Source organism: Eubalaena glacialis, chromosome 7 (assembly GCF_028564815.1).
Source record: "Eubalaena glacialis isolate mEubGla1 chromosome 7, mEubGla1.1.hap2.+ XY, whole genome shotgun sequence".
NCBI classification, from domain to species: Eukaryota; Metazoa; Chordata; class Mammalia; order Artiodactyla; family Balaenidae; genus Eubalaena; species Eubalaena glacialis.
Window position 1 is genome coordinate 40,602,257 of NC_083722.1, and position 140,144 is coordinate 40,742,400.

A 140,144-nucleotide genomic window follows, 5' to 3' on the forward strand; every position below is an offset into this window, starting at 1 on the left:
ATGTGTCCTGGGTCTGCCTTGCTTTCTGCCTGGCTCCACATTGGAGGCTGGGCCCCAGGCTCTGGGTGGGCACCTCTGCTCCTCAGAGGCCTCAGGGCATAAGGTGGTGGGAGAACTTCCAAGAAAAGGTGAGGACTTGCAGGAGCTTTTCTGATGACCCCTCCTGACGTGGCAGAGAGGATTCCCACAGAGCGGTCTGGAGGCTCCTGGGTGTGGTCATCCAACGGACAGGGCAGGGGGTTTGTCTCCTCTCCTGGGCAGGCCCTGGGACTAGTGGCAAGGGCCCCCGAAGAGGCTACAGAGGGGAGTAGGGGTCAGAGCCCTTGCCCCTCTCCCTGATCCCCTAGAGGACCACTTCCTGGAGGGCCTTCCCAGCCCCTAGTGTTCTGTCCTTGGGATGGGGTTGGGAACCTTTGGGGATGGTGCCTCTGAGCCTCTGCTTAGCCCTGGATGGGCATGCCTGTCCACTTGTGAATTTGGTGACCACTGTCTTCATCTCCCCCCAACTTTTGTCATTCTAGCCCTCAACTTTCCCTTAAATGTCAACATCTTCACACCCGTCAGGGACAAAAACATCATAAAGTTCTTCCCTCCTGAGGTCTTGCTCACTTCTAGGGCTACCCATCCCAGGGGCATTTGCTGTGAAGAGAGATTCAGAGAGGAAGAAGGCAATGCTTAACCCAAAGGAATGCTCTACCGGTGGTGGATTTTCAGGAGAGAGATGTATGGGATGTTGGGGGTGGGGCATGCAGCACATCCCATAAAATAGGTCCTGAGCTGGTAGAAGGGGAGGAGGGAGCATGCCAGGAGTTGAGCTGCCTTCTTGGCCTCAGTGGTCCAGCATAGGCCGCTCCTTCCACCTCCCTCCTCTCTCCTCCCCCAACTTTCCTCTGTGTGGCTTCATTCTGTTGGAGGCTTGACATCTCCAGGAGGGAGCGCCTTGCACAGCGGCAGGCAGGCAGCTGAGGTAGGTGAGAGAGTCAGCGAGCAAGCCTGTGAATGAGCAGTGTGCTGGCCAGACAGGTCGGGGGCGGGCCCAGACCAGAAGGGCTCTGCAGCCCCCACCTGCTTCCTGAGGGGTCCCCTGCCCAGCTTCCAGGATGCTTGGCCACACCCGAACCTGTCCCGCTGCAGGGGGACAGCTGGCAGGAAACGATGGCACCAGGACCATGGGCTTCTGAGCTTTATAATTACAGCCACTAGACACATCCTCTCCCTTAGACAAGTGTGGGACCGGCAGCCCCTAATTACCACTGACCCCAAGACATCTGCCCACCCCTGCTGTCCTCCACTGCTCAGTCTAGCACCCCATTTTCCAGTGGGCAGGCCCCACTGGCAGCCTGGGTAGCTGGGCCTGCCAGCTGCTGGATGGGAGGTTATCTCACTTCTGCAGAGTGAGGCCGCCTTTGCCACCCAGAGAAGGCGTGGGGGAGCTGGCATCTGGGCTCTGGCCCTGCTCACTGGGGCTGGCAGAGCTGCTGGCTGCCCAGGCCAACCTGAGGGAGGAGGCCGAGGGGCTTCCCCTGGTGGGCAGCGGGCCCGAGTGGAGGGCACCAGCTTTCTGGTTCCCCCCGCAACCCCCGCCCAGCCTGGTGGCGGCTCCTGGAAAGAGCAGGGAGGGCTTGTTTCCGTGTCCACTCTGCCCTAGTTAGCAGGGGACTATCAAAAATTAATTTCAAGATCTCACTGCCTTTGGCCCTTGCCAGAGTGCAGGCTGCCTTTTCTCTGGCTCCTGGGAGCTCTGTTTCTTTCCTGGCTGTGCAGCTTCTGGCCTCCCTCTGTCCTCTGCTCTGCTTCTCTTCCACTGCCTCCCTGCTGCCTCTCAGCCCAACCCCAGGCATATAGCTTTGCCTTCCCAGCGAGCTTCTGCTCCCCGCCAGTCCTGGAGTCAAGCTCTGGGGGCTTCTGCCTCAGTACTGCCCCCCACCCTGCTCCCCCAACCTCTCTTTCCCTGCCTGAGCTTTGCTCCTGAAAGGGAGGCTTATAAAGGGAACCTGCTTAGGAAAGATGAAGCCTGCCCTGCAGCCCTGCCTCCCAGCCCCCCAGCCCACAGGGCAGAGAGAGTCTCTAGCCGCCTGTCCAAGTTTCTGTTGGCTCCTTGGAAAAACGAGCACCACAAGGATAGTAAAAATCACCCTTAAATGAAAGCTGATGACTCCCGTCGAAATGTTTTATAATTAACCTCACCGTTAAGCAATCTCGTGGCAGCAGTGAGGCATAAATATATGTGTACACACGTATATTAAATAAATTGGGGAATGCGGTGCATAATGACATTATCTGGACCCCATTCAATTAAGGTAGATATTATCTGCAGTAATTGGGAAATGCCAGCCCATAATGACAGCCCGTGCCATTTCCGCTCGAGCCATGCTGACGAGCAAGCTGTGGTGTCTCCCTAAGCCTCCCTCTTCTCCTGGAGAAAGCCCTGGCCGCCCAGGGGCTGTGATGACGCCCTGGGGAGCTCAGCTGGCTGGTGGTCCCAGGCTGGGCCACCTGCATTGGGACCAGGAGGTTGAGTCCTCCCCGGGTCCCCCACACTCAACCCTCCCAGCCACCCCTCTGTCCCTCAGGGGGACAGACTAGTCTCTGGACCCGTGTTCTGGTTGGGCTATGACTTCTAGTAAAAACACTTCATCGCTACAGGGTTATTTTTAGATTTGAATATAGAAATAAAGATTGGGGACTTGACCTGGATTCTTAAGTTTTTGGCAGGTGATTGCTTCTCAGATGTCACGGCCCCTTCTTTGTGCCTGGCCTCAGGGTGCCTTAGGGTGGGAAGTCTCCCCCACAGCTGTGGTTCTGTTCGTGGCTGTGCAAGGCAGTAGGGTTTGGACATGGACTCCCTAAGCCAGTGGGCCCCCGCTTTCCAGGGCAGTGCTGGGGTTCAGGAGGGGAGACAGGAAGAAGGAGGAGAGAGGAAGAAACAGCATTAGCAGGAAGCCCACAATAGCAACAACTGCAAACAAAGGCACTTGCCCACTTGGATGTTGTGCTGGAAAACTGGATGGTCCTGGCAAGTGGGGGTGGGGTGAGTTGGGGCCAGAAGGAGAAGCCTGGGGGTCTGCATGGGGGCTGCTGGTTGGAGGAGACCTTGAGCAAGCGTGAGCTTGGTGGCTGGCCCCCTGGCTCTGGGAGAGGGGGAAGGTCAAGGCTGGGCATTTTCTGAGCTGAACTGGTGGGACCCAGTGCCAATGAGATTTGCTTGCTTTGCCTTCCAGCTGATGGGAGCTGCTGTGGCCTTAGCAGGTGGCTGCCTTTGAGCCTCTGGTTTCTCTAGTCCCGAGTCCCTGCCTGCTGTGCTCACAGTGGGCCCTCCTTTCTGCATCCACACCATGGCCCACAAGGTCCTGCTTGATCTTGTGCTTGGAGCCCTCTCTGACCTCCTCTCCTGCCTCTCTCCCTTCCCACTGCCCTCCAGTCATGCTGACCTCCTTGCTGTTCCTTGAACAATGAATGCTAATCATATGCCCACCCCAGGGCCTTTGCACTTGCTGTTCTCTCTACCTGGGATGTTTTTCTCCCAGATACATGGCTCATGCCTTTACTGTTTTTAATCTCTGCTCTAATGCCACCTCCTCTGAGAAGCCTTCCCTGACTATCTTTTTCTGAAAAAGCTCCTCTGGGTCATTCCCTTTCTCCTTACCTGCCTTGTGTGTCTTCATAGCCCCTTGATCCCCTGAAGTGCCACCTATCTGTGTGTAGATGTATTTATTGTCTCTCCTGCGCCACTCCCCACTGGGATGTTGGCTTCACAGGGCAGGTGTTTGTATCTGTTTTCACTTCCAGCGTTTCCCCAGTGCTCAGAACAGAGTCTGGCACACAGCAGGAACTCAGCACGTATTCGGATGGCACATTGAATAACTGAATGGTCATGGATTATATTCCATGACTGCCCACACAAGAGGGTTGTAAGAATTCAGGGTAAGGTCTGAGCCCCACTCCGGGAACCTGGAATGCTGCTGCAGACCCCCACTCCCTGCCCTGGGCTCCACACTGGTGAGGGGTGTGCTGTGCTGGCTCTGGGCAGGGACTTGGCTTTGTCGGGTTGTTGATTGAGAATTTCCTGCATTCTGAGCCTTGGGCTGGGCACTGGGACACCGAGATGAGGGCGGTGCTGTGCACCCAGGCCCTTAACGTGCTCCCAGGCTTATCAGTGCCAAATAACAACACACAGAGAGAGGCTTTATGGCATTGACTGTGGAGGAAGGAGATAAGAGGAACTAGAATCATCAGGGCAGGCTTCCTGGGAGAAGAAGTATCTCAGTTGCTCACTTGAAGGGTAAGCCCCACAGGGAGGAGGCTGGAGGGAATCCAAGGGTCGGGGAAGCATGGGCAATTGGTTTGTTTCCCCCTTCTTAGTTTCTGTTGGCATGAAGCTCAGGAATTATGTCCTCCATCCCTTCCTTCTTTCCTTCCACACGCATTTCTCAGTGCCCACCGCATGCCCAGCACAGAGCCGGTCACTTCTGAACCAGGCCCTTGTTTTGGAACAGGGAGAGGATGGCTTTTGAAGTGAGGTCTGGGGTGTCTGAACTTGGGAGGTTCCTGATCAGGCCAGGGAGCTGGAACAGCTCAGGGAATTGAAGGGAAGGGGGCATGGGGTCCAGACCCCCACTCTTCCCTCCTTCTTGCTCTTAGAACATGGCTCGGGCTGGGTCAGTGCCTGGAGCAGGGCTACTCTTCCTATTATTCTAGAAATAGACTATCTGGGAGAGAAGGGTGGAAAGACCCCAGGGATCATTCAGTCACTTCCACAGACCCTGGTGGGGGATGCGAGGCACCGTGCAGGCTGGGATGCAGAGATATCAAGATGAGGATGATGTGATCCCCCCAACTTGTGGTCCAGGTGGGGAGATGGTTGTGCTGCTGGGGTTTGAGGGAGATAATTGGTCACCCCCTTTCCTTAGGGACCCGAATCATACAGGTGGAGATTTGTTACTGGTGCAGCTGGGGTGGAGCGGGCTTCTGATGACCTGCTTCCTGGGTGAGGCTTTGTCCATTTGAAAGGAGACTGTCTAGCAAACCTCACCTCTGCCCAGCCAGCGCAAGTCCCCAGGGGGACAGGAGAGAGGGGGGCCTTAGAGGTGACCTGCAGTCCCAAGGGGGTGGGGGTGGTGTAGGAAGGAGGGGAGAGGCCTCAGGTTCTCCCTCACTGTCCCCTTTGGGGAGTGGAGCTGCCAGCCGCTCCTTCCGTGGAAATGTGAGATGTGGGCAATGAGGCGTCTAAACAGCTCAGGGGGTTCAAACCCCACTCTACCCCTCCATTCACAATCCCTGAGTTCTCCCAGCACCTGGGCTGGGCTGGGCCCAGCAGAGGTCAAGGTGAAGAGAGCTGAAGTAGGTGCTGGAGGGAACTGGGGCAAGCAGAGGGGGAGGGCCACCATAGGTCCGGAGGCCTGGCTCAGTGAATGTCGGGAGGGTGTGCTGGGGACCCCGGGCAGGCGGGGAGTCCTCTCTGGACCTGGCTTTCCTCGTTCCACCCGCTCAGCCCTAGGGGCTGGCCTCCTGGCCTGCAGAGGAGCCAGGAGGTTGAGCGTCCCCTCGGAGGGCTGGAGGGGGGACTGAGCCGCTCTGGTTGTGGCCCCCACCCCTGGAAGCAAAGCGCAGGGTCCCTCCCTCCGACTCTGCCCTTTATTTCGTGTTTGGGAGAATTCTATTTCTTTAGCTTTGGGAGAAGAAAAAGCAGCTCAGTGAAAACTAAATTGGAGCTTACTAAGTCACAGTAGCTCTCTTCTGGTTGTTGTTTTGTGGTTTGTGGTTCTTTCTGGCCCAGGCCCTGGCTGGAGAGGGAAGGGTTGAGGTCAGGCAGGAGAAAAGCCTGGAATCCTGCTTGTTAAGACTCTGGAAGGGGTCACTGCGGTAGGTTTGGCCAGTTCCTTGGGCGTCTGAGAGACCATCAGGTAGTGGGGCTGGCTGGGCTAAGGGAGGGGCGAACTGCAGCTCTCCCCTCAGCCTCCCCTCCCCCATCCCCTTTCACTGAGGAGAATGTTCTGGAAAATGCCATTGGCCAGTGAACTATTGCTCTACCCTGTGCTCCTCATCCCTCCCTGCCTAGTTCTGTCCTCCCCGAGCAAAAGGATCTAGCAGGGACAACAGAGGGAAGTGAGTAAGGGGCTGAGGAGGGAGGTGGGAAAGGGAGACTGAGGATGGGAGAGGAGACCCATCTGGGGGTGGGTGGCCATCCTGGTGATTTCACCCCCTCTAACTGTCCCGGTTTGAGCCTTCCTGGCTGTTTTGGACCTGGGGGGGGTGGTGGTCTGAGGGCTCCCAGCTCCCCCCTCCCCTGCAGGTGGAGGTGCCCCGTGGGGGAGGGAGGATCAGCCTGGCTCCCCGTCCGCCCCACCCCCAGCCTCTGCTCTCCTGGCTCCTTTCACTCCCAGGTATTTTTACTTTTCCCTGGTGCCTGTTATGCAGGATCAAAGGAAGGAGGGGAGGCTGAAAGAGGCAGTGGTTTGCCCAGCTCTTGGAGAAGCTCGGAAAAGGCAGGCCTGTTAGGTCTGAGGGCTGGAGGGGACTTGCTGCAGGCAGGCTGGGACCCAGTCCAATGGAGGGAGGCCTTGCGGGTGTCTGAGCAGCTTGGGGCAGGGCCTGGGGCCTTGTGGTCGTGATTCTCATCTTGCAAGTATTTGCCTTTCTCCTCACTGAGGCCTCCTTCCCCTGTGTGGCCTCTGTTGTTCCCCTGCCTATGGTGTGTGTGTGTCTGTGTGTGTCTGTGTGCGGGCACTGATCAGCCCAGAGGTGCTCAGGCTTCAAGAGAAGCCAGTGTTGAGCCCTCACGAAGGATCTGGAAGCCTGAGCAGGGCCTGACTGTCAGAAGCTGCTGTGCATTGGTTTCCCAGCCTGAATCTGCCCTGTTGCAGCCTCGGCTCACCACCTTGTCCTGATGCCAAAAATCCCTCCATTTGAAATTCAAGAAAACCAAGCCTGACTGCCTAGGATGTGGGAACTGGGCAGGGCCTAAGAGACCCTCGGGGCCAGCGTGGTGGGGTGGTCAGGGCCTGGGCGGCCTGCACAAGCTCTGTGTCCCTGGGCTGTGTCACTGTTTGACATTTGGTGCCTCAGCTTCGTCATCTGTGTGATGGGGATAAAAGTCCCAACTGGCTCATAGGGATGTGAGTGTCACCTGAGAAGCACTTGCATGGTGGCTGGCACACAGCACTATGTTGTCCTTTGCTGTTATTTCTCCATGGGGCACAATTGGCATTTGGACAAGACAGTGTTTCATTGTGCGGGCTGTCTCGCCCATGCTATCTCTGACCCTGCCTGGATGCAGACTAGTAGGTGACTCTCTCCCATCATTGTGACAACTGAAATGCCCCCACAGGGACGGGATGGCCTCCAGACTGGGTCTTATTCCAGCCCATCCATTTTACAGATGTTGAAACTGAGGACTCCCCAGGGGGACAAGTGTGGCCTCCAGCAGGGCAGCAGCAGGACTGCGGGGTGGTCTGAGGCTTCTGCTGTTTCTCTTCTGAATCCCCTAGAACTGGCCTCAGCAGCTAGTATCCCCCATCCCCTCACTCCCCACAGCCCCCTGGGAGAGAGATCTGATAACTCACTCACACAACGGGGTGAGTGCTGATGAGGGGTCCACACAGGTGTAGCTGCCCCTCTCCTGTATTTTAACAGCTCTTAAGCCTTCCCCAAAGCACTGACCGCCAGCCCTAGGTCACTGAGTCCTGGCTTCCTGCCAGCTTCCCCAGGCTCTCAGTGTGACTGGTGCTGGCTTTGAGTCCTCACCCACCTTGACTTGCTGTTTGACTTTGGCAGAGTTACGTGGTCCCTCTGGGCTACTGGTTCACCTGCAGAAGGGGGCTGAGGAGAATTAAGAGCCGTACTCTTGGCCTCTGAGGAGCTAATGGAGGAGGGAGCATTCTTATGCGGGGGTAAGATGTGAGGTGAGGGTTTAGAAGAAACCCGGGAGCTGAGGCTGGGTCCTGGGCTGTGCCCCCTCTCCTCCTCTACCCCTTGCGCAGACCTGGAGCAGTCAGGGCCTCTGTGGGGTGGGGCATGGGTGGTTCTGAGACCACCACTTGGTCTTGATAGAGGGACCATATTTCCAGGGACACCTCCCAACCCAAACACAAGCTCTTCTTCCAAATGGCTAGGGAAACTGAGGCACAGAACGGGCGAGTGGCTGCTGGTCTTCATTTGACAAACCCATGGGGAAAGGGGCCTTGGGGTCTCCCCCTAGCCAAGCCCTGGCTCAGCTTTCCGCCTTTCTCCCTGGGGCCTCCTGAGTCGAGGGGAGGGAGGTTGCTGGTGGTAAGGGAAGGCTGGGCCCACACAAGGAAGTCCTGGGGAAATCAGCCCAAATTAGCCATGAGAATGAGGAAGAGCTGGTACTCTCTCCTCCACCCTTGCAGATAAATATTTAATCACAACAACAATAATTAACGACGATCGTCATCATAATGTGCACTAGCTCAGGCCAGAACCCAAGCCCCACTCTCAGAGGGAGGAAGTGGGGAAGAGAGAAGGAGCAAAGAGAAACTAAGAGAGAAAGACCCTTAGAGAGGGGGAGGGGAGGGGGAGGGGAGGGGGAGGTCCAGCAAGAGAAAATGAGCCTCAGTTGGGTTGACCGCCTTCCACCCCCCGCCCGGGGTGGGGGTGCAGCTGGGGTGGAAATGGGAGGGTCCACCTAGCCCTCCCCAATTCAGCAGAAGAACCCCAAACCCCGGCAGCCCCAGCTTCTCCCTGGCCTTCAGGCTGAGCAGCTCTCAGCCAGACTTCTTCTCCTGGGGCTTTGTTGGCTTTCCTTGTCTCTGAGTCCTCAAAGGAGCCCAAGTGTGTCTGGTTCCAGAGCTGGGAGCCAGAAAGCTGGGTTCCAGGCGGCGTTCTGCTGCTCGCCCCCTGTGTGACTCGGGTCAGGTGCTCTCCTGCTCTGGGCCTTGGTTTCCTCATCTCTGAAATGGGCTGTGCCCTGTGGGACCGGTTTCTGCCTGCTCCTTCCTGTGGGTGAGTGTTGAGAGGGGTCTCTCTTCTTCCCAAGCCTCCCAGGCTGTTGCCTGGGGAGAGTGCTCTCTGAGGCCTCGGGTCTGATGGTAGTGGGCACAGGCCTTAAGAAATCTTCAAACACCACCCAATTTCTGCCTCAAGTTCTCCCATTTGGACCAAAGTCGAGCAGCAGCTGGGAGGAAACCAAGTTCAGGAGATTTGTGGAGTCTTTGGCTATAACCTCCAGCATCTCCTGCTCTCAGGCTCCTGATGAGAGATCCGAATTGCTAATGTCTTCTTTGGGCTTCTCTTTGATTCTCTCTCTCTCTCTCTCTTTAAGGTTGGTAAGAGGAGAGCATTGGAGCTGTTTTCTCCTTGATGCCAAGATCTGCCAAGCTAGGAGCACTCTCCTGCTTTCACAGTCATCCACCAAGAACAGGCCTGCAGGACGTGGGGACCAAGCCCAGAGCTTTGCTGCACCCCAGGCACTCCCTGCCGTCTGGGAGCATGGCCTGTGCCCATAACTGAGCGTTGCCTGCAGGGCGAGGAGCACCAGTATGGTTCAGCCTGTTGGCTGCCATCAGCCGCCCTGCTGCTGAAGCTGCGCTGGAGAGACTTGTGGGGGCTGCTCTGCCCCTGCTCCCCCAGGCTGTGGGCCAGGGGCCCACCACGGCTAGGAGGGAGGCCTGCCGTTCATGGGTCTCTAGGGATTTCCGAGATGCCTGGGAAGAGGGGCTGGGGCTGGCGGTGGGCCCGGCTGCTCCTTTGCCTGCTCCTCAGCCTGTCTGTGCCCTGGGTGCCTTCCTCCCTGGGGAAGCCCAAAGGCCACCCTCAAATGAATTCCATCCGCATAGATGGTGACATCACTCTGGGAGGCCTGTTCCCGGTGCATGGCCGGGGCTCAGAGGGCAAGGCCTGTGGAGAACTCAAGAAGGAAAAGGGCATCCACCGGCTGGAGGCCATGCTCTTTGCTCTAGATCGCATTAACAATGACCCGGACCTGCTGCCCAACATCACATTGGGCGCCCGCATACTGGACACCTGCTCCAGGGACACCCATGCCCTGGAGCAGTCGCTGACCTTTGTGCAGGCGCTCATTGAGAAGGATGGCACGGAGGTCCGCTGTGGCAGCGGCGGCCCGCCCATCATCACCAAACCTGAGCGCGTGGTGGGTGTCATCGGTGCTTCAGGGAGCTCGGTCTCCATCATGGTGGCCAACATCCTTCGCCTCTTCAAGGTTAGTGCCTGCCCAGCTCCTTTCACTTCTTCTCCTCCTGAATCCGAGGGAGAGAGAGTGTTTCCCAGCACCCCCAGCAATATCTGAGAATTTGGGGCTGATCTGTGGTGAGGAGGGACCCAGCTCCGTGGTGCTGACCGTGGTGCTGAAACAGCACCTGCTGCAGGCAGCTCCTTGATCAACTCCGCTCCTCTGCGGGGAATTCTGAACCAGGAGGGGAAAGGAAGTACTGGCGAACAACAGAAGGGAGGAGGAGATGGGCAGACAGAAATATAAAAAACCCAGACAGATGGACGAATAGAAATTTAGGTAGATAGAAAGGTAGACAGGTTAAAAGATAAACATAGAATGGGAATGTGAATGTTGGAGATTGCCAGGGAGAAAAAGCAAGACTTTTGTTTTGACATTGTTTTTCAATAATTGCAATTGCCAAGAAAGATCTGTTTTTCTCCTGGGTAGTTGAGAAAGCCCCGTGTGGCCCTCCCGCTCCACCTCAAGATTATAGTTAGAAGATGTGTCCTGATTTTTTGGATGAGGTGTTGGCTACTGAGCCCGCAGCGAATGGAGATGAGGACGGGAAAAGGCCTGGAGGAGCGGGCAGTCCCTGTTTCTGGTGCCCTTGGCCCTGAACTTAGCTTCCCTGGCTCATTACCTTCCTTCTGCCCCTCTTCCTTGCACACCTTTCTCCCTTTCCTTCTGGAATCCCTCCCTGCCCCCTCTTTGCCGCCTCCCTTCCTCTCTTCCTGGGGCCGGAGCTGCTGATTTGCAATTCAATTGGAGCCAAGTGCTTCGCTAAGCTGCTAAAACTACTGAAAGCTACTGGGTAGAGAGAAAAACATTACAAGCATTTTACCAATAATTATGTGCCTGCTCCTCTCTGGGAGCCTCCTCGTTTGCTGTGTGTGCGTGTGTGTGTGTGTGTGTGTGTGTGTATGTATGTGTGTGTGTGTGTGTGTGTGTGAGAGAGAGAGAGACAGAGAGACAGAGAGACAGAGAGAGAGGGAGAGAGAATAGGGTGAGGAGGAGGAAGGGAGGCACAAAGGGAGCCTCTGGGTCCCTTCTTCACTCTGGTGTTAGATTCTTGGCCTCTGGAATTGGCCCCTTGTCTCCTCAAAGGCTCCAGAGTTAGGGAGTGGACGGAGAGAGGCTGTTTGGCCTCATGCAGGATGGGAAGCGCTGAGGCTGGAGCCCTCTCTCCTGGACCCTTTCTGGAACACGTTTGCCCAATCCCATGATGCCTCAGTACTTTGGGGGCATTTCTGGGGGGTGGGGTAGAAGTGGGGATGAATGGTGCGAATGTCCCTGTGTTGACTGTGGGGGTAGGTGGGAAAGAAAGGTGGTTGGAGGTTTCCTGTCACAGCAGGGGCGGGGTTGGAACTTTGCCATAGGCTGGTCTGGGCCACGTGTGCTGTGCAGTCCTTGCCTTGGGGCCTTCTTCCTGTAGTGTTGGTTTTGCTTGATGATCCAGATGAAAACACTATTTTAATTTAAAAACAAATGGATGCATTCTGAAGGATGCAAAATCACGCTGAAGCCGGAGACTTGAAGGAGACTTTGCCTTTGTAGTGAGCAATCTGAACAACCCCTGGGGAGCAGTGTTGCTCGTGGGCATTCATTGGTGGGATGGTTGGGGAATGGGAAACCGGTCCAGTCCCTCCACCTGCCCGATTCTGCATTGAGGAGTAGAGACCCAGAGGGGAGGGGAAGCAAGGCTCTGTGGTCCCGGGGCCTAGTGATGGCTTCGGTGAACTGTGTCATCAATTCAGCCTGCCTTCCCTGGGCTTGGGAGGTGAGGCGACCTGGGTCAGCAGATGTCATCCTATCTGAGTGGGGCACAGTCCCCCAGCCTTTGAGAAGGCCAGACTACAGGTGGAGCTGCTGCAGTGTCCTTTTCTGAGCTTTGTATTAAACACCTTGGTGAGTCTGGGTGTTTTAAAAAGTGTTTTATAAAGATGATAAAACAATGTGATTGGGCCCTTGGGGCTATGACATTGGTGAGGGTCCTTCCCCACCATGTCCCAGAGGGGAACCAGTACCCACTTTATAGGGAGGTGGAAAAGATCAAAGGAGCTGAGAGGTGTCACCAGACACATGGCAAAGGCTCTAAGAAAGGTCGCTGTCAGCATTAGGCCTTGAAGCGGGTTCTTGGAAGCCCCACGCAGCAGGGGGCTGTGACTGCTGTGCTGACCTCTCCCGGGATGGGGAAGGTCGCTGGTGGGGTGAGGGGGTCTGGGGCCAAAGGGCCTCACCAGCCTAGAGCTCTTCCGCTGCCCATCTGGTCACATATGAATGTGGCCGTGGCCTGGGTTTTGTCTGAGCCTCCTCAGATCACAGGGAGATGAGTGGGTGGGGAGGTGGCGGGTCGGGATTCCCCCAGCCTGCTCAGAGAGCAAGATGGGGCTGGGAGGTAGAGGCTTAGGGAGGGGAGAAGGAAGGGGGACGGAAGGGGCCTGTTGGGAAAGAAAAGGGGACGGGCGGTGGGGGAGATGGGGAGAGAGCCAGAAGGAGACAGCTGGCTATGGTCCGAAGTCCCTGGGTCCCTTTTAACAGTGTTGATGTTCCAGGCTGGCGACAAGAGGGCTCCTCAATAATTAAACTGATAGAAATGAGAGGCTGGGCCAGAAACTGAAAAGCCATTTACAGAGACCAAAAGGTTGAACTTTGAGGAGGGAGGTCAGGTGCAGAGCCTCAGGCAGGGAAGGATGAGGGAGGGGCATCTTGGGGGCTGGGGGAGCTGCGGTGTCAGGTGTCTGTTTCAAAGGGCATCGCTGCGCCCCAGCCCCGCTCCCTGCCAAGGTTATTAGTGGGGTCTGCTGGGAACTTCCCCCAGAGGCTGTGATTACAGCTCTCTTTCCTCCGTGAGGTGGATTTCCTGTGCAAAGCTTAGAGAGGCACTCTGGGTTTGGGGGCACGAGGGGTAGTTTCCTGCCTGGAGAATGCTGACTGGGGTTCCGTCAAGGCCAGGGTATGAGCAAAACTCACCCCTGCCAGAGCTGGGAGGGGCCAACTTCCTGTCGTACAGATGTGGAAACTGAGCCCTGATTAAGGGACGGGCCAGGGCTGGGAGTCAGGTCCCAGCTCCCAGAACCGACTCCTTCCAGACTGCCTGCCCAAAGCAACTGGGTTGGAAGTGGGCCTCAAACCCAGGCCTTCATTAGGGATCAGAAGCCCTGACTTTGGGAAGTTGTGGGTCTGACAGCTTATATCCTTTACTCCCCTGTTCCCACCCTCTCCTTCATCTTCATTTTGGCTCCATTCTCCTAGTTAAGGGAATATTGATGGAGGTAAAGAATACTTTCCAGAGAAGAGCCTAACGCAGAGGATGTGGCCTCTACAATACTATGTCGTGGGGACAGCCCAGGTTCTGAAGCCAGTCAGATCTGGGTTTGAATCGCTGCGCCACCAGAGTTACCTCACCATATCCACCATATCTACTCACCATACCAGTCACTTACACCATAGTATGAACGAGCCAGTGAGATCTTTTCCTGAGAGCAGTTATTGTTGGGGGAAAAAGAACATAGTAAGTGCCCTGGAAGGAAACAGTTTTCAAATCCTTGACCTGTAAGAGCTCAGAAGGATCCAGAAATCATTGCACTGAGTCCCTCATTAATTTTGCAGTGGAGAAAAAAAAACAACAACAAAAACTGAGGCTTGAAGATGGGAATATGGCCTAGCATGGTGGTTAAGAATCTGGACACTGGAGCCAGACAGCTTTCGCCACCTTGGCAAATCGTTTAGCCTGTTTGTGCATCAGTTTCCTCCTTTGTAAAATGGGGATGATACTGGTCTCCTAGGCCTGGTGTGGGAATTAAGGGTTAATGTCCAGAAAAGGCCTAGCCTGGTGCCTGGCACACAGTCAGTCTGCAGGAAATGTCATTGCACAGCTTGTAGCTGGGCCTTAAGTCAGCATGGGAGACTCCGTTGATGTGGAGAGGCTGGACCGGGTGGGCAGGGACAGATGGTGACCTTTGAGGCTGATCCTGGAGAGGACCGACCATCTGCTGGGCCTCAGGTGTCTCCCTGCAGTGTGGAGACTGAGTGGCCAACTTCACTTGCAGGTAATGAGGGTTTTCTGGCTGTCACCACAGTGGGGTTTGAGCACTAAGAGTGGGGTGGAGTGGAGGGAGGGCAGGAAGGGGCAGGTGGGAGAGGGGATGCCAGCCAGCAGGTGGAGGGCAGGTGCCCAGCTTCCTAGGAGAAGCCGGGCCAGGGACACTGGTGGGCGACATTGGCTCTCTGTGCCACGTCAGCCTGGCCTGTGAGGGCTTGTCCCTCGCGGGGCTGTGAGTGCTGTAAGGGTTTGTGGTGCTTTTTAGAGAAAGCTGCCTGCCAGGTGCTTGGCTTGTCTGCCCCTCAGTGCCAGGCCCAGGGCTCCTGGGGAACCTTTGTGGCTCAGCTGATACCCCATGTTCTGTTGAGGATGTGGCTTTCCTGTCTTGAAAGTATTTTCACTGCACAACCAGGAGGAACTTTCAAGAGGGTCCACCCACTCTCCCACAGCCTGCCTGTCTTCCTTGAAGACAGCTCTGTCCTTGCAGCGCCCAGGCCAAGAAACTTGGTGGCATTTTTGACCTCTGCCTTTCTACCATCTGCAAATCCTGCAGGCTCTCCTTTAGGACACGTCCTCGTGCTGGAGTCTCCTCGACCCCCACCTTGTGTGCTCTCACCCGGATCCGGAAGAAACCTCTCTCCTCTCCCTGCTTCCAGACAGGCCTTTCCACAGCCCAACCTTTGCTCAGCTAACAGAGCGATCTTGCTAAAAGCCAAATCCAACCTGCTCCCCACCCTGCTTAAACTTTTTCTTGACTTTGCATTGCTCTTAGATTAAAATGCCAACTTCCAAAATGCTTGCCAGTCTGACAGACCCTGTGCTACCTGGTGCCCTGACCACATCGTTTTGCCTCTCCTGGGCGCACTCCATACCAGTCCTACTGTTTTCTTTATGTTCCTTGAAGACACTGTGCTGTTTGCCCACCACAGGGCCTTTGTACCTGCTGTCCCGTCTCTATTGGAATGTTCTCCTCCTACTCTTTGAGGCTGGATCCTTCTCATTCAACCTAAAGTTTAAGTGGACTCTCTTCAGAGAAACACCCTCCATCCCCCAGTTATTCTATATTATTTTCCCATCTTCCCCTTCATGACCCTCACCACAGTTTGTAGTCATATCCGTATTTCTTTGTTTGTTTTCTTGTTTCTCTTGGCTTCCCCTCTGGCCTGCTGCCTGTTTTTGTATGGCCCATGAGCTAAGAATGGTCTCCGTGTTTTAAATGGTTGAAAAAAAATTAAAAGCAATATGTCATGACACAGGAAAATTATATGAAATTCAAATTTCAGTGTCTGTAAAGTTTTATGGGAGCGCAGCCATGCCTGTTCATTTACATATTGTCTAGCACTGCTCTTGAGCTATGCCCTTGGAATTAAGTAGATGAGACAGAGACCATCAGCTGACCCCTGCTGGCCTCTAAGTTGCGCCTATAGGACCCCAACAGATGCCAGATCCATGGGGGGCCCTCAGGAAATCATGGCTGAAGGAACTTATGGAGAGTGAGCCATTTGCAGCCCCCATGTCTCCCCAAACTCTGTGGTGACAGCAGGGTGGCCCCCGTCTGCAGAGCCTGCATGAGCTCCTGGCTATGGGGATAAGTGTAGCTAAGCTCACCTTACCATGGGGTCCAGCCACTGGCCACCAGTGCCCACCACTTTGGTGACCCCTGGGCCATCTGTTTCCTCCCCCCAAATACCTCCAGCTCCTCGCTGACTTACGGAATTCTTTTCGCTTAATGCTTTGTTCCCCGTTAAAGGGTATCCCCATGTCCCACTGTTGGCTGTTATTAGAGATTTGTCCCAAGAAGACTTACTCAGTAAATGTTCGGGAGTGAATGAGGGACCCTCCTGAAGAGGTCGTTGGGGTAAAATAATCACAGCATTTACATGGCATGTATCCTGTGTCAGGGTCTGCCCCAATCCTCACAGCAACCTCCAGGGGTAGGTGTACAGTGGTTATCCCCATTTTATAGACGGAGAACTGAGGCTCAGAGAAGCTAAGCAAATTCCCCAAGGTCACACAGCTAGTAAGTGGTGAAGCTGGGATATGAACCCAGGCTGTTTGGCCCTGAATCTACCGTTTTCACCGCTCTGCTCTCCTTTCTCTTCGTCATCAGGTAGTCTTGGGTGAGATCTGGCCCAATACTCACTGTGTGGCCTTTCTGAGCCTCAGTTTCTGTATCTGTAAAAAGGAGTGTAATGATACTCATTTGGCAGCAGTGATAAAGTGTGCAAAGCCTTTAGCGGGTGCTTAGGGGATGCTGGTGTTACGAGAACAGGTTGGATAGACATTAAGGTGTCTATCCAAGCAGCCGAGCGGGGCGGGGAGGAACGGAGGAGGTGTAGGAAGTGGTCTTGCTGAGGGTGACTGTCAGGGCCTGTTCTCCTGAGGTGAGGACCACACAGCCCTCCCTCTGCTTTTACAGCATTTCTCTTTCCCCCAAACCCTAGGTGTCCCTTTGTGGTGGGAGTCTGGGGAGGGGACCTCAAGACCCAGGGTCAGGCCAGCATCTAAACAGAGTGGGGAGGGAGGTGAGGGGAGGGAAAACGTGGCCCTGGGGAACAGCCCTGACCACTGAGTTGCCAATTCTCTCTGTGCTTCCAGCAAGTCCTTCCCTGTGGGTGGGGCACTGGGGTACAGGTTGCATCGCCTGGTGGTTCTCAAGCCTGGCAGCTCATCATAGTCACCTGGGGAGCATTGGATTCCTGGGCCGCCAGTGGTGAGGAGCCCTGGGGCTGGGTCTGTATTTGCACACCTGCTGGGAGGCTCAGCTGGCCGCTGGCTGAATGCTCTGAGTCCTCCACGGTGTCCCGGTATTCCCGTCCCATCTGGCTTCTCCAGCGAGCGCCCCCGCCCACCCCGCAGCCCTCTCAAGCCCACTTCTTCTGATGTGCACCTTCGGGTTGCAGGACCTCTCTGAACACAGGAAGTTTGGGAGTGGAAGCAAGAGGGTTGCAGCTCTGATCACTGGACTGGCAAACAGGCTCATTACTGGGAATGAAAAGGAGAGAGTGGAGGCCTTTGGGGGGGCCTCTGGGTAGACTTCCTGGAGATGCCCTGGAGGGAGACCTGGTGGGCTCCTGGAGCCTGGGTAGGGCTGACAGGGCCCCTGGGCGAGGTGTGTGACATTGTGGAGAGGCCGAGGTGGGGCTGAGCCTGGGGAAGCTCAAGTTCATGACTGCTGGTTTCTGGCTCGCTGTCCCCCATCTGGACCTTGGTTGGCCCATCTGTAAGAATCCATTCATTCGTTCACTCACCAAGTGTGTATTGAACATCTCCTCTGGGCCTCGCTCTGCTAGAGCTGTGGCCTCCATCTGGCTGCACATTGGAATCAGCTGGGGAGTTTAAAATTCCCGGGTATCCGAGCCCCACCCCAGGATTTTGGATTTAATTGATGTGAGATGGGGCCTGGGCTCCCCAGGTGATACGTGCAACCCCAGGTGGAGAACCGCCACGCTAAGCAACTTTACAAAGCAGGCAACAAAGCAGATGGAGGCCTGGCCCTCGTGGGCTTCCACGTTTGAAGGGAAGGCAGGCAGTGAACAGGTAAAACACATAAACGTATAATTGTCACGGGAGAGCAGTTCCTTGCAGGACAAAGCAAGGAAGTGGCTAGAAAGCCATGGGGGGTGGGGGTGCCAACTTAGGATGGTTGGAGGTGGACTTTTTGAAGGGGGACATCTTGAGTCGAGTGAAGGAGGTCGCCCTACGAATATCTGGAGGAAGAGTTTTCCAGGTAGAGGGAACAGCAAGTGCAAAGGCCCTGGGGCAGGACTGTGCTTGGTTGATGACTTGACCCAGGAGCTCAAGAGGGAGGACCCAGACAGCCCTGGGGGCAGGGAGAGGAGGATCAAGGGGGCTCCAAAACCCACATCTGCTCCTTCTAGCTGCAAAGGGTATTGGGGGAGGAGGGTTACCAGGATTCTGGTGACCTTGGGCAAGTCGCTGGGCCTTTCAGGGCTTCAGTTTCCTCACCTGTAAAATAGGTAGGTGGTTCTTGACCAGTCCTTGTGAAGCCACAGAGGTGATGGGGAGGAGATGTAAGGGTAGAGCCCATGTGAGAGGCTAGTTCTTTCTCCTGGCTCTCCCCGTGCTGGCCTCTGGCCTCCCCCTCCCAAGCCCCCTGTACCTCTTCTAACTCCTCCCCCTTCATTTCCCTGCTCCCCGCTCCTTGACCTGAGGATGAACAGAGCTGGAGACAGGAGGGAGGCAGACGGGGACCCTGAGGGGCAGTAGCTTTCAGTGGTCAAAGCATGGGCCCTGGGCCAGATGGCCTGGTTCATACCCCTGCTCTGCCATTTATTACCTGGGAGGCCCCTCTCTGTGCCTCAGTTTCCTTGTCTGTAAAATTGGGGACCCTTGTAGCCCCCACCTCATAGGGCCTTGTGAGGATTACATGAGGAATACACAGAAAGAGCTCAGGGCAGTGCCTGGCATGGGACTCTGGATATTGGCCGAGTGCCTGGCCCTGGGGGGACAGCCCAGAGCAATGGCCTTGGAGGCAGCCACACAGTAAATCACTCAGATCCTGGCCCCAGATCACTGGGCCTCTCTGGACCTCACCATCTCATCTATAAAACGGGCAGAATCACATGCAGCTTTCAGGGTGCGGATGCAGAATGATACGAATGGGGAGCGGGTAGCAGGGTGGGCCCATAGTAGGGTCAATAATATTTGTCCTCATCTCTTGCTGACAGAGTATCCAAGGGGCCTTCGAGGAGAGGTGTGGTCTGGGCCATGCAGGGTGGGGGGCTCTGTGGGGCGGAGGGGCAGGTCGCTGGCTTTGGGCAGAAGAATGACTCTGGTGAGTGTACCTGAGTCCCCCTGTGTGACGGTCCTGGGGTCCTCCCGACCCTCCCAGTTAGGTGTGGGGGATGGTAGGGAGATCTCCGGCTCCCCCCTTGGGGAGGGCTGAGGGTCCCCTTACCAGAAGTCTCCCATAGCTTAGGGACCTGCGCTCTGGGCCTGGCTCTGCTGCTGACTCACTGTGTGACCTTGGGTGGGTTGGCTACCCTCTCTGTGAGCAGAGGGCGTTGGATTAGGTGGGCTCTGACCCCGGTCCTTTATCTGGAGCCTTTCCTGCACAAGGAGCGACGAGCTTACTCCTCAGGGTTCAGGCTGACCACCCGTGGCCTTCCTTGATCGTGGGCCGTGCTTTCCAAAGCCTGCCTCCCCGCCTTTGCCTGGGCCATGCCCTCCTCCTGGAATGTCCTCCTTGATGCCTGACGGGCAGAGTTGAGCTCCTCCTCCAAGCCCTGACTCAACATCCAAGACTTTCCTGACCCTCCAAGGTCTGAAATCCTGGGGTACATGGGGTTTCTCGTGTGGCATTCTTGGGTCTCCCCAAAGTTCATGAGCACGTTGAGGGCAGGGCTGGGTTGGACCTCTCTTGGTGCCCGGCCTGGATACAGACAGAAAGACAAATCAGGGAGCCTGCCATCCTTGGGACCAGGAGTTGGACCACACGAGGGAGCTGTGCCTGCCGCGTGGGTGGGGCGCACAGGCTGCAGGGCTAAGCCCACTTTACTTCCCTCTGCCCAGCCCGGTTTGAACTGTGTACTTTTCGGTTTCCCCCGAATTATTAAACTAGCATTTTTATGACCAAGACATGTTGGAAATGAAAAGAAGGAAAATTCTGCTTTATATTCCAATTGACCTTTTCACTTGCCACCCGCTCAGGGGGCCTGGGCTGGGGCGAGGTGATGAGATGCAGGCCCAGGCCTCGCCTCCTGGTGCTGGTGCTGGGGCTGCTGTGGAGAGTCCTGGCCGGAAGCTCTGTCGGGGGAGGGGAGCAGGGACACCCTTAGTCTGAGGCCCTCTTTCTCTGTACATGTGTCCCCAGCCCTCTGACTCATTCTGTCTCGCTCTGCAGCTTTCTCTGTTTCCCTCTCATGGCCTCCCCCATCTCTCTCTTCCTCCTGGTCCCTTTTGGACTCTCTCTGGCTCTGTCTGGGTCTCTCCCCGGGTGACCTGGGGCAGCCTCATCCCGGGGCCCCGTGGTTCAGGTAGGACGTAAAGCGGCTGCCAAGCCCACCTGCTCCCGGCCGGGTACCCCCCAGCCTCGTGCCCACTCTGGACACCCACCTGCCTCACACCTGGATTACGGTCGTCGGTATCTCAGCGCTGAGCACTTCCTAGTGGGCGCCCAACCCACCCAGGCCCCCACTCCTGACTCAGGTTGCCTCCCACAGAGCTCCAGAAATTTTCTTGGAGGTATGGCCTGGCTGCGGGCACACCTTGATGCTGCTCTGGGCTCCACTTTGCTTGCCCGTGGGGTGACAAGGGCTGGCTCTGTGTGCTTCGCAGGGCTGTGGGGAGACCAGGCCAGGCACAGGGGTGTGGACCTGCTTCAAAAAGGGAAAATCCCGGCTCTGCCACGTACTGCTCTGTGACCTTGGGCAGGTCACGTAACCTCTCTGAGCCCAGTTTCTGGTCTGTGAAATGGAGAGGGTGGTTGTGAGGGTTAAATGGGATGATGTAGAGTGGCCAGCACAGGGCCTTGTGCCCAGAGGTGCTCAAGGACAGTAGCTGCGGCGCCCTGTGTTCATGGGCTGCTCTCCCCGCCCCCTCCTTTCATCCCTCATTCCTGGACCTCCATCCTCCCTGGGCCTCCCTTTCTCCCTGGGGTCTGCTGAGAGGTGCCCCAGGGTGACCAGGAGGCCTGCGCTCTGCTCAGTCCTGGCCCAGCGCAGGGACAGTGAGGGTGCCACCAGGCCGGGGGCCCAGGGAATTTTTAAACTCATCACAGCTGAACTGTCTGGAGGGTGGGAGCCCCCTGGGCCCCACCCCCGCCCTGGGCAGAGTGGAGAGGGGCCCTGATGGTCCTCCATGTCTCCTTTTAGGGCTGCAGAGCAAAGAGAGGCAGCTCTTACCTCATTCTCCATCCCCCTGGGGCTGTGGTTTAGGGGAGAGAACAGGGCTGCATTAACCTCTGTCAGGGCTGCAGGCGGCAGGGGGCGTCTGTGTTCAGTGCAGCTTCCTCCCAGGCTGAGCAGCCTCCCCCCTTCCAGGCTCAGGTTCTGGAAGCTGCCAGGGAATCCAATGTGGCCCCCACCCCAGAGGGGCAGGAAGAGGGCAAAGCTTAACCCTTAGGAGTGAATTCCAGGTGGGAGACATTTGAAGTTTAGGCCTGGGGGGTGGGGCTGTGAGGGGCGTGGCTTCCACCGTCAGCTCAGTTCAGAGAGGAGACCTACGGAAAGTGGGGTGCAGGGAAGTGGGGTGCACCCAGCTCTCACAAAGAGCCTTTTATTTTATTAAAGATGAATGGCATCTCCCATGTGGGTCTGACAGGAAGGGGTTTCCCTCGTTCACCGGGCATCATATATTTTAATAACGCACTCTTTCAAGCATATGGAAAATTATAGAGAATAATATAATGAACTGCCCTTGTAACCACCCCCTGGCTTGGTCAAATATTGATATTTTTACTCTAATTGTGTCAAAACTTGTTTTCTTTTTAAAAAAGAAAACATTGCAAATATAGTCAGAGTCCCCTGCTTGCGTCTCCTCATCCCACTCCTTTTCTTCCCCCCACAGAGACGGCCCCAGCACTGTCTTGTATGGGTTGTTTTTAATTCCTTTAATTCCTGTGCACTTGAAAAAAAAAAAAACCAACATATATCTCTCCATAAGTAATACTTAGTTCTGTTTTGCCTGTTGTACGCGTGATAGACACAGGATCACACTGTGTGTGTTCTGCAGGTGCTCAATGTCACATTGCTCTGCGGTTTTCTTTGTTCCTTTCCTTTTCCGGGTAGCTCTCCACTGCAACAGTGCCCAGTGCGATTACTGTCCGTTCTGTGTGGTCACCTAGGCAGGTTCCCCGAAGATCGTTCTGTGTAACCATCCTTGCCAGCGTCTCCTTGTGCTCTTGGAGAGTTTCTCCTGGGTCACACCCAGGAGCGGAATTGCAGACTCATGGGGAATAAACCTCCTGAACTCTCCCAGAGGTTGCCATGTTGCTCCCCACATTCTGTGCCAGGGCACTGGTTTCCAAACCTGCCTCACCACTGGGATCCCCAGGGGCTTGTTAACACAGGTGTTCCCGGGGTGCCTGGGCCTAAGCCAGCCCTGCTAAGGAGACAGTCATGATGTGGAGTCTTATTTCATCAAGTCCCCGGGGGCTTCTTGGACCTGCATTTGGAGGTGCCCCTCCTGGCTCTGCCACATACTTGCTGTGTGGCTTTGGACCGGTTGCTAGATCTCTCTGAGCTAGGATACCCTAATCTATAAAATGGGGATGACAATGATGGTGAAGACTTAGTCAGGGCTGGCCTTTACTCCCTAGGGTATAGCCTGTGGTGTCTCCAGGGTGGCCGCAGCCTGGCTGGGCTCTGGCTTCATCCAGAGGAGGGATGTCCTCTTTGACGCCATCTGTGAAGTCATGCTTGGATTCATTGTTTTGCTTAACCAACATCAGGGCCCCCTGCTTTGTGCAGACTGTGCCATGCTTTAGAAACACGGAGTCTGGGCCAAGGACCCTGAGCTTGGGAGTTGAATGGGGCAGTAATTCAATGACAATGACATGAGTGCTCTAATGGGGGTGGAAAAGGTGCCCTGGGGGTGGGTGAGGGGGGCCCCTAACCTGCCTGGGGGGGAGGTATCAGGGAAGGCTTCCTGTAAGAGGACAACTAGCTGAGGCTCACCAGCCAGGACACAATTAGCTAGGTCGAGGGGCGTGCTGGTGGGCAGGGGAGGGCATTCCAGGCAGAGGGATCTGCGTCCAATGGCCTGGTGGTGTGAGAGAGAGAGAGAGAGAGAGAGAGAGTGAGCCTGGTGTGCTTGTGGGGGCCTGGCTCTCCCACCTGCCTGGGGCTGCAGGAGCTGGACCTGACCAGGCGGCCGCCTTCCCCACAGGGGTCGCTCTTGACAGCAGGATGGCCTTGGGTCGCACCTGGAAGGGGTTTATGGGAAGCCTGAAGTGTGAGGAAACGTTAAGTGCCTTCTAAGTACTTTGATTATTTTAAATTGCTTAAGTGGTTTCTAAGATGATCCTAAGTATCCCGGTGACAGAGACACAAAATCAATTAGGAAAGTACAACAAACTCAATAAGAGGAGAGTAGCCCCCTCACCTGCCTTCTCTGCCCCCATTCCCACCTGGGCCTGGCCGCTCAGCCTGGACCAGGAGCCCCTCCTCTCTCCTCCCAACACCAGACTGGAGATCCCCCACCGCCTGTGCTGGGCTCTCCCGGCCTTGAGTCCTGACCTCTCTCTCAAGCATTTCAGTTGGGGGTGGGGGAGAGAGGGTGTGTGTGTTTGGGGACCTGACAGGGTCTCCTTTAAAGATGCTTCTCTCTCCGGAATGAGCCTTTTGTCTGGCCGCTGGGGGACCTGGAGCACCCTAGGCACGGCCTCCTTTTCAGTGACAGCATTATTGTGTGAGTGCATCAGACCTTCCCCTGGGTGTTCAAAGGAGCCAGAGGACGTACCCCAGCTGCAGCCTCCCCTGGAGGCAGCCACCGCTCCCTGCGTGCCTTCCAGAGAGCTCTCAGCCTGGGCGTGGCTGCCGTGTCACCCACTCCAGGCAACATTCACCAGCACGAGGGGGGTGTGTGCACACGTGTGTTCTCCCCCTCCATTTTCACACATCCCCAGCCCCTGCTGGGTGAGCTCCCAGCGCTCTTGGGGTTCGCCTCTGTCAGCGCGGAAGGGCTTTGTGTGGCCCCCAGGACTGCCTGCTTCCTGTCTCCTCAGGACGGACACTTAGTAGTTTCTGATCTTGTGCTTTTACAAAGAGCCACGATGGGTAATTTTGTGATTGGCCACTCCGCGGGTCTCTGTAGGGTGAATTCCTACAGACACGTGCTGGGGCAAAGGGCAAGTGTGTTTATAATTTCTTGTACTCTTGCCAGCAAGGGGTGACGGCTGGACTCGGTGGCGCCCTGTGGCCGGGAGCGTGGCCCCAGAGGAGGTCCTGTGGCTGATTCTGACTTGACCTCCGTGCAGCCTCGTGTAGTGGATCGTGGGAGGTAGGGCCGAGCTGGCCCCTGGGCCTCAGCTCAGGAGCTGCCCAGAGGAGCGAGTGGGCTTGTGTCATGTCTCACTGGTGGCTGGTGGGGTGTGAGGTTTCTGAGCCGCTTCCTCGGCCGTGTCTGTGCACGTCCAGGGGACTCTCCCTCCACAAGGAGTCGTGGCAGTGAAGGCTGGGGTGCTGGGTGCTGGGAAGCAGGAAGTGGCAGGGCCCTACCTAATTGGAGCGGTTATCCTGGGAGTGACAGGTGTTCAGATGCTCCCTTTGGGGGTGGGTGGAAAGGTGGATGTGGCAGGTGCAGCATAGGAGGCAGAACCAGGTGTCCTCCGTGATGCCGTGGGCATAGAGCACGGGGGTGGGGAGAGGTGCCCAGCTGGACTGCCGGCCTGAGGCTGGGGGACTGTGGCTTCACTTGATTCCTCCTCAGGAGGAAAACCCCCAAAGCCCAGGAAATTCAGCTCCAGGACTGCAATCCAGCATGGTGGCTGAGGGAGGGCGTGGGCAGGGGGCCAGTCCAGCAGGGAGGGGAGATGACCTCACTCACACCATTTGCTGTGGACAGGAGGGATGCATGGCAGGAGGGGTCTGGGAGAAGGAGGCAGGAGCCCCAGGGCTCCCAGGGTGGCCTTGCCTTGGTACCCATCTCGCCCACCTCAACTCCAGCCCTCCCTCCAGCCCCTGCCAGCTCCAGCCCAGTTCCCCTGGGTCATTCCCTGACCACACCCCCTGCAATGTCCAATCTGCTAACCTCTGCTTCTGATGTTCCCTCAGCCCCTGAAGAATGCTCTGTCTACCTTTTCTTTACATAAAAAATAATTGAAGTATAACTTATACACAGTGAAGTACACAAATTTCAGGGGCATTACTTGATGAGCTTTTATAAATTAAGATACAGAACATTTTCAGTTCCCTAGAACATTCCCTTGAGCCCCTCCCAGCCCACATCCCTCCCTCCCCAAGGCTAATCAGTAACCTGATTTCTAAAAGCATAGATTAGTTTTGTCTGGTTTTGAGCTTCATACAACCAGAGTCATACAGTCAGTCTTTTGTGTGTGGCTTCTTTCACTCACATTATCTGTGAGATTCCCCCATGTGGTTGGGTATTTTGATGATTTGCTCTTTTTCATTGCTCTGCACTATTCCACTGTGTCATTGTTTGTGTAGTTCAGCATTCATTTACCCGTTCTGCTGCTGCTGGACATCTGGGCTGAATTCAGTGTTTGGCTATTAGGAATAAAGCTCTTCTGAACATTTGTGTACATGTCTTTTAGTGGACATTAGTGCTCATTTATATTATATATATAAATATGAGTAGATATGATTGCTGGCTCTTTGGCTGCATGAATGATTAGATTTAGGAGAAACTGCCAAACATTTCCCTAAAGGGATTATACCTTCCCGCCACATTTTTTTTTGCTTTGGAAATTCCACCTGTGCTTCAAAGGCCCATCTTGAATGCCACCTCTCCTGACATCCTGATGGATAACAGCATTGGTCACTTGGATGTCAGCTCTACAGGGCACGGTTGTGTCCCTTTTCTTGTCTGCTCTATCTCTAGGGCCTGGAACCTGATAGGTGCTTCATAAAATGAATAGTTGAATTTATGTGCCTGGCCCTGTGTCAGGAGTTTCACATAGGTTATCTAATGTAAGTCACTGGCTAGGAAGTCCGTCGCACTGGCCCTATTCTACAGGTGAGGAAACTGAGGCTTGTCCAGAAAGCAGCAGAGGCCTGCAGCACTGCCTATCCCTGAAACCTCTGCTCATTCCACAGTTCTCAGCGGCATGTGTTTGGAATTTCTTGCTCTTTTTCAGCTCGCCCACTTTGATTTCACTCGGCCTCATATTCTAGTCTGGGGGTTGTTGAATTAAATCTCGTGGGTGACCTAGTTAGCTTGTGACCCAGCCAACTCCTGAAGGATCTGTCAGCTTTTTCTTCATCCTGAGCCTGTGCCCTAGAATCAGGGTTTTCCAGGTTGGGATAGGGGTGGAAAGGCTGAAGAAACCCACCCGTATGAAATTAAAGCCCTCTTCTGGCATGGCCGACATTTATACCTTGTCAAAATTCCTTTCCATTGGTTGTGACAATCCCTGAGGTCACAGCCTGGCCACCGTCATTTGCATTTTCCGAGTGAAAAAATTGGAGCCCAGGGAGGTGGTGTGACCTGCCTAGAGTTGTCAAGGAGCCTGGGGAGGAGCTGAGGTGAGGGCCTTGAACTCCTGCCTTCCAGCCATGTGCTGTAGTATTGTAGGGGTGGGCTGGGAGAGGATGGAGAATGGGAGTTAGGCTAAGAACTCACCGAGGCTTGTCCCAGGGCAGCTTTGGGAATCTGGAGAGGCTCTTTCAGGTCATCGATTTACTAAATGGTCTTTTAGAGCCCTGAAAGGTGTGCTGGGTGTCTCAGGGGCAGATCCCCAGAGGAGCCTGGAGGCCACTGTCCATGGTGCTGAAACAGGACTTGGCTGTTGGGAAGCAGAGGAGGGGGCAGTAGAGCTGGCCTTGGGGGCGCTATAGCTTCCCAGGAGGTGCTATCCTGCCAGTTTTGGTGGGAGCTGGGCATGTGGCTGGGCAGACGGTGCAGGCGCCTTGATATTTTAATTGAAGGCTGGAGACACGGTTACTCTCTCTGCTGTGCTAACAATGTACGGAATAAATAATTCATTGGTGGCTGTGTTGTGCCTGCTGTTCTCACCCATGGGGGTGGCCACACGTGTGCTCAACATGCAAGCTGCTGGGTGGGCCAGGAGCTGCTATTATGGGCTGGTGGCTGGACCAGAGGCGGTGCGTTGCCATTTTAACAGGGCCCTGGTCACCTCTCAACCGCTGTGAATCGGTTTCCTCCCAGGCAACCCCCAAGGAGAGGTGAGTGGAATGCGGGGCCAGCTGCTCCTGTGTGCTGCAATTAAGTGACACTTAAAGGTCCATTTGTCCTCAGAGCAGCCTGAAATGGCAGCAACTTGGAGGAAAGGCCCTTCTTAATGGGCACTCTCCCTGGGCTGTGTTTGAACTGGTTCCATTGGATTCAGCAAATATGTATGGAGCTCCAAGTTTGTGCAAGATACCGGAGCAGGTGGTGGAGATGGGAGAGATTGCCAGTGAATAAATCTGGGTCCTTCCTGGATGCGGAGGTATGACATGCATATGATTTGTCACAGCTCAATTTGGGGGTGTGGGAGGGGTGTGGGAGGGCTGTGGTGGAGGTACAGGCGAGGGTGTGTGGGGGCTCAGAGTAGGGAGAGGTCGGTTCTGACAGGGCATACATGGGGTAGCTGCCTGGAGGAGGTGTCCTGCAGGCAGAGAGGGAGCCATGACAGTGCTCCAGTGGAAAGGACAGGTATGGTTGGAACTTCAGGTATGTCTGGCATGGATGCAGCAGGGCTCCTGGCACGGGAGAGGGTCAGTGGAGAGGGAGTTGGGATGGATTAGGAGCTGAGGCCAGGAGTGTGGGCTTGATCCTGCAGGATGGTGCCTTGGTCCGATTTGGGGGTTAAAATATTCCTTTGGGTGTGGAGTGGAGGTTTGGTTGCAGGCCGAGGCCTGAGGCTGAGAGAATGGTTAGGAGACTGATGGAACAGTTCAGACTGGAGGGCCATATGGTGGCCCGAATGATGGCCTTAAGCATAGTGTCATTCATTCATTCATTCATTCACCAATCAAATAATTAGTGAGTCATATGTTAGGCTAGGTTAGGAATAGAGCAGGGAACAAAAACACAAGTAATCCTTGCCCACATGGAGCTGACCTTCTAAAGGGGGAGAAAGACAGTAAACAAGCAGCAATTCAAGAGGTGACAGGTGCTGTGGAGGAAAATTGCAGAGGGCCAGGGGTTTCGAGAGTGATGGAGGAGGTGAAGAGCTCTTTTAAACCAGGTGGTCAGGGAAGGGGCATTTGAATACAGACCCAGGCAAGTAAGGAAGGGAACCAGGTGCCTGGATGGTATTGTGGGTGAAGGGCACAGCCAGTGCCAAGGCCCCGAAGCAGGAACATTCTTGGTGCATCTGAAGAACAAGGAGCCTGTTCAGAGAGGAGGTGAAGAGGCGGCAGGGCTGGGTCAGCAGGAGCTCTGGGTCCCAGGACAGTGTGGCTGTTCACTCCAGATGCATGAGTGTCCTGTGGAGGGTTTTAAGCAGAAAGTGATGGGATCAGATTTATGGTGTCAAAGGCCCCCTGGCTGCCCTGTGTGGGCTGAAGGTGTAGCCGTGTCAGAGGCAGGCATGGAGGAGTTTATGTGTAATAACCCTCCCTCCCTCTCCCCTCCTCCCAGGGGGCAGTCAGCCCCCAGCCCTCCTCCGCAGAAAGCCGCTGAGGAGGCTTCCAGGAGGCCTGGCAATTCTGCAGAGCCCTGTTCTTCCCGCCCCCCTGCCCCAGGCTCCTGGTCCCCAATCCCTGATGCGCTGCGGCTGGGACCCTCAGCCACTGCTGGATGTGCCTTTTCAGGGCCCTCTAGGGGCCTCAGTCACCATAAGGTGAGCATCGTGGCAAATGTCTCCCTCACTGAGTTGATGTGAGGTTTAAATGGGAGAATGTCTGTGAAAGCTGTGGAGGGAAGGCCATTATTATTACAAATTTCAAAGCTAGAGGGCAGACCGAAGGGAATGGTTGAAGGGGGCCCTGAGAGTAGTGATTTAGGAACCTGTGACTCCAGGTGGTGGCCCTGGCTGGAATAGGCGTGGATTCAAAAGCTGCAGGGAAGAGATATTTAGGGAAGCACGTGCCGGACAGACTGCCCAAGGAAGTGGTGGGTGCGGGGTGCACCCTTGCCCTGAGGGTGATGCCGTGACCCCCTGATGCCTGAGCCCTGGGCTGAGTCCTGTCCTCACAGGAGGTCCTTCTTCAGCTTCGCCTGAACCCTGTGCCCCCTCCAGCCCCTTCCCACCAAGAGGTTGGGGCCAGGAAGGTGTTTCCAGCTGGAACCTGCTGTGGGCAGCAGACTGTCCTCATCTGGGGGGCTGCTCACGCTCCGCACCTTCCATACCAAGCCTTTCTCTCCCCCACAGAGAACCTGGGGACTCCCCAGCCTCCAATCAGCTCAGGCCCAACCTCAGGAACCTCCCTCCGTCCCTCCTCGGGAGGGTGGTTGAGTTATCTGCCGCTCATATGTTTGGCAGAGAGCTGGCGGTGAGACCCAGACTGGGAGTGCGTTCACTGCGGGGCCCCTTCTGGGGAAACCCCTCTGATTGCTGTCGGGAGCCGTGGATCTGCTGAGGTCCTCCAGGAGCTGCTTATAGAGCTGTGAGCGGGAGACACTGCCTCCCTGGGGCTGGGGGAGAGGACTCAAAGAAAGGGCCAGTTTAATTTAATTCTGTGTTCTATTGCGCGTTGGATAAATAACCTTCATTGAGATGGAAGGTGGGGGGATGGACAGGGAAGTTTGATTAATTTCGAACTGGTTTCTCATTTGTTAATTTTCTCCCAGTTCAGCAGGATTATTAAAACAAATTACCGACACTGCTCTCTCCTCCCTGGGCTGGAGCGGGGCTTGGTTCACAGGAGTGATCCTGCCCCTCTTTTCCACTACAGTTATTTAGGTACGACTTGGGGTGAGGGATGAGGCCTCCCCTGTCTCGGGGTCTCTGGGCAAGGCCCCCATTTCTTGTTGGGGGTCTTCACGTCCCTGCAGCCTCATGGAAGTGCTGGACACCCGGGGAACGGTGGGAAGTGCTGGCCAGCCAGGGCGCTCTCCCTCCAGCAGTGCCAGTTACCTGGGTGGGCTGGGGCCTGGAGTGAGGGACAGGCCTGCCAACTCCAGCCCTCTCCCCAACCCATGGTATCCAAGGGAGCAGGACAGGCGGACGAGCATGGCAGGCGGGCTCACAGTCTCTGGGCTGCCCCTCCCCCTGGTTCCCAGTCCTTCGGTCCCCCTCGACCCCCACTGATCCTGTCTAGGCTCATCAGCCCTCGCCCACCTTGAGCTCTGCCCCTGCCAGTCTGGATCTCCTATTGGTTGGATCAACCCTGCAGAAAAACCGCCCCTTGCCGGGCGGTAATGGCGGAGAGTGGTCAGCACTTTCCTGCTCACTGTGGGCAGTTGAGAGTTCCAGCTGCTTGGTGGGCAGCTGGGCAGGGTGGTGACAGTTCACGGGGTGTTATGAACATTCTTTTGTGCTCCCCAAAATGCACAGTAAATGCTGCCCCTGCCCATCCTGATTATACAGGAGTGTGTGTGCGTGCGTGCACGCACACACACACACATTCAGGTATATTTAGCACCATGAGCCACTGCCAGCATGTGTGCTTGTGTGTCCAGGATGTGTGTGTGGGACTCAGGGCGTGCTTGTGTGAGCTTGTGCTCCTGAATATGGGGGCGGGTGTCTCAGGTACACTCAGGTGGACCTAGTGTGCATGCCTGGCTCAGAGCATACCATCTGTCTCTAGGTGTATCTGTGTGTGACTCATGTAATTCTGTGTGTGTAGTGTGTGCTCTCGTGTCTGTGTACCTGGGTGTATGTGGAGTGGGCAGGGGCAAGCACACGTGTGTGTGTGTGTGTGTGTGTGCGATGCCCTCGGCACATGCACGTGAGCGGGTCCTTCGGTTTTGGTGGACTGAATCTGCCGGCTCCTGGCAGGGCTGCCAGGTGTGTCCACGTCTGTGTCCGTGTGTGCGTGTTTCCTCCTCCTTGGTCCCTGCCCCCATTGGCTGATACTCTGGAGCATGAGAGTGGATTACCTGGAGTGTCCACCTGGGCAGGCCTTGGCTGCCCTGAGGGTGACCATGGGGAGACCTGTCTCTGCTTGGCTCCGTGTTGCCTGGGGGACACAGGGGTCCCCTGGAGAGAGGCTGTTCCCTGTGGCCTCCTGACCCTCCACTCCACCAGCCCGCCCTAAAGGACCTTCTTGCTGTCTTCATCTCCAGGCCTGAGCTGGAGAAAGGGGCAGGTGAAGGAGAGCTGCCAGGCAGGATAGATGGCCCTGAAGCCTGGGCTAGGGGAGGGACACCAGCTCGACCTCTAACTCCTGAGGCTGGGCAGTGGGTGCGGGACGCCTCAACGCCTGTGACTCACAGGCTGTTGAGGCTGCCAATCCTGTGAGGCACAGCTCCTTCCAGACACTTCCTCCAGCAGAGATGTGTTATATCAAGTCGAGTGAGAAGGGCCATGGGTCAGGGGCCAGGGAGGGGTGTGGGGCTGCTTGAGATGAGCTGTTCAGTGACAGCCTCTCTGAGAAGGTGATGTTTGATCAGAGATGTGAATGAGTGAAAGGGTGTATGTACTCTGTGGCTCTGCGGGGGGAAGCCAGCCGGGCAGAGGGCACGGCACGTGCAAAGGCTGTGAGGCTGGACCACGCTTGGGGCTCAGGGGCTGTTTAAGGAGGCCAGTGTGGCCAGAGGGAAGTGAGTGGGGGGAGGGTTGGTAAGAGCTGAAGTCGGCCAGGCAGCAGGTGTTGGGGAGATGCTTGGGAGGCTTTGGGCCCTTCTGAATTGTCCCTGCAGGTGCCCGCTGTCTGCTGGGCCTGGCTGCGCTGGGAGACGGGACCCCTCTCCGGGCACTGCTCCCAGCGGCTGCCCCCAGTGGGACCTGCTGAGGCCCAGGCTCACGGGCAGACCTTTGTCAACTCTCTGGCTTTATGGAGATTCTGGGGCAGGGGCTTGAGTCGGGGGGACCAGGTGGGAGGGGCCAAGATCCGCTCCGGGCTTCCCTCTCAGAGAGAAGCGTCAGCTCAGATCACCAGTTGCTGGAAACTGGACACGTGGGCTGGGACAGGGGGAGTCTGTGGGCATGTCCTGCCTGTCCCCTCATTGTCTGGACAGGCCCCAGATGTGCTGGTGGCTCTCGCTGTGGGCTTGGAGGGAGGCCGGGCAGCAGGATGGAAGGATTCCTGCTCTGGCATTGGTGGGCCTGGGTTTCCATCAGTAGCTGAGGGATTGAGGGCCAACGACTTCTTTCCTGTCTCCAGGTCCTTGCCCATAAAGTGCAGAGAGCAATGTCCACCTGGAAGGGGTGTTGTCAGAATTAAATTAGTGAGGTTAGAAGGCCCAGTCACACGTCAGACCCCAGAGCAGACCTGAGATGAGCATGGCGGGCAGCTTTCCTGGGAGGTGCCCTCAGGATGGAGGAGAAGTAAGAAGGGAAGTTCCAGGGCCACTGCCATCATGAGCTGGTACCTCGGTGGGTGCCCGGGACTCATCCCACCTGGGCTGCTGGGGGAACAGCGTAGAGCAGGTCCTCAGTACTGGGCAGGACCGTGCTGTCCCCATCCCATCACAGTACCAGGCACACTGTGGGCAGGTGGGCTGTGGTCGCTGAACGGAATCAGACATCTGCAGGTTTCTGCAGTAGATGGAAGGAAGCAGAAGGGTCTGGGGAGAGATTCCCCCCCAAATCCTACCTGCCATCCTTTGGGAGGAGCTGGGCCCTTCCAGGCTGGAGGCCAAATTTCTGGGCTGAGAGGCACAGAGGCAGCACAACAGAGCTGGGGTGTCTCAGAGGTGATTCAGGTCAATCCTTACTTCCACGGGGAGGTGGCAGAGGCTGGTGGCAGGTGGAGCCCAGCGGCGAGAGTTCAGATGCATGTCTTTGGGCAAGTAATTCAACTTCTCTGGACCTCGGTTTCCTCACCTGTAAAGTAGGCAGAATGCTAGTACCTTGATGACAGGTGTCTGGTGAGGACGAAATAAATGAATGCTGAGAACAGAGCCTGGCACATAGTAAGCATTCAGTAAATGTCAGTTATTACTGTGATTGTTATTTTATGATTATTAGATGAGAAACCTGGGGCACAGGATGGAAGAGGGTCTAGTTTGAGGTCACACGATGAGTTAGTGACAGACTAGAATTCAGGCTCTTTCCACCCTGGCCAGATCTCAGAGCGGTAGAAGGTGCCGGCAATGGGGGTGAGAGGCGGGTAGCTTCCCCTCCGCTCTGGGCTGAGTCCCTGGCTCCTCCTCAACCTGCTATGTCACTGGGGCAGCTGGAGAATCCCCAGGAGCCCAGTTATCTTGAAGGAATGGGCTTGGCCCAGAGGAGAAGCGGGCAGCTGACCCCGGAGAACTTGTTTGCCTGGCTCCTGGCTTCAGGCTCTTCTTTTGGTCTTGGGTGCGCTCAGAGTTCAGGGGAGGGCTCACTGAGAGTTTTGTCACAGAGGGAGACACTTGGAGCTGGAGGGCTTTTGGGGGGTCATACTTCTCTCTATCTCCACACACACCCCTGGGCCAGGCCACCCTCACCTCTTACCTGGACTAGTGCAGTAGCCTTCCCAATGCACTTGGTGGTTCCCATCTTGCCCCGGATCTGTTTCCAGTACAACCATGTCTCATGCTATATTCTCCCATCCTCTCTGTGTTTTTGCCTTTCCTTGAACCAGCCACAGGGCCTTTGCACCTGTCTCACCTTCTATCTGGATTGTTCTTCCCTCTTTACCTGGGTATTGCCTACCCATCCTTCAGGTGTCAGCTCACTGCCCCTCCTCAGGGAGCCCTCCTTGGGTGCCCTGACCAGATTCAGGCCCTTATTCCAGGCTCTCACAGGTGCCCCCCGCACCCTGCTGACCTCTTCCCAGCCCATCTCAGAGGTTATGATTATGTATGTGTTGGTGTGCGTATCTGGTTAGAGACCATCTCTCCCACAGGACTCAGCTCCACGGGAACAGCGGTTTGTCTGCTTTTGCTCACTGTGGTCTCCCCGGTGCCTACCATGGCGCTGGGCACAGAATGAGTGCTCAGTAAATATATTTTATTTTTGTTTAATAAGTTTATTTGTTTATTTTTGGCTGCACTGGGTCTTCGTTGCTGCGCACGGGCTTTCTCTAGTTGCGGCGAGTGGGGGCTTCTCTTCGTTGCGGCGCGCGGGCTTCTCATTGCGGTGGCTTCTCTTGTTGTGGAGCACGGGTCTAGGCGCACGGGCTTAGTTGCTTCGCGGCATGTGGGATCTTCCCAGACAGGGATTGAACCCATGTGCTCTGCATTGGCAGGCAGATTCTTAACCACTGCACCACCAGAGAAATCCTGTAAATATATTTTAAATGAATGCATGATGGGGTGGGAGGCCCATATCACCTCCACCCTTGCCAGGGCCCAGAAACCCTTGTTTTGCAGATGGAGATGGGGCTTCCACAACAAACGTCCCCCAAGAGGGAACCCTGGGTTAGAACAGCACCCCAGGTACACCTGCATGGGGCCCCCTTCCTGAGGGTGCTGGTGAGAGATGGGTCAGCGCCAGGGGCTGCCAGTGCCTGAGGACAGCGGTGGGGGCAGCTAGGAATCAGAGAAGCCCCTGGAGGTTGGCGGTGCCCCCTGCAGGCTGGGTTCTCAGCAGCTGGCTCCATCCCAGGGCCCCGGGAGGCAGTGCTGGGTCAAAGGGGGGTGGGCAGGGGAGAGATGAGCTCTGCAGGTGGCTGGTTGTCAGCCTGCCCTGTGGTCTTGGCTAAATTGCTGCACTTGGCCTACCCATTCCCCTGTCCAGCCCAGGGCTCAGGCTCCCTCGCTCCAGTGGGGCCTCCTCCCTGCCAGCCTGGCTGTGGCTGAGCTGTGATATAAATTACCTGGAGTGATGGTGATGTGACTTTTATCGGCTTGTGTGTTCGATAATGTTCGTACATCCCATTATATCATATTATATTAATACAGAGCCATATATTCTACGCAGCGCAGCACATTTACCTGACTTGGGAGAACACTGGGCAGACGCTGTGGTTCGTCTCTCCCCGCCTGGCCATGCCCCCATCGCTGGCCAGCAGGACAGTGCCGTTACAGATGCTCCAGGGGCACCCCGTTCACTGAGGTCGTCCCGGCCCCGCCCCCGACACCCACAGCTTGGGGGTGGGCTCAGCGGGTTCTGTGGAAGAGGCTTCTGGATGTCACCCCCACATCGTGGAGGCCCCGTCCTCTGTCCTTAATTGTGAGTCCAGGGCTCATTAAACCTCCACTGAACAGATGCGGAAACTGAGGCTCGGACACGGGAAGTGTGTGTCCAAGAGATGTGGTGAGGAAAGGCCAGGAGCAAGGACTCTTGGCTCCCCATCCTAGCTGCTTCCCAGGGGCAGGGATGGTGTGGGCAGAGGGCAGGAGGCTGGCAACGAAAACGGAGTATGTACCAGGCGGGGCGTAGGGGTGAGAGCGCCCAGGTGCCGGAGTCAGACAGACCTGGGTTCAAATCCTGCCTTGCCACTTGCTGTGTGATTTTGTTTCCATATTTTCTTGGGCCTCAGTTGTCTTATCTGCAAAATGAAGGTAATAATAGCATTCACTTCGTGGGGTTATTGTGTGCAGATTAAATGAGAGAATCCCTGTGGAGTGCTGGGCGTGGTGTAGGAGCTTCTGAAACGGTAGCTCCTGGACCTGCTTGGATTCTGCTAATACCTGCGCAGCCTCCTGCCTTCTGCCGCCCCACCCGGCTCTCAGGATGCCCGGCCCCGGCCCGGCTGGTTCTGAGTGCCCGGTCCCTGCTCAGCCGCACCCTCACCTCGACGCCCTGGGGTACGGCAGCCCCCTGGGCTGGTCCCGAGCCCCTGCCCCTTGGACACTTGGGTGTGGCCTGGTGCCCGGTGCTGCCCGGCTCCCTGGCCCACAGGCAGCCTCATGGCATGGAGAAAGCCCAGCTTGGCCATTAGGTGGGCCTGGGTGTGGCTCCCGGCCCCAACGCTAGGTGACCCCAGGCACGGGCCTCAGCTCTGAGCTGCAGCCTCTCGTGTCAATCGGCGCGAAGGAAAGCTTCGTGCTCCCTCAGGGTGTGGTGAGAATCAACAGGAGAGTCTGTATCAGTAGCTGCCGCACCTGGTATATATCAGACATATAATAATGGCTCCTGGCAGCTTGGATATTCGTGTCTCTTTCCAAGCTTTCATGTCTGTTGACAGAGGCCGGTTCTCACCACTGTGCCCACTGGACAGATGAGGAGACTGAGGCTCACAGGGGCGGTGACTTGCCTGCAGTCTTGCAGCGAGGCAGTGGGCAGAGGGTGTGGTGGCCTGCTTCTCACCTCCGGAAACCTGGGCTTTGGGCCCTTCTAGGAGAAGGGGGTGCAGGCACTGCAGCCCCATGGGGCTCCCCTGGCCCCCACCCTTCCTCCCCAGACTCTGGGCTCCTCCGTCCCTCGGCCTCCCCCCACATGTCACTCTTGACAAGGTTATGGAGTCAGCATGTAAAACCTGCAAAAGTGAGTGTAATTTATTGATCTAAATTTTGCTTATGAAATAGGACAAGTGCTGATTTGAGGATCTTGTTTCTTCTCGCCCTTACGCCGCCTGCTCCCCTGCCGGCTCTTATCTGCGGTAATTCCCCCGAGCCTGCATCAGAACCCGCTCCTTTGTCAGCCCTGCGAGGCTCTCCACTCTGCGCCCTCTATTCTTTTCCAGGCTCCGTGCCTTATCGGCATCCCCCCTTTTTTCCTGGGCTCCTAAGAAAACATATAATGTTTAAAAGGGTGAGACAAGGTACTGAATAAAGCACTTTCTGGGGAAATATTTGTTCAAAGGCGTGTTGCCTGCATCTGTCTGGTTCTCTCCTGGAAAACATAATTCAGAGCAGGCCTGGAAATTAATCCAAGTGTCCCCTTGCTTTCCTGATAAGAGGCTGGGTGGGTTCCCGGGAGGGAGAGACATAGGTGGGTGGGGGATGGCCCCCCAACGAGTGCCTTCTAGGATATCACTGTGAAATCAGGGGGATAGGGCCCCAGGAGGTGCATGAGCTGAGCCCTGGGGTGGGAGGAGGGAGACCTCAGAGCATCTTCCGTGAGCAGGGTGCTGCTGTGGAGCGGCCCCCTTCCGCAGAGCAATGCCCTCCACTTACCCAGGTGAAGTGTCAGACCATGTGAGAATCAGAACTCGGTCATCTCTGTCACCTTGGCAAGGCCCCAAGGCTCTGAGCCTCCGTTTCCTCACCTGTCTAAGGTGCTCGGGGCCCTGCTGAGCTTGTCCTCAGGCTGGCTGTGTGGAGGGAATGAAGTGGCCCTTGAGTTTATTGAGCCAAGTGCTGTGCCAGGCATCCGAGGACACAGTGGGGAATAAAAAAAGGCCCCTGGATTCATGGAGCTGATGTTTTAGGGGGAGGCGGTTAATAAATGAAATAAGCAAGTAAATCTAGAGCATGTTAGAAAGTGATCATTGTTATGGGGAAAATCAGAGCAAGGGAGGTGGAGATGGGGTGCAGGAGAGGGATGCTAGATTGGTATTAAATAGGGTGGTCTGAGAAGGTGATGTTTGAGTAGTCTTGAAGGGAAGGATGTGAGAGAGCAAGCCACATGCGTCTCTGGGGAGACCTGGGGGAAGAGCAGTCAGGCAGAGGGAACAGCCAGTGCAAAGGCCCTGAGGCAGAGTGTGCCTGGCATGTTCAAGGGAACAGCAACGAGGCCAGTGTGGCTGGAGCCACGTGAGCGAGGCCAGGATGGTAGCTGGAGATGAAGTCAGAGGTAATGTGTTGAAAACGCTTTGTTAAAATGCCAAGTGTTGTTGATCATTTTGACAGATGGCCCTAAGCTGAGCTGTAAAGGGCATTTTATTAGCACCCAGCAGGGGCTCCCAGAAGAAGGCTGGTGTGTGAGTTTCTCAGGAAGAGGGGAGACCTGTTATCTCTCCTGTCTTCTGCCACCTTAAACATTTCAGTCCTTCCAGCTGCAAGATGATACGAACTCTTCCCATACTATTTCCCCATTATGATGCCAGCAGGAAAAAGATGCCCCTTGTGACTGTGGGGCCGTGCTGTGGGTGGGAGGTAGGTGAGGGTCCTGGTGAGGGGCCCTGACCTGGGCAGCGGGGCCCTGGTGGCAGTGGAGGGACCTACACATGCTGGCTGTGCCTGGGGCCTCGGGGGGAGTCAGGGGCCATGAACCCACTCTCTGGCAGCCATGGGTGGGGTTGGTGACCCTAATTAAAAGCTTGGATCCAAAAGGCTTGATGATGGAATTTCTAATTAAATCAATTTCATCTCGTCTGGGAGACAGAGGTTTGCATATGATAAGCATGAAATTAATAATTATGTTCAGAAATTAGCTGTTGCTCAAAGCAGAGCCATTTACACAACCCTCTGGGGCCCCTGGCCCCCACCCCTGCCCGATCCTTTGTGACGGGGACGGATGGACCACTTCAGCCCATAGTGTGATAGCCAGGAGTGGAGGTGCTGGCTGAGCACAGAGGGGTAGTAGGGCTGGCTCTCCCTGCTGTGGCCACAGTCGATGTGGGCGGCCCTCCTTGTCACTGGAGGCTACTGCCGTCACCCTCAGGTTCTGTGTGTGTGTGTGTGTGTGTGTGTGTGTGTGTACATGTATGTGTAGGCCCACTTGTGAAGGGGGAGGCTGAGGTTTTACATGACAGTAAAATGGACTCTGGAGCTCGTCCCTCTGGGTTCAAATCATAGCTCAATCACTAGCTGTGTGCCCTTGCACAAGTTACTTAATGTCTCTGTACCTAAGTTTTGGGAAAATAGGGAGAATAAGAGGGCCCACTTCATGTACAGTTATTGTAAGTTTAAAGGTGTTAGTCATATAAAACCACTTTTCACAGTTCTTGGCACACAGTAAGCACTCAATAAATGCTCATTCTCAGGATGACGATGATTACATCTGTGTGTGTGTGTGTGTGTGTGTGTGAATTTAATTCAGTTCAGCCCAAGCCAGCCTGTGATGGGTGTGAACCAGACACATCCAGGCTCTTGAAGTGGAGGTAAATAAGACCCATTCCTTGCTCTCCTGGAGCTAGAGCTTACGCCCCCTGTGTCTGTCAGCATCAGGAGGAGGTGCTGCAAGAACAAACAGCCCCCGCATCTCTGTGGCTTAAAATACGTAAACTGAATACTTACTATGTTACATGTCCACATGATTTGGCTGAGTGCTCTGCCCACCTCCTCAGGGACCAGGCTGGCCTGGAACATTGCTGGTCACCGTAGCAGGGGGAACATGTACCCTGTAGGGTCTCACAATGGCAATGAGATGCTCTGGCCTCGAAATGGTAGCATTTTCTGCTCCCAGCTCAGTGGCCAGAACAGGGCAGGTGGCCCCCGCCAAGCATGAGGGGCAGGTGGTTGGATTTTGCCAGGTGCCAGGAAGTCAGGGAGCTGGAAGTGTCTCTAAGGACCAGCACCCATGTTAGTCACGTGCGGGCTCATTTAGTGGCATCTCTCCTACTGGAATGTCAGCTCCATGAAAGCGGCGATTGGTTTCTGTGTGTTTGCCCCAGTGCCAAAGATTGTGCAAGGTGCTTAGTAGGTGCTCAGGGAAGCACTGAGTGAGTGAATTCATGATGGAATCAACAGAGTTTCTGAGGTGTGTGGGTGGGCTGGGAGCCTGTGGCGGGAGGGGAGGCTGGTGGCCACAGAGCAGCCCAGGCGAAGGGACCACATGGCTTTGTGGGCAGATTTCACTGTCTTTTAAGATAGCACTTGCAGCCTTGGAGACTGATGTCCATTTCTCGGTCAAGGAGGGGAAAGACTGCTGGCCTGAGGGGCCTGTGTGACTCGGGCAGAGGAGGACACCCCATCTCCGGGCCTGGGGAGGGGGCAGAGCCGGGGAGGCCGAGTGCCCTGGGCAGCAAGAGGGGCAGAAGGCCTAGTCAGGGCGCCCAGGGTGGGCTGGGCAGGCTGATGGACTGTGCTGGGGCAGAGGTCGGCGGGCCCAGGCCAGGCCGGGTCACACGGCCCGGCCCCCAGTGACCTGGTGCTCGGGGTCCGGAGCTGGCGGCTGGGCTGTGTCCGCAGGGTAATGGGATCTGATTAATGACGGCGTCCTGAAGTGAGTCACCCTGGACCGGCCTGGCCTGAATTCCCACAGGGTCTGTGGGAAAGTGGCCGGTGGCCCCCAAATGGCCCAGTGGGTTGGGGGGAAGGTGGTTGTTGAGGGGAAAGGCCCCAGCGTGTGGCGGGGATGAGGCCCAGGGCAGCTGGCAGACCATCCTTCCATCTGGGACCCATCCCAGCCCTTCCACAGACCACGCTGACCACAGACCACCCAGACGCCAGCCCAGCCCCCTGCTCAGGGCATCCCCCACTTTCCAGGCTTTGGAAGCCTGCTTCTCTGCTCTTGAACCCTGGGGTCCCTCTCAGAGTCGGGCTGGGTCAGGACTGAGGGCAGGTGCCCCTCTACGTACTGGGTCCCCCCACTGTACCCCCCTCTGCCGTACCCCAGTTCCTTCACCTGACTGCCCTTCCCAGCTGCCTTGAACTCCCCCTGACCCCCCTCTCTGCACCGCCCCATTTCTCCTCTTCAATCTGTCTACACCCTCGACCCACCCTGCCAGCCTCTGCTCTCTCCTCAGGACCCAGTCTGACTCTCCCCGCAGTGAATCCCTGTTGCCCCCAACCCGGCACTTCAGCCTGGAGGCATTTCACTCCGAGGACCTCCTCCCCCCACCCCCCCAGCAGGCTGGTTCTCTGAAGGTGGGTTATTTATTTATTTTTTAAAAATAAATTTATTTACTTATTTTTGGCTGCGTTGGGTCTTCGTTGCTGCATGCGGGCTTTCTCTAGTTGTGGCGAGCAGGGGCTACTCTTCTCTGCGGGGCACAGGCTTCTCATTGAGGTGGCTTCTCTTGTTGCGGAGCACGTGCTTTAGGCACTCAGGCTTCAGTAGTTGCGGTGCACGGGCTTAGTTGCTCCGCGGCATGTGGGATCTTCCCGGACCAGGGCTCGAACCCGTGTCCCCTGCATTGGCAGGCGGATTCTTAACCACTGCACCACCAGGAAAGCCCGGAAGATGGGTTATTTAAATCCGTGTCTTCAGCGCCTGGCTGAGAGGAGGTGGTCGCTGATCCACAAGGGTATGGGGGGCGCCTACTGTGTGCCTGGCTCTCAGTGAGATGCCCTCCTGTCCCCGAGGCCCCGGGGAGGGAGGGAGGTGGGCTGGCAGCACCTCTGCTCCTCCCGGGCACCGTCTCTGCAGCAGAGGGCGTGTGGCTCAGGCCATGAGAGGGGTCGGGTGGGAAACGACGGCGCCCCAGGCCTTTGGAAGCTGGCCTTCTGCCCTCTCGCCAGCTCTCTGAACCGTACATTCCTGCCTGAGCAGCTTTCATGTACCTAAAACCTGGCTGCCTTTTATCTGCAAAGAAAACAGCCGATGCTGAGAGCTGCGCAGTCGAGGCCTCATGCAGCCAGGATCAGAAGGGCAAGGAGCAGGCAGCCACTCCGGGGTCTGACCGGCCCCATGCAGGGTCCTCTTCTCCCCAAGTGAGAGGGGCTGCGCCAGGCAGGTGGGGGTCCTGGGGTCTGCCTGGGTCCTGGCCTGGGTCGGGCTGGTGGCCAGAGGGGGCTTCAGGATCCCGGCCTCAATGTGTGGCTGCCCGGCCTGGCTTGTGGGTGGAACAGAAAGAGCAGAGTCGGCTGGGAGGGTGTGCAGGGTCTGAGGCCAGGACTGGGGGACGGTGAACAGGGAGGCAGGGGAGCTGGGTCTGTGCCTTGTTTCTGATTTCTCCTGGCTCTGATACTCAGAGGGCACTTTCATCTCTCCGAGCCTCAGTTTCCTCATCTGAAAAATGGGCACAACGGTCCCAGTCTTGCCTCCCTCTCTAATAATATCTAGTATTTGCTGAGGGCCCCCATGTGCTGGGCACAGTTTTCAGCCCTGTGTGTGTTCTCACTAATGCAGTCCTCTCTGTTGTTACTGTGACTGCTTTATAGGGGTGGAAACTGAGGCCCAGAGAGGCTGCCTGCTTGCCTAAGGTGGCACAGCTGGATGGCAAAGCTGGGTGGCACAGCCCTGGGCAGGTTGGCTCCAGAGAGTGCTGAGGCAAGGGTTAGGGAAGAGGAGGGAGGAGGAGGGGCTTTTAAATACTCACGCTCACAGGAAGAGCGTTGGGGTTCCTGTCAGGAGGCCCTAGGTGTCCGTGGTGATGGCCCCGGACATCCAGCTGCTTGACTCGGGGTTCCCCAGGCCTTGCACAGGTCAGGGTGGGGGGTTCACCCCTGACTGCTATGAACAAAACCCTGGCCTTGACAGAGCCCTGGCCTTCAGAGGCCGTGGGGACTGGGCCCTTGGGGCACTCTGAGATGTTGGGCAGCTTGCTTATCCCCCGACACTCCTCTGGATGGGGTGGGATGGGGTGGGATGGGGACCGGCCACTCTCAGGGGGTCCTCAGATTCTGCTGGTTGGGGAGCCAGTGACCCAGAGCCTGAGCTGTTGGCACCTGGGGCACCACGTTCATCCCAGCCAGTGTCTCTGTGCCCCGGGGGGTGTTTGGGGCTGCTGGCCAGGCCTGGGGCAGGTTCAGAACAGATTCAGGTTGGAACACACAGATACACATGCATGTACATGCTTACACACACGTGCATACACGTACATACACGTGTTCCCTCTGCCTAAAAAGCCCTCCTTCAAATACCCAGGGCTGCCTCCTGTACCTCCTTGGGGTCTTGACTCAAATGTCACCCTGCCAGAGGGGCTTCCCTAGGCCTTCTCCCTAACAGTCCCCTGAACTCTCCTGATTTCTTTTTCCTCCTGGGCCCCATCCCCATCTACCAGCTCTGCATCGCCTTTCCATCGCCTGCCCCTGTCTACATGGGGTGCCCCACGGGGCAGTGTCCACAGCCTACCCCTGCTCTCAGAGCTGTGCCTGGCAGGTTGTTGGCGCTCGGTGACTATTGGTAAGAGGAATAAATCAATGAGTGTGCTGTGTGCTCAGGGCATATGCTCCAGTATGTGCTCGCACGTGCGCATGTCACACAAACACACATGTGCTTGACATTCATCTTCATTGTTGCTCAAGCCCGGAAGCAGCTTTTGTCTCCCATGTGGCAGGGACCTCCTTGTCACTCCAGAAGCCAGAGAGAGAGAAAGAGAGGGAGGGAGAGAGAGTGTTTATTCATGTATTTCCCCCTTCAGTCACTCACCCCTTTCGTACTTTTGTAGGCGTGAGGCTCTGCTGGGTGCCAGCTGCAGACACGCTGTGTGCCACTCATGGGTATCCCACCTGCCTCCTCCCCAGGGTGCCCCCCAGATGCAGTGAGTGTTGGGCTTCGGGGTGGAATGAGCCCAGTTCCCCTCAGTGTCTCCCCAGTGGCCTTGCCCAGCACAACGCGGGGTGCCTCAGAATGCTTGTTGAATTGTTAAGTTGGCCAAATACCTAACACCTGGGAGGACGGGGAAGATGTGCTCAGTGCCCCTGGAGCAGCCCGACTTGGTGCTGCGGGAGGTCTGAGCAGGCTCTCTGGAGGATGAAGGCTCCTGGGGGGCTGCTTGGAGGAGGTGGCACTTGAGCTGGGCCTTGATGCACCAGGAAGATTTGGATGTGGGGAGATGAGGTCTTGGGCTTTGTGGGCAGAGGAAGACAGGCAGAGAGGAAAGAGAAACAGGCGGACAGATGGCCCCAGAGTAGGACAGCCATCATTGGTCAGGGCTGCTGGAGTCTGACTTCTTGCTGACTCTTGTCCCATGAGGGCGCAATATGAAGGTGTGGCATCCCCAGCACCTGGAACAGTGCCCAACACACAGTTTGGTGCTCTAAGTGTTGGGCGACAGCAGGAGGGAGGCGGAGAGGGAGGAGCTGGCGTTGGGACAGGATGGGCATGGCTGTTGTGAAGGAGAGGAACGTTTTCTGAGGAGGATGTTAAGCCAGCGCCTCCCTCCCTCTCGGCTGGGCTGTGGGGACGGTGAGAGCTGCGGAGATGCCAGAGCCCCACTCGGGCCAGGTTGTCACAATCCCCCTGCCCATGGGGTCCCCAGGGCGGTCCTTGCCTCTGCCCCTCCACTCCAGGCTGGGGTGGGGACGGGAGGGAGGGGAGCTTGGGGGGACCTGCCAGCCCCAGGAGGTGTCCCCACTAAGCAATAACTCTGTGACTACAGAGAGAGAGCTGGGGGTGGGAGGTGGAGGCACGAGGGACAGTCCTAGAGGGTAAAAACAGAGAGAGAACTGCCAGGAGGAAGTGCAGGGGGAGGGATAATAACCCATATCAGAGCTAACCCTTGAGTGCTGACTGCCCGCCAGGTGCTGCCCCTAGCACCTCCCGTGAGGTCCCACACGTGACCCTCACAACCTTATGAGAAAGGGATTGGAATTATTCCCATTTTGCAGAGGAGGAAACTGAGGCCCAGAGAGGTAAAGTAACCTACCCCAGGTTTCCCAGCCGGTGCATGGCAGACCTGGGATTTGAACCTAAGCAGTTTAACTCCCAAATCACTGCTTCAGGCCGTCCTCCTGGGCACCTCAGGAGGGCCTGGAGCTGAGGAGGGAGCCTGAAGGGGGCGGGGTAGGAGGAGCTGGCAGAGGTGATGTGTACGAGGATGCTGGCTTATCCCCTGGACACTGTTCAGGAAGCTGGCTCTACCCCTCCCCAACCCTCATCATCTCAGGGCAGGGTCCCTGTTCCAGGATCTCAGGAATGGTTGGGGGCAGTGCAGGGGCCCCTCCTGGGCTTCAGAAATCAGAGGCCCTGAGCAATCCTGCAGGCTGACACACACACACACCTGCAGGAACCCCATGCTTGGCCCTCCCACCCTTTATGGGAATGAGGGTGTGCAGGGGGCAGGGGCAGCGCCTGGGTCTGACGCCGGCCGACGCAGGCTGAGCTCACTGGGGGAGGCTCTGAGTCCTGGCACCTGGACAGCCAGCTGTCCATCCGCTGTCCCTGCCCAGGCCGAGTGCCCGGATGGGAGGGGAGTGGGGAGGTGGCTTGGAAGGAGGACCGAGGGATGAGAAGTTGCCTCGTGTGAGCTGCTCTGGCCCGTTCGGCCACCAGCCCCAAGACCTCCCTGGACCTGCTGCCCCTCCTCTGAGCGGGCACTTTTGACTCCGGCCCTATGGCACTGTGTTGGGAGAACACATCAGAAGTAGGAGACAGCTGCTTCTAATCAGAAGGCGAGTGGATTTCTGGGTGTGTGATTAGGGCTGGCAGAGGTGAGCTGGCAAACAAACAAACACGGCCATCTTCTCTCAGGGACCTGCTGTGGTGGCCCTGCATCTCCATTGTCAGCTCCAGATTCAGGGCGCTTCTCTTCAGAGGGATGACCCCAAGGGTGACATTTATTTTGTTCTGTTTTACTGTCAAAAATTTTAAATGTAGACATTTCAGGCACGCACAAAAGTACAACAAACAGGGCAGTGTACCTTCACGTCCACACCAATCAACAGTTGTCAGCTCTTGGCCAGTGTTATTTCTTCTTCCACGCGTTCCCACAGCGATTCTTTTGAAGCAAATCCCAGACCTCATCATATCACTTCATGCCTAAATATTGTAGTACATATCTCTGAAATGGTGGGTCTCAAATGGGGACAGTTTTGTCTCCCGGGGGACATTTGACAATGTCTAGAGACATTTTTGGTTGTCACAACTGGGGGAGGGGTGTGCTACTGGCATCTAGTGGGTAGGGGACAAGGGTGCGGCTAAACATCCTACAAGGCACAGGACAGCCTGCCAACAAAGAATCACACCCCACTCCCCTCCACAAGCATTAACAGTGCTGAGGTGGGGAAACCGCGCTCTAGGAGCTAGGGACTCAAAAACCAGCCAGCCAACCGCAGCTATAATACCATGATCAGACCTTAAAAATAACGATACTTTTTGAATGAATCATCAAATGTCCAACAAGAGTCCGCATTGTAGGTGGTGCTGCTTTCATGCTAAGTGCCCTCCAGGGCTGAGAGGACTGGGCTAGTTTTCAGACACTGCTGACTCAGGCAGGCAGAGGGACGCATGTGCTCTGGAACATTCCAGTGAGGTTTGCTTTCTAAACACGTGCTGTATTTGCGTGGTTCTACATGGAAGACATACAGAGAGTCTAAGATGGAAGTTTCTGCCCAACCCCACCTCTAGCCCCTGGCTCTCTCCCGGGAGGCAGCTTTGCCCCTGTTTAGTTTCAGAGCAGGTTGAGTATATACCCCAGTGGAAGGTGGATCCCACCACTGTCCCTGGGGATAGGCACACCCTAGGCAGAGGCCAGGTGGGCAAACCCATGTGCAGGGGGCTCCTGGAGTCCTCTGGCTCCCGGAATATTTTCCCACCCTCAGTTGCCATGTGGACTAAAATTCTGGCCATTAATTTTTTTCTGCCAGGATTGAATCTTAATTATTCCTTAGGGGTATCAATCTTCGATTTGACATCAGCCCAGATCAGTATGCCCAGCCCTTCACCCTGTCACCGTGGACGACTGAGAGCAGGGTAAAGGGCACACAGGAAGGGTACATGTTGGTGTGGACCAAGGCATGGGGTGGAGAGCACGGGCCACTGGCTGGTCCTGGGGAGCTGGGGGCAGACGAGAGCCCTGTGAGGAGGGCACCGGGGATGTGGGCGGGGGAAGGTGGGGGAGGCTCAGGAGGGTCCACACGGCCCCTTTCATGTCCCTTGGGGATGCTGGATGTCAACCACAGGAGGAAGGGCAGCTTGAGAGCTCCGTGTCCCACCTTTGCCTGGGGGGCCAGGTGGGGAGTGTGAGGGCAGGAAGGTGCCCTGTGACTGGGGGAGCTGGGCTGGGGCCAGGAGGCCCGGAGTCTGCCGTTGAGAGGTGGTGGCACTGGATGGGCCCTGTGTCCCAGGCTGCTGAGAGAGGGTTTCCCGGAGCCCCCACTCTCTCTGGCCTTCTGGGAGTCAATCTGTGGGGTGGGGCAAGGGCTGCGGGAATTGGAACCTGGGCTCTGTCCCCTCTGAGCTGGGTAGGAGGAAGGAGCCTGGGCCCAGAGGGAGCTGTGGGGATGGGGTCTGCTGGGTGGTGACAAGAAAGGCTGCCTGGGGGCAGGGAGTGGACCAGATAAACCCTCAGGCCCCTCTCACCACCCTCGTCCCCACCCCATCCCCATTCCCACTCCATCCCTGGGCCAACCGTCTCAGCCACCTGGGGATACTCTCCAGCTGGGATGTTCCAGCTCTTTATGTAAATTGAGGCACCCAGAGGATCCCATGGTGTGTGTGTGTGTGTGTGTTCGCACGTGCGTGTATGTGTGTACGGGCATGTGCGTTATCCCCTATGACTCTGGGGTGTGTACGTGTGTGTTATTAAGGGACCACCGGCCACAAGACCCAGGTGAGGTGGGCTGGGAGACTTTCTAGAGGAGGGCTTGATGCTGACATGCCTCTCACTTCTCACCCTGATGCCAGACTCACTCCTGCTGGGAGTGGGGAGAGACCTGGGGAGAGATGGGAGCAGGGGAGCTGAGTGGGGGTGGGAGGCATTGGGACCCTGGGTAGAGCCAGGGGCGGGGCTGACCAACCATTTGCCCACCCTCTCTGGGCCTCAGTTTCCTCGTCTGTCAAGTAGGGCTGGGACCTATTCAGCCCATGTCAAGGGGTCTACCCCAGGACGAGAGGAGGCAGTGCCCATGGGAAGGGCTGGGGGGGGGGTGTCCCAAGGCCATGGGATGGGAGGCAGGTTGGGGTGTAGGGGCTGGTGCTGGCTGGGCAGGGTGAGGTGCCAGCCGCCCCCATCAGTGGCCCCTCTCGCCCCCAGATCCCCCAGATCAGCTACGCCTCCACAGCCCCCGACCTGAGTGACAACAGCCGCTACGACTTCTTCTCCCGCGTGGTGCCCTCGGACACGTACCAGGCCCAGGCCATGGTGGACATCGTCCGTGCCCTCAAGTGGAACTACGTGTCCACGCTAGCCTCGGAGGGCAGCTACGGTGAGAGTGGCGTGGAGGCCTTCATCCAGAAGTCCCGTGAGGACGGTGAGTCCGGCGCCCGCCTTCAGGGTCATGCCTGGGACCGGGGGGATGTCACAGCGTGGTGACCGAGTACTGCCCGGGAGCCGCTCCCTGGGTTCTGCCTTGGGCTCTTCTGCCCCGGGCCACCCCCTCATGGGCCTGAGTCTCTCCTCTGAGCCTGTGGCCTTGTGGACGGGTGGCTGGGTGACTGCTGGGGGCTGGGGGTGGATGTGAATGACTTTTGCGGACATGGCTGGGCAGACGGAGGGACTGTCAATATTCCCAGCATGGGAGCTGATGGAACAGCCCCTGTTCTCAGGCAGAGAGGAGGAGAAGGAGGTGGGGATGGAGGTGGGCTTGTTCAATGGGGTCTCAGGGACCCAGGAGCCAGAGGCCAACCAGCAGCTTCTTGGAGCAAGGATTTGTTTGAGGGACTGGGTATTCAGAATCCTTAAACTTGGGCCGTGTGGTGAGGGGCAGGGGCTGCGGTGGGGCTGTGCCGGCCTCAGGGAAGTAGGTGCCCTGTGGGTGGGATTCGGGGAAGGGTGGGAAGGTGACTTGCTCTCCTCGGATCCTCCCTACTTACCACAGGCCCCCTTGCCCCGCCCAGCTCACTGCGTTCCTGAATTGCCATCCTCAAAGTGATAAAGCTTCTAGTTATCAGCAAGCAAGGAGAGGCTAAGCAAGCAAGGGTTACCTCCACGGCAGGCCCAGACCTGGACCTCTGGCTGGTCCTTTCCGATGGTCACACTGAGGCAGGACAGCCTGCGTGGGACTGTGTGTGTGTGGGCATCCAGGGCAACAGGCCCCTGGGTTGGGGGCTCCACCTGGGCTGGTAAGCCCTGCCAAGCTGATTCAGAGCTGTGGGGGCCAAGTGACAGCTCCCGTGCTGCGTGGGGCATGGAGGGAAGCAGGGAGGCCCTTCCGCTCCTGGCGGACCCTCCTCCCCGCAGACGGGGCCCCTCTGCCTCCTCTCCTGGCCTCTCCCAAGGCCCTGTCTCTAAATAGCTCACTGTGGCGCCCTTGACCTTGGGGGATGGCGTCTCTATATTTATACCCAAAGAGCCCCGGGACTCTAATTGCTTTTCCTAAGGACCACAGAGTGTCCAGAGGCTGGCGTTGGTAACACCCTGCGGGCGTAATCCTGCTATAAATCTCAGACAAGCCCCTTTAATTGTACAGCCGAAGCAGCTCAGGTGCTTGTAACCTGGCGGCGAGGGCGGCGGGGTGGCGGAAGTGGGGCAGTGTGACTGATGGCTGCGGCTCCAGCCCCTGGGCCCCCGCGGAAGGAAGCAGGGGGTGGACAGACCCCACTCCCACCTGCAGGCAGGCTGGGCAGTGTCAGACCCCAGCCCCCCCGCCCCTCCCTCTGACTGCCCACAAATCCTTTCTTTCTTTGCTCAGACTTGGGTACCTCTCTGCACTGGCTCCACCCATCCTGCTCTGCAGGTTCCTCTCCTCCTTGATGGCTTGAGTCCTTCCCCAAACAAGCCCACTGCCTTTCTGATTCAGGTGCAACCTCTGTTGGATTTGGGGACAAAAGTGCTGGATGGGGGCAGGGACAGAGGTCCAGAATCTTAGTGTTCAGTTGTGTTTGGTCCCTGCCATAGGGACCTGGAAGCCACCCGCTGTGCTCAACATAGCCTTCGCTATGCCGCTGGCACGTGCTGAGCCCCTGTTTATACCGGGTGTTCTGGGTAATCTGCCCTACCAGATGAAGCAGGTACCCCCGTTTTACAGGGAAGGAAGCTGAGGCTCAGAGACACCAAATAATAACTGGCACCAGGTCACAGAGCAAGTTAGAGGTGGAGAAGGGATTTGAATCCAGGCGAGCTGGCTCCAGGACTAGAGGTCTTAACTGCTTTGTATTTTTGTCACTCTGTCTTCTGCCCATTTCCCACTGCAGTAACTGAGACCCATGTGGACCAGTCCTGTGCAAGGGATGGGGGTATGACAGTCATGCATGCACACACACACACACTTGGCCTGGAGGGACACATGCTGATGTGTTAAGCGTGGGAGAGGCATGGGATTGCGGTGAGATCAGGGCATTGCGTTTTGGCTGAAGTTAAGGCTACTGTTTGAATTTTCTGCAAGCATCTAATCAGGCATTGAGTAGTTAGAAAATAGAAAGTCTACTCAAGATTTTTAAAAGGACCCCTAGAAAAATAAGAGAACTAGCTGCTCTGCCCGGGCCCAGTGCAGGGGCACAGCTGTGCCTCTGCCCTCTGCACTCCTTCCCATTGCTGAGGGTCTGGCCTCCCACCTGGCCGGACCTCCCTCGTCTGCAGACCCCCTGGCAGGGTGTGCAGTCCCGGGGCCCTGGCTGGGCAGCTAGGTCTTCCCGCCCCGCCTGCTAAATGAAATTTGATTTGGAGAACCATCTTTAGGCAAATGAAAAGAAAAGGAGGGAGAAAGCCACGCTCCAGCTGCCCAAATTGAAATCAGAATTGAGCGGCCAGTAGAAAGGGGCCGCTGTACCTTTTGCCTAATCCCTGTGAAAGATTAAAGATGTCTTTGGCTGTATATCGTATTGATTTGTCCTCTGAAGTATAAATCATCTTCGCGTTGCTCAGAGGAGTGCCAGGGAGCGGGGAGGACGGGAGGGTGCGCTCGCCAGGCTGAGGGTGTACATCAGAGCCCTGGTGAGAGCTCAGCCAGCAAGTCCTGTGTGCCTCCTGTGTGCTGGGCTCTGGGTCCTTCAGGGAGCATAATTATGGCCTTTTTATAGATGAGGAAACTGAGACCAGAGAGGGTAGGTCACTTTCCCAAGGCTACACAGCCAGAACGTAGAGGAGCTGGGATTGGAACCCAGCTCCATCCTCTGGGTGGGGAGCTCCTGGGTAGCATCCAGCACTATTGGGCCGTTGGCACAGGGCTTAGAGAAAGCTCTGGCGCTGCACTTTCCAGTCCCCATCAGCAGTGCCCTCCCACCCCAGTCACTTGGTCATGTGGATTATGCCCTGAGCCAGCCTATGGCCCTTGACTGAACCCTGCACTGTGCCAGGCAGCCTCACTGCGCTTTCGTGAATCCTGATGACAATCTTGTGGGCCCAGTGTTTTGTCCCCCTTTTACAGATGAGGAAACTGAGGCTCAGAGGGGTGAAGTGGCTGGCCCAGGCTCAAACATTGAGGTGTTGGAGCAGGACTTGGAGCCAGGCTGTCAGACCTAGGCCCTTTACCCCACGCTATCCATCTCCCCCAGCTTATATCACAGAGATGGCAGTGCATGGTTAAGGAACAGGCCTCGACAGACAGACCTGGGCTCCGACTCAGCCACTTACTGGCCACGTGATTCTGGGAAAGTCACTCAGCCTCTCTCGGTTTTGGTTTCCTCATCTGCGAAATGGGGATGAAACTGGTTGTTATCAGAATGAAATGTGCTCCCGGCCCATGGAGGTAGGCGCTCAGGAATGCACATTGGAGGGTTATTATTAGGGGTCTGGCTGCCTGGGCCCCAGCCCTCCCTGGTGCCAGCCGCTCTTGGGGAGGCCCGGGGAGTGATGGAAGGCCCGAGGGGGTGGTGCTGGGCCCTGCGTGGGGCCACAGGCAGTGTCCAAGGACAGGATGAGGGACAAAATCGCAGGAGCCCAGGCCAGCCTGCTTGCCCTGGTGTCTGCAGCAGGTTGTGGGCATGTGTGTGCTTTTGTGAGGTGTCGGGCGCATCCCCCATCTGTGTGGTGTGCGCTGCCTTCTGGCTGCAGGGCTCCCCCTCTCCCTGCCAGGCAGAGGCTGCCCAAGGGAAAGGCTAGGGACACAACCAGGCCTGGGATTAGGTATGTAGAGCAGGCCCTGCCTGGGCTCCGGAGATAATGTGAGTGAGTCATCCTTTGAGGGAGATGAAGGCTAGAGGGGGTGGCACAGATGGGGCCCCGCCCTCGGTGCCTCCCACCACTGTCCTGGGAGCTGTCGTGGGTTGGGGTCTGGAGTATAAACTTTTATACCCCCAAAGCCTTTCCGTATCAGTGGGGCCCTGTGTGAGCCTCAGTTTACTTGCACTAGTGCTCCATTTCACAGATGAGGACAACCAAGGCTCAGGGAAGTCAAGGGGCCTAAGATCACAAGGAAGTGTCGAATGTCAGAGCCCAGGGCTCCTGTGTGGGTGACAGGACAATGGATAATATTAGTAGGTAACATTTATGGAGCCCTCCTGTGGACCAGACCCCATTTTATGTGCTTCATACATGTTAATTCATTTGTTTTTCAAGACAACTCCATTATACAGATGGCAATACTGAGGCTCAGAGAGGTTAAGTAACTCCCCTGAGGCCACACAGCTGGAAAGTAGCAGGAGTGGGATTTGAATCCAGCATGGCCTCCTGATCTCTGGTGCACGTCATAGGAAGGACACACAGGTCAGCTCTGGGCAGGGGCATCTCCATGGGGCCACCTCGGGAGTTTGGTTCTCTAATGAGTGATTCCAGCACCCTGGGCACATCTAGGCCTGTACTCCTAGGGTGAGAATGGGAGGGCCTTTCTGGGTGTGGCAGGAAGGGGCATGGGAGCCTCAGGCCTGTTCCTTGAAGGATGTCCTGTCGCTCGCACGGTGGAAAATTTAAAGCCTCATCTCCCTGCTGTGTCCCCGCATCCCCCATTGGTATTCCGGAGATGTTGGTGAGTCAAGCTGTTGCTGGTCTGACCTCCAGCTCCAACTCCCAGGGCTGAGCGTCAGACTTGCATTTAGATGGGCCCGTCCGCGCAGCGGAGTGGCAGGGCTGGCAGCTGGAGGCCCAAGGCTGGGGCACCTCATCCCTCTGGCTCTGTGACATCGCTAGACTCAGCTTCTCCAGCTGTAAACGGAGGCTCCAAGGGGAGCGGGGAGGAGCTGGCCATCTGGAAAGAGCCGTGCCACCCGGAGGGGCTGGCACTGCTCATCTTTCCGGGAGACCAGAAAGGAGAGAGGTTTGCCCCAGGGCACCCCCAGGATCCAGAAGCTCCCCTTTCTGCTGCCTCCCCTCCCGGACCTTGTCTCCTTCCACTCCCCTCTCAGCCTCTTCTCCAGTCACACCAGCCTCCTCACGGCTCCTCTAACACTCCAGGCACAAGCCCACCTCAGGGCCTTTGCACTGGCTGCTCCCTCTGCCCAGAAAGCTCTGTCCCTGGCTGTCCATGTGGCTGCATTCTCAGTGCATTCAGCTGCTTTCCCAGGGGTCCCCTCTTCAGAGGGGCCTCTCTGACCACTGCGTCCCCAGTCCACTACTCTCCATTCCATGCTCCCTGCTCTGTTTTTCTTTATAGAAATTGACAAGTACATTTTTATTTGTTTATGGTCCATGACAACAGAGATTTTTTGCCTGTTTTGTTCTCTGGTGCCTCCCCAGCCTCTAGCACAGTCCCTGGCACACAGTAGTTGCTCAGTAAATGTTTGTGGGATGGGTGATCATGAAATCCAGCTACCTACTCACTACTTTAGCCCTTCTTCCCATCCTAGGCCTGAAAGGTTGCTCTCCCAGTCTATAGAAGGGCAGACTGAGGCTGACAGAGCACGGGCTTCTGGGGTCAGGCTGCCCTGGGACCCTGCCCTCCCCTCTGAGCTCCTGGCTGCCCCCAACCCTATCCTGACTCATCGAGGACAGATATCCTTTCCACCGCAGCGCCTGCCTTGGGATGCTTTGTTCTGAGGTGCTGCCTGCCCCAGAGGGCAGGAACGGGAAGAGGCTCAGCCTTCCAGACCCCGCTCGAGTCTCCCACTGGCCTGGACTTCATGGATTTATTTCACATCCACTGGGTACCCAGCCCCTGCGCGAGGAGAGGAGAGAGGCAGTGGGCTCTGCCAGCTCTCAGAGGGCGTGGGAAGAGCAGTGCCCAGCCAGACCTGGCACCCTGCCCTCCTGCAGGAGATGCCCAGGAGAGTTTGCCTTAATAATTGAATGAAGGGATGTGATGACGCATGTGTTGAGGTGAAGAGATAAACTCCAGGGTTGCAAGGGGCCCAGCCCATCAAGATGGGCAGTCCAGTGGGGCTTGGAGGAGGGGTACTAGGACAAGTGGAGAGGAAGGAAGGGGTGTGCCAGGCGGGGGAACAGCGTGAGCAGGAGCCTGGAGGAAGGAGTGAGCAGGCAGATGGGACCCCAGTGAGGGGCCTGGCCTGGTCCTAGTAGCCGTGGGATGGGGACCCATGTGAGATGGAGCTGAGCGGTTTCTTTCAGGTCAACCTTGCATTTAACAGTTTTTTGGCACTTGGGGGTTGTTGTTTCCACCTGCCATGTCCAAGTTACTTAGGGCCCTGGGGAGTCTTCTCTGCCCAGCACGGCTCAGTGCCAAGGCCCCTCCTCCCTGCAGACTTGCTTACCCAGGGAGGCGTGTGATCTTCCCCTAGACTGGCCTCCTGGGAGCCCCAATCATACCTGCCCCAGTGCCTGTTGAATTTCCCCTCTTCCTCTTCCACTTGACTGGGCCCCTTGAGGCTGTGGAAGGCGGGACCCCCTTGGCTCTGTGTCCTTCGCCATCCCTCGCACACAGTGGGGCCTCAATAGATGTTTGTAGGATGAACAGATGACCAGCCCTGTGCCCTTGGGCATGTCATTGACCTTCTGGGGCCTCCGTCTCTCATCTGTGACAGGAGTGGGCACGTCAGCTCATCTGCAGGGTCCAGCTCTGACATCTGGCAGGCTGGGTCCTCCTAGCCCGAGGCCCCTGACTCCAGGCATCCTTCTCGTAAGCAAAGGCTCATCATGGGGGCACTTCAGGCTTGGTCTTTTGGTTCAGGGATGAGTGGGTCCAACTGTATGGGGACAGAGCCTGGAGCATGAGACCTTCTCACCCTCGGTCAGGTGAAATGTGGTTGAGATTAGCCGATGGGGCAGGGCGCTGGAAGCAGGGAGGCGTCCTGCCACTGGCTTTGGGTTGGTGTATAAGAGAGCAGGATGGCTTGTAGCATCTTCTTGAGGGGAGACCTGTGGGCCTCACAGCCCAGGGACCCTCAGCCCTGCCCACTGACCATGCATTTTCCAAGAATGTGGGAGGGGGGTGGACCCCACCCTGGAGTCAGTCCCCACCATTCTAGCTTATCAACCAGGCTGCCCCCAACTTGAGACAAATTGCACCTTCCTCTCCCTTGGTCTGCTGCCCGTCACTGCTCTGTGGGTGGAAATTCAGTGGACTTGATATGGGCATCCCCTGCCAAGCTGTGAGGCCCACCACGTACCAGCTGGGTCTCCGGGCTGCTCTGGGAGACTGGCAAGGTGCTGGCATCAGTGTGACTGCTCAGTGATTACCCAGTCAGTCTCTGTCCCGCTTTGAAGGTGAACCCTGAGCTGTCTGGCCTGCCGTGGGGACTTCGCCTGTCCGTTCTAATTTCTCTGCCCTCCTGGCCTTCGGTGCGGTGCTGGCACCTCTTGATTTTGTGAGTCCCATGGGTTGGGTGTCATCAGGCCACTTTTCCTCTCTCTCTGACTCATCTCTGATGTGTTCACCCTGGCCTATCACAATGGGGACATGCTCCCATCCGAGTTTGCCTCTAAGCTTGACGGGATTGACAGGAGGAAGGAGGCAGAATGGACACTGAGCCCTTTTTGCTCTGAGTTTGCATCCCTTCCCTCTTGGACAGGAAGCAACATTTTCTTTCACCGGGCTTCTTTGTGGAACATGTTTGAAGACTTCTTCCAGGTCTAAAAAAGTTTTCCTTTGCTGGTTGCAGCCCCTTTGTGAATCCTGTCCTCCCTGGATGATGCAGTAGAGTGGAGGGCTTAAGAGCCCAGATGCTGGCTTGGCCACCATGAACTGTGCAATCTTGAGCAGTCACTTAGGGGCTCTGGGCCTCAGTTTCCACCTCATGAAATGGGAATATTTATAGCACTTCCCTGGACTTCCCTGGCAGTCCAGGGGTTAGGACTCCGTGCTTCCATTGCAGGGGGCCCAGGTTCGATCCCTGGTTAGGGAACTAAGATCCTGCAAGCCGTGCAGTGCTGCAGGAAAAAAAAAAAAAGAAACACTTCCCTTCTAGGTTGCCATGAGCATTAAATGAGTTAATACATGTAAAGCACTAACTAGCACAGTCTGGGCCCTGCACTAAGCACTAAGCTTCTGGAGGTGTAATCTTCATCATTATTCATCAGAGTGGGAAGTGGGGATCCGGACCCAGTTCTAGTCCTGGCTCTGTCTCTGGGTGGCTGTGTAACACTGGGCTGGTCACTTTCCCTCTCTGAGCCTCAGCTTCATCACCAATGTGAAGGCGATGGGTCAGGGGACCTCTGAGGTCCGCCATGATGTGGGTCTTTGCATGTCTCACCCATCTCTCTTGGCTTTTCTGTCCTCACCACGTGGAGGTCCGGGTACCATGGGGTTGGCCTCTGGCTTCTGCTGTGTCTATGTTCTTGAGCCCAGACCTGAGCCCACAGAGTAGCCACATTCACAGCATCTGTTTCCTCAGCTCCTTTGGCCTCTTTGGTTTATTTTTTTTTTTACCTCTGAGCCTTTTGACAAACACATCTCTAAACCTGGTCTGAACCCCATTGTCTTCAAATTCCTTTTCCTGCCCTTGTTTCTTTTTCCTCCCCTTCCTTGAGCCTCTGCACTGGAGCACGTTGGGATCTGTCCTCCGAGGCTCCCACATTTAGGGATCCCTTCCAATTTCTTCCCCTTTGTTAAAGAACAGGTGGCAAAGGCTGTTGACCTTTCCCTGCCCCCCACCACCCCCAGCTCCGGGCTGGGCCTTGACCTCCAGGAAGCCCTCTTCACCTGTTTTCTGACTACTGGGTTTGAGCCTGTTTTCCTATCTGAGGCAGGGTTCCAGCACCCCCAGCCCCCAACTCTGAGCTTCTTGGAGGTGTCACCAAAGCAAGCCCCATCCCCCCTTTCCCTGCACTGTGGCTTCCTTCCTGCCCTACCCTGAGGCTCCTACTTCAGGCCAGTATGGGGCTGCTGAGTGTCCTGGGCGGGTTCTGGTTTCAGCCTCATCCCCTACTCCTCTGTGACCTTAGGCAAGTCACTGCCCCTCCCCAAGCCTCCAGTTCTTCATCGTAAGACCGGGAAGGGCTGTGCGCCTTTTTCAATGGGCGCATGCATGTCGTGGACACACGGAGGGATGCCCGCAGCCATTTTTGCCTTATTATCCTGTGTCACCCACCCAGCCCTCTTCCCAGAGCCTTTTAGCCCCAGGCTCTGCCTCCTGCGCCAGCCCCTCAGCCAGCCCGGCCTGGTCTGTGTGAAGACCCCTGGACCTCCTTTTGTTTTAATATACAATTTTCTAGGAAACATTTCGTTACCCATCCTCATCGAAGCTACCAGACCCTGGCCCCAGCTCCTACACAGCCGCCCTGAGAACTGTCCCCGTTTTACAGAGGAGGTGACCGTGGCTCAGGCTGCCCAAGGGCTGGTGCAGTCCCTCACAGCTTGTCGGATGCAGAGCTGGAATTTGCATTCTGGTCTGTGTAACTCCCGGAGCTCAGCTGGAGGGAAGGAAGGTGGGTGGAGCCCTTCTTTCAATGAGGTGTCTGATGCCTTTCACCTGGCTTCTCCAGGGAAGTGTTGGTGGGTCAGTCAGATGGATGGACCTCGGAGGAACCCCCTTCCCCCTCCCCCCCCACACCGCCACACACAGAGGCCAGAGGTTCTCTCAGGGCCAGGGAAGGAGGAGGGGGAGCGGCTCCTGTGATGGACAATGTGTGTGTGACAGGAGTCACCAAGTTACGTGTGGCCTTGGATGAGCCTGTGAGGGGCTCTGTCTAAAAGTGGGTGTAGCGGGGCCTGGAGATCAGGAGGAATGCATCCCCTGATGGTCACCTTTTCAGTGATGGCTTCCCTCATGCTCCTGGGGTTTTTAGGGACTCAGAAGGAGAGAGTCCAGGCCTCCAGATCACAGAGCCTGCTCTGGGGGGATGTGGCTGGTAAGGAGGGCAGTGGGGGCATTTCTTCAGCCCTTTCACCCCTCACTTCTATACAGTAATTAATTCATTTGCTGGATAGATATTTACTGAGCACCTATTATGTGCCAGGCATTGAACCAGGACATGGGGGATACAGCAGTGAACTAAACAGATGAAGATCCCTGACCTGGTGAGCTCATGTTTGGGGAGAGAGATAGAAGCAGCTTATAGTAAACAAGTAAATACATCACCGTATAATAGAATTTCAGATAGGAACTGATGGGCATTTCTATGAAGAAGAACAAAGCAGCATAAGGAGACAGAAGGCGCAGGTAGGGGAGACTATAACACAGGTGGTCAAGGAAGGCTTTTCTGCAGAGGTGACATTCGGATAGAGCCCTAAATACAGTGAGGGAGTGAGCCATGCAGAGATCTGCGGGAAGAGTGCCCCAGGCAGGAGAATCAGCAAGTGCAAAGGCCCTGAGGTAGCAGCCTGCCTGGCATTTGGGGACTATAGCCAAGAAGAAAGAAGGAGCAGAGTGAATGAGGGGGAGAGAAGTAGAAGGGGAGGAGCATATCACAGGGGGCCTTCTGGGCCACTGTGAGGACTTTGGCTTTTGCTTTGAGTGAGATGGGAACCATGGGAGCGTTGTGAGCAGAAGAGGGACGTGAATGGACTTGGGTTTACTAGGATCCCTCTGGCCATTGTGTGGGGGAGAGACTGTGGGCCTGAGGCAGGAAGGCCAGTGAGGAGGCTGCTGCCGTCCTCCAGGCTAGAAGGGATGATGACTGGGACCAAGGGGCTGGGAGTGGTGAGAAGAGACAGATCTGGGGTATGTTTTGAAGCTCGAGCCCACAGGACTTGCTCCCGGGTTGCGTGTGGGCAGAGGGCAGGGGCGTCGCCCAGGCGGTCCTGGCTTCAGCACCACGGACAGCGCCAGCACCAGACACCGGGGAAGCCCTGGTTGGCTCAGGTCCCCAACAAACAAATGGCCAGTCCCTGGATGCTGATCGGAGCCTCATCTGTAAAGTGCTGGTCCCTTCCCCTCGATTTTGTTATCCATTTCTCTTTTAGCCAAATATGTTTATTTCTGGGCACTGCTGCGAATCCATTTTGGGATGAGGCAGGTTTGAATGCAATTATATAGCTGGGATGAGAAGTTTGGAAGCAGTTGTCTCCAAAAATCTCTGCATCTGGCTAAATTGTTGTTGTATGGAGGGGGGTGCTAGGATGGGAACTGGGGGAAGGGCAGCTTCCTTGAGGAGGGGGTGATGGGAAGAGAGCCTTGGAGAACGGTGGGCCTGTCTCAGAGGAGCCTCAGGGTGCTCTGGGTAGGGGAGCTGAGTGACTGAATGTGGTTATTCATGATGCCCTCCTTCTGAGAGTCAGGAGGGGGCAGCATTCCTGACAGTGAGCGGGGTAGGTTGGCCCATGGCAGGCAGTGCTGACCCTCAGGGCTTCCACGGACTTGCTGTGTGTCTGTTCTTTGGCTCTCAGTTTCTCCAACTGTAAAATGGGGTAATTGTAGTCCCTACTATGCTGGTTATTGTAAGAATGACAAAAATGGGTGACTTAACCATCAGAAAGGCCAAGAAAGGGCTGGAGGGGTGAGGGGCTGCCTCTGAGGCCTCAGACCCCAAGGGTGAGCACTTGGCCTCTTCCTGGTTGGGTGCTCCCGGTCCCTTTGTGACCGTCCTCCTTGTTCTCCCTGACTCATGTGGCGGGTTATATCTGTGCCCCATTTTGCTGTAGACAGAATGATCATATGGATATTCTATGCAAATTCTCATTTTTAATGAGCCAGAAGGAAAGCTAACGACCATCTTGCAGATGTATTGGGGCCCGAGGGAGGCCTTGGGATGGGGGAGGAAGCAGGGGACAAAGTGACAAGCAAGAGGAGAGAGGAGGGAGGAAGGAGAAAGGAAATGGAGCGGGGTTGGGGTGGACACAGTAGGGGCTGCAGAGTGGTGGAGGGGAAGCACGGGCTCTGTTTACCATCTCTCAGAACCTCTCTGCCTGCCCCATTTTAAGATGGGGAAACAGGCTCGGAGAGAGGTGGAAACGTGCCAGATACCCCAGAATCTGGGAGAGAGAGAGAGAAAGGCAGAGGAGAGGGAGCAGATGGGCTGGAGAAAGGGAAGGTGGAGGCAGCTGGGACTAGGCTCTGGGACTTGGTTTCCTTATCTGTATGATGGTCGTAGCACCTAAGACGTGGGCTGATTGGGAGGAGCTAATGAGAGAACATGTGCAAACATTATTCGACTGAAGAGTGCTGCCTGAATGTGAGGGCCGTGGAGTAATGTGTGTGTGGGAGAGGGAGAGGATGGGGCAGGGGACCGAGTGGGGGAGACAGGAAGATGAGGGTGGAGGGACACGAGCTGGAGATGGGGGTAAGAGGCCTTCTGGACAAAAAGCCAGCTCTTAATTAATTAGTCCATTCAGTCATTTGTTCATTTATTCATTCATTCATTCATTCCTCAGCATCTATAGTCTACTTCATAGAGGGAAGTCAGCTCCCAGAGGGCAGGATTCTTGTCTGTCCTATCCGTGGCTGTCCCCGTAGTGTTGAGGGCAGCACCTGGCACCGGGAAGAGCTTAAATTGTTGCTGAATCAGTGGCTGTTCTGTGCCCGGCAGTGGGCCCAGCAGTGGCCATCTCCCTGGAGCTCAGAGGTATCTAGTCCAGTAATTTCCCTTCCCTGTGCTAAGTGCAGTGCTTGAGACATTGCGATCGTTACCGGCACCCAGGGGAGAAGGAGCCTGGGGACAACTACGAAGGCTTCCTGGACGAGGGGGCCTGAGTTGAATCCTCAAGAACTGACAGGAGCTGACCTGAAGGAGTCTGGGAAGGGGAACTGGGCATAAAGGCAGAGGGAACAGTCTAGTGTTGGGAACTGCAGGTGCCCTTGGAGGTGGGGAGTGATGGGAGCTGAGGCCGCAGGGCCTCAGGACTGGGCTGAGGGGTTTGGATTTTGCCCTGAGCCCTGAGGGAGGTGAGAGCCAGCGAAGGTGGGAGGGAGGGGTGTGCTGGGGTGGGATCAGTTTTGGTGGAGAGGTGGGGTGGCCAGTCTGGGCAGGCTGAGGTTTGCATGCAGGTGTGGGGCTCTGGTCTGGTCAGGCAGTGTCGACAGGAGTTGGGGGACACAGGGGATTCGGGCCTGAGGGGTCAGCTGGCTGCTGCCACGTGAGGCTGGACCCGCCCCTGGGGCATGGAGCCAGCCTGGAGAGGGACCAGGGCTCTGGTTTAGATTAATTAAAAGACCTCTTAGCTCTGGGCAGTCCCACCGGGGCCGGAGTGCCTGGAGAGCATTTAAATGTCAACATAAATATCACAATGACCCGAGTCCCTCCTGATACTTAGTGCCCAGATTCCCAGGATGTCCCTTGTATTACAACATGGGACAGTCTCTCACTATGAAAAATGTCCAACCCCAAATGCCTATTGAGAAAAACTAGCAGATGGTAGCATCCCCTGCCCCAGCTCTGGCCTTCCAGAGGAAGGGCAAGATCAGCTGAGCACGCTTCTCCCACCCCCCGCTCCCCAGATGCCCTCCTGAGGCCCACTCAGGGCTGCTCCCAGGATCCAGGCCTGGAGTCCCCTTTCCAGCCCTCCCTGGTCCCTGTCTCTGCACTCCCAGATCTGGCCAAGCAGGCCCCCAGGCTGTGGGGCCCCAAGCTTTTCCCCAACAGCGTCGGGAAAGCCTGGGGCAGGTTTTGGGGAGTGGGGTGAGCGCTTCTCCAGCTCAGGGCCACATCTGGGCCTCTGTCCCTGACCTTTGTCTACCAACTCTTAACTAACCCGAGTCCCAGGCAGCCCAGCACCTCAGGAAAGCCTCCGACGGTCCACAGGGTCGGGCTGGTGTCTGCGCTGTCCTCACTGCCCTCCTCCACCACAGCCAGTTTATGGAGAACACTCACGCCCACCGTCTCATCCTCCTTCCCAGCCGGGGGCGTCAGCAGCCCCATTTTCTGGCTGAGGAAGCTGAGGCCTCACCCCAGGTACATCCAGAGCCAAGGCTGGGCCCAGACCCCCCCATTCCTTGCATTTCCTGCTGTTCTGCCATCAAAAGTGTCGGCTTGGAGGAGCCAGAGCCGGGCTCCTCACCGTCCCTCCCCCTGCCCTGGCCTGAAGAGGAGGGCTGGTGTGGGAGAGGGTCCGGGAGGACTTCATTACCCAGTGCCTGCTTGTGGCACGTTGGGGGGGCCTGAGCCCGCCGCCGGTGGGGAGACATGCTTGGCCTATCTGGGTAATTACATCTCAAAATTTCATTTTGCTTGTCAGTTTCCACTTCCTGGGGATGTGGGCTCCTAAATATTTCATCCCAGCCTGCAGCTGCCTGTTCCTCTCTGGCCAAACCACAGGCCCGGCTGCCGACCCCGAACCCTGGCCCCTCCCTGCCCAACTGAGCCTCGCTTCCTGTTCTGGGCTGGAGCTGGCCAGAGGTCATCTTCTCCATGCCCCTACCCCACACAGAGGTCTCTACCACCAGCCCAGCGCTGTCTTCTCTTCCCAAGGGGTCTGGGGTGAAGAGGCCAGACAGACAACATTGCCAGAAATTAGGCTCAGTTCAGCCAACATTGATTGAGCACCTCCTGTATGCCTGATACTCTGCTGGAAACCAGGGAGTTAGGAAAGAGAAAGATATAGTCAAGAAAGAAAACCCCTTGAAGGGGCTTATGGGCTAATGGAGGTTTAAATGGACAACAGTGTTATAACAGCAAACACTTACTGAGTGCTTATGTGCCAGGCACTGTTACACGTATTAACTCACTTATTCTTCATGCTTTGTTATGAGGAGACAAGGCCCAGAGAGGTGAGTAACTTGTCCAGAGTCACACAGCTTAGAAGTGGCAGAGCCAGGATCTGAACTCAGGCAACCTGGCTCCAGCCTTCATGCCCCGAAGCACGAGAGTCACAAACCGACAGCCTAGGCAGAGGATGGCGGGTGCCAGCGGAGAGGGGTGAGGTGAGAGCTGGGGTGGGCAGTGATGAGTCCCCACTCTGGGTTGTTTGGTGGGGGAGGAGGTGGAGAAACTGAGCCCCGAGGTGGGGTTGGGCAGGTGGGGAAGCAGGAGGGGTATTTTTGGCAGAGGGACCAGCAAAAGCTCCAGGGTGGGAAAATTTGAGTTGCGTTGGAGAAAGTGGTCTTGCTGTAGAGTGTGGAGTCGTGAGGCTGAGGAAGGGGCTGAAAAGCTGCTACGTGATCTCAGCCCCTAGGTGTGTCGCTGGAGCTGGGCCATATTGTTCTGAAAGGGGTTTTTCAGCAGAGGACTCTGAGCTAACACTCAGCAGTCCTGTTTCTGGCTGCTGGCTGGCCTGACTTGCTGTGTGGGCCTTGGGCAGACTCCTTTCCCTCTCTGAACAAAATCTGAGGAATGGGCGGGATTCCCTCAGTTGAAGAATGCCTGGTATGGCCACTGAGAGTCGGGGGAGGTGGGCCTGGGGGGCAGGGGTCTCCTGGGGGGCCTTGGGGTTGGGGGCGGGCCAGAAGTCAGTCTCAGGGCCCCTCCCCCCTCAGTCCCCTCCTGCCACCACCTGCCTCCAAACACCCTTGCTTCCTTCTCTCTCTCTCTCCTTTTTTCTGCTTTTCTCGCTTCAAAGGTGTTTTACCTAAATGGGTTTGTGTTAAGATATTAGGTCGATCACTCAGCAAATTTCCCTCTGCTCAGAGCTGAGTGCCATGAATAATGCAGCTCTGAACAGCTTGCGCTGCTTAGCGGCCTCCCAGCGAGGGGACAGCAGCACTCAGCTCAGGGGCTCTGAGCCCCACAGCTGCCCTGGCTGGTCCCCCACAGCCTGCCTCCTCCCCCTCCCCAAAATATCCCCCCAGGGGCCAGGCCTGTCCACAGGTGATCCCTTTAATCCTCACAACACCCCTGCCACATCTGGGGAGTGGCGAGAATGCCGTCCCATTTTACAGATGCAGATGTGGAGGTTCAGAGAGGTTGGGTGACTTGGCTCTTATCACGTACGGGATTGAGGTGGGATGAGGGCCCCATGTGTGCCCAGCCTCGGCCTCCTGTATCACAGCAGGCCAGCTCTCTGATGCCTGTGCCCCCGTATCTGCAGGTCCAGCCCGATTCTCTATGGGGGCAGGTGGGTGTGAGTGGACGGCCTGGTTTCAGAGGAAAGTTGAGGACTTTGCCCTGATGGGGGCACTGAGGCTCCTCGGTAAATAGCTGTGGATGACAGAGGTGCCGTACCCCTCCACCCAGTCACTACCCCATCCCCGTTAGCACCCCCCAGCCAGGCTCCCCTGCACCAGTAGCAAAGGCGAGGTGTTGATGGTGCTAAGGTGTGGCCGGGCTGGCTGGTGGAGATGTGGACAGCTGACTTGTGTGCCTGGGTCTGCGGCTGTGTGGCTGTGTGGAGGGTGTGACTTTGGGAGGTTGGGCGTGGTGAGTGTGGCTGTGTGGGGCGGTGTGGTTAGTGTGTGAGCCTGTGTGGCTGTGAGATTGTGTGAGGTTGTAGTGATGTGTGGTATGTGACTGTGTGAGGGGGTGTGTCACCACATGTGTGTGGCGGGGCGGGGCTGGGAGTGATGCAGGGGTGGGGAGATGAGCTGAGCGTGTTCAGGAAAGAAAGGATGTGTGTCCTGCCTTGCATAGTCCCTGGGCCTCTAGGCTAAGGCCCCAGGTTCTGCCCAGCACTCTGTCCCTGGGGACAGCTCTCAGTTTCAGCTGGTGTCTCTGGTCCCCAGAGCATCTCTCACCAGCCCTGGGTCCTGACCCAAGCTGGGTGATGAGGTCCCTGCCCCCCCGGCCTCAGCAGCCCCCACCCCCACTAGGACTTGCTCCCCAGCGGCTTTGGCTCCAGGAGGCCAACCCAGGCCTTCACGAACACCATCGCATTTGACCCTCACTCCAGCCCCACCGGGCTTTTTTCCCATTTTACTGATGGGAAGCCTGATGCTCAGAGAGGCTAAGTAACTTGTCCAAAGTCACACAGCCAGGAAGCAGTGGAGCAGGCATCTTCCCCTCTGTCTCAGACTGGAGGGGAGGGGAAAGCTGAGAGCAGGTGCAGTATCCACGCTTTGCACAAACCTTTGATGGGGTATATCAGGGAGACACCTGCAGGTGGGAAACCGGAGTGACTGTTTCCCCCTCATTGTCCCTTGGTACCTGGGTCTTCCTGGCTCCAGCCAAATCTCTTGCAGTGGACCCACCGTGTCCACAGGGCTGGAGTCGCCCTGCCCTCATGCCCTGCTCTACTGGCCCAGGTATCTTCGGCTCTGGGCCCTTGGGGCCTGGCCAGTTTGCATGGCTATCTTATACTTCTCCACTTGTTCTTTTGCATGTGCATTTCTTGAGCGCTCGTAGCAAGGAATTTGCATCTAGGTGAGAAGTAAATTCCCAACAGAAGGCAGGACTGAGAGAGGGGTCCCGGTGTGCATGACGCCCAGCACCATGTGTACTTGGAGGTCACCAGTGTGTCCTGCAGGCGCTGTGCATGGATAACCTTTGCAGCCCAGAGCCCGGCACAAAATGGGTGCCCAGAGCCTGTGCATGCAGACATTCGGGCACTCCGTGTGACCAGGTGGTGGCTCAGAGGGGAGGTCATAGTGGGCTTTGGGGGTCAGGGAGGTTCCCAAAGGAAGTGGGAAGGTTTGAGCAGGTGGCTACCTCAGATTCCTACAGAGCCTCTGCCCCTCTGCCCGTGCCAGTGGCTCCTGCCCCGCCAGCCCTCCCATCCCTGTCAGTCAGGCACTCAGTGACTCATTCAACCGGCAAGCGTGGGTCACTGCCTGACCCAAGTAGGCACAGCATGTGTGCTGGGCCCCATGAGGGATGGGGTGGAGAGACAGACACCGAGGAGAAACTGGGACCCAGCAAGAGAAGGGCTGGCCGAGGGAACAGCCTCTGCTAAGGCCTGTTGGGGCAGCAGATGTGGTCGGATGGTGGATTTTTGTAGGGACCAGACCTGAGGAGGAGATGTGGCCTTGAATGTCACACACACACACACACACACACACACACACACACACACACACACACGGGTGGGGAACCACCAAGGGTTGCAGGCAGGGAGCCATGTGTCAGAGGGATTTGTGCTTTAGAAAGAGGCTGGAGTGGACACCGGAGGGTGGGGAGTCGGGCCGGGAGTGGAGCAGACAGGGGGATGGTGGCCGTGAACCAGGCTTGAGCTGCCTCCCGGAGAGCCCTCAAGCCCTCTGTGGAGCCAGAGCCAGCCAGAGTGCGGGTCCACCCCTCGATGTGCCCCCCAGCCCCGCTCACCCCGGACAGCCACAGGTTAGGGGGCATTCGCTTAGGGCCTGGGTGCCTTCCTGACCTCAGACGCCCTTTTAGCCACAGCTCTGCTGCCTGGAATCTGCCATATGGCTCCATTTACTTAGACAAGGACTTCCTTCCTGGTTGAAAACAAAAGTAACACCATGTTAGTCACTGAGCCCTCTGAGTAACTCCCTTTCCTGAGAGCAGGTTTGTGGGAAGGGCCTGGCTTTGGAGTGGGAGGGAAAGAAGGGAGGACCAGGGAGAAAGACCTCTGTGTGTGAGTGTGTGTGAGTGTGTGTGTGTGTGTGTGTGTGTGTGTGTGTGTGAGGCCATACAGTCCAGGGTAACTCCCAGCCTCCTTCAGGCCTTCCCCCCCAACTCCCTCTCTGGCAGGAACCTAGCGGAGCCTGGGGGACCCCCTTGGGTTGTTAACAATCCCCACTTTCTCTCCATGTTGCAATTTGCTGCCTTCACATTGTTTTGCCATAATGTAGATTTTTTCCACTTGATTTCCTCGGATTTGTCTTTCATTGTTTTTCTCACTTTTTAAATTTAAAAAGACAAAAAAAAAAAAAAAAAGGAAAAGAAAGAAAGAAAGAAAGAAAAAGAAGAGGGAAAGAGAGAGAGAGGAGAAGAGCCCAGTCTTGCTGGCCTCCTGCACTGTTTGTCTGCAGGGAAATTGCTCGATGCTCTGGAGGAGGATTTTCTCCACCCCCCTGGTCTGGAGCCCAGAGCCCAGGCTGCTGCTTGGGATGAGGGAACAGCCTGGGTTGCAGAATGTGATCCCAGGGCCCTAGGTGTTAGAGCAAGAGAGCTTTGGAGCTGTGGACACAGTGCCCTGTCTGGGTCACCTCCCTGCCCACTGCCTGCGGGCTGGCTGCTTAGCTGCTTCCTGGCGAGGGTGGGTCTCTTGGTGAGTGAGAGAATGAAGGATGGGGGAGCAAGAGGATTCCCAAGCCTGGAGGATGTGGCTGAGGGCTCTGGGAAGGCACAGCTGAGCCCAGGTCCCCGATTGCCCCCTACCTGGGGTGAGCTTGGGCAGAAGCGGGCTGCTCCAGGAGGAAGCTTTTTCTTTTTGCCTGCTCTGGGCCACCGGGCTAGGCTCAGCCCACAAGTTGGCGTGTCGTGAAGGCAGGGGCTCTGGGGGCTGCTTGGAGCGAGTGGGGAGGACTTATTTAGATGGGTGGAGTGGAGAGAGCCGTCCCGTGGGGGACAGGGAGGTGCCAAGAGAAGAAGGAAGCTGAGCACAGGTGCAGTGATCATACTTGGTGTAACCTGAGTCCACCAGGACATTAGGGAGACACCTAAGGCGGGAAACTGGGCTGATGACCAACCCCCCGCCCCCCCGCTGAGTCCTTAGTGCCTGCAGGTCTCTGTGGCCCTGCCCTCAAATAAGCTCCCTGGGTCATCTCTGCTGATGGAGGGAGCCAAGTGTGGACAATCCCACGCAGTGAAGGGTAGAAAAATGAGGGCATTTCAGCAGCGATCTCTCACTTGCGGGTGGAATTTACAAGTCCAAAGTGTCTTCAATTCCTGGCTCTCAGGCCAGGCAGTAGCTCCTGGAAAAAAGTCTGAGTAGAGTCCACATCTGCTGCTGCCACTGCATGGCCCCGCCTGAGCCTCCCTGCCCCCTAGGATGCAGCCCCCAGCTTCCCTCCATCACTTCACTCCACCTGTTTCCTCCTCTGCCCTGCAATGAGAGCTGTATGGGAGGAGGGGCTCTGTCCTCCTCACAGCTGCATCCCAGCATCTAAATGGTGCTCAGTAAACACTTGTTGACTCAGTGAAGGAAAAGCAGCGGTAGCACGCAGGACAGGGTGCGTTGTTGGATGGCTGGTGTCTGGGGAAGCGTGCAGTGGGCCTGGCACCCAGGGGGCCTTCCCCACCACCAGTGTGGCCAGCAGTGCTGTCTCCTGTGCCCCTCCTAGGGCTGGTCGCTCTCTCTTCCTGTCTTGCTTCCCAACTAGACTGAGCTCCCAAGGAAGGGGTTTTACTTGCTATTGTTTCTTTCTTTTCTTTTTTAATTTTATTTATTTATCTATTTATTTATTTATGGCTGAGTTGGGTCTTTTGTTGCTGCGTGCGGGCTTTCTCTAGTTGCGGTGAGCAGGGGCTACTCTTCATTGCGGTGCGCGGGCTTCTCATTGCGGTGGCTTCTCTTGTTGCAGAGCACGAGCTCTAGGTGCGCAGGCTTCAGTAGCTGTGGCACGCAGGCTCAGTAGTTGTGGCTCGTGGGCTCTAGAGCGCAGGCTCAGTAGTTGTGGCGCACAGGCTTAGTTGCTCCGCGGCATGTGGGATCTTCCCGGAGCAGGGCTCGAACCCGTGTCCCCTGCACTGGCAGGCGGATTCTTAACCACTGCGCCACTAGGGCAGTCCCTACTTGCTATTGTTTCTTAAGGACCAAATGTGCCAGGAACTGAGCAGGACACTTCTTGAATGAATGAATGAATGAGTGAACGAATGAACAAACACGCAGAGCCGGCCCTGCCCTTGGGGAGTGCAGCTGGAGGCAGACACTGACACAGATATATTGGCTGGACCCAGAGAACACCGGGAAAGGTCACCAGACTGCAAATGGAAAGGGCGCAGAGACCACAAAATACAAGAGGAAATCCATATCAAGTTTCACTAGTGGAGTCTCCATGTCACGTTCAAGTCAGGGCAGGTGCCTGGAGCCTGGGGGAGGTGCAGGGTTCCAGCGCCGGGGAGGGCTGGCCAGAAAAGAGCCTGTCCCCAGGGGGAAGTAGGATTTCAGGAGCCAGATGGCTGGCAGGAGGAGGGCAGCCCCAGGTGGGCTCCCCACGTGCTTCCCCTCCAGTGTCCTGTGGATTCCACCAGGCCTGGAGTGGCCGAGTGACCCCGTGTCACAGATGAACAAAGAGGCTCAGGGCAGCACACAGAGGGACTGAATGCCTTCACTGTCACTCGTGTCTGAAAGTTTGGTCTGGCCTGGGTTCTGGGGTCCACATTTACCAAGCATTTACATCTTTACATCTTGTATTTGCTTCTGATTTTTTTTTTCCAAGAAATAAAATGGGGATTGCCTGGAAGCCCTTTCACGGAACCCTCAATCTTGTTCCATCCCTGCCTCCCTTGAGGTACCCTCTACCCACGACTCTGAAGGGGATGAGTTCCCTTCTTGTCCCTGTTTAGTCATTCAACAAGCATTTATGGAGCACCTAATGTGTGCCAGGCACTGGGAGATCGCAGTGCATACAATAGACCAAATCTGCCTTCATGCAGCTTTTGCTCGTATATATGTGTGTGTCCATATAGAATAAATCTTATTATATGTGGCTTTTAATTTCTACATAAATGGGACAGATTGTGCTGCACTTTGCTTTATCAGCCAACTTTATGTTTTCAGGGTTTTGTCGTGCTGATACGTGAGAGCTACATAATATTCCATTGTGCAAACACACCACAGATTAGCCATTCTTCTGTTGTAAAATGTTTAAGTGGTTTCCATTTTTTTGCTGTTTCAAACAGCGCCACAGTGACCGTCTTTGGGCACGTTCCCTTGCACCCGTGTGTGACTTTCTCTGGGAAGGATGTGGAGGGGGACACGCTGGCTTGTAGGATTCTCGACCCGCTGGTGCGGTCTGCCCTCAGTCTCCTTGTTCCCAGAGTACTTGGGCCAGGAGCTCTCCAAGGTCCCTACTGCCCCCAGGCACTCAGATGCTCCTGGCAAGTGCTTGTGGCTTCCTGCCCCTGCACGGAGGCACTGGCTGGGCGGACGGTGGAGCTTGCAGCTGGCATGTGGCAACTGGTGCTGGACAGGGGGCTGGGGCTGTGTGTGGGGTGAGGGGCTTGCCAAGGGCGACCCAGGAAGGCCTAGGGGAGCCACGGGGAACCCCAGACTCCTTCATGCCCCGCTTCTTATAATCCTGTTCCTGGAGCCTCGGACAGTTAGAGGGTTCCAGCTTCTGTGCAGAGATAGTGCATGGGCTCGTTCCTTGCTGCTTGGGTTTAATTTGATTATATTTGCTCTCAGTATGGACTCATGGATTTTTTTTTATCCAAAGAGAGAGTCCTCCTGGTAAAGGAGGAGGGGTGCAGAGAAGTGCCCCCGCCCTGGTGGAGAGGTTTGAAGAGGGCGTCCCAGGGGAGTGCTAGTCATTGTCCCCACAGTGATGGGGCTGCAGAGGCAGGGGCTGGACATGGGAGGGCTGGCGGGCTTGGCATGAGACTTGGGATCTTCCCAGGGGTGGGGAGGGGCTGCAGGAGATGGGGGTTAACAGAGACCCAGCGACTGGGGCCTTCCCTTTCTCTGCTGGAGGGAGGCTCTGGACATAGACCTGGATTACAGGCCCACTGACCGGCCATGTGACCTCCGTCAGGCTACTTAGCACCTCCCAGCCTCAGTTTCCACATCTGTAAGATGGGGCCATTAGCCCCTGCCCCAGGTTGTGTGAGGATTCATTGAGTGCCAGACATGCCATGGGTGCTTAGTAAATGTGGTCTGTCTTGGGCCACTCCAGTCCTCTCTGGCTGTGGCATGGGGTCAGGAGGGCCGTGGAGACACTTGGTTTCTCACTGTGGGGCCAGTGACACCAGTGGTACTTAGCCCAGGGTAAGCCTTGTGCCCAGCCATATTTATGGGTCCCGGGTGGTCCCTGACTCCACGTGACTGGTCGTGACACATTGGACTGGGCGAAGGGGTGGTCTTGGGAGCCAGGCAGCCTGCATTCAAACCCCACTCTGTGCCTGACTGTGTGACCTTGGGGAAGCCACTTAACCTCTCTGCATTTCTGCGTCCTCATCTCTAAATTGGAGCTGTGCTGATGATACTGACCTCAGATGAGTGAATCCATGCAAAATATGCAGAATAATATTCAAAGGCATTAGGCACTTTATAAACGTTCACTGGTATTGAGCTCTGCATAAACCCCCAAACTCCCCTCCAGTCCCCCCACCCTTGTGGTTGTAAGAATATCGCATCCCGCTCAGACCAGCTCTCATCTCGAGTACCTTGTGACTCGCTCACATTTGAGCTGACCGAGCTGTGGTCACCTAATTCTTCTTTCACCAGCAAAACGAAGCCTGCAAGATATACCCTGGCATGTCAGGTGGGGCCATCCTATGGAACTTCTTAGGGGAGCATTGCCCAGAAATATGACTTAATCTAAAAGTTTCTCCCTCCTTGAGAACAATTAACTCCTATTCTATGCCTGCCTCCACTCTGCCCCTTGGCCCCCTCCTCCCTCCTGGAGCCAGGTGGCACGTCCTAACCCCTCAGCCAGCCTCCTCCTCTTGTCCATCTGTCTCCCCAGATAGGGGGAGAAATGTAGCAATTGGCCCAATTTCTAACTGGAAAGGAACCATATGGAGGGTTTAGCTGGGAGCCGAGTGTCTGCCCGGCCGCTGTTAGGGTAGAGCCAGCGCTGTGGACAGCAGACTGGCTCCCCGGGCTCTCTCTGTGAGCCGGGACCGGAGGGGCCCCATCCTGCCCCCAGACCCTCCCTCCTTCTCTCCTTCTCTCCCTCCCCCATGAGCCCCTGGTCGACCTGCTTTTCTCCTGTGCTTGGGGCTTCTTTGGGTGTCTTAGGAGGTCTTGAGGAGCTTGGTCTGCCCGGAAGTGGCAGAAAGTAAGGGAGGTGGGTGCTGGTCAGGGCAGGGGGCAGAGGGCCGTGGCTGCCTTGCCTGGTGCAGAGAACCAGGGGGACTACTTCCTGGCGATGTGAGAATGTGTCTGTGTCGTGTGGCTCCAGGCCTTGCAGGTGCCTGGCACAGAGCAGCCCCCATTCTAGTGTGAGTACCTTGTTCTCCCAGAATGCCCCACCCCCTGGCTGCTTGCGCCTCCTCCTGCTAAGACTCGGCTCAGGGTCACCGCCCTTGGGCAGCCTTCCCTGGTTGCCACCTACGCCCAGGAGTAGAGGGCCCTCCTTGGGTGGAGCTGGGTGGTGGCACCTTTCCCCGGGGGGCAGGTGGGTGTGTTACATCTCCCTGCGCTGGGAGCCCCTTGCAGCGAGTCCTCCATGCAGAGGTGCGTGGAGTCTGCGCGGAAGGCTCAGGTGACCCCGGCCTGGACTGAGAAGCCATTCAAAGGCTCGGGGGTGACAGCCAGGTGCCCAGCCAAGGTGGATAGTTTGGCTGGGCCCTAAAGGGCTTCTGTGTGAGGTGGAGTTGGGCTGAGACCCTTGAGTGGGACCCAGAGGAAGGTAGTGGTCTCAGATAAAGGATCTGCTTTCATCAAGAGTTATCCCTCATGTTTTTCCATCAGCTGAGCCCTGACTCTGCCACCTGGGGTCCTGGGGGGGTCTTACTCCCTGGAGGCCCCCCATTCTGTACCTCAGTAGGGCAGGGAATTGTGTGGCTTTGGGTAAACCACTTCTCTTTTCTGAGCCTCGGTTTCCTCATCTGTCAAATGCAGTTGATAGAAACAGTGGTCCACAGTGCTTTTGTAGCAGGAGATGAGGGGAGATTGAAATACACGCATGATACCTGTCCCCCACCAGCACTGGAGAGACACGTCTGACGCTGGGGACTGGCTGGGTGAAGTGGAAAGTGCTCCCAGGGTTTCTGTAAGCCATATGGCTTGGCTGTGAATTCCGGGGTGTGTTGACTGCATCCTGGCTCCTGCAGACTTGGGGGCTGGGCTTCTTGCAGAGGCATGAGCTTGAGAAGCAGGTAGGCCCCGGGTCCCCTCCCCCAGGACCCAGCCAGGTAGGTGGTGGCCCAGAGAAGAAGGAGTGACAGGAGGGCCCCTAAAGACCCTCTGACCCCAATCAGAGCTCTTCCAGTCCCTCCACCCAAAGCACTCCGGTTAGAATGACCTTCTGGGGCTCTCCTGAGCTCCTTGCTAGGAATCTGATCACAAATAAGATGGGCGGGGCCTCGAGTATCAAGGCACCCTGCCAGGCCAGGGTGGGAGCTGGAGAGACTTACACACTGAGTGTTCCTGTGGGTCCCTGGAAGGGAACCTAGGAAGACCTGGATGAGGACTGTAGCTGGGTTTGCAGCATCGCTGCCCAGGATGTGTGGGCATGAGTCAGCAGCCATGCGCACACTGCTCTTACCAAGGGGCCTGTTGATGAGCATGGAGCCCGGGGACAAGAGCCCTGGTAGGTGTGTGTGGATGTGGGTGCCAGAGGCACTAATGGCCCAGGGTGGGCAATTTGCTCTCGTTCTCAGATTTACTCCTCCAAAAAGCCTTATGAGGTGGTTACATTGAAAAGAACCAATGTTTACTGAGCACTTACTACGTGCCAGGTATTATTGTATTTATATGCATGAACTCACTTAGCTTTATAACAACACTATGAAATAGGTAGTATCATTAGCTTCACTTTATAGATGATGTATTTGAGGCACAGAGAGGTTCAGTAACCAGCCTGAGATCACACAGCGGTAAGTAGCAGAGCTGAGATTTGAACCCAGGCAGTCTAGCTTTAAGCACAATGCTGCATTGCCTCTTGCTAACAACCTATTTTATTTATGAAAACTGAGGCACAGAGAACCTACGTGACATGTCCAGGGTCACCAACCTTGTGAGTTGTGGAGCCGAAATTCCCACTGTGGCTATGCTGACTGCACAGCCCGTGCCCAGAGATGGGGACCTGGGAGCTAAGAGTCAGGCTACAGGGCCGTGAGCAGCCCCCAGGAGTGTGGGTTGGGGGAGAGACTCTGTCCGCCCCAGGCTGACTGGTACCCTTCTTGCAGGGGGTGTGTGCATTGCCCAGTCGGTCAAGATACCACGGGAACCCAAGCCTGGGGAGTTCGACAAGATCATCCGGCGCCTCCTGGAGACCTCGAACGCCAGGGCGGTCATCATCTTTGCTAATGAGGATGATATCAGGTGAGGGCAGGTGGGGCTTGGGGCGGGGCTTGGGATGGGGCTTGGGAGCTGGGGATCCCTGCTGGAGACCTTCCTAGGCAAGCCTGACCCACCCTGGGGTCCAGAGAGATGGGGTAGGCCAGTGAATGGGTGGTGGGGAGACCCTTCTTGCTGGGGCACAGGCTACTGCTAATGGGCTCCCCTTCCCCTCCCTGTTTCCTGCATCCATTCTACCAACTGGGGATGGTAAGCAGGTACTTTTACAGAGGGGCTAAGGCCATGGGCTTGGGGTCAGAGCACCTAGGTTCCTCGCCTGCTCTCCCTCCTACTAGCTGTGTGACCTCAGGCAAGTTTCTCAACCTCTCAGGGCTTCTATTCTGCTTTAAAAAAAAAAGAGAAGCTAATTATGCTTGCTTGATGGTGTTGCTTGAGTATTGAATGCAGGAATGTTCATAAGGGGCTTAGAGCAGAGGCTGGCAAGGTTGGCCACCTCTCAGCCCCTCCCTCCTTTCTTCGGTGAGCTCAGAGTAGTGGGAGGAGGCCTGGGCTGAGGTTTTAGTCCTGATTTGGGCACACACTCACTGTGGGCAGTATTGTCCCCTCCCTGGTCCTCAGTCTCCACATCTGCAGATTGGGGGCAGGTGGACTCCGGGTGCCAGAACCATGCAGCGCAGAAACCCTGGACCACCCCACCTCTCTGCACATCTGCCCCTGGGTCCTGAGTCGCAGGTCAGAAACTCAGGTACCCTTAAAAGGTGACCCCTGAGCACCCCTCCTAACCCACTTCCCTTCTTCCTGCCTTTTCTCTCACTACTACCCCTCTGAGACTGTATGTTAGGGCCAAGAGGGGCCGGCCTCCTTGATTCCCTAGTCTGAGTGGGAGACACAGCCCCTGCTCAGAGTCTGATTGGCAGAGGAGATGTGGTTCTCCCCAGGCCTCCTCCCTCAGATAGTTGGCCTGAGCTGTCAGAGCCTGCTGTGTCCTCCGGTTGACCTGCCCACCTGCCTAGCCCAGCCTGCCCGGTCCACCCCCCGTGCACCCCCCTCCCCCTTGCTAACCAGCATCTTCTCTGGGTTGCATTCTTTCCAGCACTCTTTCCCACTTGTGAAGACCCCATCCTGGACTCCTGAGTTTCAGCAAAACAGATATCCCCCCAGGAGACACTGTCGGGTCCCTGGAGGGGTGGAGGGGGAAGTTCGGGAAGGTCATTAAGGCCTCAAAAGCCACAAGGACCAACTCTAATAGGTGTTTCTCAGGCCTCGAAGGACCAGGGCGTGGGAGTCCTCAGGATCCATCTGGCACCTCCAAGCTGAAAACAGAGGCTGCTCCTGACCCCCTCCAAAGCTTTCAGGTCCCCTAAATTCCTATTGCCACAGGTCCGCTGGCAACTGGGGCAGGAGGGGCTCCTTCTGAGCTCTTTCCCTCCCTGCAGTCACCAGTCGCTGCCCCCCTGCCCCTACTCCCACCCCAAAGCCCAGCACTACTTGGGTCCCACTGCACCCCGGGACGCACTCCACTCCAGGCCTCCTGTGTGGCTCTGATGGACCCACACGCGGGGAGGGGAGGATGAAGGTGCCACATGTCCCAGAGAAGAGGCCCCTGGGGGAGAGGGGGAAGGGCCTGAGACTGACTCCCTGAGCAGCTGCGGGGGGTGGGGGTGTGTGAGGGAGGGGGGCACATTTCTGGAAATCCACAGGTGGTTCAGAAGCAAACAGAAGTAAAAATAAACCCAGGTGACTTTACAGAGATGGAGCCTTGGGAGCTCTGGTCATCTCTGGCTGGCCGGATGCAGGCGGGTATCAATAGGCTGTGGTGTGGGTTCTGAGAGCAGCCTCACCTACAATTACTGGGCCCTGCCTGGGCTGCGGCAGCTTTGGGGGTCTGGGAATGTCCATCAGGAGACGATGGAGGAGGGCAGGTGTGGGCCCCGGGGCTGGGAAACATGTTTCTCCCTGGCAGCCCCAGGCAGTCCTGCCCCAGCTGGCCACCTCCTGCTCAGGCCCGGCAGCCACCCCAAGCCCTGGAGTCTGTCCTGGCCTTGTCCGTGGGAAGGGCCTGGACAGTTTCTAGTATCCTGGCCTCTCGCTGTGTGACCTTGAGCAAGTTGCTTGCTCCAGTCTCTCCCCGTGGAAGGAGGTGCGTTGGGAGAATTCTGCCCAGTCCTTCCTATTTTTCTCCTCCTAGATGTCTCTGAGGGGCCACTTAGTTCAAGCATCCGTTAAGCACTGACTGAAAGCCTTCTGTGGGCTGGGCCCTGTGCTGGGCTCCAGGGCCCCTGACTTGACTAGGACTACTGTCACTGGGGGCCTGGGGAGGGGTGAGGCCCTGGCTGCCCGCACCCTTTCATCCATCCAGGAGGGTGTGGGGAGCAGCTCTTTGAAGCACCTGGACTTTTGTCACAGAAGGAGGTGGCATGCAGAGGGGGAAGGGTGTAGTGGGGGGTGTGTGTGTATGTGTGTGTGAGAGAGAGAGACAGTGGATATAAATGTGAGAAAGGGCCAAGGGATGTGGGTCTGGGCTTAGGACCAGGGTGGCATGTACCTGAGAGGACAGAGCCTGGGCAGATGTGGTTCTGGGGACCTGAGTCAGACGTGGGGCAGGTCCAAACTGAGGGAAACAGCTGTGGTCTTTGCAGGGACTGAGGCAGCCCTAGGGGACAGGAGTGGGTCTGGGAGACAGAGAGGGGCTAGGGGTGCCGTATGGGTGAGAGGGGAAGCCGTGGGCCTACGGGCAGGTGTGGGCCAGGGCAGCAGGGAACTGTGGGCCTGGGGGTACGACATGGGTGCTGGGGCGGCTATGGGCCCTGGGCTCATATGGGTCAGGATGGGGGATCCAGGCACAGGCTGGGAGGGGGACAGGTGTGGGCCTGGGGGAAGGGGGTCAGCCAAGGGCAGGTGTGGCCAGGGTGGCGGCAGCCACGTGGGCAGACACGGCTGGGTTGGGCTGGGCTGGTGCGTGTTCCCACAGGCGTGTGCTGGAGGCGGCCCGGAAGGCCAACCAGACCGGCCACTTCTTCTGGATGGGCTCGGACAGCTGGGGCTCCAAGATCGCCCCTGTGCTGCACCTGGAGGAGGTGGCCGAGGGTGCTGTCACTATCCTCCCCAAGAGGATGTCCGTGCGAGGTAGGCCCGGCAGCCCGGATGGCACGCCCGCCGCCCTCACCCGGCACCATCCACCACCGCTGTCAGTGTCACCCCGATGGTTCCTTCTTATCGTCGCCCCATGCCCTTCCTCTCCCGCTCGTCTTCCTGCATCCTGTCTTTCCTCTTCCTTGGCTCACAGCTTCTTTGTGCTCAGGTGCTGGGATAGGAAGCCTTTCTGGCCACAGTTAACCCAGCAGGATTCAAATCCAGATTCAGGACATTTCTTCCTTCCGTCTCAGATATTTGTGGGTGTGGGAGATGGTGGCAAGTATAGGAGGCTCATTTATCAAGGACTCTCCTTCATCCCTGTATACGCTCATCCCTCCTCCCATCTGGGATAGAAGAGGTGAGATCCCTGCCCTGCCTGGAGCGCATCCTCTGCCAGAACGGGGCCGGGCACTGCCAGCAAGCTACAAGAAGAGGGTGCCATGCCAGGGGGCAGGGGCCTCCCTGCAGAGCCCCCCTGGGTCTGGCGTGCCCTGGGTGTGGGGACAGGGGTTGCGCCTGCCCTGCCCGGCATCCCTTCCTCTTGGGGCAGAACCCAGTCACCCTGGGCAGGAACAGATTGCTGTGGCCAGAACCTTGCTGTGTGTGAGGCTTGAAGTTCCTATTAATGGCTCAGTTTGGCAGGGACCTCACTGTCCTCCCCATGGGGGAGGCAGGCTCCCAGGGCCTTCTCCCCTGCTCTTGCTCCGGTCAATAGAATCCAGCATTGATGGAGGTGGAAAGGCCTGCAGACATCTGCTTCCACCAAACTTTCCAAGAGACCGAGGCCTGAGCAGGGGAGGGATGTGGGTCACATCGCCGTGTCCTCTACTCACCCTGAGGCAGAGGGAGCATAGGCCGCAGAAGTTTCCACACCTCCCCTCTCAGCCTCAAGCCATAATAAACACAAAATAACAATAACTATGGCTCTTGGTACCCGCAAACGCCAGGCCCCTTACAGACATCTCATTCAATCTTCCCTGCAACCCCAAAAGAAACTTTTATCCACATTCAGTGGGTGAATACGTTTAAGGATCAGAGAGATTTAGTGACATGTAGTGGCAGTAAGTGACACATACTTGCTATTAAGTGGCAGAACTGGGGTCTGAACCCTGGACTTGCCAGACAAATCCCTTTTTTCTCTGGGACATTAGAGGAGCCTTTAGAGCAGTGGTTCTCACCTGGGGGTGATTTTGATCCCCAAGGGACGTTTGGCAATGTTTGGAGACATTTTCGGTTGTCATGATTAGGGAATGATGCTTCTGGCATCTAGTGGGTAGAGGCCGGGGATGTTGCTCAATATCCTGAAATGTACAGGACAGCCCCCTGCCGCTCCCGCCCCCCACCCCAGCAAAGAATGATCGGGCCTACTGTCAATGGGTCAAGGTTGAGAAACTCTGCTCTAAGGCCAGTCCCCCACCAATGCCAGCACCTCCCTGACAGCTCCGACAGTCAGACAACTGTGCCCATGACACGGAATGATCATGATATATATAGAAGGGGCACTGGTAGGAGAGAGAAGGCGATATTCACTCACCAGCCTGCCTACCCTGGGATGGGGTTTTCTAGGCTTAGAGCAGAGTGGGTAAGCCCTTAGGAGCATTTGGAGAAGGAGGCTGCCTCTGTCAGTGATGGGGAAGTTCTGGACTTGAAGGAGGAAGATCCAGCTCCCCATCTTATCTGTGTGACCTGGGTCATTCCCTACACTCTCTGGTCTGGTCTCCTCTTCAGAACTAGAATGCTCAGGTGCTCCCAGGATTGGGTGCCTGCCCCCCACCAGCCTCTCTGCTCTGATCTCAGGGCCCCCAGGTGACTCCTTCTCAAAGAGGCCCCATATTACCATTTTGGTGGTTAAGAAGCAGCGGAAGCACCCTCACCCTGTACTTCTTCCATAAAGGAAGCAGTTGTAAGATTACACAGGCTCTCCCTGGAATTTAATACAGCTTTTTTCATTGTGAAGCAAATGAAATGGTCCACATTTTGTTTTTTCCAGCTGGGCCCTGGATCAGAGGATGTGCTCTTCCCTTCCGCCTCCCTCTGCCTGGGCCACATGAAAGCTGCGGGAAGCGGGAAGGGAAGTGGGCGGGTAGGGAAGGGAGGCGCGAGGTCCTGACATCCTGGTTCCCTGCCAGGCTTCGACCGCTACTTCTCCAGCCGCACGCTGGACAACAACCGGCGCAACATCTGGTTTGCTGAGTTCTGGGAGGACAACTTCCATTGCAAGTTGAGCCGCCACGCGCTCAAGAAAGGCAGCCATGTCAAGAAGTGCACCAGTGAGCACGCGCGTGGGGTGGGGCGTGGGACTGAGCCTCAGGGGGCGGGGCCAGGGTGGGCCCTGAGGGGGTGGGGCTATGGGGGAGAAGGCTGAGAGTGTCAAGTGGGGTGGGCGGTGGCTACGGGACACTACCGCAGGGGTAGCAGTGTCCAGGGACCCAGGCGGTGCTGCCTGGGGGCGGAGTTGGGGAAGAGAAGGGGCGGAGCCCTCAGGTGGTGGGGCCAGAAGGGGCGGGGCCAGGACTGACTCAAGGTCTGACACCAGGGCCTTGCCGGTGGGTGGGCTTAGGGGAGCTGAAACCTCCTCGACCTCTCAGACCATCAGCCGTAGGACGCTGCTGAGTAGGGAAAGGGGCTCCTGGGTCTGGGCAGAGGTGCCGTCTGGCTGCTCACCTTGGGCTTCATCTGGACGCCCCTATGGCAAGTCCACAGAACTGACTGACCCCAGCTGCCCTGTGAATCCTAACGCTCACCGGTCTGAGCACTTTACAGAAACCATCTCTAACCCCTCCAGGTTCCCACAGTCACTCAACAGACACCAGTTTGACTCCCACTCCCTGGCCCTTTTCTAAGCACCATGGATATAGCAGTGAATGAAAGAGCCAAAAAGCTCTTGGAGTTTTTATTTTAACGGGGAGACAGACAATAAACAAGATAAGTAAGTAAACTATAGACTATGTCAGAAGGGAAAAGTGCAGTAGAAACAAAATAGATAAGAAAGAGGATGGCCTCCCTGCAAGGTAACGTTTCAGCAGAGTCCTGAAAAGGACAGGGAATGAGCCACGGGAGACTGGGACGATGGGTCTATTTTACAGATTGGAAAACAGAGGCTCAGAGAAGGTAAGTAAAGGGACCTGAGTTCCCGCAGATGAGAGGTGGTGGAGCAGGATGTGGACCCAGGTCTGAGCTCTAGGCCCTCAGACCCCTACGGTAGCCATCTTGGCGCATTCACCTTTGATACAGTTGGATGTGGATCCTTGTGCCCTCTTTGTCTGGGTAGCTCTGCAGCAGGACCTGGCGTCAGGGACATTGGGAGGGCTCTGTGTACCCCTCAACCATGAGTGGTGCCCATGCAAGGATGATGAACTCCCTCTTATAGTCTCCTGGACTGATGGGTGCAGCTTGGGCAGAGGGCCAGATGAGCAAGGGCCACTGGATCAGCCGCAGGGACATGCTGCATGCAATCACTGGCAGTTGGGGGCGGGGGAGTTGGTCCACTAGGGCCAGGGGAGGAGGGAGCATGGTGAGGTGGGTGGGCTGGTGGGGACCTCTGGTGGCCATGCTGACCTCTGGTGGCCAGGGCAATCGTGGCTACTTAGGACTGTGGGTATCCCTTGGGGACGTAGGCAGACTCCTGTGGGTGTAGGCAGCAGTGTGTGTACACCCTTGTGTGTGTGACTGCATGTGACTGTGTATGTACATGAGTGTCTAAAAGAGAAGGTATAGATGTGCATGTCTGTCTCACGTAGGGGCGACGTTCTTGGGTGAACTAATAACCATAAACACCTCTCTTTACTATGCATTTACTATGTTCCAGACATTTTAACAACGTCATCTCATTTCACCCTCACAACAACTCTAGGGGCTCTTATGACCCCCATATTATGGAGGCTATGGAGAGTCAGAGAGGTCAAGCAACTTGCCCAAGGCTGCACAGCAAAGGTCTTTATGAGGCAGTAATCACAACAAAGGTGTAAGAAGTACAAACATGCCTGGGCATGGGAGGCTGGGCCCTCATGGGTAGGAGCATCCTGTTTACTTCTCTTTTCCTGGCATAATTATTGAGAGCATCCCCTTTTATTCTCAAAAGTGCCCAAGTGGGGATGGAAGATTGTATGTTCACCCTGATTATAGGTCACGAGACCTGGCTTGGAGATGGGGATGGGTGAGACTGAAAGTGGGGGCAACATGGATAAGGGGGCGTCTCGGCCCCTGTGTCTGGCTCGCCAAGGGAGAGGGGCTTTCTGGAGTCTCCTCTTGGTCTGGGAGGGGCAGGCAGGGAGAAGGCCTCGGTCAGTCCCTGTAAGCTCTTTCCAGACTCCCAGTCCTCATCGGGACTCCCCAGCTGCTGGTGAACTGGCGGGGGGGGGGGGGGGCGGGGCGGGCACCTCTCTAGGTGCCCTCAGGGAGGTGTGTGGGCTGTCAGAGCAGGTGGGGAAGGAGGGCTTGATCAGGGTTCAGGAGAGTGTAGAGCCTCACTGGGAACCTGAGGCCAGCTGTACCCTGTCAGGACCTTAGCTTGCTCATCTGAGAAATGGAATTGGTGGTGAGCCAGCCCAGAGGGTGTCTGGGGATGCAGGTGAGAAAGCTGATTGGAGGCACTTGGTGAACTGTAAGAGGGAGGTGCTCAAGCCTGGCTGTGCATCAGAATCACCTAGAACTTTTAGAGCTCTACTAGGGCCCCACCCCCAGACCCACTAAGCAGAACCTCAGGGGTGGATTGTTTTTCAAGCTCTCCCAGTGGATTTTATGTGTATTTAGGGCTCGGAACCTCAGGCAAGAGCAGCTTTGTTCACATAGAATCACCTGGGGATCTTTTCAAATGCCGACGCCTGGCTCCCAGCCCCAGACATTCTGATGTAATTGGCCCTGGGTACCACCTGGGCATCAGGATTTTTAAAAGGTGCCCCTGTGGTTTACTGTGCAGCCAAGTATGGGAACCACTGCCTCAGAAGGAGAGGTGGGTGATAGAAGGGGTGACGGCGTGCACCCCAGGCAGTGGGGAAAGCGTGAGCAAAGCATCAGAGCCCGGAATGAGCTTGGGGTTTGTGTCACAGGGAGGGGTGGAAGGGCAGCATATTCCAGCTGACCTGGATCCTTCTCGCTGCATCTGAAGCCCCAGCAGAGGCTGGTAAGTGTCCTTGGGTGGCCCCACGTCAGGCACAGTGAGCCTGTCCATCTCTGGGTGAGGTGGCGGGGGAGCTGCTGGGAATGTTTGTGGGACCTCAGACCCACCCTGGGTGAGGGGGAGGCAGCTCTGGCTTCTCATGGCCCCACCCATGTTTGAGCTGAGCTTGTCCCTTAGGCCAGGAGGGCTGGGGTGACACCCATGGAGTACAGGCTCTGGACCGGGCATCTGTCAGCGTGTCAGGGTCTGGGTCCGACTCTGCCTCCTCCCTGCTGTGTGACCTTGGACATGTTATTTAGCCTCTCTGAGTCTCAGAGAAGGCAGGGAAGTCACCACCCATCTCAATGGGTTGTTGGGAGGATTGGTGATGTGTTTGAAGAGTATGAAGATGCTGGCTGAAAAAGGATGTATATGATCAGTGCTGATAAAATGGTGGTTGTTGTTGATAGAGAGGGAGGGGGAGAGGTGGTATTTACCTGCAACTGGGTAATTTAACAGCTCAAGTCTGCTGTAAGGATTCTGTCGGTTGTAGGATCCCCGATGGGGAGGACACCATCCTGAGGGTGGGTGGTATAGGCTGTCACAAGTGTTGCATCCATTTTACAGAAGAGGACGCTGAGGTGATTGGTGAACATCGCAGTGCTAGAGAATTGGCAGAGCTGGATTCATACCCAGGCAGCCTGGCTCTCCAGCTGGTGCCCCACCTGCCTCTCCCACTTCCTTTCCTCCCACGCCCTCAGCCACCCTCTCGCTTGCCCTCAGTTTGCCCTCAGCTAGCCCTGTATTCTCCACCTGCCTCACTCTGTCTCCCGAGCCTAGCTTCACGCTCACTTCTTCCAGGCTGCCTGCCCATCCACACTGGGTGGGCCCACTCTGGTCCCCTCAATGCTCACAGTTTCAATAGTCAGCCTCTGCCTGTCTCAGTCCCTCAGGCCCTGCCCACGATCTCAGCATGAGCGAGTGCCACTCCTGTGTTCCACTGCCCTTTGCTTTGCCAAGTCCATGCCTTCCCTCCCCAGGGCAACAGATGGGCCTGATGACCTTCTCAGAGGGTGAGAAGGACCTTCTCATGCTGGGGTCTTACACTTGGGAAGATCCGATCCATCCTTCAAAGCTGTGTTAAGTTGAATTCCCCTCAGGAATTCCCTGGTGGTCTGGTGGTTAGGACTCTGCACTTTCACTGCCAAGAGCTTGGGTTCGATCCCTGGTTGGGGAGCTAGGATCCCACAAGTCGTGCAGCGCGGCCATGAAAAAAAAAGTTGAATTCCCCTCAAGACAAAGAATTGAGAGCCAGTCGTTTCTTTGGGAGAGAATCCCAGGAAACATTGGTAGGGGAGGGAAGGCAGACATAAAGGGTGTGATACCAAGCAGGTTACCACTGTGAACAGCTGGAGCTTCACTCCCCCCGGGGGCTCTGGAGACAGAAAGGAGCACGCCTGGCAGTCATCCCACTGGAGGTGTGAGGGAGCTGGGGTGTGTGTACACCAACTCCTGTCAATCATTGCTGGCTGTTCCCAGAGGGTGTTAATTCCTCAGTGCCTCCAGATGCCAAATGGCTGGCAAAGAGGGCTTCTGTGGCCAGAGAGTCTCAGAAGAGTGGCAGTTACTGGCAGTTGGAGACTGGGCTGGTGTGGGCTGGTGTGTCTCAAAGTGGCAAGTGGTCGTGGGCACCCATTCTTTCTCAAATACACAACTGTGAGAGTCCCCCTGAACTGGGTGTGAATCCTAGTGCTGCCACTTCCTAGCCGTGCGACCTGGGGCAGGTCACTTCTTGAGGCCTCAGTTTCCTCATCTGTAAAATGGGGATCATACTACCCACTTCCATCCCCCAGAGCCCTGTCCCTAGCAGAGCTGCCTCGCTCATGGTTTCCCAGAGAAGGAGTGGAGGTGATCTGCTGGAAGCACTAGAAGATAGCCTGCGGGCTGCTCCACACCTGAGCGAGATAGGGGTCACTGAGCAGGGCATCTCTGCAGCTGTCAAGGCCTGCGGGAGGGCAGTGCCCACCTCCCACCTCCTCTCCTGGCCCCCTCCCCAGGAGCCCGCAGAGCAGGGCTTGGGAATTAAAGCTGTAAACAAGGCAGATGTGGCATCCGTCTTTTTGACAGGACTGCCAGCCAGGTGATGGCTGAGCGGAGGAAGGCCTGGTTTACGAGGAGATAGGAGAAATTTACTGCCTGCTGCTCCCAGGGGCTGGGAGTTCTGAGAGGGAGGGTGGCCGCATGGCAGCTGGGGATGTGTGGGGAGATGCTGATCACCCAGCCTGTGCTAGCAGCAATAACAATAATAACAGCTGACATTTATATAGCATTTATTGCATGTCAAGCTCTGTTTTAGTGTTTTGCATTTGCTTTTCACAGCAACCCATTTTACAGATGAAAAAACCGAGGCACAGAGAAGTTAAAGACTTTCCCAAGGTCATACAGGTAGTAAATGGCAGAGCTGGGATTTGAACTCTGGCCATCTGGCTCCAGGGATGTCCTGCCTTAGGCCAGCTGATATCCCAGCCCCATGGCCCTCTGGCTATTCCAGCCTGGCTTTGTGGCTCTTTTCACCTCCACATTCCTAAAGGAACCTGGGGAAAGGAAGGAAGACCCACATTTGGGATTACCTACTATGTGCCAGGTTGTGCCACTCATTAGAGGAACTCACATTTGCCCAAGCCGACAGCCACCTGGTGGCCACAGGGGTCCTGAGCCCTTCCCCTCAGTGCTGTTTCTTACTTGTTCAGCTGGCATTTACTCAGAGGCTGACTGTGTCCCCAACCCTGTGCTGGGCTCTGTGAAGGGGACAGACCTGCCCTGGGGAGCTCCCCCTGCAGGTGGGAGATGATATGGCCTTGAAGACAAGGTGGTACATGATGGTGTGGTCCCAGTAGTCAGAGCTGAGGGCCTCCAGAGAGCTTAATCATGAAACCAGAGAGGACAGATCCAGGAGGCCTCCTGGAGAGTTCTGGGAGACTAGGGATGTTGCACCTTTAAATCAGGAGGTCAGAAGTCCTCACTGGGAAGGTGACTGGGAAAGAGCATGCCAGGCAGAGGGCACAGCATGTGCAAAGGCCCCGAGGTAGGCTCAGGCCTGGCAGGTCTGGGGAGCAGTGAGGAGACCCATGTGGTTGGAGCAGAGAGATCAACAGGTAGGAGATGAGGTCCGAGAGGTGGGGCGGGGTGGCACAGGTCTGTGGGCCTTGTCGGCAATTTGTAAGGATTTAGTCTTTTAATGCCAAATGAGACAAAGCCATGGCAGGGTTTGAAAAAGGATTAACGTGATCAGATTTATGCTATAATGGGCTCACTCTGGCTGCCTCCTGGAGCAGAGATGGGGGTGAGGGCAGAGCTGGAGATCAGTTAGGGGCCGGGGCTGTAGTCCAGGTGGGAGGTGATGGGAACTTGGAGCAGGTGGTGGCCATGGAGATGGTGAGAAGGAGTCTGATTCTTTATCAGTTCTGCAGTGTGGCCTCAGAGTTTGCTAAAGTATTTGAGGTGAGAGAAAGATGACAGAAAATCAAGGATGACTCTGAGGTTCTTGGTGGTGCGCTAAGATGGGGGGGTGGGTGGAGGGTCAGGCTTAGCCACGTGGAGATTCCTGGGAGAGGTGGGTGCAAATCCCAGACTGGAGTTGGTCAGGAGAAAAATGGAGGAGAGAAAAATTGATGACAGTGAGTAAGGACAACCCTTCTGAGAAGTTTTGTTGTAAACAGGGAGAGAGGGATGCTAGCTGAGGGAAAAGTGGGGTCAAGAAAGGGTTTCTGTTTAAATGGAAGAAATTAAAACATATTTTTATGTTGACAGCAAAGATCCAGTAGAGGAAAAACTAGATGCTCCTGGAAGGAAAAGGAGCATGGCTGGGTGATGGGGGAGAAGGGGCATCCACATGGGGTGTTGGCTGTGACTTCGGCCCCGCGAGCTGCCTTCCCTTCACCCCTGGCCCCAGTCTGACCCTGTCTGGGAGAGCTAAGCCCAGGCCCCTGGGCTGGGCAGAACCAGTGACAGGTAGAGAACGGCCTTCCCTGGGAGCTGGCCTGTGCGTGTGCCGAGTATGGCTTCTGCTGCAGGTATCACTCTTCTCTAATGGTCCCAGGAGCCGACCTCATTACAGACAAGGGGATCGAAGTTCAGAGATGCTAAGCAACTCGGCAGGCCAGTGAGAGGCTGAATGGGGGTGGGGGGGTGAGGTGTCAAGCTGCTCCCATCTGGCCGGACGTCCACATCCTGTTTCTTGAACTAGGGTCTGTGGACATCTGGGGATACGTTCTTGAGGTCAGACTCTAAGGGACCTAGGAGTTCCATGACGATTCTTGAACTTGGCATTTTCATTCGACGGCCTTCCGAAAGCGGTCTTTACAGATTGCAAAGACAACTTCTCTGCTCCTGTGATCATTTGCAGTTGGAAGTAGCTGTCACTGCCAGGGCTTCAGCCTCTGACGTCCATATTTTCATCCTGGGGCCATATTCATCCTAGGATCATCCTGGGACAGAATTGTTTTCCTTCAAAAGGGGCCTGAGGCTGGCTCAAGTTCGGGGAGCCCTGGGCTGTACCACCACTGAGAGCCAGAAAGAGAGCACCTGGGAGAGAGTCAGGAGCCACCATCCCCCGCCCCCGCTGCTGGGCAAGACCCTTCACCTCCCCGCCCCCGAGGGGGTGACCGTTACGGGCCCCCACCCCTAACCCCCCAAGACACTGGGGCTGGCTCAGGGGTCCCCAGGACGGGAGTTGGCGGAGAGCTGTGGCAGAGTTTGGCGGAACAGATCTAGGGGTGGGAGGACCAGGCTGAGTTGTTTAGAGGTGCCCTACCCGGAAAGCAGGTGGTTTGATGGAGGTTGAAAGCTCAAGGGGAGGGGCTGGTAGACACCGTGGTGTGAGTGGGGTTGAAGAACAAGGGTGCGACTCCAGACAAGGAGGGGGAGCCTGCTCTGTGACTTCTGGGGATGCTGGGGTGGTGGAGCCTGGCCTCCGGAACAGGACTCAGGGACCCTCAGAAAGACCTGCGTGTTCCAGGGAGGTGACGAGGAGAATGGCTCAACCACAGGCAGAGTCAGGAAAGAGGGGGACTGGCCAGGAAGCACAGGTGGCAGCTTCCTCCCCCATCTGAGTGTCAGTGGGTGAGCTGACGTGGGCCCCTGTCCGTGGGGTGGGCACCCCACCCTCATCTTTTGGGGGTCTGGGAAGACCCAGCACGTGCCGGGCTGCAGACAGGATGGAGGGGCGGCCCAGGGCTGGGGTGGAGGCCTCCGGGGGTGGGGAATTGTCCGCGGGGAAGTGTTAGGGAGGAGAGGAAAATGGAGGCTTAGAGAGCACTATGTATAAGGCATGATGCTGTGTGTTTTACGTCTGCGCCTCCTTGAATCCTCTCAGTGGCTCCTCAAGGTAAGTATTATTACCCTGGATTTACATCTGGGGGATGTAAATTTCACTTCACCGGGGTCTTATGGCTGGTCCAGGGCAGAACCACACACTAGACAGCTCTCCTTGGGGGGGGCATCCTGGGACCCTCTTATCCTGCTCCCTGGAAGTTTGCACAAGGGATGAAAACCGGTGTGTATGTTTGCGCATTTGTATGTAGGTGCAAGTTTATATGTGTGTGGTATGTCCACACACTTACGCCGATTACACGTGTGGACTTGAACCTGTGGGTGTGGTGCCCCAGGTCCCCTCGGCGCTGCCCAGCCCTGCTTTGCCAATGGAGTTAATGCCCCCGGGAGCAGTCTGCAGCCTGAGACTGGTGGGAGCGGGGCTATTTATCCCCTCAGATGGGACAGCCCTGAGGCATAGGCTACACAGTTTTCTAGAGCCCCCCACGGGGTTGAGCCTCACACCTGGCGTTAGTGTCTTCCCATCCCTTCCCGTCTCTGCCTCACTTCCTCACCCCCGATTTGTGCTTCCAGCCATCACCTCCCAGATGAAACACTTGTACTCACACCCTTGTCAGGACCTGCTTGTGGGGCTTCTCAGCCGACAGTGAATCTGAATGACCACATGCTTGTAGGAGTGTCATGCTAATTGTGTAGCTGAGTATTGGGTTGGCCAAAAAGTTTGTTCGGGTTTTCGTAAGCTGTTACAAGAACCCAAACGAGTGACTTCCTTGATGGGCCAGTGGTTAAGACTTCGCCTTCCAGTGCAGGGGGTGTAGGTTCGATCCCTGGTCGGGGAGCTAAGATCCCACATGCCTCGCGCCAAAAAACCAAAACATAAAAACAGAAGCAATATTGTAACAAATTCAATAAAGACTTTAAAAATGGTCCACATCAAAAAAAAAAAAAATCTTAAAAAAAGCCCCAACGAACTTTTGGTCAACCCAATATATAGAGTATGTGTTTATATGGACACTTATGTTTCTACATGTTTGAACATAGATGTGTGTATAGGGATGTATATAAATGCATGCAGGTTTGTGTGTTGCTACTTTATATGTGTAGATGTGAAAATATGTGAGTGTGGCTGATTTTGTATACCTTTATGTGAGGGAGTGTGTGTATATGTGTGTGTGTGTGTGTGTGTGTGTGTGTGTGTGTGTACACATGAGCCGAGAACTCAGGAGGATTGTGGCTGGGTGGGGTGAGTAGTTGTGGAGAGGTGAGCAGGGAGACAGGGAGGAACTCTGATTATTTCAACCTTGAAAACTCATTTCAATTACAATTTACAACCTGCAGACAAAGGCTGCAGTTGCCGTAGTAACCACAGCTGCGGGGTTTTGACGGGAGAAAATCCTCTCCCGGATGGTTCCGGGGCTGGCTGTCATCCGTGGCCGAGCCAAACACATCTCCGGCTCACTGTGCCTCGGGACACAATTAGGACATCGTCAAACTGTTGCTGCTGTCATTGCTGCCATGTGTCTGGAATTTATCTCCTCTAGGAGCTCTCAGAAATGTGTGTCTTGTTTCCTGCCAGAACTGTGGTTCCCCTGTCTGGGCCTGGGGGTCCCAACCACCCATGAAAGGGGATTCTCTGACCCCCCCCCCAACCCCCCGCTTCCCTCCATGGCCATCTGCCTCCTCCAGCCCTGGCGACAAGGATCCTTAGCTCCTGGTTAGGCCTGGCCAGACAATTGGGGCAAAGCCTGAGCCCCAGAGAAGGGGGAAGGCAGGTCGGGGCTGGATGGAGGGAGAAGAAGGAGGCAGACAGTTCAGGGTGGTGGAAATTCTTTGGGAGCCAGAGAGATCCAGGTTCAAATCCCAGCCACTCACCAGCCAGGCCAATCCCCAGGTGGGTAGGAACACCTGCTGGGGGCCAGGATTCCCTCAAGACTCTGGGTACCGTACTCGACCACCTGCAAATCTCAGTTACCTCCTCTGTGATGGGGGCCAGTCTGGCCTACATCCCAGAGGCTCGGGGAAGAGGAAGCACCAGCCATGCTGCAGGGTTATTTGCTGAAGAGTCGAGGGTGTGCGGAGAGCTGCACTGGTTATGGGCACAGCTTCCTACGTTCAGGACAGCATGTCTTGACCTTGTTTGACTTGTGTTTCTGATCCCTTCCCCCTCCCCCAAAGGGAGCACACTTAGGCTCTGTCATTGTTGCTTCCTGTGGGGCTCAGGGGAAGTGCCCTTGGAGTTTGAGGGGGGTGTGTGTGTGTGTGTAGGGGGTCACACTCAAGGCCCGCCGCTCCCTTTCAAATTAAGGCCCTTTGCAGGGCACCTCACTGCCCTGTTATCTCATTTGTAGTTGGGGGCAGACTTGAGACAAAAGTCAAGGACGTGAAAGTGTGTTGGGAAATCTCTAGAAGTCCATGGCTGGTACCATGACAACTCTGGGGTGGAGATCCCAAAGGGGCAGTGCTCAAGGGCCGCTGACAGCCCACAGCCCACAGGACCCCAAAGCCTTTCCCACGGGAGCCTCCCCAGGCAGAGGTGGGCTCCCCTGGTGAGGACCTCCTGTGGGGTCATCTGTATTCCAGTGCCGGTGCGGGTGGCTTCGTGACCCCAGTGAGAGCACGTGGTCCTGGACCTGAGTGGCCCAGGGATGGATGCTTCAGCTGGACCACTGAGGAGGGACCCCTGGGAAGATAGGGAGAGGAGGGGGCTGAGGACAGCTCAGCCAGGGTCCCTTGGCCTGGTGTGTCCTTGGCCTTGGGATAGAGCTGCTTCTTCTCTGCAGTGGCTGCAGCCTCCCCCTCCGTCCTGGTTAGTAATTCAGTCTCTCATCCATATGAAATGAGGGCGTGATGGGAGCTTTGGGAGCATGGAGCAGCGGGATACAGAGGGCAGGACCTGGGGGCTGGGGGTGATGGTGGGGTCTGGGGCTGGAGCCTTCCATGCAACCCTGCCCCAGGCCCCTCTGTCACCCTTTGGGGACAGGATTGTCCCTTGCGCTTCTCTCCTGGCTCTCAGAAGCTCTGATCAGAAGCTTTGAACAAGAGGGCAGGCTGCTAAGGCTGGAGAACTTGCCTCTCCTGTCCATCCATCTCTGTTTGTGCCGTGGCCTAGAGAGAGCTTTGCCTGTTAGCAAAGCTCTGCTGTCCCAGGAGCTCCGAGGCAGGCAGGGCTTAGAACTCTTTGTACCCTTGTGTTTAACAAACTTCTGCAGCACCTGGCAAGCATCAGGCCCCTCTTTATGACCCGTTGTGAATATAAACCCATTTATCCTCGTAGGGACCCTATCCCGACCTATGAGGTAAGTACCATCATTATCCTCATTTTGCAGATGAGGAAACTGAAGCCCGATAGATGAGGTGGCAGGTCCAAGATCACAGCTAGAGCACGTGGTAGAGCTGGGGTTTCAGCCCAGACAGTCTTGTGTGAATGAAGTGTAGTGGGTAGCCAGGGGCTTAGCTGACCCCTGAGAGAGCCAGGTGAGCCCCCTTGAAGACTACCCTGTCTCCAGCCCCAAGGCCATGCCGTAAAAGCTGTGGGCTCTCTCTGGACCCAGCAGTGCCCCCAGAGCCAACTGGGCATCTGCCCCTAAACTGTCCAGTCTGTGTACTGGGGACCTTTGATCTCTGACCCTGAGGTTGGGGTACTGGAGTCAGGTTCTGACCTTGGTCACAGAGTCTTGGTGGCCAAGACAGGGATATGAGATGTGCCATCAGCTCCATGGGAGCCCTGGGCAGCAGGGCACAGTGACCATGCATTGGCTAAAAATAGAGGAATCAAGGGGGTGATCTGTGGATCCCTGGGGCCTCAACCTGACCCCCCACATGACAGACATGGGACACCCAGGCCCGTGGCCCATGGGGTGGGACACAGGTGCAGCCACTCACCCTGCTGGCCGCTGGGGAATTACTTCTGTAAGGTGCAGCACTGGCCCTCTAACAGGGAGGCATGGGTGTGTGTGTGTGTGTGTTTGTGTGTGTGTGTGTGTGTGTGTGTGTGTGTATGAGGGTAAATTTCATTGTCCTGGCCTTGAGGGAGGAGGCTGCAGGCCATGCTGTATGCAGGGGCTGTGGGAGGGGAAGCTGGGGTTCCCTAGCACTCTCTCTTCCTCTCCTCTGCCATCCTCCGGCCCCTCTGTCCTCACCTCAGAGCCCCTGCCCCATCCCCCCCCCACTTTCCTGCCCTCCCCCTGCAGTCAGGCTCTTACAATCTCTCAGGTGTAGTGTGGTGCACAGGCTGGGAGCTGGAGCACCTGGTCAAATCCAGCTCTTTGTGGTCCTGGAATGCCAGTGAGCTTTTCTGTGCCTCAGTTTTTCCATCTCTATAATGGGGATAATTACTCACGTCATAGCACTGTTCTGAGTATTCAATGACTTAATATACATAAAGAGCTTAGAAGAGTGCCTGACACAGAGTGGATGCTCCATAGAAGTTAGCAGCCCCTGGGACTTCCCTCGTGGCGCAGTGGTTAAGAATCCACCTGCCAATGCAGGGGACATGGGTTCGATTCCTGGTCTGGGAAGATCCCACATGCTGCGGAGCAACTAAGCCCGTGTGCCACAACTACTGAGCCTGTGAGCCACAACTACTGAGCCTGCGTGCCACAACTACTGAAGCCCATGTGCCCTAGAGCCCGCGCGCCACAACTGCTGAGCCCATGCGCCGCAACTATTGAAGCCCGCGTGCTCTAGGGCCCGCATGCTGCAACTACTGAGCCCACGTGCCTAGAGCCCGTGCTCTGCAGCAAGAGAAGCCACCACAGTGAGAAGCCTGTGCACCGCAAAGAAGAGTAGCCCCTGCTCGCCACAACTAGAGAAAGCCCATGTGTAGCCACGAAGACCCAATGCAGCCAAAAATAAATTAAAAATTAAAAAAAAATAAACAGGAGCAAGTTAAAAAAAAAAAAGAAGTTAGCAGTCCTTATTCTTCATCATCATTATTACCCAGGGCCCAGGCCAGGAGCTCCTTCTCCTCCAGAAAGCCTTCCTGGCCTGCTCTGGCCCCGGGACCTCTGTAGCCCACCTTAGAAACCCTCTATTCTGACCACTTAAGCATAATAACAGTGTGGCTTAGTCAGCTACTATGTGCCACGTGTTTTCTGTATCTCATCTCATTTAAGCCTCACAGCACTTCTGTGAGGCAGGATGATGATCTTTTTACCAAGAGGACATCGAGACCTCCGGCAGCCAAAGAGTTTGCACAGGGCCCAGAGCAGAGGGGTTGGGTGTGCCCAGAGCCCAGGGGGTGAGGATGGGAGGCCACGGTGCCCTGGGGAGCCACTGCTGTTTGCAGTGAGAAGGGGGTGAGTGGGGTGGGTTCCCCATTTTGCAAAGCTCACTCACCGTGGCTAATGGGGGGATGTCACTGACATGGGGGAGGAGTGGATGGGGATGATGGTGCCTTCTGGTGTCTGGGGCATCTGGAAGTCATTGAGGGCATCTGGTGTCCTGAATCTTGAGGGACCTGTGGCAGGTCTCTCACCCTCTCTGGACCTCAGTTCCCCCACCCGTACCCTGTGCTGGGGCTACCCATGGGTGAGCTGCTGTAGGGCACCACTGCCCTCATCGACAGTCACAGCTCCTGCCTGTGTGAGGGCCAGCTGCTCCCGTGTTTGGTCCATGCCAGGCTGGGGGAGGGCAGGCAAGCACCACGGCCACAGGGAGACCTGCAGGCTCACTGCCCTCCAAGGGTGATGGGGACAAGGGAGCCTGCCCTGGCTGTTCTGGGGCCTCAGGGCACAGGGTCCAGCGATACAGTAGGGAGGGCAGCAGACCTTCAGGACCATCCCCCAGGCCCTCCACAAGACCATCTCCTGGGGTGATGGAGCGAGCACTGGGCCAGGGGCCCAGAGACCTAGGTGTGCCCAGGTGGGCTCTCCGGGCCCCAGGGGGCTGCTGTGGTTCCCACCATACATCTGTGAGGATGGTGGGCCTCATGGGTGCCCCCACTCTGAATATTTCGTTGCAGACCGCGAGCGCATTGGGCAGGACTCAGTGTACGAGCAGGAGGGGAAGGTGCAGTTTGTGATTGACGCCGTGTACGCCATGGGCCACGCGCTGCACGCCATGCACCGTGACCTGTGTCCGGGCCGCGTGGGGCTCTGCCCGCGCATGGACCCTGTGGATGGCACCCAGCTGCTCAAGTACATCCGCAGCGTCAATTTCTCAGGTGGGGGCACCACCCAACCCTGGGGAAGGGGTCCTGGGGCTCCATGGGGTGGGAGTGTGCGGGGGTCTCTTCAGATGCTTCCAAGGGGTTCCATACAGAGGTGTCTCTGCCCTGGGCTCACGATCCTTCCTGACTCTGGGTGAAGGCTCAGCAAAGAAACTGAGCGTGTGACCCCCATGGGCCCCCGCAGGCATTGCGGGGAACCCTGTGACCTTCAATGAGAATGGAGACGCACCTGGGCGCTATGACATCTACCAGTACCAGCTGCACAATGGCTCTGCCGAGTACAAGGTCATCGGCTCCTGGACTGACCACCTGCACCTCAGAGTAAGCACCTGGCGGGAGGGCAGGGAGGGGTCCCGGAGGGCTAGGGGGCGGAGAGAGGCCACCCCAACCCCGGGAGGGGAGGCCAAGGGGAGGCAGCCACCAACTAGCCCTGTCTCCCGGGTTTGCTGCTGCCAAGCTGGGTCTTCCTTCCATGCCCCACCCTAGACCTCAGAGGGCCCTGAGCCCCCCAACCCTGAAACAGAAGAACAGGGCGGCTGGGCTTCTGCTGTCCTTCCTGCCCCTGCCCTTTCCCTTGGCCTGGGGTCTTCTTGCCTGCTGCCCCTTCGCAGGGCAAGAACTCTGGATAGATGAAGTCATGCTGGAGTTCAGGGGCTCAAAGTTTTGGGGGGGTTGGGGGGGAGAGAGGTGAGGAAGGGGAGGACTGCGTCTGGACAGAGGAGGACGACGTCTTAAGGCAAAGAGCACAGCCTGCTGTTCTCTAAGCATGAACTCTCCTAAGAGCCACTTATTTAGAACTGATGCCTTGAATACGGCTCCCAGGTGCAGTCAGGCGCCCTTTGCACAGTGCCTGGAGCTCTATGGGGCTCTCGCTTACTTTCCAGAACTTTGTGACACATTCAGTAGGGCGTGCCAGCTTCTATCGCTCCTTAGCTTGCAGCAGTTGTGTCTTCAGAGACATGTAACAGTGACTAGCACTCATTTAGAGCAAGATGCAAAGAAACGCTAACCCGTGGGCACACATTAGTGGTGCTCTGACTGAATGTTTATTCGTTGTTCTCTTCTGAACCCAAGTCCCTGTGCCGCCGGGGGGAGGCCCAGTGGGCTGAGCCATAGCACATTTCTACTTGAGGGTGCACAGGAGTCACCTGCGGGGTCTTGTTAAAACTCAGATTCTGTGTCAGTGGGTCTGGGGTGGACCAAAAATTTCCATTTCCAACAAGCTCCTGGGTGATGCTGATGTGGCCGGTCTGGGGACCACTTTGAGTAGCAAGGCCTCATGGGGCTGGGAGTCGGGACTGCTGGGTTCTCTCCACTCTGCCATGTGACCCTAGGTTGTCACTGCCAGTCTCTGGGCATTTCTCCATATGACCCTTGGGAGTTTTGTATTCCAGCAGGATCCCCCATGGTCAGCTGGGTCTGAATCCTGCCCCGGGGAGCTTATTTAAATGCAGCTGTTGGATTCAGCTGATCCTGGCAGGGCCTGGGCAGCTGGATTTTAGCCATCTAACTAAAATCACTAACTAAGTGATTCAGATTGGTGCCACCAGTGGGGCGGTCCAGGGCACTTGGTGGCATGTCCTGAGGCCCGCTCCTCTGCACTGTTGTTGCCAGATAGAGCGGATGCAATGGCCAGGGAGCGGGCAGCAGCTGCCCCGCTCCATCTGCAGCCTGCCCTGCCAGCCGGGTGAGCGGAAGAAGACGGTGAAGGGCATGCCCTGCTGCTGGCACTGCGAGCCCTGCACGGGGTACCAGTACCAGGTGGACCGCTACACCTGCAAGACATGTCCCTACGACATGCGGCCCACAGAGAACCACACGGGCTGCCAGCCCATCCCCATCATCAAGCTTGAGTGGGACTCACCCTGGGCCGTGCTGCCCCTCTTCCTGGCTGTGGTGGGCATCGCTGCCACGCTGTTCGTGGTGGTCACCTTCGTGCGCTACAACGACACGCCCATCGTCAAGGCCTCGGGCCGCGAGCTGAGTTACGTGCTGCTGGCGGGCATCTTCCTGTGCTACGCCACCACCTTTCTCATGATCGCCGAGCCCGACCTGGGTACCTGCTCTCTGCGCCGGATCTTCCTGGGGCTCGGCATGAGCATCAGCTATGCGGCCCTCCTCACCAAGACCAACCGCATCTATCGCATCTTCGAGCAGGGCAAGCGGTCGGTCAGCGCCCCGCGCTTCATCAGCCCTGCCTCGCAGCTGGCCATAACCTTCAGCCTCATCTCCCTGCAGCTGCTGGGCATCTGCGTGTGGTTTGTAGTGGACCCCTCCCATTCGGTGGTGGACTTCCAGGACCAGCGGACGCTCGACCCCCGCTTCGCCAGGGGCGTGCTCAAGTGTGACATCTCGGACCTGTCGCTCATCTGCCTGCTGGGCTACAGCATGCTGCTCATGGTCACGTGCACTGTGTATGCCATCAAGACGCGCGGAGTGCCTGAGACCTTCAATGAGGCCAAGCCCATCGGCTTCACCATGTACACCACCTGCATCGTCTGGCTCGCCTTTATCCCCATCTTCTTTGGTACCTCGCAGTCGGCTGACAAGGTGAGTGGCAGGGGCTGGGGGTGGGTGAGGGCGGTAAGCAGGGGGCAGCCTCCTGAGGCTAGTTGGCCTCCCACCTTGCTCTGGAAGTGCCTTCATTCCTGCCTCATTCTGTCTTCTCTCTGTCTCAGTTTTCTCTCGAGGTTCTGGGTTTCTCTCCTCTCTCTCTCCCTTTCTCTTCTCCTGCCTCCTCTCCCTTTTCTCTCTGCCCCCACCACCTTCCGCTGCCTCATCTCTCTCCTTCCTGCTCCTTCCCACCTTCTCTCTACCCTCCGCCTCTCCTCTCTCCCTCTCCTCTCTCTTTCCCTATCTCTCCATCCCTGCCTCTCCCGCCCCACCTTTTTCTCCTCCCCACCTCTTTCCCACCTTCCTCTCTCTCTGCCAGCCTGGGATGCTGCCCCCGCTTTCATTCTTTTTTTTGGCTGTGCCACGTGGCTTGTGGGATCTTAGTTCCCTGACCAGGGATCAAACCCCGGGCCCTCGGCAGTGAGAGCATGGAGTCCTAACCACTGGACTGCCAGGGAATTCCCCATTCTTTTCTATACTCTCCCTTACCTCTCTCCCTACTCAGCCCATCTTCCTTTCTGTCCACTCCTCTTTTCTTCCTCCTCTCTCCACCCTCTTCTCTGCCCTTGCAGGATCCCCATGAGTCCCCGAGGTGGGTGATGTATTGGGCACTCGCTCCCTCTCTCCCTGGCCCCAAGCCAGCCCGAAGGCCAGGAGGGGGTACCTGGCAGCATCAGCTGAGGGTCCACCCTCCACTGGCCGGAGCTGCCGATGAGCCGCCTCTTGCTGGCTCTGTCAGGCCATCCTGCCAGCCTGGCCTGAGGGTCTAGATACACCCCAAGGGCCCCGTGGACTCTGCCCACATCACTGCCCCAGCGCTGCCTGGGTGCTGGGGGGTTTTATCTTGAAGGATTGGGAGTCACTGAAGTCAGAGGCCAGAGATAGGGAGAATCAGAGGGACCGAGGACCCCAGCGCTGTGTCTAACTGTGGGATCCTGGGCAAGCCAGCTGGCCTCTCTGCTTCAGTTTCTTCATCAATAGATTGGGGCCATGACCCTTCCTCTGCAGTCCTTACAGGTGTTGAAACAATCACACAACATGAGGGGTGTAAAAGCCGTTTACCCACTGTAAGGAGGCTGGGGCTGGGAAGGAGGGTGGAGGGGACGAGGTCAAGGGGCAGACAGAGCAGATGGTGTAGGACCCAGAGGCTGTGGGAAGGATGTTGGCTTTCACCGGGAGTGAGAAGGGAGCCACTGTGGGGTTCTGGGCAGGGAGGGATGCGTTGGGACATAGGTTTAAAAGGATCCCTCTGGCTGCTGGGTGGAGCCCTGCTGGAGGTGGTTGTAATGATCCCGACAGGAGCTGCTGGCAGCAGGAGTGGTGAGGAGCGGGGGATTCCTGCTGTGTCAGGGGGGTGGGGCTGGCTGGGTTTCCGATGGAGTGCATGTGGGATGAGAGGCGCAGAGGGGAGTCAGGATGACTCCACAGTCGTTGGTGTGAGCGATGGGAAGGAAGGAGTGTCTGCACTGGGGTGGGGGGGTGCGGGGCGGGGTAGAGACGGCAGCGGAGCCGATGGGGGGCAGAGATCCGGAAGTCCTCTGGAGGTGCTGAGTTTGGGATGCCCATGGGACGTCCAAGTGCAGCTGTTGAGTCAGTGGTTGACTATGTGAGTCTGGGGTTCAGGGACGAGGGCTGGGTTAGATCTGTACCTGGGGGAGTCGCCATGCTGTGGACAGCATTTAAAGAGTGAGCCTGGGTGTGAGCTCCTAGGGATGCTTGGCCTCAGTGAGGCGGCAGTCAAAGCAACCACGGATGGCTGCTTGTCATGTGTCAGGCACTTCACCTGGTGGTCAGCAGACACCACAACAGTGGGCTAGGGTAGATTCACCATCCCTGTTTACAGATGAGGACGTGGAGGCACAGAGAGGTGAAGTGACTTGTCTAAGGTCACACAGCCAGTAGGAGGCACGGCTGGACTACTTGAACCTACTCTGTCTAACTCAGGAGCCCCTCCCAAGCCCACACCACTCCCTGCAGCTCTGGGGCACCTCTCCCCCTGGGCCTTCCTTGGTAGGTGCCCACCCCTTCTCCAGCAGCTCCTCAAGGGCAGGAGCTGCGCCCTCCACCCCAAATCCCTTGGGTCTGGTGCAGAGAGGCCTGTGGCCTGTCTTCCAATGGTGACCCAGCAGGCTGGGGGTTCTGAGAAGCAGACCTTGAGGCTGGCAGTGAGTGCCCTGAGGTCTGAGACCAGACCTTGCTCCAGGCCACCCTGCACACTTGAGCCAAAGCCACCGCTGCTGAGGAACAGCTCGCACGGTGGGCTGGGTCTCCACCCCCAGCAGGCCAGCGAGAGGCCTTCCCCGCTGCAGGCAGAGGCCCGCACGCCCCGCAGCACCCAGTAGGCCCATGGAGCCATCAGGGGAGGCCGCCCACGCCCCAGGAAGCTGGCAGCTTGAGACATTACCCTCAACAATCCCAGGAGGCCCCTTCCCTCGCCTCCTCAGGGTGTAAAGGTACACAGCCAGGTGGCTGACAGCATGGTGGTTCAGGCCCTTGCTCTGCCTTCCCATTACTTCCCCTGGCTGCCTGCCAGCACGCTGCTCCCAGTGCGGTCCCTGTCATCCTGCTACCAGACCCTCCCACCTCCAGGCGCTGGGGCCCAGCCCCCCTCTCGGCACCCTCCCCCCATCTCTCCAGGCCACCCCACCTGCCTCTGATTTCTCCCTTTTTAGGAGGCTCCTCTCAGTACAGATTATGAAAAGGAGCCTCTGAGATGATCTCCTCTGAGGCCCAGAGAGGGCGAGGGACCTGCCCAGGGTCACAAAGCAGGCTGGCCCACACCAGCGTATGGTCCTGAGACCCAGCTCTGCCCCTGATGGCATCAACATGGGATACGCCCCCTCCTTCTCTGGGCTTCTGAATGAGGCGAGGGTGGGGAGGGGAGCTCTGAAGTCCCTCCAGTTCAGACCACCAGGCTTCTTAGAGGCTCAGGCAACCCTGGGGCTCTAACTGTGCTGTGTCATGTCTGAGCTACAAACAGCCCCAATTACTGCTGGGTCCTGGGTGCTAGTGTGTGTGTGTGTGTGTGTGTGTGTGTGTGTGTGTGTGTAGATGGAGTAGAGTGGGGCTACTATGGGGAATTGTGTTATGGGTACAGAAGTGTGTGTGTACAGAATGTGTGTGTGCCTTTTTGTGCACATTGAGCAGTGGATGGGCAGTGTGTGTGTGTGTGTGTGTGTGTGTATGTGTGCAGATTGAGTGGGGATGGACAGGTGTGTGCACTGAGGGTTCATGGCTGCTAGGGTGTATTTGGGTGTGCAGATTAAGTGTGCGTGCTCAGCAGTGTATGTGCAGATGTTTGAGTGTAGGTGTGTGTGTGCACAGGTGTATGTGTGTGTTCAAGTATGTGTGCAGGTGTGTTGAGTGCATCTGTGTGTGTGCACACATGTGTGTACCCAGGTACATGAAGGGGTGTGTGTGTGTGAGAGCCCAGGTGTATCTGAGTCAGGTAGGAGTGTGCGGCTGTGAGTTCAGGTGTGTGTGTGTGAATGCAGGGTTGTATGGGTACATGAGTGTGGATTTGTGAGCATCTGTGCGTGCCCTGGTGTGTGCGCACGCGTACTTGCAACCCCGCCTGTCCCCCAGGCTGCAGGTGGCGCCGAGTGAAGCTGTCCATGTTGCTCTGGTGAGCAGGCGACCGGATCTCCCATGTTGGCCTGGATTTCCAGGGCTCACCTGCGTAGCCGCGTGCCATTACCCTGAGCTGACTGGGGTATCGTCTCTCCACCGGTTGGGGTTACTGCTCAGCCAGGCTGGGGCGGGCCGTGGCCTCAGAGGCCGGCCAGGTTGTGGGGAAGGTCATTTGTCTGGTTTGTTAGACTGAGGATCTCAGGACCCACCAGGGTCAGCCTGGGCAGAAACACGAAGCAGGTGGACTCCTCCGTGCCCCCCACCAGACCGAGCACAAGACAGGAACTGCATTGTCCACTTCCACAGCAGCTCCTTTCTTTGCCTTTGGCCCCACCCCAGGTGACCTCTGTCCTCCCCCATCAAACCCAGCTCTGACAACCTCCTTCACTCTGGGGAGCAGTGACTCGTGAGGCTAAGGCAGGATTCCTTGCAGAGGACGGAGTGTAGCAAGGGCCTGACCAAAGTCAAAGAGGGGAGCAGGAGGGGTGGCAGTTCAGGCTGGAGGATGGGTGGATGGGAGAGAAGGTGAAATCACATCCTGGAAGAAGAGAGAAGGTAAAATCACATCCTGGAAGCCGCCTCTTACTCTGCATCTGTTTGAGACCTGCATCCGCGCCTGGGCCCCATCCCTGCAGGCTAGAGGTTCCAGAGGACCGCTGCTTCTCTGACAGGGTTAACACGCTACCACCTCCTGGTGATGACATGCACCTTCACCCTGGGGGGCCCCAGAACAATGCTGGAGCCAGTGGTGGGGTGAGAACTCCAGACCCTGGGGCAAGGAGAGGGGCTGGGGGTGCACAGCCCCACTTCTGTGCACAGGGCCAGCCGCCCCCAGCCTGGGCATGGCTAGAGGAGCCCCCAGGGCCCATGCTGGCGGGGAGGGGCCCCAGCAGACGGGGGCAGCTTTGTCCAAGTTTGATCTCTTTACACCCCTCCTTGTATTTTGTGTGCAGAAATGCTCCTAGGCTGAAAAACAGATTAGAACAGAACACCGAGGCCTGTGCTCGGGGCTGGCTCCATAGTTTTCAGGGACAGGAGCAAAATGAAAACGAAGGCCCCTTGTTCAAAAATTATTCAGGATTCAAGGTGGCTGCCGCAAGGTGTTAAACCGAGTGTGCATGCCCATGGAGCGAACTCTGCCTGTATTAGTGGAGGGGGCTCAGCATCCCTCAGTGGGTCAGGGCAGAGTGGAATCTGGAACCTAGCCCCCTGACCCCCATACAGGGCTGTGTCCACTGCAGGCCTCACTCTGCCCAGAGAGGGTACTTGACCCCTGTCCCACCATCCCCATATTGGCCCAACTATACCTCCTTCCCATCAACAAGTTGGGGGCAAAAGACCTAAGATGGATATCTGCCCTGGAAATACACCCTTATACCCAAGAACCCCCAGTGCAAAAGGAGAGACACCCCTGCCCTCAGGAAACCCCCAGTCTAATGAGGGAGACACACCTTGTCCCCACGGGACCCCCAGTCAATAGTGAAGACCCAGGTAACAAGCCCGTTCTTGCTTAGCCCAGATTTCCACTGTCTTCTCCAAGGGTCTGTTATGATATTCTGGAGACTGTCCCCCTTCACTCCTTCCGCCCTGGCCCCCAGTGCCATCCAGGGGATGGGAGAGGTAGCCAGCACCCACCTACTGGCTTGTCATGACCTCTCCCGGTCCACATGCTGGGCGGCAGCACTGTGCCTGTCGATGAGAGTGTGGGTTGCGTGTGAGGACAAAGGGTTGTGTGCTCACTAGGGAACAAGCTCTCATTTCCCCAGGCCTGTGACATTTTGTGAATGGTGGCAAATGAAACAGCCTCTCTACACTCCCAGCCTCCTTCCCCCCCACCCACCTCTGGTGCCCTGTAAGTTTCATGTGGCCTCACAGTCTGCACTTGGGTAGCCTCATGGTTTGGGTGAGGTAGGTGCTATTATCCCATTGCGCTGTTGAGAAAACTGAGGGCCGGAGAGGGGATGAGACTTCCTCAGGGTCACACACCTCTCTCCTCTCGGACCCTAGAGCTTCTTCAGCCCCTCTCCCAAAGGAGACCCGGGGAAGGGTGGCTGGGATGAAGGCCTTCAGATCCAGGTCATGAGGTATTTATGAGAGGGGCGAGAGATGGGGAGGAATGTGAGAATGGGAGGACCTGGCCCCTCCTTTCGGGAGACTTCCAGATGAGCTCAGGGCTCCTGTGACCTCAGGAGGCAAGTCCAGACCTCGGTCCCCCACTGCTGGGCTGGGTGCAAGGAGTGATGGCTATCATGGGGGATTGGCTAGAGCTGAGAGTCAGGGAGAGCTTTCTGGAGGAGGTGGTACATTAGCCAGGCCCCAGGGGAGGGGCCCAGGCCCGGAAACGGCAGATCTGGGCGCAGAGCATTTCCTGCTTTCCCATACCCAGACCTGGGGGCCACAGCCCGGGCTTCCCCTGGCCCCACCCTGGCTGAGGGGGCCAGAGGGGCAGCTGAGGCCTGGAGGACCCGGAGGGAGGGAGGAGGTGGGGAGGGGATCCCAGGCGGGGGTGGTGGGAATTGTCGGGCCCTGCCTGGAAGGCCCCACTATTGAAGAATGGATTACCCGACACCCAGATTAATGGACTTTCATTTTGCTAAACATCTGTCACCGTTAGTGCTGGTGAGTGAGCGTGAAATGAGCTTTGACTGGGCTGCCATCAGTGGATCACGATCAGGCCACGGCTCCTGTGCCAGCGGCCTGCTCTGCACAGGGTGGCATGTGGGGGGGCAGTCACTGAATGGGGGGCCCGGTCGAGGGGCTGTGCCATGGCCACTGGGAGTTACTACAAGGCACTGACAGATGTTCATCTCACTCCCAGCCCTGTGCAGGGGGCGCTGCCCCCAAGGAGGGTCAGCTGTCCCCTGAGGGCCCCTCCCCAGGGGCCTCTACCAAATAGCACATAACAGTGGTGAACACTTCTGTGCACTGACCAAGTGCCAAATATTATTTTACATGTTTTTGCCATTTATTAAGTCATTTCAAACTCACAACAGCCCTATGAGGAAAGGGCTAGAATTATCATGCCGATATTATACCCGAGGAAACTGAGGCCCAAGGATGTGACTTGCCCCAGATCACACAGTGACAGTGGTGAGCCCGGCTGAATCCAGGGATTCTGGTCTAAAGTCCCAGCTCTATACCACAACTCCCTTCTGCCCGAAGCCAGCGGGACACAGGGCGGTCCCCGGGTTTGTCCCCCACTGTGTCTGTCTAGGGCGTGGGCTTCAGACAGGGCCCCCCCCCAGAGGCCGGGGCGGAGCCCGCCCTGACACCGCCCCCGGCCCGCCCCCAGCTGTACATCCAGACGACGACGCTGACGGTCTCGGTGAGTCTGAGCGCCTCGGTGTCCCTGGGGATGCTCTACATGCCCAAGGTCTACATCATCCTCTTCCACCCGGAGCAGAACTTGCCCAAGCGCAAGCGCAGCCTCAAAGCCGTCGTCACCGCCGCCACCATGTCCAACAAGTTCACGCAGAAGGGCAGCTTGCGGCCCAACGGCGAGGCCAAGTCCGAGCTCTGTGAGAACCTGGAAGCTCCAGGTGAGTGCCTGGCCCCGCCCCTCTCCCTCTGGGCCCGCCCAGGCCCCGCCCCCTTCCTGGAGAAGGTCAGCCCCCCCCAAGTCTGGTCCAATGAGGGCACTGGGAGAGCCCTGAGGCCGCAGGTGAGCCGTCCCCACCCAGAGGAGAGGCTTGAGGCTCTAGCTTAGCCCCCTCTGCCCCACTCTGTCTGGGTAATGGGGTCTCTCCAGGTCCCGCTCCACACACCCCCCTGCCCCGCTCTAGCCTCTCCTTTCCAGGGATCCCTGCCTACCTAGGGAGAGGCGGCAGGGGGCGGGTGTTGGGGGGGGCCTCGGTTCAGGCAGAGTGACCTGAGACTTCGGGATTTCTCTGCCCTGGAGTCCACATCTGGGCCTGTGCCCTTTCAGTCTCCCTGGGGAAGGGATTGTCTGGAGGGCCACTACTCTGGGGCCCTTTGGTAACCTGGGAGCTGTGGCCCTGGTGCCAGAGCAGTTGAAACCCCTCGGCTTGGCTTTGCCCAGCCGCCCCCTGGCAGGGCCCTGAGAGATGGGGACTCAGGATACGGGCCCTGGGATGGGTAAGTGAGGGCTGGCGCGGGGAGGAGGGCCCGCAGAGCCGTGGTTCTCGGCGAGGTGTCCCAGGAGACCTCAGCTGTAGAGGGTGGTGCTTTGAGAGGGTTGGGGGAGGGGAGGATGTGGGACCCTTAGCATCTGAGGGGCAGACCCAAAGCCTGGGCAGGACTTGGTCCCTCAGTGGTTGAGGGATGTGTACAGGAGGGAGCAGGGCCACCATCTTTGCCTACCTCCCTGTGCCCCCTGGAGCCGGCCCTCGGTGTGACGAGAAGGGACAGAGAGGAGAGAGGGGCTGGGCATGTGAGGGACAGGTTAGGCCTTGGGGGACCAGTAACAGTGGTGACCATTTCTTGAACCCCAACTGTGGGCCACACCTGCCAGGAACCAGTTTTCATTTTCACAGCCACCTTGAAAGCAGTGATTTTTAGTTACTTGCTGCTACAGGTGAGGAAAGGGAGGCTCAGAAAGGCGAGGGACTCACCCAGGCCACACAGCAGCACGTGGTATCCCCGCTGCCTCTGAGCAGAGACCGAGGCCTCCGGCCTGTGGGCTGGGCCTGCATGGGCCTCGCTTCTGGTTGCTCCCGGGCGGACAGGGTTGAGGGGTTGCTGTGGTCACCCCTGCCCCACTGCACACCTGCCTCCCTCCCTGGACACCCTGTAAGTGTCCAAATGGTTAACATGGCAGCTCCTCCTGCCTCCCCGCTCTCTGAGAGTCTTGGGGGGCTTCCGTTGGTGGGGGAGGAGGAGGAGAGCCCCTCTCCCCAGGAGAGTTTCAGATCCTGGTGGCACCTGGGGTTAGCACTCTGCTTTCTCCCTCTAGTACTGGGGGAAAGGCCAGAAGTGGACATTGTTGGTGGCAGCAGGAGGGACATTGGTGAGCGTAGGCTCCAGAGAGGAGCCCCTTTGTCACCCACCAAGAGATCAGGAGAAACAGGAGACCTCCCCTCGCAGGTGTGTTTGGACTGGGACAGCCCCTCTTACAGGCTCCCCGCGCTGGGGCTCTGGGTGAAGCATCTTCCATTCTCAACATCATTCCCACGTGTAGAAGGAATATCAGCCGTGGAAAGGAGGAAAGTAGCTTCCCACATCCAAACAGGATTTTTCACTTCCCAGAGCTCTCTCCCCTGTGAGTGATCTTCACAGCAGTCCTGTGAGGCCCAGATTGGGCTGAATCCCCAGCTGAGGCCCAGAGAGGGTGAGTGACTCTCCTGAAGTCACATAGCAAGGTGGTGACTGGCTGGCCCCACCCAGTGTCTTTCTCTTGACCCTGACTTCATATGGCCTCCCTCTCTCTCTGTGCTGAGCAGTGTACCTGGCTTCCAGCACCACCCCCCCCTTTGATGGACACCCCTGATGACTCTGTTGGCCACACCCTCCACCAGATGACATCTGGTTCTCTCCAGTCCTGCTCTTCCTCCCAAAGCACCAGCTTCCCTGTACCTACAGCCTGGGGCTCCCTTCAGATGCCAGGTGGGCCCTCTACTTGCGACGGGAAGGGGCAGTGTCTTTGTGGGCCTCCCCACCTCTGGGCTTTCTTGTCCACCCGGATGTGCAGAAACCCCCACTGCTGCCCCTAACCAGGCCCTCCTATCCTAAGCACAGACCCCTCGCCACTCCCTGCCCCAGGCTCCTGACTTAGTTTTCCTCCTTCCCACGGAGACTCGCCCTTGCTGGGTCCCATCCCTCCAGGCCCTACTCTGCTCCAGGGCTCATGAGACTGAGTGGGGCATCAGCCCTCTGGAGACCATGGGTATCTAACAGGAGATAGCACCCTGACCCCAGAGGGTGGCCCTCATGGTGCTGTGACAGGCCAGAGGGGACCACAGGGACAGGACTGTCACAGCGCTGATGTCACCTCATTGACACTGTTGCCTCTGCCTCTGCTCAGGCTGGTCACCTGGGGACAGGGGACAAGGAGGGGTGTGCAGGCATGGCGAGGGGAGACCAAGTCTTCCCAGCCCCTGCTTCCTGTGAGGGAAGGGTGAGAGCTGTCCCTCCCCATGGCCCCCTGCACTGAGGACCAGAGGCCAGTGCCCCTTGCCCCCACCATCTCAGCTCGGTGACAACAGGGGCCGTGGAGGCGCTGGGCAGGAGCTGGGTGATTAATTCTGGGAACAGCCAGATGGAGGGGGTGTGAGCGGGAGGAGTGGGGAGGTGTCACTCCCGTGGAGCAGAGACATTTTTCACTCTGTCACTGGCAGGCCACGTATCTTTAAACAAACAACAGAATAAATAATTCAGGGACGCGATTGCAGGCAGATTAGGCAAGGAAACATGGGGCCGACAAATGGGGGCTGACAGCTCGTGCCTGCCGCTGCCCAGCTAATTGTTATCTGAGGCGGTGGGGACTGAAAGCCAGCAGCCAGGGCCTGTCGTCGGCGAGGGATGGGTCGGGGCCCTCTGCCCACACCCTCCCACATCCCCCCATGCTGAGGCTGCCCCTGGAGTGTCGCTGTCCCCATCCTGTCCTCATCACTGTGGTTATTCAGCCCTGCCCCTTCGCCTACCATTTTGCAGGGTTTAGAGAGTATTTCTATCCATGCCGTGGCTGAAAGCAGCTAAGGGTTTATGATCACCCCATCTAACATGAGGGAGTTGAGGCTCCGAGAGGTTCAATTTGTTAGAAAGGCCGCGTGGCAGGTGCTGAGATCCCCTACACCAGTGAGGGCAGGGCTGGACCTCAAGTGTCCTGACTCTTGGCCAGAACTCTTCCTTTTGAGCCTCACAGCTCCTGGGGGCCCCGGGCAGAATCATTGCTCCCATTTTCCAGACGGTCAGACTGAGGCTCTGCTGAAGGACTCTGGGGCTCCTAGCTTATAGCTGAGGGCCGAATGTGCTTCTAGGTTCTGAGACCTACAGATTGGGTTTTCTAAAGGAGGCAGCTCTGGTGTTTCAGGGAGAAGAGGGGCCCAGCTGTCCCTCACCTCCCCACCACTTTCTCTCGTCCCTACCGCTCTCGGTGCCGCTACGGCCACCCTCAGGCTCCCGTTTCCCTGCAGTCAGTGGAGATTTTGCTGCTGCTGCTGCTGAGGTTTTCCTTCACCTCTGAGCCAGGAGCTGCTGACAGGTTTACAGGTTTAGAAACTCAATAATTATCAGTTCACCCAAGGGGTGATGGAGCCCTGGGGAATTGATTCTCACCAGCCTTGGCCTGCGGGCTCGTGATTCACAGAGTCAGCTGCCGGCTCTTTTTCTGGTGGTGGGGGAGAGAGTCGGGTGGAGAGGTGGGGGTGGCCAAAGCCCCACAGGAAAAGAAGTCTAGGCAAAAAGGGCTACTCCTCTCCTGCTACTGGCAGGGAGACCACAGCCTCGCAGGGCAGGGGAGGAGCTGCTTGAAGTCACAGAGGGAGGCTGAGGCCCTGGTCTCCAGAGGCTGATCTGCGCTGGCCTCCCACCTTCCGCCTCCTTTTCAGCACCTTGTGCCACCCCCAGGTCCCAGCCTCCTGTCGCTCAACTCTCTTCCCCTGGTGCCCCCCAGCCCAGGCCCCTCCTGAATGGTGCCCGGTCTGTGCTCCTTCTCCCCTCTTGGTCCTCCAGCATCCTGGAGGGACCTGGGCCGTTTTAGAAATGAAGGTGGGCATTCTTCACAAACTGTAAGGCGCTGTGCTGTGTTCTTAATGTTGTCTTGTGTGTCGTGGGCACCATGTCCTTCCAGTAGCACCTAAAACATGAAACTTCCCTGCCCAGTGATTGTTCATCTTCTGCTTGAATATTTCTGCTGACAGGGAGCATTTCAGCTCACCTACCGCACAAAGCGACCCACTTCGCTCTCAGCTCAGGCCAGGAGAGAGTTCTTCCTTTAGCTCAGCTGCACTCTGACCCTCATGCCTCCGCACTGGTCCCATGGTGTCCCCTCTGCTCACCCCACCCCAGCAACTTTGCTTCTTCCCACACTCGGGGGACCCCCTGAGAGGGTGACACAGTAGTCCTGCCTGTATGAGTGGGCTTCTAGTTACGCTGCTGTGACAAAGAGGCCCCAGGACAGAGTGGCTCAAATCAGACAGATGTTTGTTTTTCTCTGATATCGTAGTGCATGGGGGATGGGCAGGTGCAGGGACCCGGGTTCCTTCCATTTTGTCATTTCATCAGCTCCGAGAGGGTTGTCCTCATCCTCATGGCCGAGGCTGGTTGACCTCAAATGTCTGTTCTGGCCCTGGAAGGGAAAAGAGAGGAAGTACAGGGGAAGCAGTCTATTTTAATCAGATGACATGGAAGCTACACACAGCCCTTGACGCTTGTCATTAGCAGGAATGTAGTCACACAGGGCCACGTGGGGTTGCAAGGGAGTCTGGGAAATGTGGTCCTTAACTTGGCAGTGAAAAATGGGGAAAGAGGGTTGGGGGTGGTCAGCGTGCAGCCCACCACACTGCTCCCCTCCATGTCACCGTCTCCAGGCAGACACCCCTGGCTGCGCCTGGCAGATGTACCCTCTTTTCTGAGCTGTCAGGATCCTCACGGAGTCAAGGCAGTTTTATGACCAAGGGCACCAGGGCTTTCCCCCGTCTAGTCTTCTCTCTCAGCACCAGCAGACCAGCCTCAGTTACTCTCACTGAGCTGTCCCCAGGCCACAGAGGGAGACCCTGAACCCTGGCAGGACAGGACAAGAACCAGGACCTGGCTGGGCTCCTCACTCCTCTGGCCTCAGCTCCTCATTTGTCAAATGGGGGTGCTGCTTATCTGGCCTCCTTGCGAGGCTGCCGTGAGGCGTGAACCCCGGCGGGGTGGAGGTGGGGGCACTCGTGCTGCCCAGGGGAGCTGACGTTGTCACCTGGCTGTGGCGGGGAGAGGAGACACCCAGAGAGGCAACGCTGGTCCCAGTGGGGGTGAGCAGGGGCCAGAGTGTTGGGTGCAGATAAGAGAGGCTCAAGACTGAGGCGAGTCAGGACACCCAGAAATGGGAAGCGTGGCTGCACGGAGGCCTGAGGGGCCCTGGAGGACTTCCGTTTCCCTTGGGCATGGGGAGAGGGCCGAATCAGTCATACGCCTCAGTTTCTAGCCTCACAAGACCCCTCTCTGGTTCCATTATTTATCTCCTCTGTCCCCATTTTCCACTCACTTCCGCTAGGCTGCTATCTATGTATATTCTTCATACGTGCTCTTCCAGAGCGTGTGTTGAACTTCTGAAAAACTCCCCCTTGATTATACTTGAAGACTATATCACAAATAAAAACGATTCTCTTAAAGTGTGGTGGAGTCAGGAGGTGGCAGGGACTCCGTGTGGGGTGTGACACTCACAGAGGGTTGGGGTCAGGAGGCAGTGCTCCTAGAGGGACAAAGTGAAGAGGGAAGGGCCCTCCCGGCCAGCAGCCCAGGTGTGGGTGTGGGTGGGATGAGTCTGGGGGAAGCAGTGCGAGGGGCGAGGTGGGACCCTGCCCCGGTCTGGGGGATGCTCAGTTCAGGGGTCCGGACTTGATGCCGTGGGCAGGGCCACACCCCTGCGGAAGGGGCGTTGGAGGAAGACAGCCCCTGACTCCTCCTCCCCCCATCTCTCTCCTTCCAGCGCTGGCCACCAAACAGACCTACGTCGCCTACACCAACCATGCAATCTAGCTAGGCCACCGGAGCTGCACAGGAGGAGGAGAACAGACCCTTGTGGATGGTGCGTCGGGCCAGGCCCCCCACCCCAGGGGGGCCCAGCTGATGTCCTACCTGCCCGTGGGCACCCACGGACGTGGCTTGGTGCTGAAGATAGCACAGCCCCCAGCGGTCACTGCTGGGTTGCCTGGGCAAGCCGGGCTGGTGACAGGAGGAGGATGAGGGGCCGGGGAAGCTTCAGGCCACCCCAAGACCCTGTGTCCTGGACCAAAGCCCCTCCCAGCCCCAAACCACAGGAGGCCCCCCGCACTGGTTTTCTCTCTCCCTCGTCTCTCTCCGTCCTATTGGTGACCTTCTCAGTCTGTCTCCATCCCTGTCTTTATTTTCTCTTCTCTCTTTGTATCGCCTGTTCTCTCTGTGTCTGTCTGCTTTTTCTGTATCTTCTTCTTTCTTTCTGTCTCTGCCTTTTCTCTGCCGTCTCCAGCTTTCTCCTGTCTTTTCTCTTGTGCTCCACCCGGGTCTCTCCTCTTGTGCATTTTTGTTTCCTGTCCTCAGCCCCCTCCTCGCCTTCATTTACATCCAACCTTTGCTGTCTCTCCCTGCCATCTTTTCCTGATTCACCAAATCTTACGTGTCGCAAAAGAGAAAAAAGCAAAAAAAAAAAAAAATCAAAACACAAAAAAGCCAAAACTAAAACAAATCTCGAGTGTCTTGCAAAGTGCTGCGTCCTCCTGGTGGCCTCTGTGTGTGTCCCCATGGCCCGCAGCTTGCCCGCCTGCCCCCGCCCGTCTGCCACGTGTCCTGCCCGCCTGCCCCTCCTGCCGATGACACGGAGTTCAGTGCCTGGGTGTTTGGTGATGGTCACTGATGACAATGTGTAGCGCATGATTGTTTTTATACCAAGAACATTTCTAATAAAAGTAAACACATGGTTTTGCACCCTGGCTCCACATCCACTGAGGGCCCTGCGGTGGGACCCCCGGCTCAGCCTGAAGCTGGAGAGCCTGGAGTGAGAGGGAAGGAGGAAATGGCTGATAGGGCCATAGGGCTTGGGGGCAGTGGAGGCTGCTCCCTGGGCTGGCATCAGGTGGGGTCTTGGAGAGTCCTTGGGCAGGGAGGGGCCAGGACACTGTGGGAGGTTCCAGAAATCAGCCCCTGGTACTCCCCTAAGTAAGGGGGATGTTCTGTCCCTGTCCTCTGTCCTGCAGCCCCTAAGGAGGGTACCATTTCTGCCCTGCCTCTCCTCTGGCCCACATCCCTCATGCCTGAGCCCCACCCCCCCATCCCATAACCTGAGCCGCTCCTCCCCTTCCAGCCAGGAAACTCTGCTCTTGAGAAATCGCCTTCCGGGGCTCCCAGCATCCACAGCCCTCCCCTCCTGCCTGTCCTGTCTTCAGGTCACAGGTGCTGGGATGATGTGTGACTGTCTTGGTGATGAGTGCGTGGTGCGTGACCAGGTGGGCCAGGTGCACGGCACAGGTGTGTGTGTGTGTGTGTGTGTGTGTGTCTTCCCCCAGCCCTGTGCGTGTCTGTTTTATCTGTGTGTGTGTGTGCTCCTGCACCTCCATATTCAAGCTTGTTTGTCTTGTGGGAGTGTCTGTCTGTCTGTTTAGGCGCACGTGGTATGTGAGTCCACATCACACCCATGTCGTGAGGATGCCTGTCCTGGGCAAGTGTGAGAGTGCGTTCACAGCAGCTGGCTTCCGTGGCAGATTGGGAGATAGGGAGCGCGAGCCGCTCAGGGGCTGGGCCCTGCCAGGGGTAAATTATAGAGCCAGTAACACAATGAGCCCACAGGCAGCAGCTAGAGCCCGGGCTGCCTGTGCCGCCCCTTCCTGCCGCGCCCCCAGGCCCGTATCCCCTTCCACCTCCTCCGCTACCTGACGGGGGGCGGGGCTTGGAGGGACCCGCTGGGGCAGGAGGGGACTAGGTGTGGGCATCCCCTTCCACCTCCTCCGCTACCTGACGGGGGGCGGGGCTTGGAGGGACCCGCTGGGGCAGGAGGGGACTAGGTGTGGGCGTGTGTGAGAGGTGAGGCTGGGGCATTCAATCATGCCACGTGTTAGTGCCCCTCTGTCAGCCCATCTCCTCCTGGGGGGCGGGCTGCACTTGGGAGTCCGTTCTTCCCGACGGTCTGTGTGAGACTGCGTGTGTGTGCAGCGCCTACTGTATGCTCAGTAAATATGTGTGTAAGGGAAGGGGCGGGGAAGGAGGTCTCACACTGATCATCTTGCTTTCGAAGAATGGTCCCTGAGACTGCCACCCGGCATAGATTCTACCCAGTGCCCCAGGATAATCAGGCAAAACTAAGGTGTCAGTCCAAGAGCGTCCTCCAGAAGCTTCCAGGGCAGTATATGTGGGGGTGGGGTGGGGAGGAGCTGGATGTAGAAGGGGAGTGGGGCCAGCTCTCTGATAGCACCCCCAGCCTGGGCACCTTGTTCCCTTTCTGGTCCATGTCCCTCTACAGTGATCGCCATGCTGGGGCCCAAGTCTAGACTGAGGGTCTGGCCTAGACTGAGGGTCTGGCCTGGAACTCAAGGGTTTGACGCTCAGCCCAGGACTTTCCCAGGACCCCCACATCTGTGGAGCCCCCTTTTAGGTTCTAGGGAGAATCACCTTCCTTCCAAGGCGGGTGCTGCCCCCTCTGCTCCCCTCCCTTCAAGGCCTCCTAGGGGGAGGAGGAGGCCGAGGGTCAGGCCAGGGTGGGCTCTCGGTGGGGCTTAGGCCCATTGGGCATCCCTGAGGCTTGGCCTAGTCCAGCCTGCCTGGGGCTCTGAGAAGGGGCAGGTGGGAGGCGGGGCATCCAGGCCCTGCCCTCAGGAGGCCACCAGTTGGATGGGGGAGACAGCCCTCAGGGAGCCAAACAGCCTAGAAATGCTGATGGTCCCAAAGAAACATAATTATGGGAATGAGTGAGTTAAGTGGGGAAGACTTGGGTGGGGTGTGAATGCTGAGCCACTGGGTCTGGTACAGAGGAGAGGTGTGCAGGCTCCATGGTCCAGAGCTGGAGAGGAGGGACCAGTCCCCAGCAGGACTTGTGGAAGTCAGGCCTGCAGCAGCAGTGTGGGACGGAAGACATCCAGGCCCATGAGGCCAGGGCTGGGATTCCGCAGGTGGGCCCAGGTGGGGCCTGCCCTGATGCACATGGTGGGGAAGACCTTCCTGGGCTAGTTGGCTGCTCATCTTTGCTCTCCATCCCATATTATTAATTCACCAGGCTCATGGGACACCCAAGAAAGGTGGACAGATATTTGTATCTTTAGGATTTTCTATTTCAATGAGATGGGGGGTTTGCAGTGCCCCTGGCTCCCTGGACCAAGCCGGCGGCCCCCAGAAACCTTTGCTCTGCAAGAGGGGTGATGGGGTCTCCACAGGCTCTGTGCTCACCCTTCCCCTGGGGCCTCAGCCTCCGAGTGAGAGGCCCAGGGGTGAGGTCAGGGGCAGACCCCATGGCTGCTCTCCTCAGGGCGGGATGAAAGGATTAGGCTAGTGGAGATTCTACCCCCACCAGAACTTTTAGACTATGCAGATGCTGGGCCCTCCCCAGAAGGACTGGATCTGAGGCCCTGTGCGTGAGTTGGCACAAGTGTGCTTTACAAGCTCCCCAGGAGATCGGGGGCAGCCCAGTGGGCCAGGTGAATCAACGTTCCAACAACAGAACCTTAAATCAGCATCAGCATCCCTTGGAACTTGTTAGAAAATTAAATTATGGGCTTCCTCCCCACCCCCACCCCAGGTGGGCTGAACTGGAAACTCTGGGGGTGGGTCCTTAAGTCCATTTTATAGGCCCTGCAGGTCACTTCTGTGCAAAACCAAGTTTGAGAACCACTGCTGAAGACTAACTGTGTGTTAAAAAGCCAATGTGTGAGATTGAAATATGTTTGTGGGAGGGCAGGGGGAGGGTAGAGTTCAGGCCTAGGGTTCCTGGGGCCTGGGGGAGTTCCTGGGATGCAGGACTTTCAGTGTTAAAACCAAGAGAGTCCTGGAAAAATCTAGACAAATCTGATAAGACCCCTTTCCTTATTCATTCAACAGATATTAAGTACCTACTATGAGCCAGGCCCCGGGTATGCAGTGGTGAACGAGCCAGGTGTGGTACCAGACCTTGGGGTTTCTGCAGCCAGTAGAGAAGAATGCCACTCAAGAGCTTTTTGAGGCTCAAAACCAAGATCAGGCTGCTACCTGCCCTGAGCAGGAGCCCACTGAGCTCCCAGGCTGGCTGGGCACACGGGACACCTCTGTGGAACTCCCAGGATCCTGGGGACTCAGCTTCGGAAGCAGTATCTAAGCTTGGATACCTTCCAGCTCAGATGGGCTGGTTCTGAGTTCCAGTGTCCTATGGTCAGTTTCTCCCATCCTGTCTTCTTGGGCCCTAGAGGCAGAGGCAAGGGGGCCAGGGAGCGGCCTGTTAGCACCACGCCAGGTCCCCTGCACCACTTCAGCCTCCAGGCCCAGGGAGGGGTCCTCGGGAGCCCGCAGGAGGAGGCTGAGCTTTTAGGAGGCTGTGGGACCCCTCCCCGGCCAGAGGTCAGACCATGGACCCTTGTTTTTGATGCTCTCACTTTTTTTGATGCTGCTCCCTCCCCCCAGCCTGGGGTTCCATCCAGCCACTGAACACTGAGGGGAGACTGAGGGGCTCTCCCTGGCACGAGAGCCCCTCTCTACCCCTGTGCCTGCCCTGCCCTGCCCCACTGCCCCACAGGCCTTGGCCCTGGCACTCTGAGCTTCCCAGGGCTTCGACTTCCCTGCAGACGCCCCGGCACCGAGTGGTACACGGTGCCAAAATCTCACTTCAGTTGGCTAAAGCAGCAATTAGCATCTAATGAGGCTTCTTGCTTTATTTTTAGGTAACGTCCAAGGCCCTGCCTGTGTAATTCAGCCCGCCATTGCTCGGCAGATAATTAAAGCATGTCACCGTAATTTGCCTTTTTTTTTTTTTTTTATAAAGCCCATAATTAGAGGGAAAAAAGCCAAAAAGAGGAGGGAAAGAAAACAAAGAGAGATGGAGTTGGGGCAGGAAACGGGGCTTGGCTGCCCCAGCCAGGATCCTCTGCTCCATCGGCAGGACCAGGAGCCCCATTCTGGGAGCACGTACCCCTGGGGCCTCCCTAACCTCAGGGTCTGCCCCAGGTACTTCCTGCCCAAGACTCCCCCCTTGTTGGCTGCCCTTGCTTGCACTTCTGGAGTCTTCCTCTTCCAGGTTAGGTTTGGGGGAGACGAGCTTCCTGTTCTTCCAGTTCTTTCCTTATAAAACCAGCCCCAGTATTCCAGTATTCCAGAAAACCAGAGGATTCCAGTGGGCAGAAAGGGTGTGGAGCTGAAACCAGCATAGCCCTGAGTTGATGGTTCTTGAGCTGCGCTTGGGCATCTGAGAATTCTTGATACTACTCTCCTGCTACAGATGTTTGAAAATTTCCTTAATAAATAAATAAAATTCCTTCACCAGGAAGGGGTCTGCTAACCGAGGCTGGCACCTGGTATCTGCTCTCAGGAGCACTTGTGACTTGATGTTCTCTCTAACTCTGAGCTCCTTATGCACCAGGAACTGCATTTCAGTCATTATTTTGGTGCCGGTGACTGGTGGTGGGTGATCCTCTTGGAGCCCGTAGGCCATGCTGGGAACAGACAGGGCAGCTGCCCATGTCGTTTCAGGGAGGCCACTGCCCCCAAACGTCTTCCCACCTGCCATCTATGCTACCTCAAATTCTACCGCTAAAGCCTCAGGCTTCTGGGTCGAGGCATGTTCTCCTAAAACACAGGAATGGTTGGCAACCATATAGGAGTCAGGTTTCAAGACACCAGCTGCCTTGAAGGCGTGGAACCGGGGGACAGGTAAGTTTTGAAAGACTTGATTTTGAAAGAACTTCCCAGATCCCCTTAACTCAAGTAGCAAGCATTCCCTCCACCACTTTCTGGAGACCACCTCACCCCAGACATCATCTTACGTTCATGTGGTTTGTTCATTATCTTCATCCTCCCACCAGAAGGTCAGCCCCACCAGGGCAGGGATTTTTTGTCAGTTTGATCATAAATCACAAATGTCAGTTTGATCACAGCTGAATCTAGAACAGTCCCTGGCACACAGCAGGCATATAATGAATATTAGTTGAATGAATGGATTGGGGGCAGGGGGTGGGACTGGAGACCCAGAGGAACCTATTTAGCTGTATCCCCACCTCCACCGCCCCACCCCCAGCCCCCAGCCCTCAGCTCTATCACTGAGTCCCTGCCCAAAGTCCAATGGTTCATTTCTTCATTGTAGCTTCCCAAGGTCTTCCCCAGAGGCCTGAGGGGAGCATGGTTGTACCACCCTGGTCACTGGATAGGGAACTGGCCCCCATCTGCCCCCTCACCCCCACCCCAGCATGACAGGCAGCCTGGAGTTGGAATCAGGAGACCTGGATTCTAAGTAAGGCTCGGCGGCTAACTCAATGTGTGCCATTGGGCAAGTTGCTTTCCCTTTCTAGGCCCCAGTTTCTTCATCCATTAAATGAGATATTGAGCTCTGAGCCTTCAGAGGCTGGGTAAGCAGCCAGTATTCCAGCGGTACAGAAAGGTGAGGCAACTGCAAAGAAGAGTCTTTTAGGGTCAGTTGCTATGGCAACTGTGCACACACTAAGGCCTGCAAATCAGGCCCTTCGTTTGGCTTCCCCAGCCCTGGTGGTCTGTCTGTGATTGGAGGAAGAGGCTTTATTAACGTTGTGGGCAGTGGAAGAGGATGGAGAAATGGTAGGGGTTGTTGGGGAGCTGGGGACCAGTCTAGGGTGGGCCTGCCAGCCCCGCCCTCCACCACAGTGTAGGAGATGGACTCGCTGGTGAAGTAGGTATAGAACTAGATGTCTGAGCTGGGCAGGGCCCCAATGACCATGCGCTCTACCCCCTCACATGTACAGTAGCCGAGGAGGAAATTGAGCCCAGAGAGTCAAGAGGTTTGTCAAGACCTGAGAGGCCCCAGAATGACCCTCCCCACCACCATCCTGGTCAACCTAGGAAGTTAGGGGAGGAGTGCTTTTCAGGGAGCCCCGCAAACCATCTTCCTGGTAAACGCTGTCCTTTCTGAGCTTGTACTTGGGAAAGCAGGGGGCCAAGCATGGAGGGCAGGAGCCACCTGTGCACACTGTCCGGGGAGATGGACAGCTGTGCCTGGTCCTGGCTGTGCATAGGCGGGGGAAGGGACACACAGAGCCACTGAGGGGTCTGGGGCTAGAACCCTGGCTTTAGTCTCTGTTACTTGGGTGCCAAAGTCACTCAGCTCTCCCAACTTTAGTTTCTGCATCTGCGAAATGGAGATAAATATCTACTGAAGATGATTACAAAAGCATCGTGAAAACACAGGAGGTCAGGAGGGGACACGAGCCCACCCTGGAGCCCTGGCTGCCTTACCCTCCAGGACAATGTGCCCTCCTTTCCTCCTCTGCCCACCCACCCGCCCTCATCTGTGGTTTGGGGCTTCTTTTCTTCCAACCACTCCTCAAATGCTAGGGCTCCCTCTGGGGCTCCCGGCCAGTGTCCATTTGCTCTTTTCTTCTTCCACCTCAGTACTTTCCCAATATTCCATGTCCTCTCCCTACATGTCTCAGCCTCCCTTGCAGTTGGGTTGAGGCCATGTGACCAGTTCTGGCCAATGAGCTGTGGGCAGCGACAATGTCCATCACTTCCGGAAGTGCACAGGTGTACTTCCTCCAGGCTTTTCTTCTCTTGCTGCTGCAACCTTGGAAGTCACCTGTTGAGATGGTGGCACATAAGATGGAGGTCACCTGGCTCCCTGAATCACGGATTGGAGGAGAGCTTCTGCCAACTTTGTATGCACAGGAAATAAATCTCTTTTTTGCTAGGATGCTGAGATTTCAGGATTGGTTGCTAAGTTATAGCTTTTCCTATCCTGCCTAATAGATCATCAAATAAATGCCAAATTTATCTCTCTTCCAGCTTCCAAACCTCCTTCTGAGCACCCCACTAGCTACAATTCTCCAGGGTTCTCTCTCTGTGAATGGTCCATGGTGGAACTCAGTCTTCTCCTAAATGTGGTCCACTTCCTTGCTTCCCATTTTGGTGATCAACAGCCATGAAAACCAGAAACCTGAACCTTCCCCTAGACCTCCCCTTCCCACCTCTCATGTGTGGCTAAGTCCCCACCATCTTCTCTGTGCCCACTTCTTCTTCTTCTCTCCTCCATGCCCACTGCCACCTCTGGACCTCACGCTCCCACCACCTCTCGCCCCTGGGTGGCGGGCACAGTCTCCCAGTGCCTCTCCCAGCTTCTAGCCTTTATCTCGGTTCTTTAAAGGTGTTGCTCCCTGTCTTCCAGCTTGTGTTGTTTCCAAGGAGAAATGTGCCATCATCCTTATCTTTGTCCCTTTGTATATAATGTCACTTTCCTCTGGCTGCTTTTACGTTTTTCTCTTTATCACTGGTTTTAAGCAGTTTGATTATGACGTGCCTTGGTGTGGTTTTCTTCACGTTTCTTGTACTTGCATTTTGTTGAGCTTCTTGGATCTGTAAGTTAATAGTCTTTGTTATATTTGGAAAATTTTTGGTCATTATTACTTCAGAACTGTTTCTGTCCTCCCTCTATCTTCTCTCCTTGGGAGACTTCTATTACATGTATATTAGAATTTGTTCCAATAACTCAGGGATTCTCTGTTCTTTTTTTTTCTTCAATCTTTTTTCTCGTTGTGTTTCATTTTGTATAGTTTCTATTTTTTAACTTAAAAATTATTTATTTAAGTAAAATTGATTTACAATATTATATTAGTTTCAGGCATACAACATAGTGATTCGATATTTTTATACATTACAAAATGACCACCACGATATGTCTAGTTACCATCTGTTACCATACAAAGTTATTACAATATTATTGACTATACTCCATATGCTGCACATTATATTCCTGTGGCTTAGTTATTTTATAACTGGAAGTTTGTACCTCTTAATCTTCCTCACCTATTTCACTCATCCCCCAACTCCTCTCCCCTCTGGCAACCACCAGTTTGTTCTCTGTATCTATGAGTGTGTTTCTGTTCTGTTCTGTGCATTTGTTTGTTTTGTTTTTTAGATTCCACATACAAGTGAAATCATACAGTATTTGTCTTTCTCTGTCTGACTTATCTATTTTAGTTTAATATGCTCTAGGTCCATCCACGTTGTCTCAAATGGCAAGATTTCATTCCTTTTTATGGCTAAGTAATATTCCATTGTATATGTACACCACATCTTCTTTATCCATTCATCTATTGATAGGCACTTAGGTTGCTTCCATGTCTTGACTTTAGTAAATAATGCTGCAGTGATATAGAGGTGCATATATATTTTTGGGTTTTAAAAAATTTATTTATTTTATTATTTTTGGCTGCATTGGGTCTTCGTTGCTGTGCATGGCCTTTCTCTAGTTGCAGCGAGCGGGGGCTACTCTTCGTTCCGGTGTGTGGGTTTCTCATTGCGGTGGCTTCTCCTGTTGCGGAGCACGGGCTCTAGGTGCACGGGCTTCAGTGGTTGTGGCTCGCGGGCTCCAGAGCGCAGGCTCAGCAGCTGTGGCGTACGGGGTTAGTTGCTTGGCCGCATGTGGAATCTTCCCGGACCAGGGCTTGAACCGGTGTCCCCTGCATTGGCAGGCGGATTCTTAACCACTGCACCACCAGGGAAGCCCCTCTATTTTTGAATTAAAGTTTTTGTTTTCTTTGGAAAAATGCCCAGAAGTGGAATTACTAGATTGTATGGTAGCTCTATTTTTAATTTTTTGAGGAAACTCCATACTGTTTTCCACAGCGCTGCACCGATTTACATACTCTCCAATAGTGCACGAAGGTTCCCTTTTCTCTCGCTGCTTTTCTCTCTTATTCTTTAAATTTTGCCATTTTAATGACCATGTGTCTTGGTGTGGACTTCTGAAGGCTAATCTTGTTTTAATCATTTTTAATGACTCTCTGTGATTCCTGGACCTGGATGTTTTCAGCTCTTATTTCTTCAAATAAATTCTCTGCCCCTTTCTCTCTCTCTTCTCCTTCTGGGACCCCTATAATTCAAATGTTAGTATGCTTGATATTGTCCCAGAGGTCTCTTAAACTATCCTCATTAAAAAAAAATTTTTTTTTGTTCAGCTTGGGTGATTTCCGCCTCTCTGTCTTTCAGTTCACTGATCCATTCCTCTGTATCATCTAATCTACTGTTGATTCCTTCTAATATATTTTTTATTTCAGTTATTGTATCTTCACCTCTGTTTGGTTCTTCTTTATATTTTTCAACTCTTTGTTAAGTTTCTCCCTGGATTCATCCATTCTTCTCCTGAGTTCTTTAAACATCTTCATGATCATTACCTTGAGCTCTTTTTTTTTTGGTAGGTAAGAAGTGGATTTATTTAGAGATATACATTCCATAGACAGAATGTGGTTCATCTCAAAATGTGCGAATGGCCCAGGGAGAAACACTCCACAGACGTGGCCATCTCAGAAGGTGAGAGCACCTTGAACTCTTTATTGGGTAGATTGCTTATCTCCACTTAGCTTAATTTGTCTAGGATTTTGTCTTGTTTCTTCATTTGTGACATATTCCTCTGTCTCCTCATTTTGCCTAATTCTCTGTGTTTATTTTATGTATTAGGTATTAGGTAGGTTGGTTACATCTCCTAATCTTGGAAAAGTGGCCTCAGGCAGGAGATGTCCAATGGGGCCCAGCAGCATGCTCCCCTCTGGTCACCAGAGCTATATAGTCTAGGGTGCCCCCCATGTGGGCTGCATGGGCCCCTCTGTTGTGGCAGGGCTGGCTACTGTGGGTGCACTGGTGGCAGGGCTGATCCCTGGCCTGGTTGGCTGCCCCCTGCTGGTGGGTGGGGCCAGGTCCTAGGGCTGGGGCCAGCCCATTGGTGTGCGGGGCTGGGTCTGGTGTGGCTGGCTGCTTGGTCCAGGGGGTCCTTGGCCTGGTGCTGGCTTGCTGGTTGGCGGGCAAGCCCCAGGCACTAACAGGCGAGATGGAGGACTCCAGAATGGTACTTGCCAGCACTAGTGTCCTTGTGGTAGAACAAGCCTCCCAAATGGCTGCTGTCAGCATCCGTGTCCCCAGGGAGAGTCCCAGTTGCCTCCTGCCTCTCCAGGAGGCTCTCCAAGATCAGCAAGTGGGTCTGACAGTCCCTCTGTGCTGGGACTCGGAGCAGGTGAGATTTTGCGTGTGCCCTTTAAGAGCAGAGTCTCTATTTCTTACAGCCCTCCACCTGTCCTGTAGGCAAGCCCCGCTGGCCTTCAAAGCCAGACATTCTGGAGGTTCGTCTTCCGGATGCAGAACCCCCAGGCTGAGGAGCCCAGTGTGGGGCTCCGCCCCCTCACTCCTTGGGGACAACCTCTGCAGTTGTAACTACACTCCTGTTTATGTGTCACCTACCCGAGTGTGGGTGTCTTTGACTATACCATGTCTCCAACCCTCCTACCATCTCATTGTGGTTCTCTCTTTACATCGTTAATTGTGGAAAATCCTTTCTGCTAGGCTTCAGGTTGTTCTCATAGACAGTTGCTCTGTAAATAGTTGTAATTTTGATGTGCCTGTGGGAGGAGGTGAGGTCAGGATCTTCCTACTCTGCCGTCTTGACCACACTCTCCATTGTATAGTTTCTATTGCTGTGTCTTCAAGTCCACTGACGTTTTCCTCTGCAATATCCAATCTGCTGTTGTTTGTGTCCAGTGCATTTTTAATCTCAGCGTTGTAGCTTTCTTTTACTCTAGAAGCTTGATTGGGTCTTTTTAAAATTAATTAATTAATTAATTAATGTGACTGCCTCGGGTCTTAGTTGCAGCATGCGGGATCTTCGTTGTAGCATGCAGGATCCTTCGTTGCAGTGCGCGGACTCTTTGTTGCAGTGCGCGGACTCTTTGTTGCAGTGCGCTGGCTTCTCTCTAGTTGTGGTGCGCTGGCTCACTAGTTGCGGCATGCAGGCTTAGTTGCCCCGCAGCATGTGGGATCTTAGTTCCCCGACCAGGGATCGAACCTGTGTCCCCTGCATTGGAAGGTGGATTCGTAACCACTGGACCACCAAGGAAGTCCCCTTGATTGGGTCTTTTATATCTTTCATATCTCTAGTTAAATGTTCAATTTTTCCTCTACTTCCAGAACACATGGAATACAGTTATAATAACTTTTTGAATATCCTTGTCTACTAATTCTGTCATCATGTCATTTCTGGGTTGGTTTCAATTGATCGATTTCTTTTCTCATTATGGCCTGCATTTTCCTCTGTCTTTGTATACCTGGTAATTTCTTACTGGATTCCAGATACTGTAAATTTTACCTCCTAGGGGGCTGGTTATTTTTGTGTACATACAAATATTCTTTGTTTGTCCAGAATGTGGTTAAGTTACTTGGAAATGGTTCAATCCTTTCAAGTCTTGCTTTAAAGTTTTGTTAGATGGGACCAGAGCAGCATTTAGTCAAAGACCCCCAGGGGAGATCACCCAGGACCCGGCACCATGCAGCCAGAAAGCCACTGGAAAGCTTTAAGCAGGATGGGGCATGACATGCACTTTTAATGACCTCTGGATGCTTGTGTGTCCAGGGCTCAGGCCACAGACTCCTTTCCTTCTCCAGCTGTACCCTCTTCCTAGGGGCTAGTCCTGTGGCTTTGACTCCCAGACATGCATCTCCAGCTCTCTGTTCTTGCACTTGAACTTGACTTGTGTGGCTCCTTCCCCATTCCCCAGTTCTGCCAGCATAGGGGAGGGAAAGTTTTCCTTGAGCCTCTTAGGACCCCTGGCTGGGTCTGAAAATTAAACGGACAAAGACAGATTCCCATGAGAAAAGCATACACATTTATTTAATGTAAGCTTTACATGACATGGGAGCCTTCATAAGGAAAGAAGAGCCGAAGAAACAGAACCGAGTGTTTTTATGCTGTATTTGATGAAGAGAAGACAGCTGCATAGAAATATGACAGGTTAGAGGGACTTCCCCCATGGCGCAGTGGTTAAGAATCCGCCTGCCAATGCAGGGGACACCGGTTTGAGCCCTGGTCCGGGAAGATCCCACATGCCGCGGAGCAACCAGGCGCATGCGCCACAACTACTGAAGCCGGTGCGCCTAGAGCCCGTGCTCCGCAGCAAGAGAAGCCCGCGCACCGAAACAAAGAGTAGCTCCCGCTCACCACAACTAGAGAAAGCCCACGCCCAGCGATGAAGACACAACGCAGCCAAAAATAGAAATTAATTAATTAATTTTTAAAAATCACTTTAGCCTCAGCTTTAAAAAAAACAAAAAGAAATATGACAGGTTAGAGAGTAAGAGGTAAGTGTAATAAACTTAGGGGAACTTAGCAGGGCCTCTTTGTTAGGTTCCTTCTTGTCACCACTTTGTTGTCAGAGATGAGGAAGCTCCTTTCATGGGGCGTAGGGAGAGCACCTGTCACATGAAGGTTTTATGACCTGTTTCAGGGAAGAAAGGTGGGAGGTAGGTCAGTGTGACCTTCCTGCTTCTGCCGTTTTTAAACACACTCAGCTTAAAATATTCCATATGCCAAGGTGCCGTATTTTGGGATGGCCTGTTCTGAACGCCATCACCAGGCACCTGCACCTTAGCACGTGCAGATCCCGACCTTCGACCACCCCTCAACCTGCTCCTCCCTCTTCTCTCCTCTCAATAAAAGGCCCCACCAGCCTCATGGTCAGAAACTATAGGATCAACCTTGACCCCTAATCCCCACCCCTCATCCAGTGTGTCAGCGAGTCCTGGTGGCTTGCCTTTAGGAGGTGTCTCAAAATCCAACCGCTCCTTCCCATCTGGTGCAAACCACCACTATCCTTATGAAATTGCACAATTCAGATGGGACTCAGCCAATACTCAGACTGGGACTTGAACTCACGGGCTGGGACTCGAACCCACTGTCTTTTAATTAAGATTGCACACCTGTTCTCAGGACTTAATGAAGCTCAGGTTCTTTATGTCTCAGTGCAGAAGAAATTCAGCAAGAGGCAAACTGAAAGGTAAGTGGATTTATTTAAAGAGATACACATTCCATAGACAGCATGTGGTCCATCTCAAAAGACCAAGAGCAGCTCTGGGAGAAACACACCCCATAGACAGAGTGTGGACCATCTCAGGAGGTGAGGGGCCCCAAAATATGGGGTGGTTAGTTTTTATGGGCTGGGTAATTTCATAGGCTATTGAGTGGGAGGATTATTCCAATTATTTTGGTGAAGGGGCAGGGATTTCCAGGAATTGGGCCACTGCCCACTTTTTGGCCTTTTATGGTTGGCCTTGGAACTGTCCTGGCACCTGTGGGTGTGTCATTTAGTTAATGTATTACAATGAGCGTATAATGAGGCTCAAGGTCCACTGGAAGTCGAATCTTCCACCATCTTGGACTTAGTCCTAACCAGTTTATGTCATATCCACAACAGCTATGTGGCTATGTCATTCTTAAAGGGTTGTGCCCTGCCCCCTTCCCTTGTCTTTCACTTAGCCTGGGTTATTTAGGCCCCCTGCTTCAGCTCTTGTTTCCTCACACAGGTCCTATGCAGCAGCAAGAGGGACCTTGTGAAAATGTAAATCAGATTCTTTCATGCCCCTGCTTTAAACCCTCCAGGTTTCCCATCACGGTGAAAATAAACCTCAGATCTCTAGCCAAGGCCCATGAGGCTCAATGGGGTGGGGCCCTAGTGTTTTTCCAGCTTCCTTTCCTTCCTTTGTTCCCCTTTCTCTTCCCGAACTTCCCTCCCCTCCACCAATTCTGGCGCACTTACTTTCACTGAACAAAGTTGTCTTCACAGAGAGGCATTTTCTGATGCCCCTCAAACGGCATTCCCACCCCCCCATTACTCCAACCATAGATCTTATCACCCACCTGGCATCCCATAGTATATTGATTGTGTCTCTCCCAGGAGAATAAAGGCGCTGAGTAGGCAGGGACTTTATTTTCTACTAAACTTCAAATGCTTGAAACGGTGCACACGGAGATATTCTACAAATATTTATTGAATGAATGAATGAATGGAGTGAATGACCTTGGAATTCCAGGGACTGCTCTGACCACAAAGACCTTGTTTTGCTCCTTCCAGGGAGAGTGTTGGGGGTTGCGGCAGTTTGAGTTTTTGGAGGTGGAGAATTAAGGCTTTGGAATGGGCTCCCTTTGCTTTGTCTGTCTTCATCCCAGGCTGGGCCCTGTAGTTACAAACAAGCAAGAGTCCGCCCTATTTGTTCTCGGAGGAAACTGTAAAGTCACCACAAATTGGAGCACAGATGCGGCAGTTTGCGAGGTTAAGTGCGCTGTTTAGTTATGGAAATCAGGAGCTCCTCTAGCCCCGCTGGCTGTGCCCTTGAAGCATTAGAGAAATGTTTTCCCTAAATGTGCACTGTGGCTGTCCCAACATGGTGTCACTCTGAAGCTGAATAACCCAGAAGCCAGGAAATGTACGTTCGCTTATTATAATGGCCTTGCTGGGTCCAGAAGCAGGGCCTCATTCATTCATTCAGCAAGTCAATACTGAGCATCTCTTGTGGGCCAGGCTCTGGATTCCAGAGTGGACAAGCCTGACACAGACTCTGAGGGATGGGATGCATATTCTTGCTGCAGGAATTACTGGGGTCTTGGGCTGGGGGGAGGTAAGGACATTCTCTCTGAGGTTGTGAGTGAGGGGGGTGAAGAGACCTGGAGGTCAGGGGAGGAGGGAGGTTGTGGAAGAGTAACAGCTGTTGCCAAAGCAACTCCCTCCTCCAGTTGTGACAACCAGAAATGTCTTCTGGGGGACATGGTTGTCCAGGCCCAGAAACAAAGGCCTAGAGTCTTATTAAAGGCTCCACAAGGAAGAAGGAGACAGGTTGTGGGCACTCATGGTGGGGAGCTGAAACTGAGACCTCTACACACACACACAAAAAAACGAAAAAACAAAAACCAGGACTCTCAAAGCTACACGTTTTGTGAAAGGATAGAGAAAAAAAGTTTCCAGTGGCAAAGAGAAATGATAAGAATATTTGTTTATTTCAGCTTGTGTTCTAGATAGAAAAAAAAAAGCCTTTTTGTTTGTAACCACAGGCCTGCCCACACAAGGGTTTAGGATAAACATTTGCATTACCTGTGTTCAAGGAAACTTCAAGTAGTGAAATTAACTCCAAGTGTATTGGTAGCCCCTGGGGCACAGGGCTGAAGCAAAAGCAAATTCTCTTGGGAGGGACACACCCTCAGCTCCTGCTGTGCAGGAGTCCCATGTGTAGAACCCAGCTAAACTTGAGTTTGCAATACAAAATTACAAAGCACATGAGGAAACAACTGCTCATGAGTGAGTCAGTAAAAACAACAAATGGCCAAATTAGACCTTCAAGACTTAAGATACTGGAATGATCAGATCCAGAATATTAAAAAAACAAAAACAAACCAACAAAAACTTGTTAAAAGTGTTTAGAGAAATAAAGATGCTACCAGGAAAACCAGGCAAATATGAAAGCAAACACATAGACTCAGAAATGAAAACGATAACATTGAAATGTAAAACCCAATGCACAGGTTAAACACCAAATTAAATACAGTTGAAGAGATAGTTACTGAACTGGAAAACAGATTTGAAGAAATCATTAGCCATAACACAGCACAGAGAGAAAAATATGAACAAGAGGAAAAAAAGACATGGGATATAGAATAAGGAATTTAACAAATGTCATCTAGGAATTCCATAGGAGATAACTGAGGAATTGGGGGAGGCAACACTTAATGATATTGATTAGGAATTTTCCAGAAATGATAATAAAGACAAATCCTGGGAAGGAAGCATGAAGAATTGAAGCAGAGTAAATAAAGAGAGACCCAGACCTAGAAACACTGTAGTGAAACTGCAGAAATCCAAAGAGATCTTAAGAGCAGCTGGATAGAAAAAAGTCAGATTACAAATGACTCCAGGATAAAGCTGGAGACATGAACACTTGTCCTTGGGAGGCCCAGAAATTGTCTAGGGAAGTGTACCTCAGGAGAAATCCTGACTACTGCCAGCATGAGCAGGTTGGGCCTCAGACTGTTACTGGTAAATTATTAAAAGAAATATGATCTTAGTGTTCTCTCAAGCTGAGTCTGGTGGTTTCACAGCCCAGTCAGTGTGTGTGAGTGTGCAGGGTGGACACACTCGGTAACTTCTGGACAGAGGTCTGGTCCACAAGCTGTGGGAGGTTACTTTTGCCTGTAGAGGGCAGAGGGCCACTTTTGGAACACTGCCTGGACACAGCTGGGGGGTGGGCAGTGAACATGAGGCAGTGTGAGAGTTAGGGTGCCTGGAGTGGGCCCTGGGGGCAACAGAGATGGCCAGGGAACTAACTCTCGACCTCCAGCCCTGTTTGTGGCCACTGCCTTCAAGGGATTCTGGAAGACACTAGGGGCCACTTTTCCAATCCCCAAAGGCTTCCTGGAGGAGGTGATGGGCTGCAAGAGGGAGCTGGGAACGGTGCATTGGGGGAAAGGAGAGGTGGGTCTGGGTGTGTGCTGGAAACTGTGGAGGGCAGGAAAGAGGCTGAGAAGGCTGAAGGGAAGCCCAGGGACTGCCTCTATTTCTGAATAAGTGCACCATCTCCCACCCCCTTCACACACACACACACACACACACACACACACACACACCCCTCATACACACACATCCCCTTCTCCATTTTTGCTATGAATTTCTCACCAAATAAGCTTCATTAATCATCTAATAACCAGATTAATTAAGGACGCTGAAAGTAAACAGCAAGAAGGTAATTTGCTCCTGATTACTGCGTAATTGTGCGAGGATGAATTTATTTGCATATGCAAAGAAGGCTCCACTCACAGCCAATGACAATGAAGAGAAGTAATTGTGTATCTGACCCGCACCCCTCCATCCCTCCCTTCTACTTCCTGCCTCCTCCAGCCCCCCTCAGCCTCTCTTGAAAGCTGGTGGAGAGGCCAGCCCTGCTCCCTGCCCGCAGCCACGTCAATCTGACTCCCTGCTTACCAAGCCCTCTGGCCCAGGCCGGCTCCTGCAGCTCCTTTCCCTCCCAGAGACGTGGGTCTCACAAAACAGAGACTGGGAATTCTAGCCTGGGCCCTGCCTGAGTGATCTTGGCAACACACCTCCTCCGCATCGAGTTCCTTAACCGTAAAACGGACTCACACACCCGCTCTCTGTAGCCCTTAGGAGGACTCAACTAAGAGCTAGCGAGGGAGCCTTTTATAAATTGTAAAGCGCTGGGCCAAAGCTTGCTGAGCATTATTTTTGCCTGAACCCAGTATTTGCTGAATATGAGTTTTCAAAGGCCCCTCAGAATTCGGCCTCGTCCAGGAAGACTTCCGGTATTGTGCCCTTCAGGAGAACCGGCTTCCCTCTGGGGCAGTAATGTGCTCTTTTCTGTGGCAGAGCTGCCCCACGGCTAGATCCCCTTACCCTGGGGACTGGGGAGGGGTAAAGGCCCCAGGGTACCTCTTCCCTCCCCCCTCACCAAGGCTAAGCTCAGGCTTGGGGGAGGGGCACCTCGTTCTAGGGCGCCCCCTGCCCCCCAGGGTCTTAGATGCCAAATTGTTTTCTGATGGCGGCCTCCGTCTCTCCTGAACTCAATTTGCGTTTTCAAAGCAACTAATAGACGCATTAAAAAATCCATTTTCACTCGGGATTGAATCTGTCTGGCTGGGAGATCAATGCGCAGAGGCCTCTCTCCTCCCCCTGCGTCTCCCCTCTTCCCCCAACCCCTCGCGTTGCCATGGAGACCGCGGAAGCCCGCCGCGCCCTACTCGACTCCCGCGGATCTGCCGGGGCCCCTCTGCTCCCGAACATCCTTTCAGCGCCTTCCTCCACTCCCCATCCCCGCAGTCGTGGTCAGCTTGGCTACTTGGGTCAGAAACCTGTCTATGCCACTTAACTACTGTGTGGTCTTGGGCATGTTAGTTAACATCTCTGTGCCTAAGTTATCTCATCTGCAAAGTGGAGATAGTAATTGTACTGACCTCATAGCGCTGTCATGGGGATTAAATGAATCAAGTATACAGTACTTAGAACAAGGATGGTACACAGTGAGTCTTCAAGAAGTGTAAGCTCTTATTACTCAAACCTCATGCCGCAGTTTTTATGGAGGGGGAAGTCCCTGTGTGCAGGTCTGTCTCTCCTTTTCCTTCTGTTCTCTCAGAGCAGCCCCAGCCCAGGAGCTCGTGGGCCTCCTGCAACTTCTCTCTCCAGATGTCCTTGGCCAGAAGCACACAGAGGGCAAAAATCTCTAGTGCTTTCCATCTGTGTTCCAATCTTTGTGAAATAGGACACCTGTATGGGCAGAGAGATCACCTCTCGTCACTATTCCACCACCCCTCTCTGGTCTCTGGCCTCTCTGACTGTCATCCTCTCGCCCCTGTGCTCCCTTAGTTTTGCCCTCAAGCCCTCTGGCTGCCTCTGAAGCCTCTTGCCTTTGCTCTGGTCTCCAGAGAGATCCTTTGTGGAAAGGTGGGGCTGGGAGGGGGGAATGATTGGCCTGGCCTGGGTTTTGGATGAAGCAGATTCTGGAGCTGGAGGGACCTGGGCTGCCCAGGTCACACCCCTGCTGGCAGCGGGTCCTCATTACCAAGCACCATTGATTCTGTGTGGCTCAGCCCAACAATGCAACAACCTGGTGTCCCTCTGGGGAAAAAAAACTGCCTTTGATGCCTCAGGAAGCTGTTCACACACACACACACACACACACACACACACACACACACACACACACAGAGGACCAGCCCCTCTCACCAAAAGCTGGGTGAGTCCCCTTCCCCCATCATCTCCTTTCTCAGCCCCCTCCCTCCCTCTGGTGCCCATGATGGGACCAGGCTGGTTGGAGGGACAAAGAAAATCCTTTCTCCACTGAATTGCAGTGGTGTCTTTGTCGTAAATCAATTGACCATACATGGGTGGGTCTATTTTGGGGTTCTCTCTATTCTCTTATACTGGTCTATTTATTTACCCTTATACCAATATCACAGTGTCTTAATGGCTGTAGTTTTATAGAAAGTTTTAAAATCAGGTAGTTTAAGTCATTCATCTTTGTTCTTCATAATCCTCTTGCCTATTTTAGGTATTTTGCATTTTCATGTATGTTTTAGAATAGGCTTGTCAATTTCCACAAAAAACTTGCTGGAACATTGACTGGAATTTTGCTGAATCTACAGATCATTTTGGGGAGAATTGACACTATCGATATTGAGTCATCCAGTCTAGGAACATGGTGTAGCTCTCTATTTATGAATGTCTTCCTTAATTTCTCTAGGCATCCTGCTTTCTCTTTTTTTTAAAACTTTTTTTATTGCAGTATAACAGAAATACATGCAGTTTGGGAAAAGAAAAATTGCTCATTTGTAATTTTTGTTAAATTAATGATGTAAATACTCTCTTAATGGTTAATTTTAAGCTACCAACAGTTTGACACTTGACTCACAAATTCCTGTTTAACAATTGGCCCTCATGAACTAGGGTGAACCAGCTTTAGCACACCACTACAACATGTATACAGAAAAATGTACAAATCATTAGTTTATAGCTCATTGTATATCAGCAAAGTGAACACATCTACCACCCTGGTCAGTAAATATAATTATACCTTTCTTTCTTCCTTAAAGGTGACCACTGTCCTAACTTCTAACACCATAGCTAACTTACTTTTGAGATTTATTTTATTTTATTTAAGGGTGATTTATTTTACTTAAGGGTGGCAGTGGGAATAGTCATAGATTTCTAATACAAACCAAATACAAAAATCAAACCTGCTTTCTCTTTTAAACCCCACTGCATTCTGGCACTTGGTGGAAATTAACTTCCATCCCTGTGACTGCTGTTGCTTGAAGGGAGTTTGTTGTCCGGTTGCAGCTCTTCAGGGAGACACCAGGGACGAGGTCCTGGGAGAGGGAGAGGGGCAGGTGGAGAGATCTAAGAGGGAAGGGGACACCCGGGACCCCAGCCTCAGTCCTGACCACTGAACACCTCTCTTGTGGAAAGTCTGCTCTGTGGGAGGTCTCTGAGCTCAGCAATTTCGCAGAACTCTTAACCTCAGTTTTCCTATCTGTGCTTGATAAATCATATTGGCGTTTGTTTCTGCCCTCAAGGGAAGACAGATGCCACCAACGTGGATATAGAACTGGAAAGCACCAGGCTCATGACTAGCACCCTCCAGTCGTGCTTTTTTCCCCCTTTTAAGGACAAACTGAGAGTGTGCCTTAGTAATCAAAGAGATGGAAAAAGAAAGATGATATCTGTGCAGAAAGTTTGAATAGACAGTGGAGGCCTGGTCCAAGTAGCTTGCTGACTTTCTATTCCTCTTGTTACTACTGGACTTTTCATTCTCTCAATACACTTGCATTGTGTTCCATCCATCCATCCAGGCCCTGGCACCCACAGTCCCCCTCACCTTGGGCCTCCTTGGCTGTTGAGGGTCAGATGCCTACAGGCTGAGCCCCCGGCTTTGCCCATTCAACTCAGCGTGTTCACCGAGGCTGGGGTGGGGGGGGTCCCTGCCAGCTGATGCCCCTAAACCAGGGTGTGCTGGCCGCTTCCAGGCTAGTCACTGCTCCCACCTGTACAGGCCTCTGGGTTTGGCCTTAAGCGCTAAAAGGAACTAATTAAACCGTTGGCAACTCTTGCTTTGTTTCCTAATCACTGACTTTGTGCTGACAGAAGCAGTTTCTTCCAGATTATTCTTAAAGGGGGTGAACCCTTTTCCTACCGAACATTTTCAATACAATTACATGGAAGAGAGTGATTTTAAAATACATTTCACTAAGCACTTTCCTTTTTACTTAAAAAACACTTTTATATCACTTGTCACGGGCTAAGAACCTTACAGATATGATCTCATTTAGACCTCGCACTCACCCTGTTATTATCACCCCCATTTTTTAGGTGAGAGGCACCCACAGGGTAATCAACCTGCCCATGGTGGGCAGCTAGCGGGGGACAGAGCTGGGATTCAAACCCAGGCCACCTGGCTCCACAGCCTTGTGGTTCAACCCTAGCCCTGGTGGCCTCCTTGGAAACATCGCCCTTGGCCAGCTGGCCTCAGAGTGGAACACTTGGGGGCTTCCCCTCCTGTAACCCTGTACTGGGCCTTTAGCCCCAAGCTCCAGGCCCTCTTCAGGAACAGGACTTGCCGCAGTCTGGTTCCTGGCCCACAAGATCCAGGCTGGGGAGTCCCATAACAGGCAGTTAGGCATTATGGCATTTGGCTTTGAGTAAAAAATCAGGGGACTTGGCAGGCAAAGAAGGCAATGCTCTGGATTCCTGGCACAAAGCAGCTTATGTGGATACCTATTAAATAGGGATGGCAGGCAGGGCTGGCAGAGGGGGTCCAGGGCTGTGGGTTGGGGGGACTCAAAGGGAGGAAGTCCCAGGGCAGCCTGCCTGATTCACTCCCTTTGAACCTTGTCCAACATCGTCCTTCTCCCTAGCTGCTGGAGAGAGCGAGGGAGACAGAGGATACACTCAGGATTCAGGATGCACACCAGGTGCTAAGTAGACTCCTACCTCAGGAACTTTGCACTTGCTGTCACTTCTGCCTGGACCACTCTTTCCCCAGATACCCACATGGTTCACGTTTCACCTCCTTCTAGTCTCTGCTTAAATGTCATCTCCTCAGAGAGGAGCCGCCAACCACCCCATTTAAAATAGCACACACTCCCCAGGCCTCTATCCTCTGGCTTTGCTTTTTCTTCATAAGTGCTGTGAAAACATTATATGCATCTGTTGCTTATTTATTTATTGCCTGTCTCTTTCCCACTAGACTATAAGCTCCATGTGGGTAAGCACTTTCAACTCTTCTTCATTACTGTATCCTCAGTGCCTGGAACATGTCTGACATACTATGTGCTCAATGAATATTTGTTGAATGATTGATTGGTGAGTGCTGAGAGGCTGGATGTGCTGCCCTGTGTCTCTGTGCCCACATCTCCTTGACTACACAAAGGTGAGACGGTGGCTGTTCTCCTATCTGACCGGGCAGTGTCTGTAGTTGTCAAGATAGGTTGAGTTATGCTGCGGTAACAAACAAGCCCAGAACCTCGGTGCTGAGCTCTGATTTCCCTGGGTCTTTCCTCTATCTCATCTTTCATGGTGTTTCATGTCTTTCATCTCTCCTCATGATAAGAAAATGCTGAGAGAGGGTAATAGGGCAGTGACATGCCATTGTTCTTTCTAGATCAGTCATATCTGTAGGTTGTGAGTTCTTGGAATTGCCCCTGATTGCCCTACCCTCCCAAATCTGACAGCTAGAAACTGAATCAACCACTTGTCCCACTTGAGTCTTTACACCTGGGCTTCTGACAGCTGTGTCCTCTTTTAAAGGAAGCACAGAGACAGACCCTTTCACGAGCAGGGGCAAATCCATACTGATGGCTGAATAGTTATCAGTGAACTTAGGGCCTAATAGGAAAGACAGACAACAAGCCGCAGGAAGGCCACTTTCCCAACCCCTGCCACACACACACACACACACACACACACACACACACACACACAGAGGACACAGCTAATGGGGGCCCCACCTTAAGCCAGGAGTTGCGACACACAGAGATAGGCTAGGGTGGGGCAAAGCCCACGCAGAGTGGGCGCACAGAGAAGGGGCTCCTCACCCCTGGGTGGCGGTTCAGGTAGGGCTTCCTGGAGGAGGCGATGCCTGGGCTGAAGCTCAGAGGTTGCAGCTTTGAGCCTGGTGATGGGCAGGGAAGCTGCAGGAGGAGGATGGAAGGGAGGGAGAGGTAGAGGGACTGGGGCTTTGGAGCAGTGCCCCTGGCGACCCGAGGATTGAGCGAGGCTTCTCTGCAAACCCGCTGGGGGAAAATCAATACCTGGTCGGTCCCCAGGTACTGCGCCTGAGCACCATGTTCAGAAACTCTGGAACAAAGCAGGTTTCTCAAGCCTCGCTGGAGGGAGCAGGAGGCTGCCACAGTCCCCACGGAGGGGAATTTAGCAATGCCTTTCCAAATTAAGAATGGCTTTCCCTCCCAGCCTCACATCCCACACCTCCCTGAGGGCCTGGGGAGGCTCTGTCCTCTTCAAGCTCGGATGGGGTGGACGCCCTCCCCCCAAAACCGCCCTCGCGTGCCTGCCCGCACGGCGTCAAGGCCCTGTCCTCTCTCCCTCTGGGGCCTCCTGTCCTTCTGCTTCTTCCTCCTGACCCTGCGGCCGCCCCAGGCACACCACCGTTTCCTGACTGAGCCTGCCCCCTCCCACCCCCGGCCTTGTGGGAACGTGTTCCGTTCTCCACCTGCCAGAACCCTGCTCCCATTTCAATACCTCACCAAGACGCTACCTCCTGCAGCCCCAGTCAGAGCCTCACCTCTGGAAAGGGCCACCAGGAGGACGTTGGAGTCACCAGGAGGGCCGAGTAGAAAGGGTGGCAAGGAAGCCCATGGGTTAGGAACCTAAAGAAAGATCTGGACCAAGAGGACCAAGGGACCAAGGAGAGCCCAGGAGGATACCTCCTGGCCCCATCTATCCTCAAGTATGCAGGAGCTGGGGGGTGGTGCAGGAGAGGGGCTTAGCAGTTACTGGGAAGGAACCAGCCAGGCTCCACAAGGCCCTGAGGTGGCAGGAAGGTTCTAAGAAGATGGTGGCAGTTTGCAGAGGGAGGACATTAGATCTGATGGGACTCACTGAGCAGGCGGGGTGTGGGTCAGGGGCTGATGGGCAGCAGGGAAGCTATGGGGATGTTGAGGTGATGAGGGGAGGTCCCTAGAGGGGACCTCCTTTGATTGCCTGGGCCAGCTCCAGGGGGCAGTGGCTCCCAGGGGGGTTTTGATCAAGGGGTTTCTCTCGATCAAGGGGTTTCTCTCAATCAAGGAGCAAGCAGTACAGGGAGCAGGCTGGTCTTGGGATAAGACGAAGACTGTTGTGTATGCGTTATGTTTGCACTTGCCTGGACCACTGTCAGTGGGATACACAGAAGCTGCTAGGAGGATTTGGGTGGCTAGAGGATGGGATGGAGGCCAAGGTGACCTTTTAACAAACATTTTATTATAAAACTTTTCAAGCATAGAGAAAGGTTGAAAGAGTTGGACAGAGAACACCCATCTATCCACCACCTGAATTCTGCAATTGACATCTCACTAGGTTGACTTTATCCCACATCTCTCAGTTCACCCACCCATCTTATTTTTTGATGCATTTCAGAGTAAGTTGCAGACATCAGTATACCACACCCCCTACACTTCTGCTTGCGCATCATTAACTAGAGCTCAGTATTTGTTTACAGTTCTTTTTTTGTGTTTGTTAGCCATGTTTAGAGATAATACATAAAGTGAAATGCACAAATCTTAAGTAGATCATTCCTTGAGCTTTGAAAAATGTATGCACCTGTGTAATCCAACCTCTATCGAGATAGAGAACATTACATCACCCCAGAAAGTTCCCTCATGCCTGTCCCAGAGAATCTCCACCAGAGACCCTTCACTGTACATCTTTTGTATGACTGATGTTCACCAATCTCTGCTCTCCCCTGGAGCACATGGCTGCGGAGGGGAAGACCACGTTTCCCAGTCTTCCTTGTAGCTTCATGGTTATGTGATTAAGTTCTGGTCTGTGGAGTGTAAATAGAAGCATCGTGAGGCAGCTTCTAAAAACCTTCCTTAAAGACAGCTGGTGTGTCCTTGGCCCCTTTCCTTGTCTTCTCTGCCTCCTTGCTGTTGCCTGGGACACAGCTATCATGGCCACCATAGTGGACCATGGAGGAGGGGACACACCCACGGTGGTGGAGCAGCGAGCCAGAAGGAGCCTGGGTCCCTGAACTCTCCGGGGTGTAGGACCGTCCTGGATCACTTGCTTACTCCAGACTTTCATGTGAGAGAGAAATAAACATCTACCTTGTCTCAGCCACTGTCAGATGACGGTCTCTGTTACAGTCAAACCTAGTCTTTTTTTCTGGCCGTGCCTTGCAGTGTACGAGATCTCTGTTCCCTGACCAGGGATCGAACCTGTGCCCCCTGCATTGGGAGCGTGGAGTCTTAACCACTGGACTGCCATGGAAGTCCCCAAACCTAGTCTTAATGGCAAATTTTGTGCCTTTTAAATGTTGTACTATGTACATTTATTACCTATTTTAAAAAGTAAATTATAATACAAGATTAAACAGAAAATAATAAAAAGAGATTCTGCTGTAGAGACTGTGACTGGCCCCTCCCACCCATGCAGAGGAGTGATAAAGGGGCAGTTGGTTCTGTTATTTACTACTGAGAATGGGTGTCGTGTGGCAGAGGCCCAAATTAAGAGGGGCTCAAACAAGATAGAAATGTATTTCTCTGCATGTGAAAACCCGAGCCAGCCAATACCACGGATTTGTGACCAGCTCCCACTGGCCCATATTTCACATCATGCAGTGGCCACAGTTTCTGAACACTGGGCCTCACACCTGAGGTGGCCACAGGGCATTGTTACCTTCCAGGACACGTAGGTCCCCCTCTGGTCCACATCGTGGGAAACCCTCTGACACCTGCCTGGACCCTGGGCAGGGGGCTTTCCCGCCTGAGGCAGAATCTTCCGAATGTGGGCGGCTCCTAACACGGACATCTCAGTCTGGACCAGCTCCTAGCCTGTGCCTGTGGGCTGGTTCCAGGCTGCCATCTCTGTCCCCAGACAACCCTCTTGGGCTTCCAGGGCCCTCTTTCTGGTGCCTTGGGGATTTGGAGGTGAGGTTTCCTTATCCAGTCCCTCAGCAGGTTATCGACTGGACTCTTGCCCTCTTGCTAATGTTCGGTGATGTTCAATCGCCAAATCTTAATATTCTTAGGCCAGCCTCACTTGCAGCTGTCGGATTCCATGTCCTCTGCCCTCTCAGGCTTACCCTCTGTTCCCAGCTGTGATGGTTCCACTCCCTCCTCACTCCCCCGACCAAGTTGGGGGAGTCTGAGCCTTGGCTAATGGCTCTCGTTCTGGGGCCATCAGAGAGGCTGTTTGTCTGGCAAAACTACCCCTTAAAAATCACTCTTGGAGGGGCTTCCCTGGTGGCGCAGTGGTTAAGAATCCGCCTGCCAATGCAGGAGACATGGGTTCGAGCCCTGGTCTGGGAAGATCCCACATGCCACGGAGCAACTAGGCCTGTGTGCCACAACTACTGAGCCTGCGCTCTAGAGCCCACGAGCCACAACTACTGAGCCCATGTGCCACAACTACTGAAGCCCACGCGCCTAGAGCCCATGCTCCACAACAAGAGAAGCCACCACAATGAGAAGCCCGTGCACCACAACGAAGAGTAGCCCCTGCTCGCCGCAACTAGAGAAAGCCTGTGCGCAGAAACAAAGACCCAACACAGCCACAAAAAAAAAAAAATCACTCTTGGAATTGGGGTCTGTCCTCAGACTGGCAACAATAATTTTAGTAATAGTAATAATAATAACATTATTATTACCAGTGTCAGTGGGATATTATCATTATTGTTATTAGAGCTACTGCTTTGTAAAATACCTGCTAGATGACAGATGCCTCTCTGAGGCAGGGGTTGTTTGCTCCCATTTTACAGATGAAGCAACTGAGGCTCAAAGCTGTTAACAGACACTCCCAAGGGTTGAAATCCAGGTCCAAAGTGTTTGGCTGCTCTGCAGCTGTGTCCTTCCCAAGGTCAGGAAACAGGCCTGGAGTCCAGGCCAACTCAGCTGCTTGCCAGCTGTGTCACCATGGGCAAGCCCTTTGCCTTGCCAGCCTCGGTTTCCTCACCTGAAAAAGTGGGAGGGAGGATGCCTGGGACACAGCGACGTGATAGAGCCCTTCCTCCGTCATGGTGTGATCCTCCCGTCTGTCTGCTGGGCTCTTCAGAGCAGGGTTTCCTCAGGGCCTGGGTCCTCATAACCTCAGTCGGTGCTGCGTCTTGATAGATAGACACACCCTGGGGGGACCCAAGGGTGGGGAAAGCGGGTGTCATAGGGGCTCCTTAGGGTGGGATGGGGAGGAGGACCCGGAGGTGAGAACAGGGAGGGTGTGGTCATGAGGGGTAGGACGGGACAGAGATCTGAAGAAGCTGGGATGGCAAGAAATTGGGGCAGAGAGAGGAGAGTTTCAGCTCAGGCCAGAGGGCCCTGGGCAGCCTTGGGGAGGTGACTCTGGGTAGCACGCCGCCGCAGAACAGGCCAAGATGCAGGGGACCACGACATTGGGGTTTGGCTCCTTGTGAGCCTCTTTTAGCATGGGGTCCCCTGGTCCTGGCTGGCAACACACCCCCTCAGGAAAGCCTTCCCCACCACCCTGGATTCCTCCCACCCCTGCACCCTGACAGCACACGAGGTGGGGGAGGGGGGGAGCAGTGGTGACGGGGAATCCAGGGCCATGAATTACAGATAAACCTGTCAGTCCTTGGTGCAGCCTTCGGGGTGGGGCGGGTGGCAATTTGGAGAGCAAACTCTAGGTTGTTTACCCAATGGAGAATCTCAGGGTGGTTATTTACTTTTCTACGATTCTGGGAGGGGGAGAAAATGAGCACGGAGCCTCGAGGGGCCTCAGCAAACAGAGGAGAGGTGTCTGTGTGTTAACAGATTCTGTCAGCGGGCTCCGGAGGTGATTGGCATGCACGGCGGGTATGGGGAGCCAGAGGGAAATGTGGAATCAGTGAGGCTGGGCCACCATCCACCAACCCACTGTCTAGATGAGGAGACTGTGGTCCAGAGAGGGGAGATCACTCCTCTGAGGTCACACAGCCCAACCAGAGCCGGACCTGTCCACGGGGCCCGGGTCCCAGGATGGGGAGGAGGAGCGTGGAGGGGATGCATTTCTGGGTGAGGGGCTGGGGCTGCTTAGCCACTGGGCACCCGGGGCCAGGCTGGGCACTGCTGCCGGATCCCTGCTTTGCTAGCACTGTTGTCTGGGACCCTGGCAGACATGGGCTCTAGTCCCAGACCTCTTGGCGTCTCTGTTTCTCTGACTGCAGTGTAGGGATGAGAAGAATCGAGAAGATTTCCTAGCTGTCAAGGAGTGCCTGGGAGGTTCCCAGGTATTGATGGAGTTTTGTAGAATTTGAAGAGCTGACTAGAAATGCAGAGTGTAATCATTTCCCAGCCTCGTTTTGGAGGTCGGTACGATTCTCTTTTGAACAGAGAGGTTGCTCTGTGCCTCGGTCCCCTCACCTATGAAATGGGCATGATACTAAAAGTACCCGCCTCAAAAGCTGTTGTGAGGGTGATGAATCGGGTTCCCAGTGAGTGCTCAGCACTGCTGACTGTTACTCTGCACCATCTCTGTGCCGGGGACCCAGGGACAAAGTGATATAGCTTCTACTTTCAGGGGCTCAGTCCTCAAGGTGTGGTCCCAAGACCCTTTCAGGGGGCTGAGAGGTCAAAACTATTTTCGTAGTGATATGAAGACATGTTATTCGCCGTTTTCACTGTGTTGATATTTGGAACTGATGGTGCAAACTTATAATGCTTAAAAATGTTGCCTTAGCACAGATCTAGGTGGTGGCATCAGACCGCACCCGGAGTCATGGCATCCTTCATCAGCAAGCATGGCAGGAAAGGAAAAAGCCAGTTTCACTAAGAATGTCCTTGATGAGCCAATAAAAATCATTAACTTTATTAAATCTTTGTCCCTGAGTACACATCTTCTTAATATTCTGTGTGATAGAAGGGGAAGCACATAGAAAGCATTTCTACCGCATCCTAAAGTACAGTAGCCCCCCCCTTGTATGCGGGGGATACGTCCCAAGACCCCCAGTGGGTGTCTGAAACCACGGATAGTGCTGAACCCTGTATATAGTATGTTTTTTCCTGTGCATACATACCTATGATAAAGTTTAATTTATAAATTAGGCACAGTAACAGATTAACAATAATAAAATAGAGCAATTAGAACAATATACTGTAATAAAAGTTACGTGAATGTGGTCTCTCTGTCTCTCTCAAAATATCTTATGATATAAAAGTAATGTCTTTTCCATCTCAGCACACACTGTGGCCATAACGTTTGCAGTTTGAGGTGTGACAGCAAAACTAGCACGAGGTTCTTTTGCCTTCATCGCAATTTCACCAATAAAAGATTCATTCTGGGACTTCCCTGGTGGCACAGTGGTTAAGAATCCGCCTGCTAATGCAGGGGACACGGTTTCAATTCCTGGTCCGGGAAGATCCCACATGCCACACAGCAACAAAACCCCTGCGCCACAACTACTGAAGCCCACACGCCTAGAGCCCGTGGTCTGCAACAAGAGAAGCCACCACAATGAGAAGCCCATGCACTGCAACGAGGTGTAGCCCCTGCTCGCGGCAACTAGAGAAAGCCCGCGCGCAGCAACGAAGACCCAACGCAGCCTAAATAAATAAATAAATAACTTAAAACAAAAAGAAGATTTGTTCTTACCGTGGATCTTAGCAACCTTAACATACGATTTTTTTTCTTTTCTGATCCAGTTGAGAACTTTCACCTTTTCACTTTAAGGAAGCACTTTACAGCTTCTCTTTGGTGTATCTGAATTGCCAGCATCACTGCTCTTGTGTTTTGGGGCCATTATTAAGTAAAATAAAGGTCATTTGAACACAAGGACTGCGATACTGATACCTTGACAGTCGATCTGATAACTGAGATGGTTACTAAGTGACTAACAGGTGGGAAAGGCTGGACAAAGGGATGATTTAGGACCCGGCTGGAGGGAGTGGGATGGAGGGAGTGGGATGACGAGAGGTTTCATCACACTACTCAAAATGGTGAGCAAGTTAAAACTTACAAATTGTTTATTTCTGGAATTTTCCATTTAATATTTTTGGACTGCAGTTGACTGTGGGTAACAAACTGAGAAAAGTGAAACCATAGATAAGGGGGGCACTATTGTTCGGTAATTGTCTCAAAGAATAGCACTTACGTGATTGTTTGAATTGTAAGCTGAAACAGCCATTTTTTTTCATGGGGCACCGATTTTACTTGGAAAAAAAAAAACAGCTGAAGACAAACTATAGATTTTCAGTCTCGGGCATTTGACATACGTGTTCTTGAAAATGAATGCAGGGAACTTGTCACTTCAAGGAAAACAACTGACAGTATTTGCTGCCAGTGGTAAAGTTTGAGATTTCAAACAAAAATTTGGATTTTGGACAACTTTTATCTACTACTATGAGCCTCCCAATACTTCAAGACTTTTGTCTCTAAATGACCAACGCATGATG

General features: G+C 55.3%; 1 protein-coding gene across 3 annotated transcripts; it reads left to right on the plus strand.

Annotated features, from left to right (window-relative positions):
• Nucleotides 1-9,601: 9,601 nt before the first annotated feature.
• GRM4 (glutamate metabotropic receptor 4) lies at nucleotides 9,602-109,357 on the plus strand. 3 transcript variants are annotated; one of them, XM_061195140.1, is made up of 10 exons: nucleotides 9,602-10,177; nucleotides 47,486-47,702; nucleotides 73,379-73,514; nucleotides 76,462-76,616; nucleotides 78,755-78,895; nucleotides 93,017-93,217; nucleotides 93,408-93,544; nucleotides 94,838-95,773; nucleotides 102,759-103,005; nucleotides 109,059-109,357. In XM_061195140.1, the coding sequence occupies exons 1-10, from the start codon at nucleotides 9,659-9,661 to the stop codon at nucleotides 109,106-109,108; spliced, it is 2,739 nt and encodes a 912-aa protein (XP_061051123.1). In that variant the 5' UTR covers nucleotides 9,602-9,658; the 3' UTR covers nucleotides 109,109-109,357. The 3 variants fall into 3 exon arrangements, with proteins under 3 accessions (XP_061051123.1, XP_061051124.1, XP_061051125.1); XM_061195142.1 differs by lacking the exon at nucleotides 9,602-10,177 and adding an exon at nucleotides 37,746-37,831 and having other exon boundaries at nucleotides 47,467-47,702; XM_061195141.1 differs by lacking the exon at nucleotides 78,755-78,895.
• The last annotated feature ends 30,787 nt before the right edge of the window (nucleotides 109,358-140,144 follow it).

What these genes read in the sequence shown, in the direction of transcription:
- GRM4 (XM_061195140.1), top strand. Translation starts at nt 9,659, where the DNA reads ATGCCTGGGAAGAGGGGCTGGGGCTGGCGGTGGGCCCGGCTGCTCCTT. An exon ending in CCGCAGCGTCAATTTCTCAG is followed by an intron (nt 93,218 to 93,407) that starts GTGGGGGCACCA and finishes GGGCCCCCGCAG; the next exon opens with GCATTGCGGGGAACCCTGTG. An exon ending in TGAGAACCTGGAAGCTCCAG is followed by an intron (nt 103,006 to 109,058) that starts GTGAGTGCCTGG and finishes CTCTCCTTCCAG; the next exon opens with CGCTGGCCACCAAACAGACC.